General features: G+C 50.0%; 4 protein-coding genes across 8 annotated transcripts in view; all 4 read right to left on the reverse strand.

Annotated features, from left to right (window-relative positions):
- Positions 1-11,049: 11,049 nt before the first annotated feature.
- On the reverse strand, positions 11,050-15,274 carry NPM3 (nucleophosmin/nucleoplasmin 3). Its single transcript, XM_027672238.1, has 6 exons — positions 15,192-15,274; positions 13,438-13,523; positions 12,650-12,769; positions 12,317-12,410; positions 11,773-11,895; positions 11,050-11,656 (listed from the first exon to the last, which is right to left on the reverse strand). The coding sequence occupies exons 1-5, from the start codon at positions 15,232-15,234 to the stop codon at positions 11,804-11,806; spliced, it is 435 nt and encodes a 144-aa protein (XP_027528039.1). The 5' UTR covers positions 15,235-15,274; the 3' UTR covers positions 11,050-11,656; positions 11,773-11,803.
- A 1,838-nt stretch (positions 15,275-17,112) lies between these two features.
- On the reverse strand, positions 17,113-39,599 carry OGA (O-GlcNAcase). Its single transcript, XM_027672195.1, has 16 exons — positions 39,374-39,599; positions 35,714-35,765; positions 35,294-35,391; positions 33,971-34,101; positions 33,121-33,292; positions 32,051-32,149; positions 31,606-31,890; positions 30,890-31,048; positions 29,017-29,627; positions 28,451-28,625; positions 24,849-24,934; positions 23,876-23,980; positions 22,179-22,264; positions 21,055-21,247; positions 20,140-20,299; positions 17,113-19,378 (listed from the first exon to the last, which is right to left on the reverse strand). The coding sequence occupies exons 1-16, from the start codon at positions 39,552-39,554 to the stop codon at positions 19,242-19,244; spliced, it is 2,730 nt and encodes a 909-aa protein (XP_027527996.1). The 5' UTR covers positions 39,555-39,599; the 3' UTR covers positions 17,113-19,241.
- A 2,788-nt stretch (positions 39,600-42,387) lies between these two features.
- Positions 42,388-87,851, reverse strand: KCNIP2 (potassium voltage-gated channel interacting protein 2). Of its 5 annotated transcripts, none has more exons than XM_027672201.1 (9): positions 87,709-87,851; positions 48,200-48,295; positions 46,932-47,056; positions 46,448-46,517; positions 46,283-46,353; positions 45,645-45,752; positions 45,153-45,257; positions 44,858-44,920; positions 42,388-44,533 (listed from the first exon to the last, which is right to left on the reverse strand). In XM_027672201.1, the coding sequence occupies exons 1-9, from the start codon at positions 87,779-87,781 to the stop codon at positions 44,486-44,488; spliced, it is 759 nt and encodes a 252-aa protein (XP_027528002.1). In that variant the 5' UTR covers positions 87,782-87,851; the 3' UTR covers positions 42,388-44,485. The 5 variants fall into 5 exon arrangements, with proteins under 5 accessions (XP_027528002.1, XP_027528000.1, XP_027528004.1 ...); XM_027672199.1 differs by lacking the exon at positions 87,709-87,851 and adding an exon at positions 63,197-63,662; XM_027672203.1 differs by lacking the exon at positions 48,200-48,295 and having other exon boundaries at positions 87,709-87,850.
- Positions 87,852-98,138: 10,287 nt separating this feature from the next.
- ARMH3 (armadillo-like helical domain containing 3) overlaps positions 98,139-142,696 on the reverse strand; it is a 123,023-nt gene continuing 78,465 nt past the window's right edge. Inside the window, exons 24-26 of the mRNA XM_027672261.1 lie at positions 129,891-129,969; positions 104,323-104,439; positions 98,139-98,401 (exon numbers count right to left, since the gene is read on the reverse strand). Of these exons, the coding sequence (XP_027528062.1) occupies positions 98,309-98,401; positions 104,323-104,439; positions 129,891-129,969 (289 nt within the window). The 3' untranslated portion in view covers positions 98,139-98,308. The remainder of the gene's footprint in view (positions 98,402-104,322; positions 104,440-129,890; positions 129,970-142,696) is intronic.

The raw sequence follows: 142,696 nt of genomic DNA on the forward strand, positions 1-142,696 counted from the left end.
TGCTAATTTGCCGGCCGTGCCCCGCTGCCGGTCCCCGCGCTCCCCGCGCCCTCCTTTATCTTATCAGAGCCCATAATTACAATTGCTATTTTGCTTCCTCGAATCAGCAATCAGCGCTATCTGCCGCCGTTGGAGAGGCAGCTCCTGTCAGCCGCCCCTGAGTGACAGCGCGGCGGCTGCCCCGCCGCACAAGCACACACACCGTGCACGGCCCGCCTGCACACGCACACAGTCCTGCACACGCACACAGTCCTGCACACGCCTGTGCAGCCCTCCTGCACACGCACATACATGCACACAACCCCCCCCACACACACACATTCTCCGCAGTCCCTTTCGTGCACGCACAGCTCGCACACACGTGCAGCCTTTCCCATGAGGACCCCTCCTTCTCACACCCCTCACACACCGCGCACCCCCCAGCACAGAAACACACGCGGTCCTCTTTGCTTACCCCTACCCCCAAAATACACCCCTCCACCTCACGCACACACAGGCACACACCAGCTGCAGCCATGGAACGTTTCTCTCTCTCACGTGCAGATCCTGGCACCCAACTTGTGCGCTTTACCCGTTGCTCAGGCACCCAGAAACCCTAGACAGAAGTGCAGCGCCAGCTCTCCCCACCACAAACTTAGTATGTTACCCCAAAACACTGCCTACTGTCATCTCTGGGAATGGATCTCCCAGGGGTCTCACCTGATCTTGTCCAGTATCCCCACTGCTGAGGGGTGCAGAAGGCAAGCAGGGGAGCCTGGGCAGTGCCCCATCCCTGGGCTGACCCCACAGGGCTCAAGGAGAAAAACAGCCCCCACATCAGTATCATCAGACCCAGCACAGCACAGAGCGAGCAACTGCCTTGTGCTGGCCAAAATTCCCACAAAATCAGCCCCTTGTTCATTTTCCTTACCTTTTTTTTCTTTTTTTTTTTTAATGGAAAGGTCATAAGGATGTTTCGGGGGGGGGGCTTCTATGTGTAGAAAAAAGTCTTAGGCAAAGTCTGTGTTTAACTGGAAACATTTAGGGGCACCACAGGAGTGGGCAGGATGGACACTGAAGGCTGAAGCAGGAGGTGGTTTTCAAGGGCAGCACACACAGATTGTCAGTCCAGCACACAGTCAGATAAAAACCGCTCCGTGTTGAGCTGAGTGAATAGTTGATGTACCACAGCAGAGTGGTACATATCCACCTGTCCAGGCTGCCTAAGGAAAACCAGGCAAAACCAGAGCAGGAACCACTAGATACTCCTGATGCTCTAAATCTCTAAATTCAGACAATCCTAATTTTTTAATATATAAAAAATTCAAGGTATTTAGGAACTGTCTGTTTTGCAGATTACATTCTTCCTCACCAGTGGCCACCTCTGCTTTACCCCTGGTGGGCACAGGTTCAAGCCATACATTACCCTGCACACTGCACTCCACTCAATAGCACCGTGTCCAGAACAGCCCAAGCTGCCTTAAATCGGGAGATTTATGGTGTCCTGTACAGGGTCAGAGGCAGCCATGAGCTGACAGTCCCACATGCCCCCTGCCCTCAGCAAACAGGCTCAAGTGCCAGTCATGGCTGTAAAATCAAGCCGGTGTGGGATCACCCAGGGGTGGCCACACTTCGTCTGACAGCGGATGACTGATGACACTCCTGCCAGCCATCCTCGGGTCCACAGCCAAAGCCTCCACAGCCCCCATCCTACCCTACCTTTGGGAACAGAAAAGACACAAGCAGGTTGGTGACAGCAGCCAGGGACAGGCAGCGTCACAGCTGCTGGGCTCATCCCACTTCTCCTGCTGTCTCAGCTCGTGGCCACAATCTGCTCCTTGTAGGGAAGTTGGATGCCTTCGTAGAGGCATTTGCCTTCTTCCCTTGGTGCTTCACAGCCCACCCATGTTTGCATCAAGAGTGACACACACCTCTGCTTTTGTTTTTTAAGAAAAAACAAACCTTTTTAGATAGGCTCTCCTGTGCCAGGCAGCACAAGGGAAATCAGTCTGCCTGTCAGCTCCTTCACAGGCCATCTGAGATAAGACCCCTGTCCACAGGGTGAGGGTCTCCTCCATTCTCAGGCACTGAGGCTAAATGGCTTGTCTGGCTCTCCTGTGGAGAAGAGAAACTATGCCCTATGCTCCTGAGACCAGCTGGGCCTCAGGTCAAACTGCTGTGGAGCTGGTGGAAGAAAGCCCTTCTTTGTCTCCAAGAAAGACTTGGGGACCTGCTGTGCCCCCAAGTGCTCCAGCAGCCAGTGGGCTGTGGCCCCTGCGGGAGGCTACTAGCATGGTCCCATCAGATCCCATCCTGCTGCCCCACTGCTCCATTGCCCTGATCTGCAGAACTGGGACCGTGTTTAGGCTGGTGAGGCACAGGCATGATTTCCTTCAGAGAAAGCTCATGTGCTTTATGTTACTCATGGATGTTAAGTGCTGCAGGTGAAGCATCAGACAACAGAGACGTTAGTTGCAGCCCTCCCACCCCTTTTCCCACAAATCTGAGGGTACCAAGGTGCAGCTGTAGGGCTACAACACCAAGAAGGAGCAGAGAGAGGAACCAGGACATGGAAATGTCTGTCACAGCCTAGCTGGCGGCCAGACTTGCTCTTAAACTTTTCCCGCCTCTCTCTCCCCTTTGCATCCCACATAGAGCCTCCTGGCAGTTGGGAAGTGTGAAGGTAGCTCCTGGAGTAGCCTAGACTGCAGTAAGGCAACAAGCAGACCAGGAGAGGACTTGGGATGGAAGGGGCAGCAAGTGAATGACTGTGAGACACTGGGAGTAGTCTGTGCCACTGTACAGCAGAGACTGAAGAGAGCACAGGGGGTGTTGTGGAAGGTTCTTCCCATTCCCCTAGTGACGCTCAGCACTGAGGCCCCTCATCCAGGGCCACCCCAGCACCATCCCTGCTCTCTCCCAGGATGTCCCTTTGTACATCTGCAGGATACAACTGGGTTCCAGCTCCAGCTTCCAGCCTGCTTCTTCGTCATCTTCATCTGGCCCATTCCAGGTCAGAAGCAGTCCACAGACACCATTCTCCTTGTGCAGAGTGAGGGATGGCAGCATAAGATCCTGTTCCCCACAGGGTATCAAAGCCAGCAAGATGTAATTGTTATCAGCTCTTCCCTGAGCTTCAGCCTGAAACCTTCCCACAAGCATCCCTTATTTCAGAAAGGCAGAGCCAAGAAAAGAAACACCAACCACAGCTTTAGGGGCAACCAGTCCAAAGTGGGCTGAGTGGAGACAAGGGCCCCTAGCAAACTGGGAGTTCACATCATAAGAGGAGGCTGGGAGAATTTGGGCTGAGTGGAAGCCAGCAAAACACCCACATGAGTTTTGCCTTGAACACCTCTTCTGGGGGGAACTATCAGCAGACAGTTTCAGGCAAAACTATCTGTTGGAGAAGGAACCGGGACATTGCTGTCAGTCCCGGAGAAGGGCCAACAAGCACAGTTCCCTGCTCCTGCCAGACCATGGACATAGACAGGACCACAGCACTAATCTCGACTGACGTAGGAGAGCAGCACCTGCAGCAGCACACTGCAAGGCTGAGCTGGCTGGAGGGTGAGGAGAGCTCCTCTCTGCAGGTACGGAGGGCTTGGATAGTCTGCACAGCAGTTGCCTTTGAAAGAGGACAGACAGTGTAGGCAGTGGGGTGGCTGGCATGGGGCTGAGGGTTAGCCAAAGGCTGGGGCACACCAAGGTGAGGACACTGAAGTGAGGGCAGCACTGCCCTGCACCCAAGCACGTCCCTCTGTTCCAACACCTTAAGAAGGAGAGCCAAAATGCACAGGATCCTGTAATGCTTTACAACCATTCCTGGAGGATGCTTAGCCATAAACCAGCTTTTTCCACCCCAAAATAAACACATGGAGGCTTCCCAGCAAAGCCAAAGGGATGCTAGCCAGTTCTACCCTCACCCTTCCCAGCCCTGCGGCCCAGTGCCCCCAGCCCTGCCTGCTGATCCTTCACCACAGCTTTAATGGGGCGTTTCAGAGGCAACAGCAGCTCCTCCATGGCTCAGCAGCACAGAGCAGCCTGGGGCGATCCCACTGCTCGCCATTAACCTGCCCCCACCCCTCAAAGGGAAGGAACTTAGCCAAACCCCACTGGGATGTGTTACATGGGAATGACCTTGTCTTCACTACCCACAGCACCAAGGCAGCCCCAGGGCAAACGAGGAGCGGGGAAGGGGAGACACAGCCCACTCACAATTAATTCTCTCTATTCAATTACTAGCAGCAGGGCTGAGACATGTTTCGTGGGCGGTGGGAACACCAGGCTGGGAGACTACCCCTGTGTTCTGGTCACAGTCCCCTAGAGCTGTGCCCACTCCTGTGCAGGACCAAGCTTGGTGACATGGCCCTGTCAGGTCACTCTTCTGCAGTCTGCTGTCACAGCTTTGTTTTGGGGAACTGGGCTGACTCCTCTTCCTTTCGTCACTTCCAGTCCCTCCTGCCCAACAGCTTCCTAGAAATGCGACCTTTGTTTCCATAATTTCAGCCTGGGCTTCTGGAAGTGCTGGTGTCAATATTGGCTTCATCATCCTCCTGTGACAGCAATGCTCCTGCAGGTCAGAGGAGACAAAGCTAGGCTCTGCTTTCCATCCAGGCTAGTTGATAAGGAGGAGAGCTCACCACTCACAACAGCAGGGCTGCCAGCATGGCAAGGGCAGCCTTGGGTGGGTCAGCATGTGGCAGCTTCACTCCTGGTCCCCAGGCAGAGCAGAAGCTTATTCAGGACAGTCCATGGATGCACAGATGGATTTTACAGTAGTGTTAAGCATCCCCTGCATGGCTACATTTGGCTCTGATGAGACCAGTGCTATTCTCATCTCTGGCATTCCCACCCAGGGTATGGGGGGGCTCAGAGGTGAGCCAGGCACACAGGTATTGATCTGGCAGAGCTGAGTGAGGGCACTTGTGGAAGAGCACTGAAAGGGAGATGCACACCCAGGCCACATCCATCTACAAGGAGAGAGAGTTGGGATGGCTCTGCAGCTACCCAGCTCCGGAAGGGGTCCACAGCTGAGCCCCACAGCTCAGCTCGAGCTATGCAAGCCTGAAAAAAAGACCAAAGGCTCCCAGCAAGGACAGTTGATGTGGAATCAGCTCAGGGAGAAGGTGGCATATCCAGCCCTATATGATTTAAACCCAAAGTTGAGCATTTTTGTGCAATTCTGCTCTGCATCAAACAGGGGTCAGCAAACAAGCAGCCTGACCAGGAGTGGCCATGATGCTTGTGCGTGGGGAAGGGGTGACACACATGGACACGTGTATGACGATGTGTGTGCTCATGGCATTTAGGAAGCTCCACTCCATTCCCGACCCCATTGCACAGACCAAATAGCACCTCCAGGACCTGGTCTCAAGAGATTCCTGGCTGGCACAACTTCCCCAGCATCGCAGCCTCAGCCCAAGCAACAGCACCCGACTTGGGGTCTCCAGCCATGCACCATCAGGCAGGCCTGGGAAGGGGGAGGTCAAAGCCAGGCTGGGTGGGAAGGGGCTCCACTGGCCACCCAGGAAGGTGGAAGCCATCACTCAATGCCAGGGATCACACCGTCCTCTCTGTGGGACAGGCTCAGAGACTCCTTCAGGGCCACGAGTAGCTGAGACAGAGATGCAAAATGCTGTTCCTTTCCTGCCTCACTTCCCAGCCAGCCAGGCCAGGCAATTCAGCTTTGGTTTGGATTCTCTTAGGAAGAGGACTTCTGCGCCCAGCCCACGGGGGGGTTAAACCTAAAACCAACAGCAGTGGCCCAGGGGGGCGTACGTTGGCTGTAACTCTACCTTCATTTGTTTGCTTACAGCATCCACCCAAAATGCCCGTGTGTGTCTCTGGGCTCCTGTGTTAGTGGCAGCTGAACTGCTGACCCCAGGAGTTTGCAAAACACCAGGGTTATGGCCCCTTTGACATCCCAGCCCAGCAGAGCCAAAGCTCATCCTGACCCTGGCCCTGGGGAGTCAGGCCCCAGGGCACCCTGCAAGGGCTGGGGCTATGGGGGGAGGCAGTGGGGCCAGCAAGACTGAACCCCAAAGAAGTTTCAAGGTGGACACACATCCCATGGCACCTGCTCCTCCCCAGTCTTGGCTGCAGCCCCCCACCCTGTTGTGGACCACCAGCCCCATGGACCTGACCCAAACCCCCTGCTAAGTCTTTATCCAAGCCCAGCCCTTCATCTTCTGTCAGCCCTACAGTCCCCACCCCATGCTGGCGTGGGGACCAGCACAGCAACTGTGCCCCTCTCCAGTTCCCATGCCCAGGGCCATGTGTGGTCTCTGTGCCACCCTGCAGACCTCTGTTTTGGGAAGGTGGGAAATATATGGTCACAGGTAAAACAACAGCCAGAGCCTGAAGACACCCTATAACTGGTTTCTCCCCAACACCAGCTGTGGTAGGGGACTTTTGCCCTAGGTAGGTGGGGGACATGCTGTCCTAGAATGTGGCCATGGCATGAACAAAGTACCCAAGCTCCCATCATGGTGCAGACACCATCTCCAAGCTGTGCAGGGATGGGTGAGGGCTGTAGGGACCTGGCCTAGGCAAAGGAGCAAACAACCAGCAAAAAAAACAGCGAGTTCAGATGGAGTTTGAGAACTCTCCAAATATTCTACTTCGACTTTTTTCCCAGGAGCCCAAATCCTACCTCCAAAAGGCCAAGCCCCACTGTTAGACCATGCTGCCTTCCCCTGTGAGCTGAGCACCAGGAGGTCTAGCAGGGCAGACCTGCCACAGACAAGATCCCTGTCCCCTCTGCTCTCCTCATCCTCTGCTCTGCCCATCAGCAATAACCCTTCCTATCCAGCCCCAAAAAACTCATGCACTGCAAATCAGGGGTCTCCACCTGCCTAAGAGCCCACTGGTAAGAGCCCACTGGGGTAGTAGGGATTGGAGGCATAAAGTGGTATTGGATGTCCCACAGGCCCTATGCAGTGCCATCATCAGCAAGGATACCATAGCAGGCAAATCCTGACCATCTGACCTAGGGCTCTGCCACTGATGGGGCTGAGAGCAGCGGACTGCAAGGTCCCTGCACTCCCTGCAGTGAAGTATGACCCTGGGAGGATACCTCTGAGAGATCCTAAATCCCCTTGGGATCCAGCCCAGATGCTCTGGGTACACCCTCTTCCCCCAGATGCCACCAGCCCTGGCAGGGGCGTGTGGCCAGTAGTGACAGTTCTGCCAGCATCAGGGACAGCCCAGTCCAGAGCGATTAGATTTGTGCCTCAGAGAGGTCAAAGGGCAGGGCACCTGTGACCTCTGTGTATCTGGGCTGCGGGTGCTGAGCACAGAGCTGCCAACACTGCCCTGTCGTGAGGCGGCTGCGCTGGGGATGCAGGAGGGGGCGGCGTGGGACAGCTGTGCTGGAGCCTCAACCCAAGCTGTCTTGCAGAGAGCTCTCTACCACAGGCCAGCCATATTCACTTTTAGCACCTGCTTTATGTGACTGTGAATTTAAATCCACACAATCCCTGCTCCAACATTACCCAATGCTTCTCCAGCTGTGCCCCCACTGCAAAACATAAAGCCACAGCTGCCAGAGTGGCACCTTCACGGAAACAGTCCCCTCTTGTATTCTGGGCAGCACTATGGGGCTGGGGATGTGAATCCACACTGCAAGCAGGCACACTGGGCAGCTATCACAGCCTGTGAATGCCCAGAGCAGAGCCTGGCCATGGGCAGACTCCAGTGCCAGGATGTGCAGCCAAGCATTCACTGTGGAACTGGGAGCTGGAGGAGCCTTTTCTCCTACCACAGAGTAGTTAGTGGGTGAACACACACACACATACAGGCTCCCAACAAACTTGAGACTCCCTGGGGAGGATCCAGCACATGGCTGAGCACCAGCACATGACCCCAGACCTGAGTTTCAGCTTCTCTATCAGACAGGGCCATTCCCACAGTCCATCAGCACCATTTCCCTTTGCAAGGCATATTGATGGGAAAAGGATGGGAATTACTGGTAGCCTGGCCTTTCCAGATCCTGCTGCTGTCTCTCTTGGTTGCAATCTGTCTGCCTTGCCCCAGTGGCTCCCTGAAGCAATACCAGAGGTTCTTGTGCCCACTGCCCAGCAGGATGGAACAGGGATAGATAGCACAGTCAGCTAACACTACAGAGAACAGGACACTTGTCACGCCCACCATCAGGGTTGTCCCAGTTAAGGGTGGCTCTGCTGGTGCTTTTCCTGTCACCTGCTGCCACCGAGGTGCCACATGCCACACAGCTCTCTGCCCCACCTTACAGAGCTGTTGAACCCTAGAATAAGGGGGATGCTGTGTCTCCCGGAGTGTCCCCTCACTTCCACCAAAGCCCAGGAAGCCAGGACTCAGAGAGCAGCTTTACCCCAGATCAGCGTGGGAACCAGCAAGAGAGAGCTCATGGAGCAGGAGACCAGCCCCACCTACAGCACAGTCACAGCTGTGCCTCTCAGCCGCCCTGGGGACAAGGTCTAAGCCACAAAGAGTTGAAATGCAGCCAGAACTCTGTTGGGGCAAGACTGATTGGGACATCACAAGGAAAACCACTGCCTGCCCATGCTCAGCAGAGCAGCTCCCCATCCTGCTCCTCCATCCCTGAAAAAGCAACTCAAACGTGACCTCGGAAACCTGAGGATCCTCTGGGAGCTGCTGGCCTGGCCCAGCCACTGGGCTAGAGGATGCAGCCAAGCTCTCCAGCCTAGTGAGGCTGCACCTGAGCCACACCCTGCAATGAGCAGCCCAAGCCTTTCACTGTATGCAGCAGGCTGGTTTGGAAGGGATATGGAGCATGCAGCAGCGTAGGTGCATGGCCATGGTCCTCATGCATGGCAAGCCCTGTACCATGTTTCTCTGCTGCATGGCTCAACCAGGGTCAGTGTTTCCTGCTGGGATCTCTCCTGCAGGGAGGGATCCATTGCCAGCCATATCAGCCTACAGAGCACTGAAGCAGCAGTAAGGAGAGATGCTCAGGGCAAATCAATTCCCAGAGCAACTCCAGAGTCATCGCCTGGACTGGGGCATCATTTGGCTCTCTAGGTATTGGCACCTCCACCATCCCTTGGGAGAGTGATGGGCTCCACACCCTTAAAGGGTTCTCCAGCATGGGAAGCTCACATATGTACCTAGAAACACAACAACTCAATTGCACCCTCACCCTATGCCAAACAAGGCAGCCCTCACAGCAGGAGCACCACGCTTCAGTCCCTGTGCACAGAGAGCCTCCTGCCCCCCACCACTGAGTACCCCCCAGCCCAGCCATGCCCGAGCTCACCTGCTCTTAGACAGCCCTGTTTGTTTGCCCAAGGTATTTGCAGCCGGGGGCACCTGCTTTGATACCATCAGCTCCACGAAGGAAGCTGCTCACCTAGCGTGACCCCTGTAATCCCATCCTTCCCCATTAAGTGCTGTGTGTGAGCGCATCCCCCTCCCAGCCTCCTGCCATCTCAGCATTTATCTCCCCCTCCCCAAGCTGAGCATATCAAGGCTGTGACATTGCTAGGGTGTAGAGAGCAAACCTCCCCAAGTCACTCAGAAAGGGGCTTGGCAGTGCCAACACCCCCTAACTCCTCCATTGCCACCCCTTGGTTTGGAGCATCCCCTGTCCCTGGGCATTGCCCTGCAGCAGCATTATGGACCAGGCAGCACTCACAATAAGGTATTGGGTTGGGCTGGTCCTACAGTAAAGTGGACAAGCTTGGTCTCCTCAAGCCTCCTGTCACCTTCACCATGTCCCCCATGGTGCCACCTTTGCCCCCTGGCAGGACTGTAACAGCTGCCCAGACACCCCTAAGGAAACCAGTACCCTGAAACCATTTCCTTCTACCATTGAAGAGGCCAAATGCTCCTTCTTATCAGCCAGCACTGCCTGTCCCACCCTGTGGGAAGAAACTGTACCACCCTACTAGGTCCAAGTTGTGCCCACTCTCTTCACTCATCACTCCCCACTGGGAGTGATGCCAGCTGCCAGCTGCCTCCCCTAGCCTTCCCTTCCAAAAACACCTGGTTAAAAAGGATCTACTGGTTTTTGTCTCCCTGGAGCCAAGCTGAAATTCTGGGAAAGCACAAGCAGGATCAGGGTCTGGCAGATAGATTATCCCTGACCCCTTCTAGATACACACAGCCAGGGATATCTGCACCTGCACCATCAGCACACCAGTGCCCTGTGCCCACCAACAGCTGTCAAACATCTCCCAGGGAGGATGCTCCTGCATCCCTTCATCCGGCTCAGCTGCGGGAGTGCCCTGCTTCCCACGAACTTCTTTGGGCAACAGGATTTGCCGGGAGATCTAACAGCACCCGTGGGTACGGGCACCGAGCGCCAGCCCCAAACACACGGGACAGCGGGAGGAACAGCACCCGGAGATAGGACCTCTGGCAGCCGGCCCCTGCCTTCCCGCAGGAGGAGGAGCAGAGCGGGATGCTCTGTGCAGCCGGGGCGGGAGCGGCCGGGGCTGGCGGTGCCCCGGGCGGGCCGGGAGCGGGGCCGCAGAGCCCGCCTGCCCCCTGGCGGTGCCGCACCGGCCCCCGGTACCGGGGTAGTGCCGCTGCCTCTCCAGCCCCGTCGGCATCCTCTCCCCTCGCTGCTGCGGGGCCGTGCACAAAACAGGGGCTTCATCTCCCCCAGACCGGCTTTGTCCGCTGGTGCCCTGGGATTGGGATGCCAGCAGTCTTAGAGTCATAGAGAGAAACATAATCTAGAATAGAGCCTGAGCTGAGGATCCACCCTGGATTTCTTACGCAAGTCCAGGCAATTGAGAAACTTGCTGTCCCACGGCATCAACAGAGCCAGCAAGGCAGAAAAGTCCATGGTGCTTCTGAGAGACAACAGCCAGTGTCTCAGACAAGAAGGGCTGGGGCAGTCATTGACACATGGGCCAAGGATGCAAGATTCGTTGCAGGGAAACCGCCAGAGAAACATTTAAGGGCAGAACCAGTATGTGTGGGTGAGAAGTGCCACCTGAATGAAGCACAGAAAGAATCAAACCCTCTCTACATACCCAGGTGTGGGGAGACATGACTCCGCAGTAAAGATCAGAGCTCAAACCTGCCCCACTGCAGTGTGCATGGGAGGAACCTGCCAGCCAGCAGTGACCTCTCTCCAGACCTGATGTCTGAGAGACCTTTATTCAGAGTGTAAGAACAATTCTTTACAAAACAGATTGATCCAGAACCTCCCTCCAAATCACAGACAGGCTGTAAGCTCCCACCCCACCATAATTGCAGTCAAGGACAGAGCCTAGGCCCCAGTTTCATATTTCCAAGTGTATAAAAACCATCAAATTGTAAGTAAATAAAGGCAAACACACTAGAATCAGTGAAAGTGCCTGTCCCACACATGACGTTACAGCCGTATGCTGGGGAAGGGGCCAGGACTGGGTATTTCACAGCCAGGGAAAGGGGGTGCACAGAGCAGAGGTCCAGGACAGTAAGAAGGCACAGGGCAAGGATCATTTCCTCCATCCCCAACTCCCAGAACAGAGATGGGGGACAGGGAATATACCGCAGCATCCATCCAGTTTTAGGATCAACTTCCCAGGGCTACGTGAAAGGAGACACTCCAGTGCTGGGAGCAGCCCCTGCTCCCCAGAAAGTTACAACAGAATAAAAATAAAAACAAAGCAGCAAACGTTGAGGTCCTGGCAAGAGGTGTCCGAGGTAAAAGCAGTCCAGGGAGAGAAGTCCCAGCGAGTACCTAAGAGGAAGAACCAGACTGAGACCAGCAGCCTCCAGCAGCACCTCCCACCCATACTTGCCACTTCAGTATCACAGCCACCCGGATCCTTCCTCTGGCGCTGCCTGGCCCCTCACCTGGCCTGGAGACGAGTTACTGCTTCCTCCTCTACTTCTTGGCTGGCATAATAGGAGGAAGCTCCTCCTCATCCTCGTCAGACAGGTCATCGTCCACCTCAAAGGAGGCATCTTCCCTTTGCACTGGGACACACAAAGAACTGTTACTCACCAGCTTACGTCTGTGCAAATACAACTGGCCCCCAAGACACCCCAAGAGCAAAGCAGCCCAAAGAGCACTGAAGCAGTTTTTAACAGCAGCTTGTGGGCAATAAGCGGTACCCCACCTGGAGGGATGTTCAGCGGGGGATGGTGACAGCCAGCCGTGGGGAAAAGGGACAATGTGGGACATCCAGACCCTTTTCTCATGCAAGGCTTTATGGCAGGGAAGGAATCCCTGCATAGAGAGATCATCCTGGGCAACCAACACAAAGGAGGCGCCGAGCACACATGCTGGGCAGCACCCCGTGCATCTCCCAGAGGTTCCCTGACCAGTGTTCACACTCGTGGGAACCCTCCACACCCCTTACTTCTCTCAAGCCCTTCCCCATCCTCAAGTGCTTACTGATCCTGTGCCAGCCACTGAGGTGTACTGGGCCAGAGCCTGCTGCCAGGCGGAAGGTCACCGGAGGCTGCAGCTTGAAGTTGTCCAGACTCAGCTGCAAAGAGCAGAGTGGAGCTGAGTTAGAGGCAGAGGCAAAAAGCAGAATATCCTGCAGTCCCCAGCACAGCACTTGGCCCAGTTAAACATGTCCCTCTGAGGGCACCTGCAGCCAGGCCAAGGCTACCCAGGGCATTCTCTCGTGAGCTGCAGATCCTAGGTGAGGATCCACAAACATCCAGTGATGTCCAGTTCCCTGCAGCCATCCCCCCCTGAATCTTCAAAACAGCCTCTTACCAAGGGCTGGCATGACAACTTCAGATTTGCCACAGGCACAGCAATCTCCTGGTTCTCATGGTTTCGCCCAACGACTTCCACCACATTGCACTCGTCCTTGGCACCATCTGAGAGGCAGACCTGGGTGGGAGAAGAGACTTTAAACTACTGCTCTCCCAGGAGACATGTTGGGGACAGCCAGGGCTGTCCATGGAAATGGGAAAAAAAAGCTCTCCTGCAGCAATGCCACAAGCCCAGATGTCAAGCAAGGTATGAGGATGCTGTTCCACAAAGCAGGGAGCGGTTCGGTGCCTTTCCCAGCTGGGACAGGTGTTATTGCAACTATCTCAAGGGACAGCACCTGGGCTGCATTTTCTGCTGATCTGATCCATGCTGGCAGGTCCTGTTCTCCCAGGACAGAAAACATCCCGAGGGAGAGCCAGGAACGAAGCCCTAAATCTACCTGGGCTTGGAGAGCAACAAGCCAGAGACCCAGCTGGTGTGGATCTAGTGTGAGGCTCCAGCAAGGTCAAATATGAGGAAGAAATACCTTCCTTCACTCCATACCTGGAGTATTTCTCTGCTGAGCAGTCTCCTGTGATCCCTGCTTTGCACAAGTACCTCTGTACAATGGATAAACATGACACCCCCATGAAGCCCTGCCCTGAGAGCAGCCAGAGTCAGGACCTCAGCCAAGGGAGTTCACTTTTCTGGCCCAGCCAAGAAAGGGGGGTGAGCCAGGAAATGGGGGGTAAGGGCATGGGTGAGGAGAGAAGAGGACAAGCACAGTTAACTCGCATTTCTCTTACCACAGACAGTGCCAAAACGTGGTCAGAGTCATCTTCCTCATCCACCTGAAATGTGTAGGATTTGGTACTGGCAGTCAGCTCACAGCCTGGAAGGAGGAGATCAAAAAAGCTGTAGCAGGCATTACACAGCACAAGGCACCACAGGCAAAGGGTTCCCAGGGCAAGCCCTGGCCAGGCATGCACATGACATCCCTAAAACTCTTCATTTTCTCATGTTCAGGAGCCTCACTCAGCCTCAGGCCAGGGCTGTGTGTTCCCAAGAGCTGTGCACTTGCCTCAGCACCATGCAGGGACAAAACCTGGTGTCCGACAACAAGTTGCCCTGAATCAATGCCCAGGGGCACCCAAGGTCCTCGAACACTGGCAGGGCAAGTCTCTTCCCCTCCAGTGAGCAGAAGAGCCAGGGTGCACCACTGCGGAAAACAGGGGAGGGAGCAGACAGAAGGGTGACTCTGCTCTTGCCATCACCAGAACTTTTTCTTGGGTGAGAGTCTGAAAGCAGAGACAGACACAGAGTGCAAGACTTGAGTGACGAGGTACAACCCAACGGGAGGATGCTGGGCCAGGCTGCAGGGAGCTGGAGTCCCTCAAGAGAAGTTTTGAGACATATTTTATTACATACTTCTTAGACAGTTACAAAAACAAGGGAGACGCACAATTATGTCCTTAGTTCTTACGATCAGGATTCAGCCAACCAAAGAGAGGGAGGAAAGTGCCCTGGGTGCATTTGCTTCTTGCAGGATGATTCACCAATATGAGACCGATCGGAAAAACACAGAGCTGAGCCCTGCATACCAGAGCTGGCACTTGCAAAGGCAGCCCAGGGCAGGACCTCTTCCTGCCCATGCTTCTATACTCAGCTCGCTGGGGCGAGGACCAAATCCCAGGTTCATAAAAAGCCCGGGGGGCTGCTCCGCTGCCCTGCCCGGCGCAGGCGTGCGCTGAGCCGCGCTGCTCATGCCGCGCCACGGGCTGGGCGCAGCCCGCACACACGTTTGCGAGCAGCGGAGGGCCACGTGTGCGGGGGATTCCATGGCCCGGCCGAAATCCCTCCCAGAGAGGAGGGACAAGGCTCCTCTGCCCTGCGACAGGCACCCACGAAACGCTGACGTGGGAGGAGCGGGGGATTAACCGAAGGAGCGGGAGCCGGGCCTGCCAACCCCTTGCCCCATTATTCCCAACCCTCTACACTCGCTAGAACACCAAGACCCCACGCGGTTTCTTCCCCAAACCACCTCGGGACCCCCACCACGTGCCCGTTCCCTCCCAGGCCCGGCCATACACGTGTCTCTCCCCACTCTCCTCCCCGCCGGCACGTTAATGCCCTCCACGTGTCTCTTCAGACCCACCTGTCTCTCTTGCCCTCTTCCCCCCACCTCAGTGGGTCTACGCTGCCCCCAGGTCCCTCTTCGGCCGCCCCCGTCCCTACTGCCCCCCACGTGTTTCCCTCCCTCCCGCTCTATTCCCCATCCAAGTGTCTTTCCAGCCTCCACGCCGTCCCCACTACTCACCAAAGTCTCTCTTTGCCCCGTCTCTCTCCTGCCCCCCCCGTTCATTGCTCCAACGTGTCTTTCCTGCCCCCCAGTTCTCTTACCCACCCACGCCTCTCTTTTGCCGTCCCCCCCCCCAACTCCTGCCCATGGTTCATTACCCCGCGCCGTGTCTCACCTCCCCTACCATCTACGATCCCCCACGTGTCACTCTTCCGCCCTCGCCCTGTTCCCACTGCCCTCCCGGCCCCCGGTGCCGCTCACCGAAGAGGACGCTGCCGGGGCAGGCAGGACCGTGCGGCTCCATGAGGCGGCGGCGCGGCGCTGGGAGCGGGTCTGGGCGCGGGGCGGGCCGTGCAGTGCCGAGCCGAGCCGAGTCGAGCCGCCCCGCCCCGTGCCCGCCCCCGTGCCCAAACCAAAAGGCCCGGCAGCATCGCCCCGCATCCTTCAGCTCGGGGATCTCCCGCCCATCCTGGGCCTTCGGCATTTACTTGACGCCACAGCCAGCTGGGAAAACGCCACGCCGGAAAAATGGCCCTTACAACCGGCTGCCCACCTACCGCCCTTCTCCCGGGCACTATCCCGGCCCACATTGCGAGCCTTCCCAGCACTTGGGAGAAGATATAGGGCACCCACAGAGCCAGGAGGCTGCGGGCATGAAGAGAGGTACCGGGGGACAGGAGAGTGACAAGAACTCAGGCAAGGGCACAGAAAGAGGGACCTGCTCACCTCTATCCCTTTAAGCAGGGGCGAGAGCAGCATGATCTGACACTGGGGACTGTGGCACCAGAGCCCTTGAGCACAGAAGGCAAAATCCTACTTCAAAATCTGTGGCAGGGAGCAGAGGGCCGGACTGGCCTTTCAAACCAGAAAGGGAAAAAGCCTGGTTGGTGCTGCAGGGGTGGAGGGGAGCAGCTAAATTGAAACAAACTTCCCTAATGATGAGCTCACACTGCGTTCTGGGACAGAACCTGGCCCTGCTCCCACTGCAGAGACCTCTGCCAGCCCACCACTTGCTCTGGCTCCAGCTGGACTGGGTTCAAGAAAAACATGACTGAAGAGGTTTGAAAAGTGGAACCTGGTCCCAGAAAGAAGCAAGCACTTGCTCAGCAATGGTTACACAAGCACACCCATGTGCTTCTCAGCAGCTGCTCTCCACAGCCACCTGACCCTACACGACCCATCTGCAGCCACCACCCTGGAGCAATGGGAGGCAGGAGCATCCACTTCTGCGTTATGCTCCCTTAAAGGAAAAGAGTCTGGTGCAACATCAGAGCCCAAACCTGTCTCCCATGCCGAGAGGTACTGTAGAAAGGCAACTCTGTCCTAACTTCAGGAAACAGGCTTCAAGAAAACAAAGTTGCCTATATGTAACACATTACAATTTGGTGAAGAAAAACTATCATTTTTACGTGGCACATTTACTGGGCCAGGAGAAAACTGCTAACTTCCTTGCATAGTTTGTGTTCTCCACGGCAAACATCTGAACTGCACCATCAGTGCACTTGTATAGCAGGTGGATGAACTCTTGCTAAGTGACTTTAGGAAAAACCTGCTTTTCATACCCTTGGCCCATCCCTTTGCTTCACTGCCATTCTAAGCAGGAAGTGACTTGCTTTAGCTATCTCAGTGTTTAGCTTCCCAAGTTAAACTTTGTGGATGTACAACTCTGGCCAGACTATGGAACTATGATGTTTGCCCACTGCACACAGTGTAACACCCAAGTTACTTCATCTCACACCTGGTCTGTGCCGGCAGCTCACTGGAGTTTCAGCAACCTCTACACTGAGCAGCCAGCAAGGAAAAAAACAGTGTCTGAGAGGGTGAAGGAATCCTCCTGCAACACAGCTCATTTTGGCTTTGCCAGGCACTGGTGACCACCTGTGAAAGAACTGTTTTTTTTTACAGAACGGGTAAAGTTCAACAGGCACAACTCACAGACAGGCCAACAAGAAAGGCACTGCCCCTCCAAAACTCTTCAGGGTGAGACACCCAAAGGGTCACAGAATACCTGCCTCTGACAGGCATCAACACAGTAAGTGTCTAGCAGGCAACACACTGCTGCCACCAAAACCAGAGACAAGACTGACATCTGATTCCAAGGGCATCCAACACTTACGGCATGATGTAACATGTTGCTGAACCATTTCTGGTTCTGGAACCTCACACAAAAACCACACACTTATTTACATTCACTTCTCAATTTTTATTCTATTTCTCGCATGGTCTTCAAATACAGTTTTACAGGTCTTCTGCTACAGATACTGTTGATCTAAAACAGATTAATGAAAGTGGCATTCCAACCTTAATGAAAATTCATAACCATGAAAGATATGTCAACATATCACTTTACAATTCTAGAATGATGGTATTGGCCTGACATTCCATAGGCTTAGACAATTAACTTCTATAATAATAACAAATTCATAGGAAGAGAAAATGTGGCAACTCCTTAAAAGCCAAGAAATAAGGCCACAAGCATCCTATACTGTAATGTTATGCATCCAGATAAAATAAGTTGACTCTGGTATCCATGAAGAAACAAAATTCTCCCCTCTGGTAAATCAAGGTATCAGCTACTCAACATGCACTCAAAGCTGTATAAAAACTAGTGGCATTCAGCTCTGACTTACATGAAATCCCACAGCACAACCCCGTACCTCTCTCTAAAAATGAAATGACCTTGTTTCAACTTAAATACTTCACTACCGCATTAAAAATCATTCACATTCTGCAAAGGAAAAAAAAAAAAAAGAGACATCCTGCACGTGACTGCACCAGAAGGCCAAATGCAGCATCTCCTTACAGGTCACAGACAGCATCACTGCAGTCTTAATGCCATTCATTACAGGTTGCATAACAATTTCTATGCAGCTGGAGGCTTTTAAGAGGAACTGAATTTCCTTTGTGCACCACTGAAAAAAAACCAGGAAAATTTTAACAGAAGATATAGATGGCAGCAGGTGAAAGCAAGGTACTGCAAGGTGCATACCACTGGACAATCACCTGTCTGGGACACTGGGACTTCTGTGAAATACCATTTTCATAAATGATGAAACTATCTGACTACCGGGTCCCATACTACACGGGTTCCATCCCATAACCAAGCATGTCCACCCCGGGTAAAAACATTAAACTTTTGGAACATTTAAAAGTACGTAACCATTTAAATAATGTGTAAAAATGTGCTTATTGTGGCATTTCTTGTAGAAAAGTTATTTGATACAAATGTGCAGGACTTGCAGACCCTGATTTAATCAAACTAGTATGAACAGGCTTTGAAACATGGTGAGTGTTTCAAGGACAAATCCCAGTTGTGGGCCAGCTCTCTCCCTCTCACCATCTTTCATCCACAATCCCTTGTGAACATTACCAAAATTAACAGGTTCAGCAGAGCACCCTGTGAATTGCTGTTTCAGTCCCAGGAGAATGATACACTCAAGTAGCGACAAACTGCTATCTGAAGGAAGGGTTGGTTGGGATCTGCTCCCCTTTCCCAAGATGGTCAGTTCCTAGCCCTGGATATGAGGCACAATAAGAAAGGTCAGTGCTGAGGACAGACTTGTTCTCGATTGTGGTTTTTAGGTTATTCAAAAGTGCCATCTTGGACCTATACCATTTCACTTTTCGAAAGAAAAAGTTACAAAAACTGGTAAACAAAAAGTTAGTCAGCATACAGCTAAGTTTATATACACTGAAATTTACAAGTTTGTCATTAAGTGACTTCTGCCACAGACCACTGCACATTTGTCCCTAACAAAACACAAAGCTTGAACCAATGGTCATTAGAAGTGACAACGGGTCATTGCTTTATCAACAAGCGCAAAGATAGTAAAAAATAGAACTGTAACTACTTATCTTTAAAATTGCTGATTGACGCAAGCAACCCCTCTCATTTCTGCAACTCCCAGTTGCACATCCTGCTCTATGACAGAGAAAAAAACCCGCATCTTTATAGGTACTTCTGCCAGAGACCACTTTTCTGTTGACACATGAATGCAGAGAACTGTAGTCAACCACAGCACCGACTGAGAGGGATTCCTCCAAGGAGCTATAGCCCATGCAAGATTCCTTGGCACTTCACACAGGACCAGGAGAGGACAAGGTTTCTCTTCGTTAAAACAGTGTTTTCAGCAGCATTATCCCCTTCCAACAAATTACAGTCTGAATGTGTGATGGGTGATTTTCGCACAGCCCTTCCTACCAAGCTGGCTTATTGCTGGCTTTGTGCAGCTAGACCATATGAAGATCCCCACCACTACCTGCCCAGCTGTTATGGGTCTACAGTACTGGAACAGTTCGCTGTCAAGCACGTCACAGGCTTCTTCCAAGGATAACAACATCCTTTGGAAATCCTTCCATTTTAGCAATTTCAAAACAACCCAGCTTGCTGTAAAATTCCAGGATTCTTTTATCATCTGGTCTCACTTCACAAAAAGCCCCACGGGAGCCTGAAGAAGGAAGAAAGAAACAAAACGCTGTAGGAGAAGAGTTGCTGTAAAAAGCAGAGACATCAAATATTACTAGAGTTCCCACCTGTTTTAACATTTAAATGAGTGATCCAACTCCACATGGAGCATAGTGGCTAAGAGTCCAGATTTATGGCAACATAGCTGACCATCCCCTAAAGGGACTGTGCACTACAGACATCAGTTTGAACAAACCCTCTGCACACCTTCCATTGCACATACAAACATCCTGAAACGCCAACACTGGCTCCAAAATATAGCATTACAAGAGGGCACCAAGCGGCACAAAGGAACTGTGAATGCCGGGTGTGCAGTAAGGCAGGCAGCCAAGCACTTCCCACACTGAAGGGTTTGGTAATTACCCACCAGAGCACACTGCTGCGTGTGAAAAAAAGCATCATTACCAATGCCAGCAGGGAAAATATAAACGTTTGTGCCCTGTTCGAGATGTAAAAATGCATGCTCTCATCGCCAAATTGCTCCCTCAGTTCTGCCTATTTTCTAATTTGCAGGATAATGACTGAAGTGAAAAGCTACCTTTTACCAAGACAGCAGCAAAAGTCAGCTATCTGAATGCTTTTGTAATTATTTACCCAAATCTAGAGTGTCAGCTATGGCAGGAATCAAACATCCCAGGCTGACATGCAAATACAGTATGTTCACATAACCCTCCCAAGTTTGCTTTGCATCCTAGAACTGACATGTAGTTAGGAAACAAGGAATTCTGAGTGCAAGAAACTTACCATTAGCCTTTAGAGAAGAGAGCAGGCAGGCCATCATACTTTTGGCCACACTTGGATCGGTCACTTTTTTGTGGATATCAATCTTTATCAATGATGGGAAGTTGGCAAGGAACGATTCTGGCAATACCTCTTGCTCTTCATGGAAGCTCAGCATTATTTTCTGAAAGAAGTATGGAAAATAGGTATTTACTCATTATTCAGCTTTTAATTTTCATTCATCTTTATCAGGGAAACTGCTTTGCTCATGGAGCATACCTCCAAACCAGCAGGCTTTTCTGCCTACACCTCTGATGGCCACTTAGTTCTTTACCTGCTCAACTGCTGTCTGTACTCCAGATAAAAAGGCAGGTTAGAAAAGCTTCTCAGAGTGTCAAAGGAGGCATGCAAAGCTCCTTCTCAGTGACCCACACTTCAAGTGAAAAAAATACCAGCCAACCCATAACCAACAGTTTGTGCACAGACATTCCTTTCTGTTTCTTTTATTTTTCCACAGGCAGTCACAGATTTTCACACCAAAAGCAAGCGCTCTTGAATTTGTTTTCCAAACCTAAACTGATGTGACTACCAGTGCCCTACCTGTAGCATGGAGAAATTAATACTGCATTTAGTAGTGGAACAGATCAGAAGCAATACTTTATTTTCAAAATGTAATTTTCTCTAGATTAAGTTGCCTTATATTTACTGCACTGATTACTACTAAAGTACACCTCATGGGTGTATTACAAAACACAGCTGTATCTGACTGGCAATGAACAATTTTACTGTCATCTTCTAATACATCAGATATCATGCTCACAGTCTTCAGAAAGGTACAAAAACTGAACTTCATTGTGAGCTCAAAATGAAAGACAAAAAGACTCACTTTAGAAAGGAAAGACTTCAGCAAACAGTTCTGATCTCACGGGTAATACCAACCTCTGCCTCAGACAGCTCCTTGTCACTATTTGGTTTCGTGTATTTTTCTTGCATGAAAGGGATCCAAGACATTTTGCATTTTTTAATGAAGGGAGTCACGTCAACTGTCCCCAAAGCATAGCCACATATGCCATCCTCATCTTCTAAGACGAAGCAGTAATCCAGGCTGAGGGTGAGCAGACCTCCTACTAACCTGTAGGAAAAAAAAGTGTTCAAATTCAGCCAAAGAAGGTCACTTTGATAAAGTATGCCCTTCAGGTACACTGGAGAAGACTCCAGGGTTAACCAAAAAAGCGACAGAGTCTTCCACTCATGGAATTACTTCCTACAAAGCATTAATTGACTGATCAGCTGTCAAAACTCAGCTACAAGCAACATCTGCACCTCAGGATCCCACAATTTAATTCCATATACACTGCTCTTATCCTTTTGCCCTCAGTTGCTCTGCTGCCATTACTTCCTTGTTCTTCCATATTCTCCTTTGGGTATTTTTTGATACCAGTCACACATCCTTTCTTAACTGCCTTCCTGTCACTCAGAGCAGACTCTCTATAAAATTCTATCTAAATTAAACACTCAAGATAAAAAAAAAATCCTCAAAGTAGCTCATTTTACAGCTCAGATTTAATGCCTTTATTTTTATTTTAAAATTCATCTGTCACTGCCTATCCTTTTTAAAAGTTGGTACATGTACTTCAGAAAAACTGGAGGTACTCGGCTGGGAGACTGGTCCTCAAAAACCCCTCAATTATCTTCATAACTACAAAAGATTGGAAAAAATATCAGAGAGTAACTACAGACTATGGACACTCCCATTATATACTTTCACAATATCTGAAATAAGGTACTATGATGCACAGGTTTCATAATACAGAGGCTTCAGCTAAGTCTATTTTCTAGCAGCTCACAACAGGTGACCAGTGCATGAACTGAGACATAACTGTCAATGGTATCTTTAAGAAACCCAAACCCCAATGTCCTGAGAGTAAATTTTATTTGTTTTATACATATCAAATGTTCTTTGCATTCTTCCCACACACACTGTTAAAAATTCAAATTAAATACAGTGTCAGAACTTCATCCTTCAGAATCAACTCTGTAGGTCATTCGTTCCTAATACGTACTTGTCTCCAATTAAATCTGGTAAACTATGGAAGGGTTGATCAGCTCCATCAGCATACATTTCTCTGCAGATCTTATATACGGACGCCTAAGAGGAGAGATTTCAACTCATCAATCACATTCAAAAGCCAACAACCTTGTCGCACAGCTAACAACTTTGTTTCAACATTAACAGCCACACTGTAACCTAGTACTGAGAGGCCTTTAAGTCAACACAGATCAAAAGTATCCATCTATGAGAAAGGATCTATCTTCCCCCCCACTTCCTCCCAGAAAGTAACTCAAAAGTTGCCTTCAAAACATTGTGGTTAAGTTCAGTGGCTGGGAAGGAAAGGCTGGAGGTCAACCTCCCGGAGCTGTAACAGCACAAGATTAATAGAGAGGGTAAAGATCAACATCCTTGATCCCGAGTCCCTTTACAAAACCTCCAATGTCCCAGCACAGCAACATAACCCCAGGGAAGGACAGACACACCCTGTATGTTAAAAGGTTTTCAGCAGAATCTCAGAATAAACTTTATCAGTCATACTTCAAATAAGAAACTTTACACCCCCCCTTTTTTCATTAACAAAAAGGCTTTTGATTTGACACTTCTCTGTCCTTTCATTAAAAAGTAACTCCTCAGAAGAAATACTGTTTATGACTGCATGCTTAGCTGCATCTCCAACTGCTAAGGTGGCTTAGAAATATCAATTCCATTGTCTACAAAGGAACAAATCAGTTTAGGTACAGTCCTGCATTAAGGTATGGAAAAGGTTGCTTCACTGCTCCTGAGAACAGCACAGGACAGAGCTACCCTAAAAGTGGCAGGTAAAAGAGTCTTCATGTGCCAGCCTTGTCTTACTGGCTTCGAAGTCAGGACTCATTTGAACTACTGTGAACAACCTAAATACTCATGTTTCATCTCAATGTACCTACAAATGCAAGAGTTCAAGCTGCATTAATCCTGACATTGTATAAATTGCATCCATAAAGAGTGTTAGCTAACTATTGGTTGAGACATCAGTTTCAAGTATCCTCTTCGCTAAGCCAATGGAAATGAAACTACACTACAGTTTTGTTCAGAAAAAAAAAGAACAAGAAAAGGAAAAAAGCGCTAATCAATAACGAGTAATAAAAAAATTCCTGATTTTAAAGTATCAAACACTCCAAAGAAGATTTGACAACAATTCTTTCAAAATCAGACAAAAAGTTTACAACTGTACCTAAAATTGTAAGAACAGCTGAACCATGATCACATTTTGCAGCTCCATTTTGAGATTATAGTATCGACGTTCTGCCTATGCAGCTCTGTGAGTACCAGCAAGTGCCACAACAATTACTGAGTGAACAGGTATACACGCCCACCCTCTGAGTTTAATCCACTGCATGTCTCCCTGCTGCAAGAATTCCTCTACCAGCCGTGAAAAAATTTCACTTGCCTTCCATAAGTAGGGAAGGCACTCACAGATTTAAAAAGGTGGGGAGATGAGAGGCTGGGAATCAGGATGTGGGTGTACACTGACTGTCACACAGCATGTTGCTGAACCACAGGCAAGTCACTTAACCTTAGTTTTCCTGTGAGCTTGCATTTGTGCCTCACGCAAGGTACCAGGACATCTGCTTCATTAGGGGAAGAAGGGACTCAGCAGTAACCTCTGTTGCCACAAAAGGAACTGCATCATTACCAACAGCAGTGACAAGCGTCAAAAGCAGTTACCTCATCTTTAGGAAAGTAGGGTCGTATGGTGTACACTTTGGAAGTGGGTGTTAATGGAGGTGGTTGAAAAAAGAGGTCATTTGCTCCATCAATAGGCAGCAAGCGCTGTGAAAACAAAATACTTAATATGATTGTATGAACAACAAAACCCATCACTCTTGGGTGTGCACTGCAGACTCCCAAATTAACAATTGCTACTTGCAGGCACCCCAGAAGAAGGTGGGGTTGGTATGCTTTACAAATGCAAAGACCTTATTTGAATAGAAAATATCCAATTGGTGTTCTAAAATATGCAATTGAAACAGCACATTAAGAGTCTGTTAATCTTAACTGCTTTAAAATACTTTTTACCAATCATATCTACACTGTCTCTGTATAAGAACATAGAATGTCAGGAGGAAAGGTTTGGTCTGAAGAGGGTTAACTGGCCAGAGGAGACGCTTTATCCCAAAAGCAATGCGCTGATTCAATTTGCTGCGCGCAGAGCACCTGTGAGGGGGGAAAAGTATAGCGCCAGAAAAATCCATGAACAAATCTGAACATGGTATAAACAGCGATTTAAGAATATTTGCCAATTGAATTCCTCGCAACAAAGCGCATTACAGCATTATTTACAGAGGAACCAAAATTTGGACGACTATCCCTTTTTGCTCATGGAATTCCCATCGGCAGACAAGCATGCGCGCATTGTGCAATTGCGGGCGCAGATAAAAATGCTGTGCGACCTGCAAAGAAACAATGTGAAATGTACAACTAAAGCCGCTGCGCTTCGCATGCGCGTGGGACAGGCAGCATCTCCTTGAGAAATTACTGTAGAAAGGGGAGGAAAATTATTTTAAACCAAGCTGTAAGGCTAATGGGCTTTGGACCAGAAAGCCTTCGGCAGACCAATCCTTCCAGACCTCTGATGTGCAACAAAAGGTTTCTCATAAAACAAAGAAAATGTCATTCAGTTGTGAAGTCATATTGATACCTGGAACTCTCCTGCTAGACCACCTCTAAAGGCCCAGGGTTCTTGGTCTCCACTTAAGAACTGTGCTGAAGATTGACTACGACACCCTGTTGAGATCAGATCCAAGCGGAGAATGTTACGAGAAGGGGGATTTCCTGGGTGTCTTACATGTCCAAAAAGCTAACATACACTTGTGAAAAAAGCTCTCTAACTGAGCTAGAAATCGGGGCTTGGGGGAGGGCTGTAATAATGTATGACTTAGAAAGATTTTGTGCTTGCGCACTAGCTGCAGTATTTCAAATTTTTGGTTACCTATAACAGCCAGGTCTAAGAACAGGTGAGGCGATTCAGTTACACACTTCATTCTAGACCAGGAGGCACAAGAATGGTGCCATGCACAACTGTGTAAACTTCCCAGACATTTTGTACCTTTTTTTTATGTTTGTGCATTTATTTCATCTATGAAAAGATAACATCTTGGAAGCTATGTGGCTCAATAGCTACTACCATAAATTTTAGATCAAACAAATGCCATTATCACAGCCCCTTGAAAAAAAAACGGACCTTTCTGAAGTCACATTTTAGTACTTATTGTTTCTAATCTTGTCAGAAAACTAGGACTGGCAACATATGCAAACAGTCTGGAACAGTTCAGGCAGCCAGGACAGTTGTACGAAACTGCATTCTTGAAAAGACTACGCAAATTTATATAATCCAGGCCGTACTGTCACAGTGCTGCTGGCATGTTAAAAAGCTAAGTAGTTTTAACTGGAATAAACTCACAATTTAACTAGTACACTCTGTTGGCCACTACTAGCTTTGCTTTTTAGTATCTTGATTTTTTACCTCCACAAGCGTATCGGACGCACCAAGGACCTTGCTGCTCAACCAGCCACAGCAGGCCCGCTGCAGTGCCCAGCTTTAGTTTGCACTTGCTTTAGAAAAGAATTTTCCATTGGCTGTTTGAATTTTAACATTGTTACGCCAGCACAGCACTGCAGCCTTCACCAACTAACACAAATGACAACTCTAGAGAGAGAAGAAAAGCAAGTGGTATCTGGAGATCTCAATTACCCGCCTAGTTTTCTGACAAGATGAGCAGCGCAAACACTCTTTTCCTTTTGTGGACAGCAATCTACCTCCTGTTCAAGTAACAGTCTCAGATCAGTACACACAAGTATGTTGTGCTAGTCAGAGAGTCCCAAAGTGTGCCAAGTTTGACATTTATGAGAGTTTAGGAAGACAGGTTAAATAAAAACTACCCTAAGTATGGTAAATTTCAGAAACAATCCAAGCACCAGAATTCAAATTTGGTTTACTCCCACATTTTAGAATTCTCACATAAGAAAATATCCTTCACAAGGAGATTTAGTCAATAACTTGGAAGACAGTATCTGTCTCTCCTTTGAGACTACAACTTAACTAGCACTTCCAATTATTACAGTAAAGAGCTGCGTGAATGAAGAGCTGTATAAATGAAAAACATAGTTAATGCCTTAGTCGCTGCGCAAATGTGACTTCAGTTCATGCCTGTTGCACAACTAATCTATCTGAGCTGCCTCACAGACAAAACCTTTCCATTTTAATTAATTAATGACGACGCGCTGTGAACATCTGGCGCTGTCCATCCAATAGCAGTAGAAACTTGTGCTGAGGATTCTCCCATCTGTACACAATGGGGAAGAAGACAATAGAAGTCATTAGTAATCCATAGTACTGTACAGCCACACTAATTTAAGGGACTGAATGCTAGCTGGACTTGAGAGGAGTGGTGAAGAAAGTGAACATCCAGTGGACCATTGAGCACACCGTTGTGAAAACTAACTTGTTTCTATTTGTAGTGTACTTGACTTTATATAATGACCTATTTTATCACAGACCTTTGCTCTGTATGTATTTACATTAGTGATAAAAACATAAGCTGAAGACAAAAATGGCCTCTCTCACAGAAGTACTGCTAGCATAAGAGTATTAATCTGTACATGTGAAAAACCCTGAATTTTTCAACTATCTAATAATAGTGTGAGTACTGGAACAGAACAGTGCCAAAGTTAACAGAGTTTGTATTAGAGCTGGCTTCTACTGCGAACTATTCCAAATATTTGATCCATTTAGAGACTTGAACCCAACTTTACAGGGACATTGAAAACTGAAAATAACTTCAGATGAAATCAGTAGGTAGTCTGATACTTCTGAAATGCAGTCTTAACCTGGGTCCTAAACATTCAGAGATTACAAGAATCACTGTTCTCTTTATAGAGCTTTGGCCTGGAGTTTTAAGCTGATTAAGCTATCAAGAAGAGAGCATTCTGTCTAGCTAAAGGTCAACATACAGCAAGAATAGTAAAGTTGGGGGAGTTGTGTTACACTTAAAATTCACAAACTAAAGCTTTTAAACAGCATGAGGTTGTTACAGAAATGTTAACATACTACAGTGCTGCTGAGTTCTCCACCCATGCTAGTCATCATCTCTGTACTTTGCAGAAGGCAGTCTTAAAAGCTCTCTTCTTTTCTCAACTTCTTCTTTTTCAACTATACTTATTGGGATCAGATATTTAATAAGCACAAAAGACAGTAAGTTGTTGGGCATGGACTGACTCGATGATTTAACAGGTCGTCTTTGTCCCTGTTTAAACCTGCCAGTGTTTAAGAATATAATTTGAAGACAATCCAAACACTAGGACTAGACCAAGGTTGTGTAATGGTCAACCACTGTGAGGTTTGTGACAGTTACAGGAAGTGTGACTTAAGACCATCAGCTTTGCTGTCTGCTGTGTATGTCAAGAAACTCCACAGCATATTCCTTACAGTTGTATTGAAACCTGAAAGTGAAATGAGGTCACTAGAATCACCCAGGCCATGCTGGTGCTATCTGCCAACTTAAGATCCCCCAAAAATCTTTCAGGAAAAAAAACAAAGCAAACAAACAAGAAAGAGCCACACATGAAAAAAAAAAAAGAAAAAAGAAAAGGAAAACCTGTTTCAAGATCATTTTAAGTCTCAGACTAAATCTGTCTAGAGAGCTTCACAATTTCCACCCATTACTAAAAAAAAAATTAAAAAAAAAAAATCAGTAATTTGGAAAGTGTTTAAAAGAAATTATTTTGCACCAGAATAGCCTTATGCTAAAGCTCGCATGCGCACAGGGCTGGGAGGATCAGCTTCCTCATGGCCAAGCCCACAAAGGTCTGTTGAAGACAGCAATAATGTTATCAAGACAGAGCAAACAGCAGATGGCTGATGTGGTCACATTTCGTAGTGTCATTCCCAATCATACAGCGGGGTATCCAAGGAGTTAATGGCATAGTCCAGTGTGCATTCAGTCAAGAGTAAGTTAAAGTCAACACTTACGTGTCAGATGAGATTCAAGTTTCATTAGCCCAAGAAGAAAATCAAGGTCTCCAATCTGAACCATCCAGCAGACTTCACTTATAATAGCAAAGCAAACTCACTGCAAGCATTGCTTCAAAGAGCAAGACAGGAAAATCTTTAAAACAGGGTCAAACCAGACCCCCATCCAAGAATGCACATTTGCCTAATACTTCAGTTTTCCCCGTGGGCTAATTAAAAGCACACATAAAAAATATGCTATCTGGGATTATAATGGCTCCCAATGCACCTACCTAACCACTGCACAAAAGATTTCACCATTGACATAATACTCTTGATATCCCAGACGTAGGAGTACATGTCATAAAGGATTGTCCTGTTGGCACAATTGGAGAGGCGAGTGAACATCCCCATCACCAAGCTGCACATCTCTTCAAACTTGGCTGCTCGGTTACGCCATTCTTCTATCTATGAAAAAGATCCACAGGATCAAACACAGGCTTCCAGGGAAGAGTGGTACTCTAAATATGGAGGAAGACTATATAATTCTTTACTTCATTTTACCAGCATTGACTACCACACCACACATGACCCACAGATATCCTCTATGGCTGTTAAAAGTGAGGCCAGTACAGGGAACATTGGTCAAATGCAGACACCAGACTGCCTTCACAGCAACATGGCAGTACAGGCTTAAAACAGTGGATTCCACTGGAGGAATGAAAATTACTGTGACCTGTGGTTGGTTATACACTACCCTTCAGGTCCTAGGAATTAGAACACCAGTCTCTACTACAGACAACAAATAAAATTGCCCAAGATTTTCATTTAGAAGGACAGAAACAGGATTCACACTTACTTTTTCAGCATCCTTTCCTTTGCAATTAACACTGACAACACTGCTATTTGCTCTGAGCCATTGGAATTCCCTCAGCATCTGTGCGCCTTTGGGCCCATGTTCATAAGGAAGGTAAAACAAGTCAGCAAGAAGCTGCAAGTCCTCTAAAGTCACTGGTTCTACTGTGTAAAGAGGCTTTTCATTTGGCCCAGGCACAAAATGTTCTTTGTTAATTTGCTCATCAGTCTGCATAGGTGCAATGTCACTACCAGAGTCTTCCTGCATAGACATCTCTGGAGACTTTGACTCAACTATACTCTCCTTATCTGTATCCATTGGCTTCAGCTCCTCTGCCATCTTGGCTTCGGCAATATCTGTCAGTATCTGGTTAGCATTCTTGTCTGAGTCATCTTGTTTTTCCACCACCATGTCCATTGGTTCCTCATCAGATTGCTTCTTCTCCTCCTCCTTGACCAAGGCTGGTGACTCGCTGCTCAGCGCTGCGCCCTGACTCATGATGGGTTCTTGGTACACCGTGGTAACCACCGTTGCTGCATTTAAAGAGGACGGTGCCACCAGTGGCCCTACATCCCCTACAGAGGTTTTAGCACCACTGTGGGCCACTTGCCTACCTGAGAATAAGAAGAAATAAGTTTAGAGTTCTCAATATCTGTCAACTAACATTCAAATCAGCAACTTCTACAAATCACAGGTGATTTTATTACTGCAGTATCCAATCAGCACAGCTTCCTGTTGGTATTTTGCCTGTTCACTTCTGTCACTGTAACTCTAACTACTGGTTTTGGTTTTTGCAAGTTTCCCTTGTACATAACTGGAAAGCAAAAATAGGATGGAGGGGAAGTTAGAAAAATTAATTAATATTTTATTTATGCACTACCAGCAGCATTTCTGACTATGCCACCAGAATAAAAAGCTCTTAAAGTCAACACTTTTCCCTCTGCATCAATTGACTTGTCATATCCTTTGGATATAAAGAACACTTCAAAATAAAAGGACTATGCTTAAATGTTTTAAAAAATGTTTTTAATGTAGGGAAAACTGTATTCAAAACCTATTCAAAACCTGACTGGACACAGTCTTGAACAACCTGTTCTAACTCACCCTGCTTGAGCAAGGTGGTTAGACTCAAGATATATCTCAAGATTAGATCTCAAGAGGTCCCTTCCAACTTAAACTGTTCTGTGAAAATGGAGGAAGATGACATCTTAATTACTATTCCTCAGCCAATGTTTCTGCTGCAACTGAGCTTTAGAAAGACACAAAACTCTGCAGCAGTTGAAAAGGATAAATGCCCTAGAGCAGAGTTGGGAGACAGGCTCTTCTATTCCACTCTGACCAGCTGAAACCCACATTTGAGAAAAACAGATTTTACCTCAGGTCCCAAGCTCCCATTGCTACAAGAAAGGTGTACAATGCTGGAAGGAACCCAGCTGGTTTCTGTAGACAGAAACGCAGAAAAATAGAACTATCTTAAAACAACTGGAAAAACATGAACTCTTCAGGACCAGAACTAGTGTTGATAACAATCTAACTCCAAAAAAATCACTATACTTCCTATTCTCTCAGATTCCATGGAAGTGTAGTAACAACCAGGACTAGCAAGATCCAGACTCTTTCCTGTCTTGCATCAGAAGTGCCAAGGGATCATGCATCAAGGTTGCTTCTGTTGATCAGTCAGAGTGCTACAGGCGCTGAACATCAATCATTCTTACTTTTTTATTAAGGTTTCCCCAATTACTAAGGTAGAAAATATTTCCAGCTAAAAAGTATGTGAATTGCCTGGACCTATAAAATATTTTTAATTTAAAGGCAAGTACTGAACATCTAACACCACTTTTTTATCAACACCAGAACGATACCAAATCATACTCACTGCTGTATTGCTGAGGTACCCCAAATTCCTGCAACCATTCTGTTAAGGCCAACTTCAGGGCCATTTGTGGGCTGTACAGAACATCCGTTTCAATATCTTCATCGCTCCCCTCATTTTCCAACTTAATCTGGATTGAAACTGTACTGTCTTCAGTATCAGCTAAAGACAAATTTTAAAAAGTTATCATGCGAGTTTAATTTAAAATAATAAAAATAAAAAAGTTGTGTTAGACAAGGCATTCAATAACTCTGACAGGCCTTCTTCACAAAGAAGCACAAAGTATTAGCCAAAATGGAAAACTAGGGTGACCGTCAACGTTGACACAGAAACAGTGTGCAGAAACCAGACACTCTGGCATTCAAGGTTTCTTTTGATCTGAACTGCTTCTATTCCAATGACATCATATCCATGGACACAGGTCAAATTTGGGCATTAAAACTCCTTGCTGAGAGTGTTAATTATACAACCATACATACCTCTCAAGGCTAAGAAATTCTCTGATAATATGTGCTACAGATATGTGCCAGGAAGTCAACAAAGCAAGCTCAATGCTCATTACCTTTCAGGCAACTGATATTTACTTATGGGACAGAAAAGGCTAGGTGATCATAAGAAGAAAAAGTTGGTGAAGAAAGGATAGAATCATTAAAAACACCAAAACCCAGTATGATTCATATGGTTAAGCACAGATCCAGGAAACATTTATGCATACTTACTCATCACCACATCTTTTCTCACTCCATTCATGTTAGACTTGTACCAGGTTGCAAGTGTGTGAATGGCAACATAATTGGCTTCAAATTCACAGTTTGGATTGGTCAGAACTCCCTTTAGTCGAGGGATGAGCTCAGTTGACCGACCCTTGTAAGGCCCAAGAAAAAGCCTCTTTTGATCATAATCATTAGCATGAATGTTATCCCAGATAACTGGTGCCCTCCTGATGATCTTAGAAACTTCTTCTATGGACTCTACTGGAATGTCTTTGGATACAACTTTTGGACCTAAGAGGGAAACAGGATAATCAGCGGGCTTTGCATCTACTCGAAGATTCAATCCCCAAGTAGCTGGAAAGTTTATTTTATTAAATACTTATGAGAAAATTTTTTAACAACAATAACAGTGAATTAAAAGAAACAAGCCGCCAAACCAAACAATTTTTACCTGTCCATAACACCTCAATGCCAGGGAGCAGCTTTTCTCCTACAGTCCGTAAATACGGTGATTGGGCAACATTTGGATAACAGAAAGTTCCACAGTACTCTGCACAGGAAAAGAGAATGTCACTGTTGTTAGAAGGATGCACATGTGTGACAACTGTTCTACCAACACATTGAGAGAATACCATTTGAAATGAGAAACATCCATAAAATTAAATCAGGTAAGGCCCAAAAGCCTAAAGTATAAATAAAAAGGACATTATGAATGATACTTCACATAAAGACCAGAAACAAAAGGTAGAGAATTTATTTAAAATTGCTCAAATGTCAAAATTAGAAAAAAACTAATACAGTCCATAAACAGAAGGCAGCAGACAATATGCAAGAGAACTGGAAAACCGTGAGACTGATTATGAAGTACAAATATCTAAAAATGTTAACACTGGAACACATCTCTTTAAAGTTAAACTGGAGGTCCGCAACAGGACCAAACTACTACAGTGTAAGGGGATAAACTAATTAACAATAACAACATTGCTACTGAATTGAATCTTCCTTGCAAGCATCCACACCTCTGAACATAGTGATTTTCTCCCCAGTACCTCAAAGGTATTAGAGAAAGTTTGCAATTCAAAAAAGCAATGACTGGACCCAAGTGCAAGTCATCTTATTTTTTAATAAATAAAGCAACTCAGTGACTACTGAAGTGGATAATCTTATTAAAAATAGGAACCAGTGACAGCAGTGAGTACAGACTGTACCTCTACTTTAAGAAAATTCTAAGAAACTAACAGCTAGCCAATTCAAGAGGCAAAAAGATTTTTGTTTAAGTAAAAACAAACCAAAAAACTTCCCTTGACCATTCTATCAAGCTGCCTTCTTTGCTTGGCATTAAGCCTTTCATAGCTGCGTAGATTTGGCAAAAACTTTGCATATATTTGAATAATCAAACCTTTCTTTATAAGTCAATTTCTTCAATCAACCCCAAAATACACCTTAAGGCAGCTATTAAATGCTAAACCAGCTTTCCAAACAATAAGATTGAGGCTGAACAAATGATTCCTCTCATTTTACCTGTAGGACAGAAAAGGAATGTGTCTGGTTCTCCTAGATATTGATAAATTTCATTTGTGATCGAGACTTGAGCATGAGCAAAAGAACTGAAAACTTCTTTGTCTGCTGCACACATGTTATGATCGATATCATCAAACAGCAGTGCAAAAGATCTGCAGCCAAACTGGGAAACCTAATACAAAAGACAAGAGCAAAAGGTTTAATTTGTTAAATTATTTTCATTTTTTTCTTAAATCAAATTAAAATTTTTAAATCTAATCTTAATCTTAAAGGGAAAGCTACAGAAATGGAGGAGAGAAGGTAGTGGAGGCAAGACAGACTTTGGTTTCTATTCACAATGAACGCCTATCTCTGGCCCATAGCTCTGCTTCTCTCAAAGATTAGACCTCTAAAGACCTGCAATCTGCTCCAGTTTTAACAACCCAAAGCTGATCTTGCAGAACAGACATCTGGGAAAAAAGCTAATTCTGTAATAGCTCTTGGACAAAGGAGAGGAGTCAATTTAGAGAACAAAGAAGATGTGCATGTCAGGTCTGCCTGCAAAGGCATTTGTTGCGGGCAAGAGTTCTTGCTTTAGCAGTGCATCTTGGCTTCAAGATTCCAAAATACTCTGAAGACAAAAATAGCCTTCAGAATCCCACACAAGATGAGACTTTTTTAAAAATCTAGGTGATTGCTGGCCACTTCTGCAATGCAACCCAAACACATCCATTGGAATTGTTCAGAGGCACCAAAATAACACTCGTGCCGAAAAGGTTCAAGAACCTGCTGAAAAGCTGCAAGAGTAAACAAGGTATTGGAGTTTCCAAACCAAACAGTACTGCAACCCTGCTGTTTGTGTCACACTTACCTGGTCCAGCTTACGTTTCAATGTGGATACCTCTTTAGGATTGGAGAAAGTGATGTCAAGTCCAGGTGAAATTGCATAGATAAACTCTATTTCGTGCTCTCGTGCAGCTGATATCAGAGTCATTAGCTGCTCTGGAAATCAAATTGAAATATTGTAGAAGGACTCAACAATTTAAAAAAAATCTTGGGCATCATTTTAAGTAACTTATGAAGTTCAGAAGCCACTTCTATCAGAATTTTTAAAAAATTGCTGGAATTTCTTGAAACTAACACAGCAAGGAGCACCAAATTATTTGGAAGAGTTCTCAGAAATTATGCCAAAAGGAATGCAACAACTGTCCTTGTATTCTTATTTTCCATGTTAAAGTTTTATAAATATTTTTAAAATTCTCTTTATCTCGGTACTGTGAGACAAATATAGTCTGTTTCCACAGTACGCACACCAACAGTTCTAGAATTATTACTCACTTTCTCCACACACACTAACAGACAATTCAGTGCAGTAGTATCACCCTGTGTGACTCGGGTTCATGTACCACTCATATCACTGAAACTTATGGCACATGGAAAACATGGGTTTTAACATCACTGTGCAGAAGTAGTTGCTTTAAGAAGCAAACTTGAAATTTCATCTTCCATACAATGAATAATAAGAATTATTTTTAGAATATTTAACAATCTTTGCTGCTATTGGCAATTACCTTGCAGTAACCTTTAGATTATATTTCTGCACTGATTCAAAGTGGCCTCCAAAAAGGATTATTTAATTTCAAGAGTATAATTTTTTCCCCCACCCAAGGAAAACTACAATCCCCTCATCTAATAAAACACCAAAGATCCCATAAATGTCAGAGGTGGATATAAAGTCTCACACCAGCATGAACAGGTCTTATGTTCTAACTAACTAGTCAAGAGTTGTTTTTCTAATAGGTACTTTCTTCGTTGAGACAAGGGCTTAATGAATCGCACAAAGGGACATGCTATTCGCTCAATCTTTTTTCTCTTTTCTGAAGCAAATAATTTCTACTTCAAATATGGTGCAGATGTTCAAGAGCCAGAGGAATAATTTCCCCTGGAAAAAAAGTAAATCTTGTAAGACAAAGCCTTAAAGCAATTTCAGACATCATCTGCAGTTATAGTTAAAAGTAAATCCATGCTTGTTCCAAAGCTGCAAAAAATACACCTGCAGACTATTAAGAAAGAGATCTCCAGTCACTTTTGGGAACGGCTACTGTGATTATACACACACAAGTATACACAGCAATAACCAATTAATTCTAAAGTCTCTTTATAGAAAACACAGAGGAGAAATAAAGGCAATTACCTGCTTCCTCCACAGAGTACATTTCTCGCCAAAACATCCTGTGCTTGTAGTCATCCTTTGGAGCATACAGGTATGTATTCAGTCCCCACTTCTGAAGTCTACAAACATAGGAAAAAAGCCTTCAAATAGCCTACAAATTCAGGAATTCTAAGTTTCACTTCATCTTATTCTTTTACTTGATCTAATTTTTTTCTTCATTGAACATTGTGTTACACTGTTAAGTCACAATAACTTTAAGCACAAACTATAGTGGACAAGTTCGGTTCGTGCAAGATAAAAAGGTGAACATGAGTCCCTAAGAATACAGATATTAGGCAAAAAGTTTCTCTAGGTTAGAACAATAATTCTTTCCAGGCTTAAGTGGAAGATTATGATTTCATTGCGATGGAATGTGCTGCAGTAAGGGGAAGCATGACTTGCCTTCTAAAAAGTTCTTTCCTCTGCTCCATCACCCAAGGTCTTCCATAAAATCCTACGGGAAACAAGATTAAAATTATCCAGTTAGATTATGCCTGCTCCATGAAACTCTTCTGCTACATTCATCAAAAAGCTTCCCCAAGCAGAAAGGAAAAAAAATTAGTTAGCATTAGGGAAGTGTAATAACCTAAACTGATCTAAATTTAAAATGCAATTATAACTTGTTTCATTTCTTATGATCTAAGGTCTCATAGTTTTGGCCACTGAAGCAATTAGTTTTCAGAACACAACCTGTGTTCCTGAGCATATGCCCTTGACAAGTCAAGTCAGCATTATTATAGCAGCAGGCCAAACAGTCATAACCTAATTAAACTATCACTCCAGACACCTACAAAATAGATTTAATTATAAGGTGAATACTGAAGACACTTGAAAATATTTAGTATCTCGAAAATGCTTAACTGGTGGCACAGATTAGAATTTATATACAGAGAGTATATAAACACATATTGGGGGAGATGATGTGTAATTAAAAAAAAATCCGTGCAAGTGACTCAACAAAATGCTCAGGATTTCATTCCTTTTATTCAGTTTATAGGCTCCTTGTCAAAATTAACTTGCAAGCTGGTATCTTTCTCTAAAGTTCCCACATTTTACAAGCTAATACTATGTCTGTGAATAATCACATATAAAAGCCTCTACACAAGTGATTTTAGAACAGATTGTACTGAAAGTCTTGGAATTCCATAGAAATTGTAATTGCTTCTGGTTTTAAATCTAATCCTCCCATTCTAGAAACAATTAAAAAAGCACCCTGAATGCACTCTTAGTCAAGCCAATTCACTTAGACCCATGTGCAAACAGTTCAACCACAAGTGGGCACTTCAAAACAAAGCTTCAGCTTGGCAGCCCTTGCAAAGACCAGAGACTAAAATAACATGAAATTTAATAAGCTCTTATTTTCAAACAGCATGGCCACTCCATGGTGAATGATGCTCCTAATACACAAAGCTCACGAGTTCCCACAGAACATCAGTTCAAAAGGCAGACAGTATCTTCATTTCCAGAGCTACTCAGTGCTGTAAATATTTGGTCTCACTGAGGCCAAAAATATGCTCCTATCACCTTTCAAAACTCCAAACTGATGCAACTGAAGCATTTTCTACATATTAACAGGTATTTCAATTACATGTTAAGTGTGCAATGCTCTTTTAAGCAGCTTAAAGCAGGCTCAAGTTTAAGAATTAGTCTGTCAAAGAGTAATTTCAGACTGCCTGGCACCACAACGCGGCAAAGCTGAGCAACTACTGCTCCTCACAACTGCCCAGTGGCAAACAGAGGAGTTAAACAGGGGAACAACAAGAGAGCAGTTGTGAGGCCTGAAAACCTCCAGGTTTATTTAACTCAGAATGAATTTCTCATTCTCACCACAGTTTCCTCATTTTGACTGATGCTGCCCTGAAGAAGCTCAAGAACCCACTAAAGGAACAAAAACTTGTGGGACCCAATGAATATCACCTACGTCTCATAACTCATTCAGAACAGTTTTGCTTTACATACACTTCTGTTTCAGACCCACAAGCCTGAAGCAGAGCAGAGCCTACTATAACAAAAGGAAATTCAGCTAACAAAAACTAATTAAATAAGGCTGAAGAGAACAGGCTAATCTGAGTGATACTTTTCCATCTGTCTCCACATTTCTTAGGTTACTACTGTCACCAGCTGGTGATGATGCTTGGATCTTTCTGTCCAACTGAAAAATCGACCTGGTTTTGTATTACTCCATCAGGACTGTGTGTCAGGTTGATACAAAGTCAACAGATCACGCCAAATGCCTCATCCCAGTTACCACATTCTCCATCACTAAAAGCCAGGACATCCTAGAGGCAGAGCACGAAAGCTTTGCACTCAGTAATCTTAGATCTTATTACTCTGGAAAACAGTGAATTTGATTTCTGTCATAAACTCTTCACGTTCTCAGAGTGTACAACCAGTATTTGGCCAATTCTCCTCTGCCTTTTCTACAAAAGATCCAAATTCTCCACCTCAGTGCTTTAATCTCACCATCCCTCTAGTCTGTGTTAACCACTGCTCTATGTTTTAAGTATTTACGTATACTTCTGAAGTTAATTGCTGTTTTACTCTTAACCTTATAATTCCCTGAGTCACTAACAAGACAGATGTTTTCACTCACTACCATTAACCTCATTCACCACAGGTTTGTTTTTCTGTCGGTGGTGGTTTTTTGTTTGCCTGCCGTTTTTTTTAAACATTCCCCTATGCCTTTTTTTCCTGTACACTTATTATTGTTGGATTGGTAACTCCTAACCACTTTTTGATGGCTTCGTTGGGCAGAGGCCATTTTCTTGCTTTGTTTTATGCATAGTAAATTCAACAACACCTGCAACAAAATATATGCAGAGGTGACCAACAACGTAACTAGCACTACCAGAAAAATGATTGTGGTACACTCAGTAGTTCCAATATAAACCTGGATGAACAGGTGATCCATGGTCCACATGTATCAGCAGGAACATGAGCAACCTGTGTTTCTCTTCGCTGATATCTGTCTCCAAAGCTTTCAATTTAGCCTCTATCTTCACAGAATTTTAAGCTATTAACAAAGTAAAGAGATCTTTCTCCACACTGACTGTATTTAAGCCCTAGTAGATGCTAAAAAATAAAAACTGGGCCTAACGCACCTCACACAGAGACATTTGCAGAGGCCAAATAGTCTTTTTTTTTTTAAGATATAAACAAAAGACATTCTGTAAAGCAACGTGAGTACTGAGTTTGATAAACTGCCTGTTTCCCTCTCCATTTCATCTGTTAATCACTTTGTTCTTCTACTGGAAAGTCATTATAGGTACTGAAATAATAAGAGATCACAGGAATCAAAACAATTTCAAACCAACTATTATGCTGGGAATAAACCATTTTTCTTGCTGGCTTTCAACCACCTACCTCAAGTGACCTGCCAGAAATGCAGACAAATTCTGTCATTAGTGAGAAATGCAAAAAAAGTCATTTTATTTGGCAGCTTCAGCAACGATTTAAACCTTTTAATGATGCCAACTATGTCAAAAGACAGAGGACTGTCCCACAGCCGAATTAAAATAATAAGCCAAAACGCTTTGGAGAACAAGGGGCATTTAATATTAATTACAGAGCACATGCCTGTGGAATCACATATTCCCTACTCAGGAAACTGAATCTGAGCTTCTGGCGCGCAGAAAGAGCACGTACAGCCGGGATAATCGCGCGGTAGCTCTGCTCTCTCTCGATACTACCTCCTTTACACACGTACCAGCAGGCGAGACGCAGCACTGCCTCAGCCTCTCTGAGGAATCATGGGTGCGCTTGGGAGCCGGGTCTGCGCTCGCCTCGCCGCATAGCTGCCATCAAAGGGCGCTCCCCGCTCCAGTACAAGCCCCGGGGGCAGAAGCCCCGCCCGGGAGCTACGGCTCCTCCCCGCCCTGGCGGAGTCCCGGCCAAGAACGGTGCGGCACCTCCCCACCGAGCGGGCTCCTCCGGGCGGGGGAGGAGACGGGGACGGCAGCGCCAGCTGGGACCAGCCCACCCCCGGTCTCCCGCGGACACCGAACCCCCCCCGTCCTCCCACACCCCCGTGCCCCAGGGGACACCCCGTCCCAGAGCTCCCACCTTCGACGACGCCACAGAGGAAGCGGCGGGAGCCCAGCGCTGTCTCCGTCTCGGTTTCCTCGCCCCCCGGGACGGGCCCCGCGGCGGCGCCCGGCGGCTCTAAGGAGGCGCCGGGCACTCCGGCCGGGTTGGGGCTGCCCTGCGGCTCCTCCAGCGCCGCCTGCCCCTCCTTCTGCACCATCCTGCCGCCCGCCGCCAGCGCCGCCGCTCGCCGGGCCGGGCAGAGCCGACCGGGTCCCGTCCGTGCCGCTCCGCAGCCCCTTTGTCTGCGCCGCTCCGGGGCCGCCGCTTCCTGTTTACGGGGCGCTGCGCCTGCGCGGGGAACCGGCCCTAACCGGTCCGTGCCGCTTCGCCCGCAGCCGCCGCGCTCTGAGGGGCCGCCGCAAGGGCCCGGGACAGCGTCCGGCTCGGCGGGAAGGGAGGGAAAGGGCGCGGGCGGCCGGGACGGCGACGGTGGAGCGGGAACAACAGGCTGGAGCGCAGGAGACTCCTCTGGGAACGGGGCGGGCGGGCGTCGCGCGTGCTCTGCGCAGGCGCGGGAGGGCGCGCACCGCGCGTGCTCGGCGGGGCCGGCGGCGGGAGGGGCGAGGCCGTGGAGGCACAAGGGCGCCTGCGCGGGGAGGCCGCGCTCGCCCGCAGCGCACGCGCGAGGGGCCGCGGGAATCGAAGAAGGAGGTGGTGGCGGGAGTGACGCGCATGCGCATTGCGGTTTGTATAGGGAAGCGGCACCGAGTGGGGGAGGGAGGATGGGGAGTGGAGTGTTTACTTCGGTTTTGCTCATGCGCCTGGCGGCGCGCGGGGGGTCCGCGCGTGCGCGGGGCTGAAGGGTGCGCGGGTTCTCCTGAGACGTGACCTACTTGCGGAGGTGCCCCGCAAGCTAAGCAGGGTCCGCCGGGGCTGCGGCGCGGATGGGAGACCGAGGGAAGAACCCTGCGGCCACTCCTTCCCTCCTCCCACAGCACGGCCGATGTTACGGTCGGAGGTGTTTCCGTGGCTGGAAGAGGCTTACGAGGATGCTGAAAGATGGGATACAAAGCTGAGGTGGATCTTAGTAAATCAGAGGAGGGGTCTCACGTCAGATGGCATCTCTCCTGGGAGAACTTCCGGCTGCATTGGGAGCACGAGTCAGAGACCCCAGGGCTGAGTAGATGACCTCCCATGTGGCTGTGGAGAGAGGCCAGCGAGGTCATCCTTCCAGCCCTGCCAGCACTGGGGAGCTGCAGCAGGTACCAGCCAACAAGGAACCAGTGAGCAAAAAGCTGCTGAACGACCTGGCTGGGGAGGAGGGGCTAGAGAAAGCCTGCACACATCACGGCAGACACATCATACTTCAACCACGTTTGAGCTTATCCCCGCTGATGACATTCTGGCGTGACAAGAAACCCAAGACGGCTGCTTTTCCAGCTCCATCTGTACCTGCTCAGGAAGCTGCAGCAGAGCCCCTTGTCAAGGAGCATCTCTGGTTACCACCAGGTTCAAGCTAAAGCTTTCAAAGAGCAAAAATATAAACTGTACTGCTGCCCGAAATACTAACTAGCTGAATTGTATTGATACACAAGACTTTACAGAGGGATTAGAGAGGAGAAATACACAGAATTTGGGTGGAAAATAAACGGGACTCTCATACCACCCTATAGAGAGCTGGGCAGTGACTGGACCCTGAAGCTGGCATCGTGCTCATAGCTTTGGTCATGCCAAACTAATCTTGCAGTAACAGTTCTCCCCGTGTTGGGATCTCATCCTTTTACAAAATGCTTGTGTTTCTAGGCAGTATTCAGGATGCTGGAGTGAATCACTGTGCCGGGCTGCATCAGCTGCCTCATCCAGTTGCTCAGCTGTTTTCCCACATACATGCTATTAATTTTTTCCTCTGATAGCTGGGAAAAAGATGTCTGGAAACAACACAAGGTTGCCCTTTTCCAAGGACTCATCAGCTCTTATCTCTGTTCTTATAAACCCACTGACTTTGCTGTTACCCTTAAATGCCACCTCCTCTTGACAAGGGACTTCCAAGCTCTGGCTCAGCCCTGGTCACCTCAGCCCCTTTTCTGCCCTTCACCGTGAGGAGAGGGACCCAAGGGATTCCATCCGTGGCTCACAGCATCCCTGTGCCATGAGAGGGCACACCCTTGGATATCATTGCCCAAAATAGCAACCAGCCAAACAGAGCTCAGGGGATAGGATATACTGGGAAAAGTGGGTTAGAGGGGAAGATGTGCCCAGGCCCATTCATACTGCCAAACACAGACCTGGGTGATGGCCAGCAGCTCAGAAAGATCCCTGGAGAGTGAGAGGCTTTAGAAAGAGCAGACTTGCCACTTTCCCAGTGCCACAGTGGTAATTCTCCCATAGCCAGAGCCAGAGCCCATCCTTTTAAGATGTTTTGGTCTCCAGGCAGCTCTTTGCATTGAGTTCCAGTTCCTGGAGCACAGACTGTATAAAGCTGGAGCATTTCGCTGTCCCACATCAGGTCCATGACCTTGTTCTTCTGCTGGTTTCTTTCTTCCATGTTTGTTTTTTCTTTGCTTTGCTTCATTTATTCCCAGTTCTCAAGGCTGCACTTTTCCAACGACCATTGATTGCCCATGAGTTTATGTCCCTAAGGTAAAGCCCTCCCCAGTCCATACCTACGTCTTCAAGGTGGTAGGACCATCTTCCTGTTAGCTCAGCCTTAAATGCCACATCCTAACAAGGGCCACCTGGTCCCAAACTCAGGTTTACCCAAGGGCATCTCACATACCTGACAGCCCCACTCCTGGGACCTGACATACTCGATGTAAGAGCTTTTTAGCCTAAATGCCTACGGCCTCTTAGCAAGGGAAAGTCTGTATTTACAGGACCATCAATAGCATGGCCAGGCTCACCACACACCTTGTCCCCTGTGCAACCTCTGCAGAGCACCCTGCAGTCACAGCACCCCAAAAAGGCTGCCATCCTCTGCAGAGACACTCAGTCCCACATTTCCCCTTCACCCCCACCCCAGATAGCTGACAAATGCAAAAACATAACGGTGGTGTGCATAGCGACTGTGGTTAGATTTTATTGGTTTTTTTGTTTGTTTGGGGTTTTTTTACCCATATAATTGTTATAATACAAAATATACAGACTGGAGATGCCAAGCGGGTTGTGGGTCACCATGCCCCGGGGCAGAGGGTCACTCCATGCGACCTACAGCGTGAGGGAGAAGGCGGCATCTGCTCCGTATGGGAGGGGGATTGTGGGCACCCCAGAGAGCCTGGGAGGAGGGAGAACAGGGAAAAAGGGACACAAGGGGTAAGGTTTGGGATACCTGCCCTCCCACCCTTGAGAGAATGCAAGTGGGAGCTCAGCCCCACAACAAACCTGGGAACAGGTCTGCAAGATGAAGGGTGTGTTGAATGAACCTAAAAAACCCACGTCATTTCTGCGAGGTGAATAATGTGTTGAATGAACCTAAAAAACACATCAAATCTACAAGGGATGGGATAAGGATGGTCCCGCTGGGGAGTGGCCCTGTAGCTTTGGCTCAGAGCCCCAGGGGGGACTTCTAATGTCTCCAACACCAGGGGCTCAGCCTGGGTCTGGGGCCCGGCCTGACGTGGGTGCTGGCCTTGCGCTCCTTCCCAAGTGATCCCAGACACCGCAGTTTAGGCCAGCCCAAATCACCCTTGGCTGCTAAGGATGCAGATGCTAGAGCCACAGTCAGGGACTGCCAAGGCTGGGTACATTCCCAATGCCTGTGGAGGGCTTCTGGCATTGGCATGGGATCATTAGCACATGGGCATCACTGAGCTACAACTTGAAGTGTTATGTGGGCAGGACAGGCCTGCCTGCACACACCCAGCTCCAAGGAGCTGGTGGTGACAAGGATGTGGGGAGCACCAGGGTCCCCAAGCAGCCTCTCACCTGGCCATGCTGGGAGATGGGGATGAGCCCCCCCTGCCCCAAGGTGACCCTCCAGCCTGCCAGCAGCATGGCAATGACTTCTGGCTGTCCCCAGCCTCACCTGTCTCTCCCAGGAGTTGCCAGCTCAACCATGTCCCCAGCACAGGGCTATGCCTGTGGGGACACCTCTCTGTCCCATTGCTCATTCCCCAGCCCCTGGGCAGCAGGTGGGCCGGGATGAGCCTGGGCCTGGGAGCAGCAAACAATGCCAGGAGCATGGCTGTGAGCTCTAAGGGCCAGGACAGCCACCAGAGCCCAGCACATCTCCTTCTTTTATGTGTCCTCATACCCTGGCTTCCATGTCCTCAGGAAGGGTTAGAAAGGGTATCTCTTGATTGGAGCCTCAGAGTGGTTCCCTGAGGTCCCTGTGTGCCAGCACCCTGAACTCAAGGGACAGGGGCTGAAGTTGCAGCCCTTCCAGCCTTGCATCCTTCATTCTGGGGGACCTGTGCCACAAGAAGTCACCTCGGGGTTCCTTTAGTCTCCCCTCTCCCCTTGTCAGGATGAGCCTCCTAGGTCTAACCAGGACCCTTGGGATCAGGGGATGCTCCCCACAGTTCATGCAGCAGTGAGCCCCAGGTGCCCATGTGGCTGCCTTCTCCAGCCATGGTCCCTCTGCCCACCCACTGGGCCAATGTCTGCACAGGGAGAGTGGCCGGCAGCTCACAGCCGACACACCGGACATGCTCCCCATGGCAGGACATGGCCAGGGCAGGGGAGGAAGCCGAGGCACTGGGGCCCTTTGCAAGACTTAAGATGCTAGACAGCATCGCTGGAGGGTTTGGGCTGGAGCCAGGACTGGGGGCTCCTGGGGATGGGGAGGATCAGGATTAGGGGAGCTGCACAGGGTGGTGTGCATGGGGAAAACCTTCTATTGCAGCCCAAGGCTGCAGCTTCTGCTCCAGAAATGGGTGCAGGGAGGTCCATCCAGGTGAAATGCTCATCCTGTGCCAGCTGTGCCCATGCTCCGATGTCTGGGAGCACCTGCTTGGGATCCCCCGAGGAAAGCAGAGCCGGCCCAGGGGAAAGGGAAGATCTCAGCATTGACTGCATCTCCGGAAAGGGAGGTCCCTTCCTGTGGGGGTGTCTGTGCAGCCAGTGGAGGGGAGGCTCAAAGGAAAAGTCAAGAGAGAGAAGCAGGTTCTGGGCCCAGTGTCAGGAGCGCTCAGCTGGAGGCAGGTCCGGGAGCTAAATCACACTGTCGAAGAGCTGCATGGACCGCATGATGTTCTCGTCCTGTCGGGAGCAGGTGGGAAGTGGGCAAGTTGGGCACAGAACAGGAATCTGAGCAGCTCCCCCAAACTTGGCTTTACCCTTATGGCAGCTCTGGCACATGAGTCAAGAGCCCCAGGGATTACAGGCAGTTTCCAAGCCCTGCTGGGATGCATGGCTCTTGTCATCTGTACAGGGATGACAGCATGGGTACACTTCCCAAAGCAGAGCTCCAGCCTTGCCCCTGGGAGCCCTGGCATCATCCCCTCTCTGCCAGGAGGGAAGTGTGGGGGACAAAGGTCTCCAACAGACAGGGTGGTGACCCAGCCCAGAGAAGAGCTGCTTTACCTTCTGGCAGGACTCCAGGAACTCCTCAATTGTCACCACACCGTCCTTGTTCCGGTCCATTTTCTGCAGGCAAGCACATCACAGGGGTAATAGCAGGGACAGCCCCAGCCCAGGGAGAGCCCAGTACCCCCTGCCCAGGTTGGACACAGCACACCTCTGTGCCAGCCAGCCCCAAGCACCCAGCAGGACCAGCAGAGCTCTGCTTCATCCCCAGTGTGGGGTGTTTTCTGCTGCACCCACTGCAGTCACTGGCTCAGTGCTGGAGCTCTGCTTCCCCAGGATATGCTCAGCTTACCTGGAAGAAGTTCTCCACATGCTCCCGGGGCGCTTCCTCCCGCATGGCCGGGTAGGTATATTTGCCCATCATGTCGTAGATGGACTTCATGATGTCCAGCATTTCCTGATGGGAAGGGAAGCAGGGTTGCAGGGTCAACACAGGGCTCTGTCTCCACCCAGTCCCCAACCCACACCTTTTTCATGATGCTTCCAAAAGACCTGTGGGGTGATCAGATGTGTTTCTGCTGATTCTATGCACAGTGTGGGCCATGTGTGTGCCTGCGTGTGTGATAGAGCCCCAAAGCAGCACACCCCTCATCTACCCTCCATCCCAGAGACACACCAGTGCCAGGGAGCCAGGAGGGACATGTTTGCAAAGCTAAGCTCAGTTAAATATTGACCCTCTGAGCTCTCCTCCAGAGCTCAGCCAACACTCCCAAGTCCTGCCCTTGTCCCCGACAGGTGCAAACCTGCGCTGGTCCTGGGGACCTGTCTGGACCCCCCATCCCACCTCTTTGGTGATGCAGCCATCTTTGTTCAGGTCATAGAGGTTGAAGGCCCAGTTCAGGCGATCGTCAATGGTGCCTCGCAGGATGGTGGACAGCCCAGACACAAAGTCCTGCAAGGATAAATAAGGCAAGCAAATGGGAGTTACAGCCACAAAGGGCCTCACAGACACAAAGCGTACTGCCCTGCTTGTCCCGCTAGCAGAGGGGAACTCAGCCCTAAAGCAGATGTGGCCTTGGGCTGGGCTGAGAAGGGAAATATCGGTATCGAATAGAGCCTGGGGAGAAACAATTGCTTGACCCCGTATATGTCCCACGCTAGTCCCTTGAGTCACAGCACCCAAGAGGACAGTGTGCATCAGGACCTGCTGTTCAGCCAAAGCCTGAACAAGACCCAGCCATGGCTGTTTCTGCCAGCCTAGATATCATACAAGACACTAGCCAGAAAATACAGAGAGCTTTTTTTTGTTGCTTTTCACTGTTTTTCTACTGCCTCTAGGAATTTAATAAACTCCACCAGCTCCTGCAAAGCTCTTCATCATCTGCAACAGCAATGCTGCTGATCCCAGCCCACAGTAGCTGAAGAGATGCACTCTTCCTGCCCCACTGCCATCCCATCACCCCCTCCTTGGCCACAGCTCACCTCAAAGCTGACAGACCCATCGTGGTCGGTGTCAAAGGCATTGAAGAGGAAGCTGGCGTACGTGCTGGAGTCTGCAGGGAGAAGGGCAGTATGAGGGGCTGCTGTGTGACCCCCTGCCTCACAGAGGCACCCATGCAGGGCATGGGGACAGGGATGGGCACTCACCTCCCTGAGGGAAGAACTGTGAATAGATCTGCTTGAAGTTTTCTTCGTTGACAATGCCGCTCGGGCACTCCTGCCAGGGCCAAGCCACAGCATCACTTCCACATTGCAGGAGGGGGGTGAGCACTCCCCTAAATCCCTGTGACTCCCTTGCTTTGCCTTGCTCCCTGCCCTGCACACCTGGTGGGGTGGCTGGTAAGGCTGCTTGGAGCATCTCCCTGATTTTGTGGGCTGCACCCCTCGCTAGAGGGGCTCTGCATCCCAGGCACCCAGGAAGGGGGCTCTCTGCATCCAAAGAAATGGAGCACAGGATCCGGTCTCCCCACTGAACTCCCTGGAGGCAGGATCAGGCTGTAACCTTATATAAACATCAACCCCAAGGTCCCAATAGCCTTCACAAACACTGGGCACAGCCAGGTGCAAAACAACCCTGAGGTGGACATGGCAGCAGAGGTGGGGCTATCAAAGCTGGTCAAGGGGTACTCACATTTTTGAAGCCTCGGTACAGGACCTGCAGCTCTTTTCGGGTGAACTTGGTCTGCTCCTGAAGCTGATCCAGCCCCTCGGGGCGGTGGCAGACGGTAGAGAGCTCAAACTCATCCTCAACACTGTCTGTAAGGAACCCAGGGGAAGAGAGGGCAGCTGAGGCCAGCACTGTCCTACCCTACCCTGCCATGCCAGGGGGCAGGAGAGGCACCTTGCACAGCACATCCCGTGCTCTCACACCTGCCCAGGGTGACACATTTTTGGGGTGCTCTGTTCAGCCAGAGTTATGCCTATGCCAGCAGGGGACACTCAGAGAGACCCAAGGGGCAGACCAGACCAGGGACGGACACTGGGCAACAGCCTCCCCAGCCTCCAGTACAGCCCAGGCTGAGCAGAAAGAGGGTGTGAAACCCCTCCAGTGCTGAAACCCTCCCTGCCTGCCCTTCTCCTCCCACCAGCACAAGTATCTGCCCTGTGGAGCTGAGGCCCTTGATATCCTGCAGGTCTGTGCTGCACCAGGGTTCATGTCCAGCAGGAGAGTTGCCCCTCCAGAGCTCCCAGCCCCAAATGCCCCCCTGCCTTTCTAGATTCCATCCTGCCCACTGTGCCCTCACCTCCATCAATGGCTTCTCCCCACCCATCAGCCAAGCTGCACAACCCCTGCCTGCAGCAGCCAGCACCCCCAGACCCCACTTCAGCCAAGATGGGCTGTGGTCCCATAGCAGGTACCCCCTCTCCGTGGGCAGTTCGGCCCCTGCCCCTCCATACTCACCTTTTCCCAGGGGCGATTGGCTTGCACCGGTGGGCAGAAAGAGACCCTGAGCAGGGGCTTGGACTCACGGAGGAGCCAAGCACACCCAGTGAAGGGAGTTAAGTGGCTCTGCGTTCACTCCCTGCTCAGCCTTTTTCATCCCCCCATCACACCTCCATCTCCAAACCGACCTTGAACTTTGAGCAACAACCCCCACCCCTTAAACCAGCGCCAGGAGGGTCCGGCTGCCCTGAGCCGGCTCCCAAGCGGGTCTTGCCGCTGAGAGCTGCTCCGGGGAGCTGGAGAGGCAGAAAACCAGCCCGTCGGCAGGTGAGTACAGAGGCTGGTGCAGAGCCCACGGGATCGGACCCCTCCAAGGCAGGATTGATCCTGACAGCCCCAAACCCAGAGCAGGGGAGAGGCGGAGGCGTCCCCTTCCCGCAGGCAGGGCCAGGGCGGAGAGCAGGCAGCAGCACCGCCGGGGACACACACACACAAAGGCAAGAAGAAGCACTTGCTTTCGCTGAGCGAGGGGATGGATTTGGGCCGGCAGCAGGGCAGCAGTTTGAGGAATCGCTGCTTCAGCGCTTTTTTAGTTTGGACTGGAGGATTGCCTGGAAGAAAGAAGGAGTCACCAAGCAGAAGAAGAGTTAACAGAGCATCGGCCCCGGTCCCGGCGGGCAGCAGGGTTGGGCACCCGGCGCAGGGTGAGTGGGGCCGGAGGCAGCACATGCAGCGTGAGGCTGGAGGAGCAGGAAGGCAAAGCCCAGCCGAGGTTCTGCTCAGCCTTCCTGCTTCATCCCAGGACAAACCCGGCACGCAAATTTCCCTCCTTGGGAAGGATGGGGGTGGCAAAGGGGCAACCCTGCTGAGCTACCCACACTCAGCACCTCTGCACCCCCATATCGGAGCATGTCAGGGAGCACTGGAGGCATTCAGGCACCCAGAAACCCAGGAGATGGCCTTTAGCCTTGAGGACAAATATCTGCTCCCTGGGGACCCTCCCCATAGGGCTGTGCAGGAGACAGGGTAGGATGAAGGCCAAGAAATAGCCTTTGGCTGAGCCAGGGCATTGCATCGTCCCCGAGCTTAGGCTGGGTTTGATCCTGTTGGCACCTGAAGGCTGAAGGCAAAGCATGCACTGAACCCTGCCATGCAGTCCAGACTGCAGCATGCACCCCCACCCCAGCACAACACTGGGACCCGAGTCCAGGGACCTGCTTGAGACAGCCAGAAGGGGAACAAGGCTCAGGGCTTTGCCTTGGCCAGGCTATGGGGCAGGGTGAGGGGCTCCCCACACCAGCCTGGCCCATGGCCATCACATTCAAGTGGCCCTGCATAAATAGTAGGTCCCCTCACTGCACTGACCCACCTGCCACACCCTATTCCCCCATTTGGACCCCAATGACTTCTCTAAGCCCTATCTCTCCCACCTGGTATTCCCTCATGGCTGCAGACCCGCTCCCTCCCTTCCCGCAGTGCCTCAAGCCAGCAAACTCAGCACAGGACTAATGCTGCAGGTGGGGAAGGGAAGAAGAGGAGGGGATGAAGGCCATGCTGCGCTCCAACCCCCAAAGGGAGGCAGACAGCAGCATGGGGCACAAATGATACGAAAGGTGCAAAGTCCCTTTGGGGCTCTGGTGAAACTGCGTTTGGTCCAAGCATCCTGGACATTGCAAGCAGGTCACAATGCCTATGCATTCCAAAGCCTGGTTTTGGAGTTGTTTCTCTAGGGGGCCAGCAGATGGGGCTTCTCTAGCAGCTTTCTTAGCCTTGTGGGGCTAAGATGAGCCCCAGATGCCATGGTGTTGCATGGTACCCAGCACGAGGATAGGGATGTGGGTCTGCATCCAGCAGCTGCAGCTAGGCAGGTAGGCTTCTGAGTGCCCACAGGCAGGACCTGGAACCCTTTGAGATTACACCAGTGCAGCAGGCTGGGGTAGGGAGATCCATCATTCTGGGGGATGGAGAACAGCTCCAGGAGGTCATTGTTCTAGCAGGACATCACACAAAGCCACTCAGAGAGGGAAAACTCTCCCCAAGGAAGTGGCATCCACAGCAGGGTGCCAGGGATGTGCAAACACATAGGAATGAACAAATGCACCCCCTGGCATTCGTCACGGGTGACAGGCACGAGTGAGGACCAGGATCATGGCACTGGCATAAAAGTACAACCTGGCTCCTGTCTGCTCCAGGGTTTGCAGGCAGGAGAGGAAAGAGGATTTTTCCTTCTTAGAAGTGGGCATCAGCTATACATAAACCATGATTTTGTCCCAGATGTGTTTCCAGGGCCTTATTTTGCAGAGGGAAAGGGAAATTGCACCTTTCAGCTTTCCAAGGATGCTTTGCTGCCAGGTCCCTCCAACAGAGCAGAGCTGTGGGAACAGACCTGGTAGGGAGAAATGTCCTCTTTGCCCAGGAGGAGAAGGAGAAGGGACAGGATGGGCAGAGCAATGCCCAGTGCCAGGGTCATGGACTGGGGAGGGAGCAGGGCAGGAAGGAAACCACACAGCGAGAGAGATGCAACAGAGAGTAAACTGTGGTTGGACTCACAGGGGCAGCAGGTATAGGCACGTGCAGTAGGTCAGGTCAGGTGCAAGTTACACTTTAGTTTGTTATAAAGAAGGAAAAAGAAAAAAAAATAAAGAACATGGGCGTTTGCTTAAGGAGGAAACCAAAGGGGGCCCAATTCCTGGGTCCCCAAGACAGGGAAGGGAACATGTTCAGCACATGCAGCTTAAAAATAGGAGAGGGGTGACCCGGGCTGGGGCTTTGCTGTCCTGGCTTTGGTGTACCCAAGGGCTCTGCTGGGTAGGACACACCATCCCCTTTCTGTCCCCAGCATCCAAACCACAAGCAAATCTGGCGGTTCCCCCTTGCTGGGAAACAGCTCTACCCAAAGACCAGGAGTGGAACGCAACCACGAGCTGCCACTGGGCACAAGGGACATCTGCAGCACCAAGTCCTATCCATGCCAGGAACAGCTCCTTTTCCAGATACCGCTCTGCTCTCCACCCTTCTGCAAGGGCCATCCAGCAGCTGGCACAGAACATGCCAACAGAAAGGGCTGGCAGTGTTTTATCTGCGGTGGGAGGTCTGCCAGGTTAAGTGGCTTGTCACTTCTCATGCATCACTCCACAGCCTGGCAACTTCAAAATACACACACACACAAACTGAGCCTCCATCCTTGGGCAGCACAAGAAGGGGAAGGGATTTCCCATTCCCACCTCCACATGCTGTTGAAATGAATCCCAGAGGCTGCTGCACACTGGCTCTGAAGTAACCTGTAACAGTGGATCCCTGGTCCCAGCAGTGATCACCAGCAAGACAGCCATCGACCACTTTGTGCTGAGCCACCAACAGCTGATGTGTCCTTGGGGGCTGGATCCAGCCAATGCCACCATGCTGGGGGGTTACACAGTGCTGTACATGGCTGACACCCCTTTCCCAGGGAGAACTCAAGCTTGGGCTGCTCCATAGTCTCTCCAGATGAAAAGCAGGAGCCAGAGTCAACCTGATGCATAATGATGTGCCTGTCCTCCCCAGAGCCACAGCCACCAGTGCCCTCCCAGGGACAGCTGGCTGAGAAGACTAACAGCAGACCCCTTCCACAGCACCCTCCTGCTAGAAAAGATCCTACAAAAACAAACCAATAGGCAGTGCCAAAACTCCCCCATCACTCTCAGTAACCTGTCAATAAATGCATCGCCATGATGGGTGGAAGATGTGCATCCCACAGCACCAAGACCCCCTGCAGTGTCCCCAGCTCAGATCCCAGGCATGCACCATTCCAGGAGGGGAGCAGAGCACCAGCAGCCCACCAGTCATGTAGCTCTCACAACCCCTGCTTGGCTCCATGGGGCAACACTGGGTCAGTCAGCAGGTCAGGAGGAGCTGGTACCCCAAGGCTGATCTGTCACAGCACTCTGCCCTAGGAGCAGTGCTGGGGCGGCACAAGGCTGCTGGGCAAGAGGACCCTCTGCCTTTTCAGACAGCCTGGCAGCATAGGGAAGAGATCAACAGTTCCCAGAATTCATTCTTTTCTGTAAAAGAGCTTCTATCCCCTTCCAGAGAATCGCCTTTTCCTTGGAGGCCACAGGCAAGTCCCCAGGCTCCCCCTGCCAGGCCATGGCACTGGGTCCATCTGGGCAGCAATGTTGAACACAGCTGCCCCTAAAATCTGTGGCTGATGATCATCCCTGTGCAAGGCTCAGCTCCAAGCAGGATACCTCAGCCCCCAGCTCTCCCCACCCCTGGCAGCGCCCAGCCTCAGGCAGTGCCACCAACCACAGCTCTGGGGTCTGCAATGAAGGCTGGCAGAAGAAAGAGAGAGCGAGTTCCCCCAGCCACCCTGGGGGATGTCAGGATGGGTCCCACCAGCAGCAGCTCTGCAAATGACCCTCATCAGTCAGCAATGACAGAGCCAAGTGTAACCAAGGTGTCTTGCAGCAGCCACTGTGGCTGACATCAGGGGAATGACATCAGAGCTGGTGGGGGCCAGACAGAGAGTCCCTGTCCTGGGGGTGGGACAGGGGCAGCCTCAGCCGGGACACCCAGAGCTGGGAGGAGTAAAGCTGCCAGGTTAAACCTGTGGTTCATGGGACAGCAGAGGCTCAGGGGCAGATATTCCCCAGTGCCAGAGGGAGGAGCAGCTGCACGACCCTTGTGCTGAGCAGATCCCGAAAGGATAGGGCCATGGGCCAGAAGGGGCTGTAGAGCAGAGCAGGGCTCACAGCAGTGCTGTCCCCATTCCCACCCCCAGCCCGTGACAGTGCTCCCAGACAGCCTGGATGTACCCAAAGGAGATGTTGGCAGAATAATAATTTCTTCAGGTCACACCATGCATGAAATTTTGTGAGCAGGGAATGGGTCAGGATAGAGGTGCCAAGGGACTGTGGAGCACAGGCATTCTCCAAATGGAGCAGGTAAGGCTGCAGGACTGGAACATCACCCTGCTGCAAAACCCACACACAGGGACACATCCTGCCCCCATCCCATCACAGGAACCTCTCTAGCAGCAGGAATCAGCGGCACATCCAGGGTGCCAGAGGAGCTACCCAAAAAAATGCCCCAGCAGAGCAGTAGCTCCTCTTGGCTGCAAACACCATATTTCATAAGAGAACTGGTGCTCTGCATACCCATTACCCATCCATATCCTCCCCAGTAAGGCACAGGGACAAAGCCTGGACATGCCCAGCCACAGCCCAGCCAGATCCCAGGCAGCTCAGGGACATCCTCCATGACAAGGAGGTTGAAAGCACCTCACGGGCAAAGTGCCTTCCTCTCCTCCTGTCCCTCTGCTCAGCCCCTGATCATTCCTATCGACACATCCTCCTATCACAGTCCCCATTCCAAGATCTGGCTACCCAAGGGCATATGATCTGTAGTCCATTCACCTCACAGCATCCCCAGCGCCAGCAAGGAGGCAGAGGGGATGGAAGCAAAGAAACCCCAAATCACACTCACGCAAAGTCTGTTTTCAGCCCTTGTCTGAGCCTGGATTGTCCGTGGCACAGTTGAGGAAGGCAGCCAAAGGAAACAAGGCAGCAGCACCGTGTAGCTCCCTGCACTCCCACCCTCACCAGGCACAACCAACAGGTCATGTATCCATTGCTCTAACATATTTTGGGTCCTCTTCTTTGGCCACATCCAGCCCTGTCCTCAACACCTACCTGGCAATCCAGGAAGCTCAACACCCACAGCAGCCTCTTCCCTCCCCAGTCCTAGTACAGCCCCACAGGCAGAGCAAAGAGGCTCTAGCTTCTTCTTTTATCATGTTCCTCCCATAGCCACTAATTCCTGTAGCAGTGGGAAAGCTTTGCCCTACATGGTGCTGCACCCCACATCCACTGCTCCTTTCTCCCAGCTCCCACTCATCTCCCCAGCTACCTGCAGCCCTTTTTCCCATCATTTGACAGAGACCAGCCCTCTGCAACCCATTGCCCCCAGACTCCAATAGTCCAAACAGTCCCCATCCCCCAGCAGCCCACACATCACTCCATCACAGTGCCTCCAGACCCATGATTCCCCCACTCTAACTTTCCCCAAACATCCTAACTTTCTAGAATCCTGCACCAAACACCACACACTCCAGTGTCCCCAAATATTCCCACCCAACATCCCAACACTCTGAAACATCCCCAGACATCCTCATTTCCCCAGCTCCCTAAACTCTAATGCTGCCAGACACCTTAGACACCCTAATGCCCCCCCCCAGATGCCCCAAACCACACTAATCCTTCCAAACCTCTCCCAAGCACCCTGCAGCCCTTGGGAGAGGAGGAGCACCTCCATCACAATATCCCCATCAGAACCCCATCCCCATCCCTGTCCCCATCCCATCTTCCCTGGTCAGGTCAATGATGCCCAGGGCATGGAGTAGCTTGAGGCTGGAGCAGAGCAGCAGGATGATGCCCACTGCTTGTAGCCCCTGCAGGTCCCAGGGAGCCTCAGCAGCCAACATCACCCCAACACAAATCCCCAGCAGGCAGCTGGTCTGGCAGCAACAGACCCAGCAAGGGAAGAGAGGGGAGGAGAGACCTGCCTTGGCCCTCCCTCCTTTTGCCCTGGCACCCTCTGAAGTCCCTTGGGGCACCCCGGCTGCAGGGGAGGAGAGAGCCCATGGAACTGCCCAAAAGACTGAGAAGTCAGCTCTCACCCTGGGCATCCCTGCACTACACAACGTGGCACAGGCACCCCACAGCACAGGAACCCACAAAGAGGTACAGAACTGGCACAAATGGCTATGTGTAGGAGGTTCAGCTGCACCTGACTCCCACCCTAACAGCAGCTTATGGTGGCACTGAAGTGTTCCAGGGACCCTCAAGCTCATCACTCACTCCTGGGATAGTGCTGCCACCCAGCCCAGGAACCAGCCCTGCCTACGACAACCCCTCTGCCCCATTGCAAACCACCAAACCTTCCCCCCAACAGTGCCCCTTTCATGGACCCACAGCATGGCATGAGTTCTGTGCCATGGAGCTCAGCCTTGTCTGCTGATCACCTCCATGGACACCTGCCACCCTCATCTCTTCCCTTATCACGTCCTGGGGGGAATATCTGCATCTGGGCACCAGCAAGTCAGTCACAGCCACAGCTGGGGGCTGCCAGCCCTGGATATCTTGCTTGCTGCTGGAAGGAAACATGCCCCACAGGGTGCTGCCTGGAAGGAGGGAAGCAGGTCAGGGCAGACAGCCAGGATGGGGGCTCCCTGCAGCCCACCCAAAACCCTGCCTTGTGGGCAGCAGGACAGAGACCCCAGCCTGGCAACAAGGGTAATTTAAAAGTCCTTTTTAGCTGGATGTCTATGCATCTCTCCCAAAAAGCTGCTTCTGATCTGGCCACAATAGAAGTCCTAGGGTAGGCATCTGTGGGGAATGAGAAATTATCCTGCGTCTCTGGGAGGTGATGCTGCAGCCAAGCATGGATGGCACATCAGACCTCCTGCTACCTGCACTCCAGGGACCACAACTTCATACATCCCAGTCCAGTGCACCTCTATTCCCACCTGTGCCCTGTCTTGGGGTCTAGTCCTGCCCTTCACAGAGAAGAGGTGAAGGAGACCCCACTGAGCTCCCACAACACTCAATACAACCCTGTGCTAGAGGGCCCCAGCTTCTCCCATTAGACTTCAAGGTTTCACCCTCCACCAACAAGCAGGGCTCCAGAGAAGGGTTGTCCCAATAGACTCCTTTGCTCTCTAGATTTATTGCTTTTTCTCCAGCCTGTGATTTTCTCACCTCTCTGTGGCTGAGTGATCTCCTTACCCCTCTGTCTGCTGGCTCAGAGCCCGTCTCTGAGGTAAGACACAGCAGAACGGGGGCCCTGCTCTATGTTCAGCTGGGTCCCCTTGCTCCTCTCTCCAGGCACATCAGCAACAGCAAGAGCAAGCCAGGCCAGAGGGAATTCAGAGGGAAGCAATGTGAAAAGTGATTAACACAAGGCCGGAGGGAGAAGAGATTCAACAAGCTAATTAGGTCTGGCTGGGCTGAGCAGGACATGTCACCACGCAGCAGCAGAGGCACAGGGTGCACTGTGGGTGCTTGGGGACCTTGGAGAGCTCAGGGCTGGGAGAGCTGCCCTGGCCTGGCAGTCACAGCCAAGGAGACCTAGGACCAAGTCCCCTTCTTGTCCTGCTTCACCCTCTCTAGGTAGGATGAGACAGTGCATCCCATCCTGTGTTCAGAGGGATGACCAGGTATGATGTCCCTCGGTGTGGAGCATGTGGAAGAGGCTCCACAGAGGGGAGATTTTCTTCTCCAGGATCCCAGTGCTGGCAGGATGCGGCCCAGCTACAGCCTGACTCAGAGTGTAAGGCTATGCTGGGATACAAGCTCAGGGCCTGATCACAGGTACAATATATCCCTGCTCCTTTCCCTCTTTTGCAAGCCCTCACCATGAGCCAGCTCTATCCTGATTCAGCCACCAGACCCTGCCCAGCCCTAGAGCCAGCTGAAAAACCTGTTAGCCCTTGGAAAAGGAAAAGCAAGGGTTAAATCCACTGCCCATGGGGAAATCTCTGGTGCACCCTCAGGAACCCCAAAATTCCACCTGGAGCACCTGCAGCTGTCCCAGGCTAGATTTCAAAGATCTACAGCTCTGCAGCCAGCCTGCCTCGACCTCTGGGGTCTGTTAAACCCACCAGGCTGGATGATGCCCTGAGCTCAGGGACCCCATCATCACATCCCTAAAGGCCAGTCCCTCCTTCAGCCAAGACGCAACACTCCTATCCAGGGTTCCTGGAAAGCAGGAGGAAAGCAGGGTTTGGCATGGGGCTTTGCTCTCGCCAGCACCTCAGGGATGCTCACTTTCTCCCCTCTCTGGAGGAACCCTCACCCTGAGCCAGCCATCAGGAGGTGTCCATACTGCTCACCGCCACCACTCTCCTGCCTGGCATCTTTTGGGGTGCTGGTGGCACCCAGGCAGGCTGCCACCCCCTCCAGTTTCTCCCCAGATTCTGGAGGAGTTTCGCACTGTCCCCAGCCCTGCTTCCCTCTCCGGATCTTCAGCTCTGGGACAGCAGCAGCACCCCCCTGAAGGAAGGCAGAGGCCGGCACACCCCATGTTGGGGGCTCTCCAAGACACCCCCAATCCTGCCTCCCTCTGCACAGACCCTGACCAGCTGAGGCAGGAACAGCCCTGGGCAGGCACCAATTATCCTGCCAACAGCAATCTGCAGCTTCATCTAATATTAATCTGAGGCTGGGTGGCTCTCCCGCCTTTTCCCTCCCGTCATCCCCCCTCCCAGCCAGGACCAATTGCTCTGCTCTGAATTATTGATGCTGCACTTCAGAAGCCAAAACTGATAGCGTTTCTCTCCCCATCCTCTCTCTGCCCCATCCCAAGTGCTTGGTCAAAGCAGGCTCTTGGCAGAGGGCTGAGATCCCCCCTGCACGGCTCTGCCAGGAGATGCTTGGGGCTGGGGACAGGCATGGTGGCACAGGGCAGAGATGGAGTGACACAGTCCATCATTGATTATCCAGCTGGTAAACAACATCAGTTCCAGCATCGATAGCCCTGGAAATCCTGGAGCACAGTGCACACAGCTCCATTGCTGCTGCCAGAAATGGCTGTGCCTGTGCCACCAATGCTGTGCGGGGTCCAAGGAGACAGAGTGCCAAGCAGACAGGGCAAGGGGGTGCAGACAGTCAGCGCTTCTGTCCAAGCCCTTACTCAGAGAACAGTCAGCTCCAAATGGAGGACAGTCTGCTCAGGGCCTCATCCAGCTGAGTTTGGGAACCCACTAAGCCTGAAGTTCCCCCAAGGGCAGGCAGAGTCTGTCTGCAAGATGCTCCCACTTAACCCATCTCCAGGGCTTGGGTATTTTTCCAGTCCCATCTGGAGGTGCTCCATTCCCAGTCCATCACTGTGGTGGCAGGACACCTCCCAGCACAATCTGTCCACGGGACAAAAACAGCACAACCTGGGCAGAGAGACAACCGCAGGCAGAGGACCAGCAGGGGACCAGCCAGAGCAGGGGAAGCACAGCAGGCAGCATCAATGGTTCCGGAGCAGGTGGCGGAGCCCTGTGTCCATTAGCAGACCTGAGCCATTAGCGTTTGGTTTCAGGCTCTTTGTGGTCTCTGGGCTGTCATTGTTGACCCAGCCGTGGCTTGTAAACAACCCCTGAAGTGGACACAGCATTTCCCAGCCCCAGACACTGCCTGGGACCTTCCACAGAGAGCAAAATCTCCTACCTCCTGCCTCTCAAGTTGAGGGGGGGAAGTGACTCATGCAACAGCATCTCACCCCCATCCCAAAACACTGCCATTCACACACAGAACTCCTCATAGAGTGCCCAGGGCTCAGCTCAACATAAGCCAATTTTCGCCCCTTGAGCAATATGCTTCCCTCTCCTCTGACCACCTTTAGGCAATGGGAGCAGCTGCTGGCAATGCAGGGCACCTGGGTCCCATTCTCACTGCCACAGCTGGGGTGAATCTCCAGCCAGGCCAGAGGGAGCTGCAGCTCCCCACCATGGGAACGTAGGTGATTGGGGACACGCATGCCACTGCCCCCCCAGAGGGGGGACACAGGACACCCCATCTCCATTCTCCTGCCCTGTCCCAGGCCAGCGAAAAGTCACTTGCAGATGGATGAGAAGTGTGCCCCAGGGAACAGAGGAGCCACACCAGCCAAGGAGTGGCCCCTGCCTTGTCCTGAGCCCCTCAGCAGGGTTGCTGCAGAAGATGGGAGGCTCTTTGTCTCCATGCTTTCCACCACACCTGAGAGATGCAAAACAGCTGCAGTCAATGCCAACTTTAGTCCAAAGCTTCGAGCAGCTACACGGGGAAACAAAAGCACTGAGAAGGGGGAAACCAGGGTCTGGGGAAGGCACCCCTCAAATCACCAGAAGAACTGGGGAGGGGGGTCCAAGCTGGGCACAAGCAGCATGCCCTCCACTGGGGTTCACAAGGCAGGATGCTTGCCAGGTCAGCTCCTGCTGCAGTTTCCTTCCTGGTATGATCCACCTAGGAGTACTGCTGCTGGAGCTCAGGGACAGAGCAAGCAGTTAAGCAGTAACGAAAACTTCCACCCACCATGCTTTCCTGTCCTGCGAGCAGGTTTGCAAGATCAGAAGAAGACCCCCCATTTGCTCCTTCACTCCCCAACCCCAGGCACAGCCAACCCACAAGTACAGCCCAAGAGTGCTGCCAGGGAGTGGCCTAGCACTGTTTGTGGAGGGGAGCCAGCATTCACCATTACACCCAGCCCGTGTGAGAGTTAGTACTGGAGAACCAGAGCAGAGCATTCCAGGGTACCAGTGGACCAGGAAAACTGTCTGTCACCCCCTCATCCACTGCATGCCCTGATGTCAGGGGCTGGGCAGGCTGCAGCATCCTTCAGGTGGGTGTGTGCAGGCATGGGCAGAGGCTGGGCAGGGTTGAGGGGACCCTTGACACAAACATCACCCTGGGAGCCCAGGGAGTACCCAGCCAAACAGTCCTGACCTCCCTCCCACCATGCACAGAGTCCCCCGAGCGGATCCAGATTCCAACAAGTGTGTCCTGCGCACACCACTCAGCACCTTGCACTGCCCATCCCCAGCTGGACAGCCCCCTCTGTGTCCCTCCATCCTGCCCAAGGGCCACAGGGGGCCCTGGGGAGAGCCAGGAGCAGGGAGCCCAGCAGATCCTGAGCCCGGCTGCTCTGCAAGCTGGTGCTGAGTCTGACACCTCATGTGCAGAGTGAGGTGACCATGATCTCTGGTAACATCTGGGTCCTGTAGAGGTGCTGGAAAACACCCTGGTGCCCACATGTACACTTATACACAGTCCCAGCCCACAACACCCCAGCACACATCAAAGTCACCACCATACAGCAGACACCCTGCCAGCCTTGTCCCCTCCCCACATCCTCAGCCACTGGGACAGGCAGGACACCCCACTCCTTGCATCCTATGCCCCTACAAGCAGCAGACAAACACCACGTCCCAGGACTCTCTCACTCTCTCATGGATGCAGCACTCTTGGAGCATCCTTGGAGGCAGCTCTGGACACCCACTGCCTGCCCCTTGTGTTCCTGGAGGCGCCAGCACCACCCACACCCGTTACCTTCCAAGGACACAGGCTCGAAGAGGCCAAATTGCTCCAGCACCTTGACGAAGAGGACCAAGACCACCAGCACCGCGATCATCTCAAGGCCTTCCAGGTTCATGGTGGGGGTGTCTCATGGCCCCTCACTCCCCCACCCCTCCCCACCACAGTCCTGGAGCCCTGTCACCCCAGCACCACAGCCGCCAGGCCACACATCCCCACGGACACCTGCCCCTGTCCCTGGTAAGGGATCAGCTGCCACCCCTCTACTCAGGGGCACCCGACATTGGCTGTGGGCAAGCGAGGGGTCAGCGTGAGGCTGTGGCAGCGGCTCAAGGAGCCACAGCTGAGAGCCCAGGCAGAGCAGGGCTGTGCCTGCGAGTAAGGGTGGAGAGAGGCCAAGTGGAGGGAGGAGTGGGGGGGGTGGCAAGGATAGGGGGGTTGAGGGGGGAAGGAGGCATGCCCTCCCATTCCAATGACACCACCTCCATCGATTTGCTTAATGCAGTTGCTAAGGAAACGGGCCACAGATATTAAAAGGCACTCGGTTCCCAGGGGGGGACACGGGGAGGGGCAGGACAATGGGCACTGGCTAAACATCCAGGATGGGAATGACTCAGATTTGTCCTCTGTGCCCCAGACACGTCTGCCCCATGGGGACCAACATGGCTGAGCATCATGGGAGAGTGTGGGGCAACAACTCCCTCTGCCCCATTTCCAAGCAGGCAGATGGGTCTAGCTGTTTTGCTGGGAGCACCAAGGGGAGATGGGAAGCAGGGCTGTGAGAACGAGTGGGAGCAGAGGCTGTGATGCAGGATGCCCAAGACACTGCCAGACCCACAGGCAGTGCAGCAATGAGCAGAAGAGGAGAAGATTCAAGGGCTGGGGATGCAGTGGGACTAAGGGACCCAGCCAAGGTCACAGAGCATCTGGAAACAGAGGGTGAACCCAGATATCAGTGTGCCTCAAGCACACATTCACACACAGCCAACAGGGCTAAATTTAGTTCCTCTGCTTTTTTTTTAATACAATTCCAGCTCTTGCCTGGCTGCTCAATTACAGGCCACAGGGACCACTGGGGAGCCAGGTGTCCACTGGTCCCTGCCTATCACCAGGGCTCAGAACCCTTGGGGTGCACAGCTTCCCCCAGGGACACCACTGGCGCTGCCCATCTCCAGGTGGACAATTCCCACATGGCACACAAAACAAGATCAGTTTTAACTCCAGCACCAGTGTGGCAGGCAGGGAGCAGGGCTGCCCCCATGCTACCACAGCTCCCCACCCTGCACAGTCCCCCCCAGGTGCAGGGCCGGCTGCCCCAGGCAGAGGTGGGGTGGCCTTGCCCAGGCTATGGGGCGCACCCCCTGCCCAGCTCTAAGGCCCTACTGCCTCCACAAAGGGCCCTGCAGACAGGACTGGGGCAGAAATCCCCTTTTCTCCCTGTTGTCTTTGTGCTGGGTAGGAAATAGGTCACCAGGGGAAGAAACGTCACCCTGGGACACTGGCGGGGAGAAGGGGATGGCAGAGGTGTTGGCTATTACTGACAAGACCTCCCAGCAGGGCTGTCCCACACCAATCCCCCAAGAACCCCCATTTCCAGCCCAGAAGGCTGCAGACTTGTCCTTTGGCATGGGACAGAGAGGGCTGGTGCCTCAGTCCCAGGTCACGGCACGGCCAGGCTATATAGTGGCTCCGTGCCACGAGGCTCAGCATCTCCTGCCCACGTGGGATGTGCTCCCAAGGCTCTAATGCCAGCAGAAGATGCCAGTGATGCATCAGAGGCGTCTTGAGGAGAAAGCTGAAAGTTTTCCCTGGGGAAACATCCCTCAGGCTGGAATTTTTCAGACCTGACATTTCCTTTTCTTGGAAAGAGGCAAGTTTCCAGGCACTGAGCCTGAATTTCACGTAGCTGCCTCCCAGTTTTGCCCCGAGTCAGTCCCTCCAGGCCAGGGTGGCACAGACCTGTTGCACTCTCAGAGGAAGTTTCCCACTGACGCCAACTGCATTTTTAAAGCCATTTTTCTTGCTAAACCCCAGTTATAACCCATTATCTCCTCAAGCCTCCAGCTGCTCCCAGTGCCAATGCCTATCCTGCACATTGTGGGTCTATTTTTGCAACCTAGTTTTGGCCAGACACAGAACGAGAGGAGCCCTTCCAGCCTGAGACAGGGCTTGTCCCAGCAAAGAGGGTTTGGGGCAGTTCCTCTGTAAAGCAAACCTGCTGAGCCCCTGAATGGACCATCATTGGTAACAGGTAACAGCTTCCCCTCCTGCCCTTGTGCCTGTCCCATGCCAGCCATCCTCCACAGCAGAGCAGTGATAAATCTCCCACTCACCATGTCAGGATTCCACATTTCCATGCTGGAGCCATTGATAAAAACCCTCCACTCTTTGCTGCCAGCATGACTGCAAGATCCCACCAGGACTGGCACAGGCACCTGGTGCTGGTCCCATGTCCCAGTGCCACACACCACACTAGAGCCCAGCTCCCAGCACCCCCAAACTCCCCAGGGTTTCTTGTCCAGAACACATTCCCTCCCACTGAGGACAGATCCAGATGGGCTGGGTTCCCAGGGATGCTACTCTGTCTGGAGCTGCCCCCAGTATGGAGGAGACACATGGGACAACATGTGGGACTTCACCAATGGAGCCAGACCCTCAGCTGCCTGCAAAGGGATGTCTGAAATCATACACACCCCACCAGAAGTGGGACAGGGCTTTTCCCCCCCATCCCACCAAGAGGCATCATTCCCAGGGATGTCTCCTCGTCCCTGCAGCCAGCCAGCATTTGGCCATGCCATAGGAAGAGCCTTAAGGCCATGGCTGAGTTTTGCAGAGAGAGGTCACACGGATGGATGGAGCAATGCACACCCCAGGCAGGAGAGGCTCTGCACGTCCTCAGACACATGATGCCAGTGCTACCCCTCCTGCCCTGCTTCTTGTCCTGGGGTCTCACCTTGCAAAACCTCTGGCATTCACATCCTACTGCAGCAGGGCTTGGAGAGACCCTTCACCAGGAAAACTGGGACCCCTGCCACATCCCAGAGCTCCCAAACACACCAGCTAAGGACCAAAGATGTAGGTCATCCCCAAAGGGACCCAGAGCCCCAAAACCCAGGTTGAGGCCCCAGCATCAGCACTGGGCACGCTACAAGAGCAGGAGGCTCCAGGGAGTCCATCTGTGTCCCCATCTTGCAGTGAGGGGTAGCAGTACCTGGACACCGGCAGTATGGTGGACCCTGAAGCAGCCCTGGATACTGCCACGGCTCAGCCTGGTGGCTGCCACCAGTGGAGCAGGACCAGGGCCAGGAGGAACAAATGAAGAGACTGAGGAGGAGACAGAGGTGGCCCAGAGAGGCAGAGAGGGTCCCCAGTCTACTTCTCCCACACCAAGCATCTGGCTTGCCTCACCACTTGGTTTGTGGAAGCAGATGGGATGGGCCAGCGTCACCCTGTCCCCCCAAGTCCCCAACCCCGTACCTTCAATGCCGCTGATGATTTTGAAGCAGCGAGTGGTGAACCAATAGGAGATGAGGAGGAGGATGGCAATCAGGGAGGCATAGAGCAGGCTGTCGTTGTGCAGGGATGTCTTCTCCATGGCTCCATCCCCTGTACCCACTTGTGCTCCCCACCCAGCCCCGCTGTGCTATCTGGGGCAGCCCTGTCCCGACAGTCCCCCCGCCAGAGGAGCCGGCCACCGCGGGCAGGGAGGCGGGGGGCCGCACGGGCAGGCAGGCAGGTAATTGGGAGCGTTGTGTGAGAGCCAGGCTCCCAAACCAATTACCTTAATTGTGCTCAGGCAGCACATGGCAAACAGTTAAAAATAACCCTCCTGGCCCGGGGGGAGAGTGGCACCATCAGCCAGGAGAAGGAAGCAGGGGGCAGAGAACAGACGTGGCTCATTACCCATGTGGGTGCAAGTCAGTGCCACGGGGCCAGCAAGGCATCACCACAGCTCAAGGGCTGCTCCAAGTTCCCTGCTGACCTTGGGATCCTCAGGGCTCGGCCCCTTGTTGCCACCCCACAGGAGGAGCTGGGAGTCCTGGAAACGGGGTTCCCTAGGGAATGATGCCTAGGATCAGTGAACACCAGCATCTCTGCTGAGATGCTTGTGTCCGCCCTTGCTCCAGACATGGGGCCTTGAAGGAAGGTGTCTCTGCAGTTCTGTCATCCCAGAGAGCTGGGTCTGGCAGAGAGGCTTTGGTATCTTGTCCCCTGTGTACCAGCACAGCACCTCCCCAGGGATGTCTGGGATCATCATCTGCTTTTCTCAGCCTGGAGTCAGAGCCAACTAGCCTGGTTCCCACTCTGTGATGCTGGGTGCACTTGGACAGTGCCACCATGGGCCTGGGCACACTCACAGATCCAAAACCATGTGGGATTAGCTGTACCCATGCCTGAGACACCTCTGTCCCCGGACTGTGCTTGGCCCCATCAGCTGCCCCATGGGATACAGACACATGGCTGAGAAAGACAGACCCAAGTGTTTCACCTCAAAATCTCTTTGCATACAAGATGTTCCATACCCACCCTACAGCTACAGCCAAGGGATGTGGCCACCCAGGTGTGGGATCAGGAGTACAGAATTGCTCCAGCTGTGCCTGTTTCAGAGAGCAGAATCCAAGCATCCAGATCCACCACTCCCTCCCTTCTCTCTCCCCCAAGACCAACTGCTCTGAGCATCCACAGGTGACACTGGACAGGCTGGCAAAGTGGTTCTGGCATATGCCCATGGTTCAGCCCTGGGGAGGGCGGCAGGCCCTGTAACACTGCCCCAGGCACAGCTATGCGAGGACAGGCAGCACAGGCTGGCACCAACTGCCGCCCGTCCCACTTTGGGCTGTGATAACAACAGCCATGAAGCATCCCCCCTCCAGCCACCCCCACCCTGGCTGTCTGGTGTTGCTGGCACTGCAGCCCCGCCACCTGGCTAAATTTAACCACCCTACCAGCCACCCGCTGTGTGTAGATAGAAGGGCCTGGGAGTGGGGTTTCTTGCCCAGAAAGCAGCTCCATGCACACAGCATGTCACAGGCACATGTGGGGCAACACCCAGAGCCATCAGGTAGCCAGGTGGCTGGTCCCCATCTCCATCCTCCCAGCACCACCAGCCACGGGGAGTAGGGAACTGTGCCTTGCTGTAGAATGGGAGCAGATGGGGGACAGAACAGAGGAATCATCCATCATCAAGGGACCTGTCTCTTCAGGAGGGGACCATGCACACCTTGACCATGGGCAGGCTCTGCCCTGCTTGAGAGCCATGCCTGTGATTACCCCTAAAGTGCTCTTCACCCAGTGCTGCAGGGTGTTAGGGCACTACCTCCACAAAATGTGTCATAGGACTTGCTGGACCAGAGTGAGGTGATGGTCCCGAGGCACAGCTGGGCAGCAGCTGCTCAGGTACCTTGAGCGATGCTGACCCGCTGGGGGGGCCAGCCTGATGGATAGGAGTTTCTCCTTTTTTTTTGTTCTCGGGGCCATCATCCATTAGGGAGAGTTAAATTTAGGTTAAAGCTGATCCCTTATTACCTTGCTGCTAATCAGAGCGCGAGCAGATTATTAATAAGCACATTAAAATATTGGTGAAATGCTATTTTTGGGAGGTGAAGTCACAGTTTTAATCTGGTTAATTGATTGAGTCATTTCTCTTTCCCCTCTCTGGCGACCCGTCCTTGGTTAGCTCCCTAGGGCACCCAGCCGGGGGCCCCCCGCCCCAGGGCACGTCTGGTCGGGCACCCGGTGCCTTCTGTACTGAGCTCCATGGGACCTCCTTCACCTATGCAGGGAGAACAGAGGGGCTCATTGCCCCCCAAAAGCTGACCATAGGGTAAGATAGCAGTTGGACAGGGGGCAGCATCCTGGTCACCCATGGACCAGAGCAGCAGCTGGGGAAGAGTGAATGCTGTGGAGTGGAGAAGGTTCTGCAAGCCCCATATCCCACTCCCATCCCTGAGTTAGGGGGACATAGATCTGCCTGGCTTTGGGTTTCACCCAACCTTGGTTTGTCCGAGAGTTTGGGAGGACACTGAGAAGAGGGTTCGCAGTGGTCGTCAGTGCCCCATGGCCAGCCATGCCCTCTGTGCCCATCCCAGCCCCGTGCACACCCAGCAGGGCTGTAGGGACAGCCCTTGGTGCTGCTCAGTACCACGCATGCCCAGTCCAGAGACCCAGTCGTGGGGGACACCTGCTACAGCCCCAGTGCCACAGTGCCCAGCTGCAAAGCCCAGGACACTGGGATAAAGATCCGCAGGATGTCCTTGCAGGTGGTGGGGGTGGAAGCATACTGAAGTCCCATCCCCACTTCACTCCATCACCTGCAGCTCAGCCCCTCATACCCAGGGCCGGACTCAGCTGACTCATCCTCTTCCCCCTTCACTCCAGACTAGTTGGCCGGTGCCCGATGGAGCCAACAAGCGGGGATGGACCTGTCACTGCCTGCAGCACACCCAGCCTCCAGAGCCTGGCACACTGCTGGGCCTGGGGGACTGTCCCCTGATGCAGGGGGACCCTCCATCCCAGGGCTCAGGTCCCTGTGGGCAGGAAGGTAGCATGACAGCTGGGCATGGCTCACAGGGTGGATACTGCTCCCATGTCCCAACCCCCAGTGCTGTGCCAAGTGCATCTCCATGCTATCCCCGCCTTTCCCTGGCCCCAGGGATGGGCAAAGGCCAGGGAGATCCAGGGGTTTCCCCAGATGAGGAGGGGCCAGAACTTGTGAGGTGTTTTCAGGCAGGCTGGGTCCTGGCAAAGGCAGTGCAAGTCCCAGCCCTGCTCCAAGGCGTGACACTGCCAATAAGGCCTTCCCCGCACTCATGGGAGGAAGTGCATCCCCCCCCCAGCACTGTTGTTGCTCAGAGGGCAGCCCAGTGGTCCTCAGCAGGGCAAGGCCATGGGGATGGCAGCTTGCCCCCTGCACAGTGGCAGAGGGACAGGGGCAGCAGTGGCACAACGGGAGTCCCAGCACACAATGACCTTCCCAAGATGTCCCCATTGGGTTTAGGAGGTGGTTCTGGGCTCACACTCAGAAGAGAGGGTCCTGGCCAACTGGCTGGTCTGTGCAGGGGCTGGCATGGGAATGAGGGTCCTGCCACGGCTGTGACAGCAAACCAGGAGCACACAGCATGCAGCTCTGTCCCGAGGACCAAGCATCCCAGGACACAAGCAGATACAGGCATCAGGGTGTGTCCCTGCCTTGGCTTGTGGGGCACACCCAGGGCTTTCCTGGCCAGATGGATGGAGGACACAGCTGTGGCCCCAGAGGAGTCATATTCCTTGATACAGCAGGGAAGAGTCCGATCAGCTGCCATTTATGTGCACAGCATTTCTTTCACGCTCCACTCTGCACCAGTCCCCTCCCCAAATAAAACATCCCCATTACCCCAAGTCCACAGGGGGCCTTTAGGGGCTCTCATTGCCTCCTGGAACGATCTTCAGCTTTGCTCCACACGGAGCTCAGTGCAACCCCTCTGCAAGGGGCTGAAGCATTCATCACCTAAACAGTATTTCCCCCATCCCCAAATAACCTCGCAGAACTCATCAGACACATACCCCTCCCTCAGAACAGAGACCCCGTGTCCTCCAGGGAGGCACCTACCTTGGGAGAGAGTGCCGGTGACAAACTGATAGAAGAAGCGGATCACCCGGCCCAGCTGCCTCTTGCAGCGCTGCTGGCAGTGGCTCATGGCTCCAGCTCCCAGCGCTGGGGAGGGACCCAGCCGCACACCCTCCCGGCCTCCAAACAGCCCCCCTGCTCCTCCGAGCAGCGGTCGATGCCCGGGGGAGGACAGAGCCTTCCTGCCCGGAGCGAGCCCGCGGGCATGGGCGGCCGGTGCAGCCCGGCGGGGCGGGCAGCGGCAGCGCCCGGCAGCGCGGCAGCCGCCGGCCCCGAAACCCGGCGGCGGGCAGCGGCAACTTTTGCGCGGGGATGCTCTGGTTCAGGGGGACGGCGGGACAGAGGGGCCGGCGGCGATGCCCCTCCCGGGGCTCGGGCTCACGAAAGCTGACCGCCGAGAGGGAGCGAGGTGCCCGGGCGAGTTGCCCCGTGCCGTGCCCGCCGCCAGCCCCCTCCGTGCCGCGAAGTTGCGGGGAGAGGTGGGGAGCAGAGTCAGGGTGATGCGGGGAGCCGGGGAGCCCGGCGGTGCCAGCCAGTTCTTCGGTAGAGGCAGATGGACGCTTCCCTGGTTGGCAGAGCCTCGGGTTGCCCCTGGCTCCCGGTCCGCCCCTTGGCACCAGACCGACCCGGCACTTCACGCCCCGGCTGGCTGGGAACCAGAGGCAGGTTGATATGGCAACCGGCAGACTCCACAGGTCCCGCTGACCAATGAGGCCCTGCTGCATCCCAGAGCCGCCTCTCTCCAAGGGATGCTCCTTCCGGAGGGGAGCCGGCACCGAGAGCATCCTGCATCCTTGAGCATCAGCCATCCGTTCCCACTAAGTGCTGTGAGCATCCTGTATCCTCTGACATCAACTATCTTCTCCAGCCAGCTGGTGCTGCAAGTATCCTGCATCCTCACATATCAACCATCCGGTGCTGCAAGTGTCCTGCATCCCTGTGGCCACAGCAATCCAGCACCACAAGCATCCTGCATCCCTGGGCATCAGCCCCCCAGCACTGCAAGTGTCCTGCATCTCCAGGCATCCGCTTCTACTGTCTCCACACAGGGGAGGAGACAAGGATGGGTGCAAGAATGGGAGGAAAAGAAGTCAAACTCCAAGACCACCCAGGCTAAGAGCTGCTCGGTCCAAAGCTCAGCCTGGCAGTGAGTTGCTACCTTGCACAGTATGTCAGAGCCAGAAGGGAGTCCGACATGTGGCGATGGGATTTCCCTGCTCCCAGAGCCAGCCTGAGATGCTCCGTGCAGACTCAAGACAACGTCTCTTCCCCAAGTTCCTCTTTCTCAGCTGTAGTTCCATCTCTACACTACATTCACACCCCACACAAGCAGTATCTATCAGTTCTGAATCCATCCAGGCTCTATTATTTCATAAGCTTCATCTCTTATTAATAGGGAAGGAAGTGAACAAAAAGGGACCTGATGGAAATTACAGCTTCTTCTCCCTCAGGGATGGAAAAGGAGGTGGAGCCATGATCCAGCAAGGAACAGCCCAGTCCCTACTAATACCTCAAGAAGGAACCCCAAGGGAAGGTGCAGAAGCACCACCACCTCCCACCAATCCTATACCAGGGTTGGTATAGGGTAACCTTACCTCCTGCTCCCCAAAAGAAAGGCCATCCCCTTCAAACCAAGCTCTCCCTGTCCCTTATTCAGGTTATGCTGCAGCAAAAGACAGGCAGCCCCCCAACAGAGTGTCTCCACACCATGGCAGGACAGTGTCCCAGGGTGGGGGACTTGGATCAGGGGATGCTGCACTGGTCACTGCATAGCTTAGCCAAGTTTGGGGAGATCCTAAAAAGGCACAACACACAGCACAGCAGGGACTGGCAACCCTACAATAGTACATCCACAAAGCCCCGGGCTGAGGAAGGGCTGCAAGGGACATCAACCTCACAAGGGGAAGGGGACAGCCAAAGCAGAGAGGGCAGCTTAGCAGACAGACACAGCTGTAGGGAGAGTCTGTGAATGCAAAGCCCTGACGGAATCTACCTCCATGAAACACCCTCTCCCACCTGAAAGCTCAGAAATGTGGGCTGCCAGCAGTGCCCAGTCCCCTTCTGCCACATTCTGGGGACAGATCTGCGGTTTAGGTCCCTCGTTCTTCTTTACAGTATCCAGGAGCCCTGTTCCTGGCTTAACCCCACAACACAAATACACTGGGACAGTTTCTTGCAACAATCAGATCCCATGAGCTGCCTGATACAAGGCCAGATCCTGACAATGCACAGCTCCCTCCCACTCTGAGGGAGAGGGGCAGCTCCCAGGACCACCGTGGGGACCAGCCAGCACAACTCAGACCAAGGCAGCTGCAGCATCCCAAAAGCCCACGGGATACAGGAGAGGTGGCAGAACAGCCACAGGAGGGTGCCAGAGCCCACAGGACGTAACAGCAAACAAAGTTTGCAGATCGATCCCAAAAACTACCATCTGGGTCCTTGGAAGCCAGTTTCCATTTGACAGAGAAAGTTGCTCCATCTTAGCATGTCCTGGGCAAGTGAGAGATGCAAGTGCCATCCTGCACACCCCGGTCGTGATGACCATGTGGAACAGGGGACCTCTTGTCCCCCCCCCAGGGCAGCAGATGTAGACCACCCCACACCAGCCTGCAGGGACATGGCAGCAGAGAAGAGCCCAGCACCAGTGTCACCCATCCCACCTCGAGGCTTGGCTGCCCACCAGCATCTCCGGGTGCTACAACCAGTCCAGAAGTGTAAAGTGATTTCCAAAGGAGCATCACCCCTCTGGGCTGGCCCCTGGCTCTCCAGAAAGGCCCTTATGCACTGACACTGAGACGGCAGTTCATGGGAACCACATGAGCTGAGCCAGGGGACTGTCCTCTCCCTCTGCACCCAGCAACCCACAGCAGGTAGTTTGCAAGGAGGGTGCATTGCAGACATGAGCCAGCTTGCTCCCATCCCAGGGCTCCCTTTGAGCACACACTCTCCATGCTGGCACCAGGGACTGTGTGTCTTGCCCTTGCAGAAAGGCAGCAAAGCCGCTTGGTCACTGACCCTGCTCCTCCCTGAAAAGATGAGCAGGCACTTAGCACAAATCAAAAGCAAGACACAAGGCAGGGCAGGCAGACCACCTTTACAGACTCTTTCTTGCTGAAGACATCACCTGGGACACAGCAACCAGGGGTGCCACTGCAGCATCCATCCTGCCTGCTCCTGCCTCGCAACCCAGCCTGTGGTTCTCCCAAACCTGCTCCCCCCATCAGGAGGTCAGTTGCTCCCCAGCCCCTGCCCCAGCCCCAGGGGAACTCCATTCCTCAGAGTGCCTCACAGGGCAAAGGACATCATTCCCAAAAAGACATTTAGAGCATCTGCTGGGCTCCCAGAGAGCTGCAGCAATAGGAAGGAGGAAGACTATGGCTCCAGGCTTTGTGTACACCTCTGCTCCCCCACGTGCTTTGGCTCTGACAAGGGGAGACACTGCCCTGAATCTTCCAGTGCCGAGCCTGCATTGGGGACCAGCCCAGCTCCCCGCTATAGGGGATAAAGGGTAAATTCAGGGAGACTGGAGACCAACATTGCCTCCCGCTTCCCTGCCCCAGTCCCCGTGCCTGCCTGAGGACTGTACTGGGACACCTCCAGCTTGGAAGCACAGAAGCCCGGGGCAGGACGTACAGGCCGCGAGGCGCACCTGCGGTGTCACGGGTGCCTGCCCACGCTCCACGCCCCCGCTTCGTGCCCCCCGCTCTGTGCCCCCGCCCCGCGCCCCATTCTCGGTGCCGCCGCGGTGTCGGTGCCGCCGCGGTGTCACTGCCGCCGCCTGACGCTGAGAGGAGCCCCGGTACAGCGCAGCAGAGCGGCAGGGCGGCAGGAGGTGAGCCGGGGACACGGCTCGTTCAGACGGCTGTGGCGGCTGATGGCACACGGGGGACAGGAGGGGACACGTGCTGTTGTGTCGGAGCGTGGCCCTGCACGCGTGTGAGAGGGGGCAAGGGAGCCGCGAAGGCCATCCCTGCACGGACACGTGGCCACCACGGTCCGCTGACAGTTCCTTGCAGGCTGAAAGGGCAGTGACAGCACCGCCGGGGATGGGGACACCCAGAGCCGTTGCGTCCTTCCCTACCCAGGCCCCCCGCCTCCCGAGACGGCTTCTTAGCAGACCCACGCTTCCTAAGACACCGACATCTGGATTGGTACCTGTCGCAGGAGTGCAGGGAGCTGCCGGGGGAATTTGCTCTGGTTCCTGGCCATGAAATATTCATTAGCACAGCCGCCGAGAGAAGGGGGGAAATAAAAGACAAACAGAACAGGGGAAGCAGACAGAACGCTTGCAGGCAGCTCAGCATGGCACAGACAAGCCCATGGGGTGGCTAAATCAAGGTTTTCATACGAGTCATCGCACTAGTATGTGGGTCCCCTGGTGTCCGTGCAAAGGCTGTTTCACTGTCACGGGTGTCGAGGGCACATGAGCATCCCTAGAAAATGCAACCAGGAGATAGTGGTCCTTGCAGGACATACAGCATGGATAGGGATGCCCTGGGATGTGAACATCACCAAGGGGTGCCATGCTGAGCTGGTGGCCAGGGGCCATTCCTGCCAGCCTTGGATGGTGCCTGGGCTTCAAAGTGTTTCAGCTTGGGCTACACACCCCAGGGACAGTACCAGATCAGTGCTCCAGCCCAGGGCCACCTTGGCCAGGGCATCTACAGGCTCTCTGGAGTCATCCCATGGCTGGCAGATACCTGTGACATCATCTGCCAACCTTTCTCTGAAGGAGGAAGAGCAGTCAGGGTGGGAGGCACATTTCCAGTAATGACAAAGGGCAATCAGGATGAGAAGGAGGCAAATTTCCATTACCAAGGAAGGGCAGTCAGGGTGGAAGCTGTGCAGGACACTCTGCAGCCCTGTGCCAAGCCTTAAAACACCATTCAGGCCCACAGAGACTGGGCAAATGCTTTGTTCTCTCTATACCTAAATCCAGCACTCACCTTTTTTGGGGATGGAGGGCATATGCATCCCAGCAATGCCAGACCCACAGCTGCTTAGCGGAGACAGAGCAGTTCCTGGCCAGAGGGAGAACTCAACAAGACTCACTCCAGAGCCAGGATATGATGAGGGAGGAGAAGGAGGTGGACATCCCGGCAGCAGGGATGACTGCAGGAGACATGAGTTTCTGGTTCCAGACCCACAGCATCGGGGTGGGTGCCTCTGTGGGATCCCAACACCACTGCCACCAGCAGAAGAAAGCTCAGCCAAGCCAGCCCTGTGTGCTGCTGCTCTGCTCCTGCCTCCTCCTAGCCCGGGGAAACCACAGCCTCCGGGACTGGGGGAAGTGCTGAAAACATGATGCCAGAGAAAATAAATAAGGCAACTAATGAGGTAATTTGCATAGCTATTAGCAGGCAGGATTTGCAGCGGGTCTGACATGGGATGTGCTGTCACAGCGAAGCACAGCCCGGGGGCTTTGCTGGTGCTTGCAGAGGGAAACACACAGCACAGCCGTGCTGCATGGGCACACTGCAGACACCCACCGCCGGCACCCACCGCCGGCACCCGCCACCCCACGAATGAGGAGGCAAGAGGGGCAGAAGTAAGCCCAGGAAGGAGGTGGGAGGAAGGCTCAGAGAGGACAGACAGTCTGGGAGGGGCTGAGTGCTGTAAGGTGAGCTCATACTGCCCTTGGCCACACACCCCGAGGCTTGGCCCTGTGATGTACAGAGCATGGGGCAGCACACAGCTCATACCTTGCCAAGGCATAGAGAGCATCCTTGAAAGGACAAGACCAAGGGAAAGCTGCCAGCAGCCCAGCCTGCCTTGCGGGGCAGCCCTGCCATGTCAGAGCCAGCTGGCTCCACGTGCTTTCCCATCCGGAGCTGGCCGCAGCTCCCTGCATCCCTTACCTCTGCTTGCTCCCTTTTGAACCTAGCCTAAAACACATCCAGGACAAGCACAAACCCTTTCCTACTCCAATCTTTGCTGCCAGCAAACCCAGCTCCCCCTGACTCCCAGAAGAAGGTGCAATTTTGGGATGTAGGACGGTGTATGAAGTCTGACGGCAGCACCAGCTTTGCATCATGGCTGCCCCCACCCTTAGATGTTTGGGTCAGGAATCATTGCTCCACAGTAGGAAGGAGTGTACTGGCCATCCTGGTGCCCTCAGGGATGCAGGGCAACACACCTGCAACCTGTGACACGGCTGGATCCCCAACCTGCTCTGCCCTGTAAATCAGCCTGTGATGGAGAGGAGTGGCACACAAGGCCACCCTTCCCCAGGCTGCCAGGGCATGTCTGGCTTTGATCACAAACGTGCGACGACAGCTCAGCTCGTTCTCAGCTGGTGGATCCTGTTAAAAAATGCATGTGACGTGATCTGTCTGCTCAGGAAGGCACTGCCAGGGAAAGAGCCCAGCCCAACACCATGCACCAGTCCTGCAGCACCAACCTGCCAGCAGCTGGCACACAGCGGGTGGTGGGGCAGGAGCCTGGCTCTCTGGCACCAGGGACCAAGACATGCCAAAGCACCCCCACAATGCAGGGAAAGGATGGGGGCACCCCCACCATCTGGTGACAGAGACAAGCAGAAAGACCTAATGGATGCATGGTTGGACAGACAAAGAGACACAAACTCCATGAGCAAGTTGGGTGGTGGGTGACAGGCCAAGATCAGGGTCAGAGCTCCACAGGGACCACCCTGGTGTGTCCATCCCCCCCAGCGCCTCCATGACAGCCCATCACCATCCAGGTTACACTGAGGCACTGACTGCTCCCAAGCTGAATTTTTTTTTGTCAGTTCTGCTAAATATTTTAGGGATTTACACAGAAAAGCTTTCTGTGCTCGGTGGCATGTAGGCTCCACTGGCATCATGCAGGCAGTCACAGACACACCCCTGCCTGCCAGGCCATGAATAATTCATTGCCCCCATGAACAGGGTACAAGCAGCGGGAAGAAGGTGACAAAACTGGGGGAACAGGTTTCATCACCCCTTGCCCAGGCTCCTGGGGTGCACCCCAAGACTCTCCATATCCTGCAATGGGAGGGCAAAGAACTGCACCAACAGCTGCAGGGAAACAGAGGCACAGGGAAGGGAAAAGAGCCAGAACCTGAACCCAGCCCTGGTTATAGGGCTGACACATCAAGGCTGCAGCAGTAAGCAAGGACACCACAGCCTGCCTGGACCATCTGGGGCCATTTCAGAGCTTGCTGGGCTTGCAAAGCACAGCAATGTTGGGGATACCCAGGTTATATCAGGCAATGAGGCAGCACAGCCCCCAGGACCTCCAAAAAGCATGGCCTTCACAAGTAGGCACATCACTGGATGGGGGTGCATGGCTCACACTGGGGCACAACACAGCCACAGAATCTCCTTATCCTGAACTGGCATCACTTTGCCCCTCAGATGCCCACCTTGCTCCATGCACATGGTATTTGACAAGGACCAGCAGGGGTTTCCATCCCCAGCCCTGTCCCTACTCCCATTCTAAGCCTCACCAGGGTCTCCTGAACTGCGAGGCTGGGAAAAATCTCAGCCTGGCCACAAGCGATGCCAGCCCTGCTCCCAAATCTGCTCCAGGGGAGGACATGGCCCTCAGCATCCCTCCAGACTCTCCACCCTGACCACCACACAACAAGCCATGGTGATGGTGACAAATTAACAAGTTCCATGCAGTCACACACAGGTTGGGCTCCAATAAATGGGAGATGGCACCAGGCTCATTTCCTTGCAATCAGCGCTTGCTTGGCCACCGACAGATCCAGCTCGGTGGGGTGATGGTGACAGTCAGGAGGCAGTGCAGTGGGGACACGACCTCAGTTTCCATGTGTGCAGGCAGCCTGGGGCTGCCTGTGGGCCAGGCAGCGGGACACCCTCCATCACCCAGGCAGATGCTGCTGGGCTGAGTGACACGGGCTATTAGCACCACTGCTTATCCAGGGCCTCTGGCACACGCTGGCTGCACAGCTGGGAGAGGGAGATAAGACGCCAGAGGGATCCCAGGGAGGGGAAGCATATTTCAAATGGCAGGAATCTCCCCCAAAACGGACTTGTCTTGAAGGCACTGAGAGTGTTTGCTGCTATTAATAACTCCAGCACTGCAACAAGGCACGTGCCCTCTGCTCAGAGAGACAGCAACAAGGCAGGTAGAGAGAGCAAAGCAGTGCTGGAGACGGGGCTGAGGTCCTGACCCATGGCTTCTCACCTGTCCCCATGCCAACAGCACCCCGGCACTGGTCTGAAACCCCTGGATACGTGGCTGAGGAGATCTGGGTGTCTATGGGCAGGGGAGACACACAAGTACTATCCTTCTGACAGCCCACAGCTCACCTGCACTTTTCTCCAGCCTCAAGCCAAGACACTGCACAGCCCTATGGCTGGGCTGATGGCCCCCGACACCAGCACTCTCCCTCTCCCCATCTGTACACTGAGAGATGGTTCAGCCCTCCAGCCTCTTGCACTCTCTGCCCCACGGGACAGCAGGGCCACCCACTTGGCATCTCCAGGGCACCTGCTCAGCCCACTGCCAGCCCAGGGGGGCCCCCAGAGACTGCCTTTTAAAAACTGACATTTTGGGGACAGGAAAGCTATTTTCAGTTGTTTCAGAGGCAGTGTTTCCGTCGCAGTTTTCCTGCCTCTACTGGAGGGAGGGATGCTCCCCCTGGGGGTGCCATGGCAGGCAGCTTTGTGATGGGCTGCTCAGCACCAGCTCCATGCCACCCCCTCATCTGCCTATTCAGTTCCTGGAGCCACTGTGCCCAGGAGCAGGTGGGAAAAGACATCCCTGGTTTCCCACCTGCTCATGAGGGTCAGGAGCACCCCATCTGGGAGAGAAGCTAGTGGGAAGCACAGAGCCTGGGAGCTTTGCTCCTGCCCAAGACCTTGCCAGCGTCAGCAAGTTATCTTCCATACACCTTGATGAGACAACCCCAAAAATGAGCACACAGAGCAGAAGAGGCCCCCCTCCCTCTGGAGCCCCCAAGCACTCTTGATATGAATAAATGTGCATAGAAGTTATGGCATGGGGGGGATACAGTCTCCCAGTGCAAGACCTGCTGAGAGGCTCAGAAATAAATATGTTAATAATCAAATATCCATCCTGTGCCTGAGCTCACGGGAGGACTTTCAAGTCTAATTAGCAGAAGATTTGTACCATTGCTGCCAGGGCTCGAGGGACAATTCGCCGTGGTTCCCATGAAGCGAGAGGTTCTGCTATAATTAGTCAGCAGCATCCCATCTGCAAGGATTACCTCCAAACCTCCCCTGCTTTCGGGGCTTGGGGCAGGCAGGACCCAGGTAAGCCAAGATGAGAGATGGCCCCAGGCTTTGATCTGTGCAAATTGACTCTGGAACTGCAAATCCAGGGCAAGCAGGAGGACAGGCAGCAAGGAAGGCAACAGAGTAGGAGGAGAGGTACCCTGAGCCTGCAGGTAACTCCCCTGCCTGTACACAACCCCTACACAGCTCCTCTTCCCACAACATCTTGCCACAAAGACCCAGAATGCTCCCAAAACCTCTCCATACCCCAACTGATCATTTTCAAGCCAGGCCTCTGACACCAAGGACTGTCCACACTTAGCGGGGGCTATTTCCCAGACTACCCCCATCACACATGTTGTACATCTCATCACCAACGCAAAGACCTTTCCCCAGTCCATCACACTGGGACAGGCAGTGCCCCGGGGAGCACTCCTACCACCCCTGCCCATGTGTTTTTAAAGAGGGCCACATTCTGTTCCTGAGGATGCCATAACAGACACTGTTCCCACTGCTACAGCACCTTGTGGGGTGGCTGCGACGGGGAGAACTGGGCACCCAGAGGAGCAAGACACGGGGGCAGCTCCTGGAGCTGCACTACTGGCAGTGCCCAAACTGGGACCAGCTTCCTGGCAAAGGTACAAAGGCAGACAGAGTAGAGGGAGCCATGTACACATTGATGACCAACTGCACAAGTGAGGATGCTCTGCTGAGCAAGAAGTGGGACCCATGCATCTGGTCCCACAGGGAGAGAGCCTGGCAGATACTCAACTGGAGCTCACTGACCCAGCAGCAGCTGCCAGAGATACTCATTAGCACCAATTAATTGCGGGCAGAGGTGGCTGGCCTGGCAGCAGACACCCTGCCCACACACTGTCCCCAGCCTGGCAGCAGGCAAGGCTCCAAGCCAAGGGGAGAATTACAGATAGGGTGACAGCGGTCACATTCAGGGCACTTTCTGAGGATTGGCCTGGAAACACCTGTGCCAGACACGTTGAACACATGAACAAAAAAGTCACCACCTCATCTCTCTGAAGGGCATGGAGGTACCTCATGTTCAGCTATGTTTCCCAGGCCAGGGCACAGCCATCCCCATCCAAATCCTGTGCCATTCCCAAGAGACCTCCCCAGCACCACTGGGTTGTTCATGCTGGCAAACAAGGGGTTACTAGCCCCTCACTTCCCCACAGTTATTTAATTAAGCAGTGATAAAAGGAAAGACCTATTATCTGGAGAGTGGCAGCAGGTTGTAATTACAGCAGGGTAGGCTGAGAAAACAAACAGTGCTGAGGGAGGCACAGGGTGGTGCACCACACAGGGGAGACACCGCATCCCCTGGGGACTCATGCTCCTGTCCTGGAAATGTAGTCCAGGGCAGAGGTGGGACCCTTGAGTCTGCGAGCAACAGAGGAGGGAAAAGGCTCCTTTGCTCTGACGGATGTGGTCCCAAAAGAACCTCCCTCTGCAGTTCACGCTGGGCTGGGGTGTGATCCTGGCCTCTTTCCGGGGATGCTGGGTCTGGACCAGCCCCAGGGAACAGCAGGTTTTCAGTGAGTCACTTTGAAATATTAAACACCATCTCCTTTCTCCCATTACTGCCTCAGGGCAGCCCTCTGCACACGCTGCCCAGCTGAGAAGAAGGGACAAAGTTGCTGCTGGGACGTGGCACCCCAGAGGGGTAGAGCTGGGCATGATGCCCTTCTGCTTGGTTACCCCAGGCTTGGGTTTGAAATTTCTGCCTCATGTCCCATGCACAGCAAGGGGCAGGGGTGGAACATGGGGCATGGCCATGCTGCAGGCAAGCAGTTTAAAGCCCCCTCCTTGCCCAGCCACCCAGCAGCAGTGCTCTCCCTGAGGAGGGGGAAAGCTTCACCCCCATGTTCCCTTCCAGGGGTTGGAGGGTACCACTGGGTAACATCACAGTTGCAGTTGGGGCACATTGGTGTGGCTTGGGCTTGAGGAGTGCACAGCCACTTCCTGCCCATCCTGCACCATCAGATGCCATTGTCCCCTGTGCAGCTCCCAGCCACTTCCCTTCCCTTCCTTAAATCCTCCTGCCCTCAGCCCAATCCTCTTATGCTCTCCCTCTCCCATTACAGCATCTTTAAATTAATGCCTGGCCAAGCTTGGGATAGAAGGAAATTAACCCTGGGCAGTGGGGCAGCCTCCACAATGACTCTTATCTCCTCAAGCACTATTCCCTGCCCTTCTCCCCCTCGACACACAGGGGAGAGACCAGATCTGCCATAACCACAGCAAGTATCACTCAAGCATGGGATCTCAGCACCCACAGTCCTTAGCTGAGGTGACAAGTGCCCCCTCCAGCCAGCCCCCTGCTTGGGAGGCTGCAAGGTACCTGGGAGAGACCCCCAGCTGTGTTTGGGTTTTCACCAGCAACAGCTGGCTGGGAACTCACTGGGAACAGTTCCAGAGCTGCCTGCAGCCCTGCCGGGGCATGTCTGGGTCGCCAGTTCTGAAGCAAGAAGCTGGGAGGTATTTGGCTGCTGGTGGGAAGCATTTGTGACCCCATGGCTTGGGGAGCTCATAGGAGCTGGAATGGGTGGGAGGCAGGGATATGGCCAGGACAAAGGGTGCCTCAACACACACACCCTGATCAATGCAGGGGACACTTCTCGCCCATGTCACAGTGGGGCAGTAGGAACATGCCCCTTTCAGAGGATCTCTGCGAGGGTGAGCAGACACTAAGGCCACAACAAACAGGTCCATCCTACTCAGCTGGGGTCCAGGCAGGACTTGATGGTTTTTGGAAAAATGCCTCAGGCAGCCGACACCATTGCTGGGAGCATGATGCAGCTGTGGGACCAGCAAGATCTGGAATGCTCCCATCAAGCTGCCCTCTCCCAGGGTGGTGGTGGCCAGGGCCAGGAATCACTTGCCGGAGCAGCGCTCCCACTGATCCTCTCCATTATGCAACAAATTATTCCACTCGCATTAATGACTTTGCGGCAAAGGGGGAAATGACATGAATGATTCCCGGTGCCTGGGAGTGACTCACTTCGTACGATGGAGGGGAGGCGAGAAGGGAGGGCGGGCTCCAGGGGAAATTTGTTTGGGTCAGCATGGGCAGCACAGGACTGGGGCTGGGCTCGGAAGATGTGACTTCTAGAAGCAGAATAAGGGGGAAAGAAAGAGGTACTTAAGGGCAGATTCTGCCACCAGGGAGAGGGCTGAAATGTCTCCAAGGGATGCTGGCATCAGTCATAACCACAGCATATTATAGCAACCCTCACTGTGCTGCCCAAGCCCCACACCCATTTGCCAACCTGTTCTGCAACTCCAAAACCTTCCACCAGCTGCTGTCCCTCCCTGCTCTGGGGTCACACAAGACCCCATGCAGGTACAATCAGAGCTGGGGCTGCTGTGCCCCACCACTCAACCCCCCAACTCCAACATGCCCCTAGGAGTGCAGCAGGATGGGCTGGTGGGCAGCTGCCCACCATGGCCCTCAGGGCAGCAGTGGGGGACGAAGCGAATCTGCCACATGTACTGCAGCACAGAGCCTGGCATCTGACCTGCTCTCTTCTCCGTCACCTCTAGAGGCTTTGCTAAATCACACCATTAAAAATTAATGCGTATTCCCTCTTGGAATAAATCAAGAACTGTCAAGGGCCAGCCCTGTCAGCCACCTCCTGGGGACACCAGAGACACGTGGAGACACAGTGGGGACTTCAGCAACCCACTGCCAAGTAGCCCCAGGGGGACCCTTGCAGTGATGGAGGGCTGGGTAGATTATTGCCTTTAAACCCATTCAGGGGCTTTCTGTAAGCAATGCAATTTAAAAAAATTCAATCTAGGAAGAAGCGATTAACCAAAGGGGCCAGGAGCAATGGCTTGCCTATCTAATCTCGTTAGTGAGCAGGCCAGCTCTCATTTCACCCCACCACAGCTGGATGGGCTGCAGAAACCGATGAAAGCAGCTGGATGGCTCTTCCCTGGCTCCTGACCCATGGGTGTGCAAGTTTTCCAGTGCCTCCCTGCATCCCACAGCTTCCCCAGCTGGGCCAAGGGAAAAAAAAACAGAACCCCCTCTTCCCTGTGACTCAAATCCGGGCCAGACCATCACCAAGGCTCCATCCCTAAAAAGCACTTTTTTTGGTGTCCAAATGCGTGGTTGGTGATGGGAAGAGGGCAGGTAAGGGAGTTGGAGCATCCCAGCTCTGCTGCTTAGGTCAGTGCCTGAAGCCAGGAGTAAGGTCCCACTTTCTGCCCCACAGAGGCTCAGTGACAGGGTCCTGCCAGTCTCTCACAGTAGCATCTTGCCAAGAGAACTTCCTCTGCTTCAGATGGTCTAGTCCCTTCCCTGCAGGAATGTCACTGCCATGGGACAGGACATGTCTCACAGGCACAGCATGACAGCCCAGGGATGGTCCTATCCTACCCAGTCAGTCCCTAAGCCTTTGCATCAGAGCTGTGGTGGTAGATTTGTGCCACCACCCCACCTGCTGAGTTAGTCTCTCCATCATTGTCCCCGATCTGCTCTGTGGAGAGGGGCCAGAGGTGAAGTCATCTCCACTGCCAGCCTGGCACCATCCCTCGGGGCTCTGAGTATCCCCTGTCTACCTTCAGGCACTGCTGCTACTGGAGTGTGGTCCTTGACAGACCTCTCCACAGATGTCGCAAGACAAAGCCACCTGCTTGTCCCAGGTACAGCCCAGCGCTCTCTAAGAGGAGCATGGATCAGGTTTGTCTAGATGCAGGGGTATGCAGTACCCTCGCCTTGCACAGGGCACAGCCTCCAAAACACTCACTGCAGATGGAGCTGGTGCAGGAATCGGATGAGCACCAGTGCTTGGAACTGGGGCACCTGCTTGTATGTCCTGCAGACCTCAGCATCCCCAGGTGCAGTAAGCAGGAGCAGCATGGATGGGACACTGACCCTCTTGCCGCACCCAGAGTCCCAAGCAGCAGTGCCAACACTGGCCCAGCTGCCTGAACAGGAGGGGACCCCAACCCAGTAGGTTCAAAAGCAGAGTGCCTCCTGCCAAAATGGGGCTGGAGTCACCTAGAACCAGAAGGAGCTGAGCCTTAGGGGCAGGAGAGGCATGTGAGGCGTGGACACATATGTGCAAGCCAACAGCACCCCTGTCCACAAGTTTCTGTAGGTGACTTGCCCTGTCTGGACCAGAGGGGAAACGTTCAAGAAAGCCCAGATTCAGAAGCACTGAAGGTGACACCCTCCTGCATCCCCCATTCCCGTCAGCTCCTGTTGAAGGCGGCAGCATCCTGCCCCCAGCTCCCCTCCCGCAGGGCTCCCTCTCCAAACAAGCTAATTACTCTCACTGCTCCCCGGGGACCGCACCACCCGTTTTCATTTGAAGCGGAAGACAAATTTACTTAAAAGCCAGAAGCAGCCAGAGCCATAGCAGCTTGGGGACCCCAATAAGAGCCTCCTACCCAGCACAGCCCAACTGCCACATACCATTTGCAAAGCACTCAGTGGGGTATCGCTGGGAGCGGGGACATTCATCCTCTGTATCCTGCCACTCACCACCATGGCGTGGTACCCACCCAGCCCTGGCACTCTGGCATGGATGGTGGGTTGAACAGGACCCCTGCACCCACCCACAGCCCCTGTCCCATGGAAAGGGGCTCCTCTCCCCCTTTGCTCCCAGGGAAGCCACTTGCAACAGCCCCAGCATTTCACTTGCTCAGCAATAACCACCCTCAGGGCTCTGCAACCTTAGTGAAGGGTTTTGATTCTCTACCCCAAGCCAGAGCTCCTCACCATGACATCAGCCCACCCACTTCAGCCCCCCTGGCAAGGGACAGCAGGGAGATTTGTTTCACTAGAGGCTCATTCATCTGCGGCATGATTAAAGCCCAGGGCTGGGATCCATTCCGGGCAGGAGAGTGATTTGCCAGCAGATGGATTTATCATCTCCCAAGCACAGCAATTTGGCTTAAACAAAACCAAACCACTTCTCCTAATGAAAACATCACTAATGAGTAGAGCCAGCAAGCGAGGTGGGGGCAGCTCCACTAATGGGGTCTCTCCTGTCCTTCAGGACTGGTGTGACCCACTGATGCTCTGGCGGTGAGGAGTGCAGCTCAGCTCCACCTGGGACATATAGACCCAATACGGTCCAGAGGGAAACAGAGTTTGCTCCAGAGACCAAACCTCCTCCTATCTGGGCTCCCAAAGCTCTAGGGGCAACTGGTTCCAGCACAACACACAGTACAAGAGCAGCACCACCGAGTCCGGGCACCTCCAGCTGCGACACGGCCAACGGTGGGGAAAAACTCTGCCCGTGGTGAAAGAGCCCATGCACGGCCAGCCCTGTGCAGCAGGAGCTATACCCCTTGGACAAAATTGCAACAGCCCATAAATTATGCTTCAGCATCTGCAGAAATCAGTTGTATAACTGCCCCACTCAAATCCACAAACTTCTTGTCAATTAATCCTGTGCCACCAATTCCCTGTGGACTCCGACCTGCCTTTGTTTGCAGGGATGTAACAGCGGCTGCCAAAATCTCAGCTCCAGCCTTTCCAACTGCAAAATCCAACCCGTCCATGGGCAGTGGTACCCAGCAGTATGACCCACATGCTCCTTGCCCCATGTGAGGCTTTTCCTTGGCACAGGTTTGGAGCAGCATCCCCTCCATCAGGGACCCCCAGGATCTCAGCCTCTGGTCAGGGAGGGCCACAACACCCTGTCAGAGGGGATTCATCAGCATCAAAGAGCTGCAGACAAGCCAGGACAGCAAAGAGGGAAGAGAAAGAGGGTACAGATGCCAGAAGGAGGAAGACAGCAGACAGAGATGAGGAAGAGTTAGGCAACAGTCCCATCACCCCAGGAAGGTGCAGCAGTCAATGAGGGCAAGGCGCTTTGGCATGAAGAGGACCCATGGGAGCCCTCTGTCCTGGCACACGAGTGGAAGACCCTAACCCCACAGTACCCCACTCTGACAGAGGACTTCCTGGGAGCTTGGGGACCTGGCTTGAGAGTCAGCCCAGCTTCCAGCCCAGCCTCACCACCACGCTGCAGGAGCAGAAGTGGCAAGTGGAAGGGGAGTCGTGTGGGGCAACAGCAGCAGTGCAGAGGAGGCAGATTAACAGGGGAGCAGGGGGATGGGCAACACTCTCGGTTCCCATGGGCTGGAACCCCAGGGGAAGGACACCAGTGTGTGCTACCCCTCCTGGGGACTGCTTCTAGGAGGAGGGGACAACCGATGCCTGACACTGAGCAGAGGGATGCAGGCAGCTGTCTCTGATAGACCCATGAGGGCAGGGCTGTGCAGCCAGCGGTGTTCCTGTGCTTCTCAAGGAAGCAACTGGGCAAGAGAAGGAGCTTTATTCTGGGCATGGGTGAAGTGGTCTTGGGCACAGTCCTCATTCCAGTCCCTCTCCCTGGGATCCACCCCAGCACACAGGCACACCACACAACGTGCCATGCACACTTGAAGATGGGCTCCTGGCTAGCCCCTGCCTGCCTTATGCCCTTGCTCCCACCCAATGGCCTTGTCACTCCATCCTCCAGTTGCAGATCCCAGTGCTTCCCCCTACACACACTATTATTTGGGACAGGCTAGCACTGACACCTCCTCCACACCCTGGGAAATAAATTATCCCCCTCACAGATGGAAGTCCTACGCTATGGCTGTGAGCAGCCACGATGGAGCTGTTGGGTTTGCCGGCAGCAGAACAAGTCCCTGGCGCAGCCCTAGATCTGCCCATCACCTGGGACCTGCCTGCGGCAGATGCGTTGCCAGGGCGCGGCTCCTCGGCTTTATCCCGTGGCAGGGACCAGAACCCTACTCCCACTGTGCTCCCAACAACCCGACTGGCCAGTCCTCCCTTTGGTGTGTCTATGGGAGACAGCTCAGCCCCATCTCTCCTTTCTTACTGCCATGGAGAGAAATGCCTCTGAAACACTCTCCCTCCAGGTAGGGAGGAGAGCTCAGTCAGATGCTGTGCTGCCACTACACTGGTACCTAGGCTTTCATCTCCCAGAGTGGGTTGCTAAAAGTGCTAAGAGGTGGGGAGTCCCCATCCATCAGCCATGCTTCCAGAAACAGGAGGATCCCAAAGCTCTGCGGATGATCACTATAGCAATTGCTCAACCCTGCAAATGCTGCGGCTGCCTTTGAGGTGGAGCAAAGTGGTTGTTCAAGTCCCCACATCATGACAACAGAAGGGAGAAAGCAGGGGTGAGAAAGCAGGGGTGAAAAGAGATCCTGCTAACCCTTTTCTGGGGACCCAACAGACCTGGAGGTGAATCCCTTATCTTTCTGAAAGGCAGTTAGGGGGTTTGCCCCAGCCCAAAGAGCCCAGGTATTGACCCTATGCTGGCATATGCCATCCCAGGGCAACCACCCCTGCTCCCCATCTGGAGCTGGGGCAGCCTTGCTGTTCACACATCCCTGCAGTATCAGGCAGAAGCAAAACCCTTCTCCAAGCCCACTCACCTCTCACACTGCCAGCATTTGGGGCCAGGGACGTGGTACCCATGCTTCTTGGGACAAAGCGGCACTGGACTCCCATTTCTTCTGCGTAGAGGGCCATGGCCAGAGCAGTCCTGAGACACTGGCTCTGGGCTCTGCTTGCACACTAATCACTCATGTCATTAGAGGCTGAAGGAATAATGTAATTTATGGAGGGCTTTTATTTCTCGCTAGCGTCATCTAAATATCCCAGAAATGGACCAGTTTAATTTCCTAGTGGCGTAACCTAAACATTTCTCTCCTTAATACCCAGGTGGGAGCCCAGCCACAGACTCATGGCCACTGCCTGCCTTTGCCCCACACCGCCACACCTGGGCCAGCACAGGCAAGGCCCTTTCCAGCTCACCCCAGCGCAGCCAGCCCGTGTTCCCCCGGCACAGGAAGCAGTGCTGCTCTCCCTGCTGCTCACACACAGGCAGTTCTCATTCACTCGGGCCTCTCACACACACATCCACGTGCCCGCACAGCTGGGGCAGCTGGGCACTGCTGGAGATGCTGCAGGGAGGGGGGGCTGTCACTGCACCCTCATTTTCAACAGTTTTTTAAATTTAAAAATGAGTGTGCTGTTGGGTACAGTATGGAGGGTTTCTCTCCTGAGCGTGGCTGGGGGTCCTGCCACTCTCCTTCTTTTGGAAGCAAGTGTTGCAAACCTTCTACACACTGGGCATGCACAGATGGTAATCACGTTGTCTTCACTCCTGTTCTTGGGCAGTGATGGGAGGGAGCAGGACTGACTGCTGTCCCTATGCACAGCTGCAATTGCTGGAGCTGCTGTGGGGCTGTCACATCACCTGACACCAAATCATCTCTCGGTTAACACCTCTTGCATGGAAGATATCCTCTAGATCCAGACACATCCTGATGGATGGGGGGTCTCCAAAGCTGCAGGAACACGCCAAACTGCTTATACTTGTCCCCAAGCACTGCTGTGCTACCGAACAGCAGGTGCCAGCAGGGACACTCCCATCTGCAGGGAGAGACTAAGCCCACACCGGCACTGCCAGTTTCAAGCCAGGGTTTCACTATGGCCCCATGGTGGTCCAGACTCCTCACTGCATCCGCAGGGTACCAGCAGAGCCTAGGCCAGTTAGAAGGCAGAGGCTCAAGCTAGTAAACCCTCCCTCTCCTGCCTGTATCACTTCCACACTTTCTGTGAGAAAGACAACTTTCTCTCCACCGGGAAGGATGGCTCCAGCGCATTCAGCCAATGCAGAGGAAATCAGTGCCACTGCGACCAGCTCCCTCTCCTCCCTGGTGTTACTGTAGGCTCTGCCCTGGCAGGTCATGACCTGACAGCAATGGCAAATGAGTGACATGCCCTACTGGGGCCTGTTTCCCTCTCTGGGAAATGGGGCAGATATTTCCAGCCTTGTTCCCCAGAGACTTCCCTGCAGCCCCATTCCTGTGGACAGGGGCTTGTGTGGTGGCACAGCTCCCCTCCACCCAGGCTCCTGCTGCACAGTTGGTTCAGAGGTAAGTCCAGGCATAAAAGGTCTCAGTCTCAGAGAGACTGGAATTTATTTTTAACTTTGATTTAATTTAAATCCATATGGACATTTAAAGTTACCGGAGAAACCAAAAGTTGTGTGTGGGTTCCAATTTCCTACACAGCTCAAAAATATCTTCTTTGAAGCACGTTTGGGCAGACAGTAAGCAACCCCCATGTGTAGGGTTGCTCAGGAAAGCAGAGCAGAGGTCCTGCCCTGCTACCACCACCTATTCGAAATTCCAGAGCAAAGCCTGAAATTCACTCCAGACTGTGGTAGGAAAAGCATCACCAGGAGTCAGAGGAGCTGCCTGTGCACACATCACAGTGCCTGCGGCATGAGGGCACCCAATCCCACTGGCTATGGACGGGTTCAGCTCCATGATGGGTCCTGGGAGGCAGGTGGAACTGCTGCCCCACTGCACAGCTGCTGCAACAGGGGCCCTGACAGGGGACAGGATTCGGCCTGATCTGTGGAGAGCACATGGGGAAGGAGGGATGTTGCCAGCTCCAGCCCAGCTGCTTCACTATCGGACAGTGGGGGATAAAGTGTGATGGGTGGACAGATGTGGTGGGATGTGGGATGCCCAGCAACTCCCTGGGACAGAAGATAGAGGGGAAAGGAATTGCATCACAGACAGGTCATCTTTGTCCTCCCCATCCTGCAGCCAACCCCATCCAGGGGTGGAATATCTCTGGAGATACTCTAGGGAACACCAGGTGATAGGTGAAGACACCAGGCTCTGTGGTGCTGCTGGGGTTTTCTGAGCAGAGTGAGTCTCTCCAGTCTTGGGGAACCTACTGCTGGGGTGCTGCTGTGCCACCTCAGGGAGGGTGGCCCAAGACATGGTGGAGAGAGCCAAACGCCAGACACTGGTGTCCCGAGGGGCTTGGGATAACAGTGATAGTGAGGGAGCGTGAGCTTGGGGGCGGCCAAAAGCGATCCAGGCATCCCTCCCCCCGGCCGGGGCCTTTTCCTTGCCTCGGGACAACCGCTGACCGGCTGGGACCAACCCTACCGCCCCCGGAGCATCCCCCTGCGAGGCCGGGACTGTCACCCTGCTCCAGCGCGGGGTCGCGGCCATTCCCCCTCTCCCCGAGCAAGGCGTGAGGCGAAGCGGAGCGGGCAGGGACCGGGGCTCAGCGGGGCTGGAAGCAGGTGCCCGGGGCCGCCCCGCGCCGTGGTCCCAGTGGCTGCTGCACCTTCCCCGGCGGCGGCACTCACCCGTCAGCTGGTCGTAGGAGCCGTCCAGGTCGCGAGAGTCGGACAGGCTCTCCTTCCTGCCCTTGTTCCGCATCTTCCCGCCCCGCCGAGCGGCGGGGGGAACGGCGACGGGGCGCACGGGCTGCGCCGGCGGGCAGGGACTGCCCGCGGCCGCCGCCTCCCCCCGCCCCGCCGCCCGCGCCGCTCAGCGCGGCCGCGGCAAGGGGCCGGCGGTGCCAGGGAGCTCGGCGCGGCTCGGCACGGCTCGGCACGGCAGCAGGAGCGCGCAGCCGCCCCGGTCCCCGCCGCCGCCGGGGCTGGGCACGGCCGCCCCCTCCCTCCCGTCCTTCCCCGCCTCCTCCCGGGAGCCGTCAACCCGGCACTGCCGCCTCGGGGAAACTGAGGCACGGACGGGGGGCGGAGAGCGGGAGCGCTCCCGTGAGGAGGCAGGGAGAGAGCTGCTCCGGGCTGCACCGAGGTGCGGGCTCCGGCGGTTCGGGAGAGCCCCGGGAATCAGGGACCGCGCAGGGACAGAAAAGGAGACAGAGATGAAGAAGGCGTGGGGCAGAAGGGGCGCAGACCCCCCACAGACCACTGTGGGGGATTTAGGGACCCCTGAGCCCTGCGCGTCGGTGTCCATGCACCACGGCTGCGCCCTGGGACCCACAGGAAGGGGAGACCCACCCAGTCCCACCCAGTCCCGCGCGGCTGTTGCATCCCCGCCTCGGAGGAGAAGATGAATGTAAAATCGGTCCGAGACGGAAGGAATGGGAAGGGGTCAAGAGATGCAGAAGAGGCTTGGCCAGGTCCCCCTCCCTGCAGCCAAGCGCAGGAGCAGGTCCCACTGCCGCCCCCACGCCGAGCATGGCTTTCCATGCGGGTTGGAGTCTTTCGCGGGATTTTACCCCCATCTCCTGCAGCCCCAGGGAAAGGGTGAAGCAGCAATACGCTTGAAGAGGTTTCCAGAGGCACGGTGCTGCCAAGAGAGGAGCTCACAGCCCACCGGTACATCTGGCACTGGGAACTTGATGTCCCGCTGCTGCCCCTGGTTATTTGTTGCCATCTGTGCAGGCTGCCATCCCGGGGGATGCAGACTGTGCTGGAGAGTCCCTGCCACGGACAAAGCCAGGGACTTTTGTTATGCCATTACCCGAGCACTGACTGCCCCATGACGTTGGTCCTGGGCACATTTCAGGGGCTGCCCAGCTCCCAGTGCTTCCCCGCACTTCCTCCCTTCATTCTTTGATCCATGCAGAGAGATGGGGGGAACAGGAGCTGCAGGAGGAGGCAAAGCATCCCATCCCAATCCCTGCACCCAGCCCAGCCCACAGGAGCTGCAGGGCAGAAGGGAATCCGGAGCAGCAAGGAGGGAGGGCCATGCTCACGAGGCAGCGTGTTGTCAGCGTGCTTTGGTGTCAAGCCATGAAAGAAGCCGCCTTAGCAAGGCAGCGATGCTTAGCAACTGCCTGGATCTAAAAATAAGAGCCATTTAGCGAGGAAAACGCAGTGGAGAAATGCTTGGAGAACTAAACACATTCCCCCAGCCCTCCCTGTGGCCCGGCCACTGCACAGAGCCTGCATGCACTGACTGGCTGAAGAAAACCTCCTGGGATAGCTCTAGTGGTGCCTGCTCTGCTTAGCCTGACAAGCAAAGCTGGAGCCTGGCCAGCCCCCGATTCACCTGTGCTTCTGGGCTTGTCCATCCTGCTGCTCCTTGGCCTCCTCAACCTCCTTCCTTCATCCTCTCCACCACATCCTCGGCCACGTCTTTGTGGTGGCTCTTGGGGACCAGAAGTGTCCCAGGGAAGTAGTGGGGGGGCAAAGGGGGGGTGAGCTATGTGATCCCTGCCCAAGCTCATCCACCCTGCCTTTCGCTTTCTGCAGGTCCATCCTGCTGTGGATGTGGCAAGCGCAGCAGAGCTGCACAGGGAAGTTTTCACCTTCTGCCATCCCTGGTCCATTGGGAGGCAAACATGGCTATTTTTATCCCAGCTAAGTGCTCCTGTTCCTGCAGGCAAGCAAAAGATGCTTTGCCAGGCTGGGGAGAGGGGGAAAGTTGGGCGGTTTGGTGGGTACCATAGGGTAGGATGGGGCAGCCCCAGGGCCAGGCTGACACAGACTTCCTCCTCACAGCGTAGAAAAAGGGGGACACAACTCGCTCACTGGTTACGGCTCCTTTCCTTAGCAAACACGAGAGCCGGGCATTCTGCCAGGATTCATAGCCTTTGAGCCTTTCTCTTGGGAAAAATACAACATCCTCCCCTAAATGTTCCTCTGGGCACTAGAAGCTGGGGGTCTGCAGGATGCCAGGGTAGGAGAAGCCCTTTCTGCTGCAGGAATGGGTCTGGTCTCTACCCTTCTGTCCAGACCCAGACAGGGGTCCTGCTGTGGGTACACTGGATGCAGAGACACCTTGGTAAACATGTCCGGCCAGGGATGAGCACGGCGACAAAGTCATCCCGGAGTGCTGAGCATCTTTTGCAGCACATCTCACTGTGACTGTGCCAGGCTGAGGAAAATCACCTAAGTAGCATCCAAGGCTTTAATCAAAGTGTGCCTTGTACAGTCCTGCTGCTTCTGGCCTCATCCACCACAAAAGCAATCAGCAGGTCCAGGGCGGGCAGGAGCCATCCAAAGGCAGGGCTGGTGGTCTGTGTTGCTGCAGATGACACTGGATTAACTGTTTACAGAGGATGAGAAGAGCTCTGCTGGCTCCCGAGAGCCCAGATCCCAGTTACAAGGGGTAACCAGGAGGGAGGGCCATGCCCTAGATGGCCAAGACACGGCACAGGCTCCACAGGCACAGTTAACCATGAAATCCACATTCTGACACCCAGGGCAGGGAAGTGTGGAGGGCTGGCAGGTGGATGGATCCAGCCTGCTGGGGCAGGCAGGGGTCCTGTAGAAACGCCCTGGCCTCAAACTCATCTCTGGGACAGCAGCAGAGAGACATGAGAGAAACAGGGCCATGTAAACCATCCCCAGAGCTTGGCACAGCCAGCAGTGGGGTGCAATGGGGATGGAGAACAGCAGGACAGGTGGGAAATGCAAGGAGGGAGGCAAAGTAGGAGCACAAATGGTGCTGCCCCCTGAGGTGCATCCCAGGCTGTGTGTCTCTCAGAGGCAGGGTGTCCCCAGGACTGCCCATGCACCCTCATCATGATGGAATTCACCCATTTGCATCAGCTGGGGCATCAGGCATGTTTCCTAAGTGGCCTATCTGTCACCCTGTTGGGCAGCAGTGCTTTGGTAAGGGACATCTGCACGGGATTAATGCTGCTCCCCAGGCAGCAGAGCTGCAGCCAGGAATGGCTCTGAGTCAGGGTGAGCAGGGCAGGGCAATTCTGTCCGGGGGCCTTGCTTGTCCTCAGCTGTGCAGCCTTGTCATGAGTAACTGGGGAAGGGGACAGGTTTGGGGATGCTTCAGTGTTGTTTGGGGCACTGGATGCAGAGCCTGGCTGCAGGCAGAGCAGTGCCAGCCTGCCACCAGCCTCATCCAGACCCAGGATGGACTGAGCTGAGCCCATCGACAACGACCCCTGCTCCTCTTGAGGACACTCACCTGCAATTACAGGGCTGATCCCTTCAGCTGGAGGCCCATGCCTCCAGCTCCCTCTTGGGATTCCCTGGCTTTGGGGACACATGCCCCCACACACCCCACAGAGCCCTGCTGAAAACTCCAGGCTCAACACAAAACCCAAGACAGTTCCAAACTACTCCCATCCACAGAAGCACGACCCTGAAGAGGAAGCAGGAGTGCTGGGGTCTGCACCCCACCGGGCTGGGGTACAGGAATGTAGGGACCTCTCCCCCAGGCCCTCTGCTCTTTGCAAATAGCCTGCTGTGGGTGTTACAGAGGGACAGGGAGAAGGAAAGACGTAATTTAACACTTCATTAGGTAACCACAAGGCATTGATCTGCCCTACCAGCCTGCACGTTCTCTAATTGCATATCTCCATTCTTATTAGTTCTATCGGAAAAGCAGAGAGCAGGGCTTGGGAGCCTGATCCTATCTTTAGGAAATTTCAAACAGAGATGTAATTGCCGAGTGCTTTAAATCATGGTGCTTTATCCACTGTTAACAGTATTTTAAAGCCACGGTCATCAATAGCAGTCCTCGGGATGTGCTCCCAGCAGATGCCATTAATCCTATTTTGGCTGTGGTCGCCTGGTGCCTCTGGGCTCAGATTTACACTCGGAGGTAAGGGACAGCTCTGCTTCCCCAGCAGAGAGGGCTCCCAGGCAGCTCCTGGGCTGGGACATGGGGCTCAGCACCCAGGCACTGGTTCTAGGGGCAGAGAGCAGAAATAGAAGCCCCTTAAACCAGCTCCACCCCTTGCAAACATGCTAGCAAACAGCCACCTTAGATGGAGATGAGTAACTTGACACCAGGGGCTACTCCCCTGCCAGGGCCCATGCAGCCCCCCCAGTCTGGAGCAGGGACGTTCATGGCCAGGCAAGTGTCTGGGGAGGGCTCCAGGCAGGGCAAATAGCCTCACTCAGGAATAAATCACAATATTTACTACATCTGCAAAGGAAATGGATCTGGGTGGCACGAGACCAAGACAAGCCCCTTGGCCTCTGCAGAGACAAGTCTGGGGTCTCTGGTGCCCTGGGGACTAGGGGAGCAGCTACGGCAGAGCAGCAGGTCCTGGGGAGGCGATGCCTGAGGGAGACATCACCCAGGACATACACAGGGCAAAGCTGCTCCCATCTCCATTAACCCACCCTGAAGAGATACCAGGGCAGATGGGACCCACTGTGAGACTCAAACCTGTGGGGAATTTCAGGTGCTGGAAATCTTGTGAGGCTGGAGGAGGAACAGATTATGCTGCAAGCTGCTGGGAGAGCCTTGCAAGCAGGAATACTGCAGGAGGAAGGGAACCTCCTCTGTCAAATGCAAACCAGCAGGTGCGAGAAATCTGGCTGTGCAGGAGGGAGAAAAAACTTTGCATCGCACTCTGTATCCTCGAAAGCCAGTCACCTGCCTCTGCCAATGCCTCCACCAAGGAGGGATTCCCCAGCATGGCCCCACTGCTGGGTGGGCGGTGTGGGGCTCTGTGCCCACCCAGAATGTTTCTTTGCCACTTCTGCATAACAGATGCAAAATCTGTGCGAAGAAAAAACTTGGTTTAGGGAGTTGAGACTGAATTAGAGCATTCCTCGGCTCAGGATGTACCTCTAGTCTCATGAGCCCTCTCAGCATTACAAAACATGTCATGTTTGTGTGCTCAGTGCCTGTGGGCTCAGCTTTAATTTAAAGAGGAACCAGATACTATTTCCAACCTTCACTTGTGCTGTGCTGGATGCCACACCAGGGGCTCTTTCAGCATCTCAGGTCTGCTATGAAAACAGGTGTGCCTCTCTGCTGTGAGTCCACGCTGCGGACACACGTCCTGCTCTGCCAGGGCCCTGTGCCCGAGCTCACCTCCATGTGAGGGGATGTCCCCGCTGTGACTGTGGTCTCAGCACTCTACTGCCCATCCCATTCCATTCCATCCTGTCCCATCCCACAAGCCTGGCAATGGTGGCAGCAGAGGGGTCAAAAGCGGGGCATGGGGCCAGGGTGCCCAGATGGATTCTGCTGGAGCATCACTTGCTGTAGGGCTGGGAGAACAACCAGATCGGAGCTGCTGAACAGCCACAGGTCATAAAAGCATCCTCGCCCCTGGACACTGCCAGGAGGGCCCAGGTTGAACTCCGGAGCAGAGGAGCTCCAGCTAATTAGTCATTAGTTGCTTCAGTGGGGAAACGAGCCAACCCAACCTCTGTATGCCTGTAGCAGAGTGACCTGTGGGCCTTGGGACACAGCCAAGCTGCACATCACTGAGAAATGACTGAGGGTTCATCTCCCACAGCAGAGCTGTAGAAGCAGCCCAGCACAGCGGGTGCCCACCTCCCCAGCCCCCTCCTGCCCCCACGGGACTCCTGGGAGCTCCCAGCCTCTGGCAGCAGCCTGGCAAGCCTCTGAGCTGCCCTGCAGTGAGCAGCAAGCCCGACTCGTTTAATCTATTCAATTGGATTCAATTTCCAGCCACATGATTCAATTAGCCCTGGAGGGACAGCACGGAGAGCAGAGGCTGCAGAGCATGGCCCGGCCTGTGCTCCAGCAGCTACCAAGCTGGGAAAGGGCGGCGCAGTGTGGAGCCACAGCAGCAGGACCTTGTACTTGTCCTGGCCCTCTGGGGCGTGCTGAGGTGATGGGGGCTGCAGGGGAACCCTCTTTTGTCCAGGAGAGGCAGGGGCTCATCTGGGCACAAGCTGCTGGTCCTGAGTGATGTGTGAACAGCTGTAGGACAGAGTCTGGTGGAGCCCTGTCCTGAGCATTTACCTTTGCAGTCAGTCAAAACCCAGAGAGGTGACAGCCACTCTGGATCAGATCTGAGGTCTGCATCCCTGAGCACCTGGCAGGGTGGCCTAAAGAAGCTTTAAAAAGACAACAGGAGCATTCAGAGATGCTCCCCCGAGGATGCTGCCTGTCAGATATATTTGGGATCACCCCTCTGCTTGATCAGTGTTGCACTGAGCTCAATCACACTGTACTCTGATGGGGAAGAACCAGGTCTCTGACCAGCAGAAGGACTCTCAGCAGCCCCAGGGCCCTCCAGGTCCCACAGACCTTGCAAAAGCCCTTCTCCAGACTCCTGGCCTAGACTTCCATTCACTTACTTCTCTGTCTGCCCTCCTCCTGAAAGCATCAGCAAAGGCATTAGTAAGTTCCCACTAGGGGAAAAACACATCTTATCCTGGTCCCTTCAGATTTCTACACCTCCCAAAGCTGGGCTTTACTTCTTTCCTTTCAGGTTACTGCAATAGCTCATCTGCCAAAAAAACCCATCACCTCCACGGGGACATAGTCTCATCCAGCACAACCCTGCTAATCCCAACAAGTAACAGAGACCAACAGGAGATGAGAACAGATATCCATAAGGCATTGGTGCTGACACCAAGATGGAGAGCTGCTTTCCAGTGCCAAGAGCCAGCTGTAAATCTTACCACAGACTGATGGCCACACACGAGTCCCAACACACATGATGGCACTTGTGACTTGGCAGGGGTAACAGCAACTCCCCCTGCCTGCCCTGTACCGAGCTGGGAAAGACAGCAGCTCCACTCTGGGAGGGAAGTGTGGGGAAGCAAGTGGAGCACACTGGGGCTGATCCCCTGTGCAAGTGCTGTCTAGGCAATAGTTCCTCTCCAAGAATTCTCCTCCTGATACCGACTATGCAACAGTCTGGCAGGACCCCAGAGCAGGGAGCGTCCAATTCTTCAAACAGGAAGAGAAAAGCACCCCAACAGGCACCAGGACTCACATGGAGGGCAGCTCAGTCCTGCAGAGGTATGGTCCCTGTGCCATGCAAAGGAAGACAAAGAGGTTTGCAAACCAAACAGAGCAGGTGGGTGAAGTTGCACCCTACCCTCTGGCTGCTGTACATGATCATGGGTTTGGTGCTACCTGCTCCTGGCACTCCCAAGGAGCAGACAAAACATCACATGAAGCAGACAGCCCATTCAGGGAAGACTCAGCTCCTGAGGAGCTGCCTCTCTCGAGTCTGCATGAAAAGTGGGACCTGTAAGAGCAAAGGAAGAAGAGACCAAAAATCACAGTGGCACTTACAAAACAATTTTTAGTAACTCCCTCCAAAATTTAGCTCAAATTCAATTCTTCTCTTCCAGAATTTGGTCATTATTTTGTAGAATATTTGTCTCCCTGCAGCAGCTGCCTAATTTAAAGGCTGCAATCTGATATCTCCCGACACTCCTCAAGCCTCAGACAGATCTTCCAATATAACTCCAAGACTGAGTTATAAATTAGATGTAACAAAATACACTCACCTGCTCAGATCAGATACAGGAAAGTTTGAGGCCATCAGCCACATCCTGATGCTGAATGTTAGAGTTAAATGACTCTCTGCTCAGCTCAAGCTGGCCTCAAAACACAAGTAGCAGCAGGGTGTTTAACAAAGCAGGCAAATGTGCAGCAGAATCTGTGAGCAGGAGTTTGCTGACACCAGCAGCAGAGAGCATCACACTGTGCACAGACAGGTCCCTGCATCCCTCACTCACAGGCTCTCAGCCTTGCTGATGTTTTCCTTACTGGCAGCCCCAGGCACACATAAGAGGAACAGGGATGCTGCTTACTGGCTGGTACCTGCAGCCAGGACCAAGGATGCAGCACAGCTGTGCAGCACCACAACCTCCCCCCGCATAGGCAGGAAGAGCCCAAAGGCAGGTGACAGCCCTGCTGCAGCCAGTGTGCCACCAAATGGTGACAGGGCCACCCCCACAAGCATCCCACTCTCCCCCCTGCGAAGGACAAACATTGCACACTCTGGACAGTCAGGGCTCTGCTATTTATTGAGCTCTAGGTTTGTATGTACATCCATTTACAGTGCTTGGTTTGCTGACAGCATGACAACAAAATGTGTGTCACAGTCTTCCCCAGCTTAGACTTGGATGAGGGCTGAGCTCAGGAGCAGATCTCAGTCACAGCCTGGGCTTCTATAATCATCCCAACAAGGAAGCGTCCTGAGGGAGACAAGATTTTTAATAGCTGAGCCCAGAATGAGAAGCTAAAAATTCCAGAGGTTGCTGAGGCAAAAGCAGACTCATCCCAAACTCTCTCAAGTATCTGACTAGACTCAGCCTAACTGGGATCAGAGAACAGGAGGCATGTAGACAGCTAGATGACTCAATGCTCCGACAGTCGCGATGCTGGGGCTGCACCTCCAGTCCCCTTGAGAAGGAACTCCCACCCTCAGAGGTGAGATCCCCCACACATAGACAGACAAGCATCATGTGCTGCAAACAACTGTTACTCATTTTCACTGGAGAAGCTGCCTCCTCTACATGTCCTGGCCTGTTCTCAAGCAGTGATTTTATGGAGCCTGCTTGCTCTCCCAAGCAATGTCCCTCTGACATGTACACATTTCCACACACTCGCATGGCAGAAAGCAAATAAGTGTCTGGCTTAGCTGTTAAAAGCCAGACAATTCCCTGCTGAGGCATAGTATCTTCTGCTGAGAGAAGCCAGTGTTCCCAGGGAAAATATAGGGACTTCATCGGGTGTCATGCCCAGTGGGTGGCCAAGGACACAGCTTTCAGTTACCCATGCTCATAGCAGGTAAAGATGAAACATTAACACAATTAACGCACATTAGTGTGAATAAGCCTTGCCTAAAAATGGTAGTAAATGAGCATGACATCCACATTACTCACACTAACCTACAAGGCTAAGAGCAGGACTAGGCACTTTTTAAAAAAAACCTGTTTTCTAGAGGGGGGAAAAAAAAAGTGGATCTGGGACGTAAATAACTTCTCTGCTTCAGTCCACCAAATCAGGCCAGATCCTAACAGCACTGCCGGGAGCAGAAAGCACACGAGCAAGGAACGGATGTATGTGCTGTGTATTCCTGAGCTAGAAGCCTGACTCAGCACTCTAAACAAGCTCTGCCAGGCCTAAGCACCTCTGAAACACCGGCTCTGGAGTAGAAAGGTCTGGTGTGCCTCACAGGATCATCCCAGAGCTCTTCCTTAGGAAGTCCTCAGCAGACTGTCTCTGTAAGTTGCTTGGTGAAGACAGGAGGCCAAGTGAGAAAGCGAAGTTACTACTACTCCAGCTGCATTTTAACTGTGTGCTACACACAAGGGAAAAATTGGGGACTTCTTCATTCATGAAGGTCACCAGGTACCTGCAAACATGTGCAAGGCAGACGTTCCTGTGAGGGAGAGGAGGATTGTCGCAATGCGGTCTCTGATGGGCAATAAGGTGAGTGGGGAGAAGGAGTCAGCCTGTCCTCTGCCCCATGAAAACCAAGTATCTAAAAACGTCCCTCAACCTTAGAAACAGCAGATGAGCTGGGACTACTGGAAGCAACAGTGACCCCAAGCAGAGCTGGTTCCAGTAACAAAGTGCTCTGTTTGATGACCCATGTTCTTGCATATTGGCTCAGCCTGGACCGTGTAAGCCAACAGCCTTGGAGGCAAACTTTCTCCTGTTCCAGTAATCCGATGGCTTGGTTGAAGTGACACCTTCTGACATCAGGAGTCAGCAGTGAGCAGGGCCTGCTCCTTGGGGAAATTTTTATACTCCAAAGCCATTGCCAATGGGATGGCAGCGGATTTCACTTACATTACAGGAGGGTAGTTGATTACATCATTACAGTTGATTCAGGCTGATGGAAAAGAACAGCCCGCACCTGGGATCAGAGAGCTTTCCCCATAGAGCAGGTGAGCGATCTCAACCCAGAACAGTTTCACACAGCTAGGCTGGTTTTATTATTTTGGTTGTGAGCTCTCCCCAGCTCTGCTACAAAGGTTTCCAGTGCATCTTCCCTGAGCCTGTGGAGGGAATCTCCCATTGCTATGTCACAGGAACGGCTCCCCACTCCCATGTCACCTTAAAAAATTGCTTCCTCCTCAACATGCCAATCACCACTCCTCAGCCCAAGTTCTGTTGAAACACATTCCATTGGGATCAAACACACAGCAGCAAGGCTTTCTCCTAAAAGAAACACAATCCCTTCTGCAGGCGGAAGGCAGGGGGTGACCGGCTGCAGAGCTGTAGTGTCCCTGCCCACACAGGCCCATCTCTGCCCGGCACAGCAGCAGTGTCCCCGCCTCAGGAGATTGTAGAGAATTCCTTCAGCAGCAGTTCCTGGCTCAGCGTGTTGAAAGCAAGGTTCTTCCTCACATTGATGCTGATGGACCGAACCTGACAGAAACAAAACAAGATGTTTTAGCCAAGGGACTCCTCCTGGCTCCTCACGAGCCTGGCAGTTTTGATACCAGTGACCTCCATGCTCAGCATGAAACTGTTCTGCACTGTTACGGCTCCACAGAACTTGCTGCAGTAAGCTCTCGCTGAGACTCCAGGTTAGCAAGAAAACACTGAGATTCAGCAGTTTCCTGGAATAATAGGAATGTCTAAAGTGACATCCCAGAAAGAAGAGTAAATTCCCAGTGAGACAGGGGTGGGAGAGGATGCTCTGTTTGGATGCATGAGCTATGATGTGTTTCCTGGTCTGGGGCAGAGATGAGGAAAGTAAGCACTTCCACGTTGCAGCTGGAAGATCATATTGTATCAGTGCCCACTGGAGTGCCAGCCAGCATTTTCCCGGATTAATGCAGTGCCATGGCCTCTTTCCTGCTCCAGAACCCAGAGCCAAAGATACAGACTCAAGGAAAGTTCAGAGGCCATGCCACTAAGCTGAAAACACAGATTATCACCCAAGCTGGCAGAAAACCCCAGGTTCAGAGCCAGCTGTGTGTACTCTGAGTGAGTGCCTTACACTTGCAGCTGGCTCACTGACTGTCTCTGGAGACACCTTTATCCCTCAATGACACCCAACTTCTGGTCACCCACAGAGCACAAAGAAGAGCTGGGCAGCCCTGCTGTGCAGCCACTTCCCTTCCCCCTTCGTGCCTGCAGACTCGTTGGCCGAGCACACAGGCCCCAGACTGGGCTCAGTCTCAACTGCACTTGGCAACGAGAAAACAAAGTCAAACATCATCTGTGTCAGCGACTGTGCAGCAGTGACAGAAAGCAAAACTGACACAAGCTCATCCAAACAACGGGATTACAGTTCCCAGAGACTCGGAGCCTGTGATAATAAGGTTGTTGCTGACCTGGTTAGTGTTTTGTGCTTTTTAAAAGCACTGGGGGAAGAATTACAGAGAAGCAGAATGAGGAATCCAACACTGGGGACAGAAAAGCACATAAATATACATATATATATATATACACACACATATATATACTGCTGAGGGTCCCACTTGCTGCCCTAGTGAGAAAAAAAGAAGAGAAAGGCAGAAAGCTCCCCAAAAGGCAAATGTGTAAGGCAGGGAAGGAAATCAAAACATGGAAGGTTAACAGGGAAAGCTATAAAATGAATGCCGTGAGCCCCATTGCATAGATCCTAACAACCTGAGCATGCTAGCAAAGATGTCTATGCTTAAAGACAGAGTATTTAAGTTTCATGTCATCTGCAGAAGCCACAAACTCCCCTTCATCAGGATGCTTGGCACAGACCCCATGTGTTCCTTGGAGCACCCTCTTCTCATCTCTCTTCTCTAGGTGCCTTTTGGCTTTCTCCATCCTGAAACAGTTTGGGATCACGTCTTTCAAGATAACCACAGGTTACAGCCTATGTTAACCACTGCAAGTGGTCTCCAGAACACTGTTTTGCACTGGGCTGTCTTGCTGCCAGGAGACAGGAGTCTCACTGACAGGATTTGGTCCCAGTCCTACCAAGTGCTCCCACCCCAGAGATTCAGTCAGTTCTCACCAGAGGGAAAGAAAATGGCTAACCAGATTCAGAGAGTCCTCTGCCCTGGGGATCATGACTGCCTGCAGAAAAGGGGTAGGTGCTACATGTAGTGTAAGCCTTATTCTGACTAGAAGCATTTCTATGGGTCCCAGCAACATAAAGAACAAGCAGGAATGTGATCCTGGCCTCAGGAACTGCTGCCAGGGGCAGGTACCAGCAGCAGAAGATTCCCAGCTTGTATACACATCAAGTTCTCCAAGAAGGATGTGCAGAAGTCTCTGCAAGCCCAGGAAGGGAGGCTGGAGTGGCACGATGAGAACACAGGGCTTAGCAGAAATTGTAGCTATGGAGTGGAGCATGAGAAATTAATTAGCCTGATTAGTTTGCAAAGAGAAGGAGGAATAGAGCAAACACTCTCCAATATGTAAAACGAGGTCAGAAAGAGAACAGTGAGTAATATTTATCTGGCTCCCCAGGGATGGGGCAAGAAATACTTAGCCTAATTTAAGACAAAGAAGATTTACATAGGAAAAGAGGAAATACTTCCAAACCTATAGTTTGTGAAGGAGTGGAATAGCTCACCTGTGGCTACTGTGAAGCTGTTTTCACTTAAAGACAGCTTTGGGTTTCAAGAGGAGTTTTAGACATAGACTTTGGTCAAGAGCAGTCTAGCTGGACTTGGATCTGCTTTTACACAAGTTGGGGAGAAAAATGGCCATGATAACAACACACAAGACTGATGTTTCTACAAATCTCTGTCCAGCATTTCTTCTGCTGTGAGAAATCAGGCAGCCCTGAGTCAACCCACTTAAATGGGAAGAATAGCTCAAATGAGAGTTAAATCAAGTTGTCTCCACCACCAGGACTCAGCACAGGGAGCCAGAGTTCATCTCCCTTTTGGGGATGGAAGACCAGACAGTGACACAGGGAGGTATCAGCCTGTAACAAGGATAAACTTGAGAAGCTTCCTGTAGTCTAGCTGAGCTGTTTCATCCACGCTACACCCCAGGACTCCTCCTAGCCCACTGGTGCAGCAGGCAGTCCAGGTCTGGCTGCCAGACTGGAAGCTACCAGATCTCTCCAGAGTAACTTACACAAGTGCCCCAAAACCACAGAAAGTAAGGTCAGAGCTTTAACATTCATTCTGCAGGGAAGTAAAAGCAGATTACATGTCCTCTCTCGCTCCTGTATGGAGCACTAGGGCCAGAAGAGCTTTTAAAATTGTTTTCTTCCTATTAGCCCACAACCTTTGAAGAAATGGGAAATGCATGAAATGCTGACATCATCTGGAAGATGATGAGGGAATGAAGGAATGGATGAAGCGATGGCATTAACCACGTGAGGAAAACATGATTCAGTTCTAGTTTTGTGTCATTATAGCTGGATGTGTGCAAAGCTGCATAGACACTCCTATTTCACAGCAAGTCTCATCAATTAAACGTGTTTCTAATCAACAAGCAGCTCTTAAGATATTTGTACAATGGGAGGAAGGTTTACACTGACTGCTACATCTAATTAAAAGTCAAATTAATGTAATTTCCCCAGCAGAAATCAATCCCTAATCAGACTATACTGAAGTGACAATGAGACTCTACTGAAATCTATCCAACTGCAAAGACAGGGAACTGCAAAGACAGGGAAAGACGCTGAATCTCTTTCCACACATTTCTTCAGCTGCAATGCAAGGGTCCAAAGGCTCACATCCAAACCATTCATTCAATCAAAGCATCGCAGACCTCAAATGACATCCCTGAGGATTCAAAGGAAAAGATACAAAAAGTGTTAGAAAACTTCCTAACTTCCTTCCTTTAGCCCCTCAAAGGCAGCACAACAGGCCACAAAACCCAGTTGATAAAACAATCTGCACATCACCTTCCACCACAATGTGGCTGCAGTGTCACAGCCTTTGAAAGCTTCTTTGTAAAGGGAATGGGAGAAGAAAGCAGATTTTTCTTTGGGATTAGCAAGAAAGAGCAGCACTGAGGCAAAGCCAGAGAAGCGAAGCAGTGCATTAGCAAAGCAGGTCAAAGGAGTGAGAACAAGATTTCTAAGCATAAAGGAGCCCAGAGAATGGCATGGGGAAGCTTCTGCTCACTCACTTAATGGGAGCACAGAGAGATGAAAAGGCAGCTGAAAAGGAAAATGACTCCTGCATGTCATTCCCCACCCAAGAAGGGTTTGCTTTAATGCAATCACATAGATAGTGATAAGAAAACCAGGTAGAATCTGGAAAGAATTATTTGCAAACAGATCCTGTTCAGGAAGACCTGATGGGACAAGCATGACTTTGGAAACCATAATGGAAACCTTTAGTTCACTATCAGCCCTGCTCATTTGGCACAGTTCACAAAGACAACTGCAGCAACTTCCCTCTGCCCCCTCCACAAAATCACGCAAAACTCAGTAGTTAAACACAAAGCATTGCATAGCAGGGCATTATCCAACATCAGACCAGCTACAGAAGCCAAGGTAAAGACTCCAAAGCTTCACAAAAAGGAAGCAAAGTACCTGGTTTGAAGAGGCTATGGGGAGGACAGAGCAAATTAGGACCTTTCTGATGAGTTATTTGGACAACTAATAAAGCCATCAGTTACTGTGCACCTAGAGAAAAACAGAGCAAGAAGGCCAGGAGGCCAGCTGGGTTTGCTGAATACAAATCATAACATATCAGGTTGATTTTCCGCTGTGTTGAGGGAATGGCTTAATGGAATGCAGGGGATTTTCTGTAGCTGTGAGTAAAGAACGTTTAATAGGGTCTCAATTCTCAGGGCATCTAGAGATGTGGATTAAACAGATTCACAACTGGGTCAAATCGGCACATTTATACAGTAATTATTCAGGCTTTAATATGCTCCTGAGGAGAGGGTCCCAGGGGTACCTGGATGGGCAATTTTCAGAAGGGAGTTGACAGGCTGGTTACGCTAAACCTATTCTTAAATGATACAAAATTGGGATTTCGAGAAAAAAAATCAGTCTAGGAAGAAAATAATTTTAGCTGAAGTGTTTTGTGGCTGTGATGATCATAGGACTGAGAATGTCATTTTAATCAATTGGCATGATCAGCCTGAGCTTCTGCCAGGCCAAGTGGAAAGTGGGGCATGCAGGAAGCAGAGCAGTCATGTGGCCAAGAGGCTGGGGAAGGAGATGCTGGCTGAGGATGGGAGCCCTTGGGACAGAACAGATGACAACAGAAACAGGAATGTGCCTTATTTCCACAGTACAGTAATAGAGGAAGCCTGTGTCACAATAAGGCTATGGCCAAATTTCTTTGCATGTGTTCCAGAAAAGGTATTAAACAGCAAGCTAGAGAGACAAAAACAGGCACAAAAGAACACAGAAGAATGGCATGGAAGTGATTGCAAGTGTTTTTGCCCATATACTACCCAATGTCTGGAATGACCCCAAAAGCATTCCATACAAGGAAACAAAACCAATTCAGGTGCTTGCTCTGGAGCAGAGTAGACAGAGGGATGCACAACATTCCCAAACTAATGCAGACTCGTGATGGAGTGGGCAGGCATCAATTACTCATCAATCAGGAAGGACAGAACTGGGAGAGAGAATCAGCTCTCAAACTGGTGGAGAAAACTGCCACAGTTAGAGATCTCTCCCTCCGCTGAAGCCGTAATGATTCCAGAGTGAGGAAAAACAGGCTCCCCTCAGGTACCAGACATTACAAAAACTCTGCCTCCCTGCTGATGTGGCTCTTGGACAAGAAAAGTTGCATCAGGGCTCTCCAGAGCAGGGGAAGCAAGCCAGCTTGCTGAAGAATATAACTACAAACCCAAATTATTTGGACTCAGTTTTGTCTTTGCTCTATTACTTTTGTGGGATTTCTCACCATCAGTGTTCTCCTCTTGCAGAAGGAGACATTTTTAGGGAATGCCTTCACTATCTTTGCTTGGGACCCTATTTTGTGAGTGATGGAGGAAAGCAACGAGCAGGAACATGTTTTACCAGCATCACATACTCTGCTCAGTCCCATACTTTGTGCTCCCCTTAACAACAGCAAAAAAGCAAAGTTGCTCTGTGTAATAAACCCAAAATGGGAGCAGTCAGATTCTCCCCATGCAAATTTACCACTACAAAACACAGAGGATCGCCATGGCAAAAGGGACAGACACTGACCAACCAGTGCTGGCCTAAGTAGCCTGTAGGTTCCTCTTCAGCCACACAGGGAGCTCCAGGAAACTCTCAGATCTGTCGAGACATGCAGTGTCTGTCCAGATCCTACTCCTGCGCTGTCTTTTGAGGCAGCCCAATGAAGTGACAAGGCTGCTCAGCTATACCCCAAATGCCACTGCCCAGGCCATAAGCAAAGGGTCTGAAAGAAGGTTGTTGATTCTGCAGAGTCAAGTCAGCTTACCAGCTCTTTGAAGAAGGCAGCCTCTTTATGCTGCTCTGAGTAGCGCTCATACTGGTCCAGTCCGTCCTGCAGTTTCAGGGTCAGCGTGTCGTAGTTGGACCGCACCACTTCCAAAACCTGCCAAAGACAGCCAAATACAACAGAAGAGTCAACATCCACAGATACCTCACCACAGGAGGAGCAAGGCTGACACAGATCACAGCTCTGGCACCTATGTTGTTTTTGCACCATAGATGGCTTTAACAGCCAATATTTGGCTCGTAACCGGCAACACAGAGATGAGCACTCAATGTTTCCTAATGCCAGTAAGGAAGAATCCTCAAATTTATGGAATTTCTTCATTCATGAGAATAGTGCATGGAGCCTATATGTATGACAGCAGCAGTTTTCTGTCATCAGAAGTAGACATGATCTCAATAAATTATGCAGCTAATTACCCCGTTAACACACAAATACAACACAGTAGGCACTATATACACAGGTTCGCCCGACCCCATGGTCCTTCCAGGGCTAGTTTTGCCAGCACACCTCCCTCCTGGCTTGGGAATCACCATTCACCACCTGCTAAACTACCAGCTTCTACGGCTGCTCAGGTCAGCTTCCATACAGAACACTGCACTTCTCTCCTGATGGGAACAAGCTTCTGATAGGCACTAAGAGAAGACCAACCCTGGTACAGACTCTGGTTTTAGAAAGAGATGAAGACACAAATCCAGCTCTTCCTGCCCAGGAGATACTTTACTATCTGCCTTCACTGCAACAAAAGCACTATAGTTTTTATTACTGCCCTACTCTGCTCCCAGCACTAGGCTATACTTGCAAATTCATAGCTACACATCTCTGTCCTATTGAACTACTCATTTTCCTAGCTAGGAAACACCAAGAGGGACTCCCATGATGATTTTTAGCTTCAAAGCATTGCATGGACTAACATATTCCTCAAAGCATTTGTGAGATGGTTAGTAACAATAATGTTCCTAGAAGGAACCATAGAGCTCAGCACTCCTGGGCAAACATGCTTGAAACAATTTTCTTAAAGACATGAACTTCTTTCTAGGCTGTTACTATTTGCTCTGAGAGCTAAACAGATATCAGCATCTGAGGCTTGCACTACAGTAGCTCCTGCTTATGACAAGGCTCAGCCAGGAGGACACATATGATAAGGTGCAAAGGAAAAGGACTCTGCTCCAAGGCATCACAACCCAGAAAAGATCCTAAGAAGAGCATTGCAGAGGATTTAAGACAACAGTGACCAGAACAACAAAGAGCCCTTGTACTTCTTCTTTTGTCCTCTCAACAATTTAAACACTACCCTCAACCGTCCCTTTAGGCAGCTGGCAGCTGCTGCCCCTCTACAGGACTGAATCCTGTCCTTACACCCCTTATGCCAGGAAACTTGGACTTGCTTAGGGTTCCTTCAAAAGCTTGTTTCCTCCAAACTCTGCACGTGGCAGTGGTCCACAGAGACATTCATGCTAGAGCCTGAGGTGACAGAAGCCACAGGGCATCACCTAATCAAGGATGAGGGGCAAAGAAAGGGTCCCAAAAGCGGTTCCCAGGTGAGATGGTCATACAGCAGTCACTCTGCAGCTCAGCTGTCCTCCAGCACTGCACAGACAAAGTGGGGTAGGAATAAGCATTTGGACTCAGTCTCAGAGGTCTTTTCCAACCTAATTGATTTTAATTCTGATTCTAATTCTGCAATGTTACTTAAGAACAGCCTGCCAGTGTCCTGCTGTTGTGAAAGCACACAGCCTCCTCTCCAGGACTCATTTCCTAATGCTGTTTGTCAGCTCCACTGGCAGAGAGAAAGAACCCTCTGCAATGACAGCCACCTTCAAATTCAGCCTGCCCTTCTTGTCCCTGTGTGCCAAAGCTGCAAGAAGTATCACAGAGCCAAAAGCAGTGATGAAAGAAAGCCACCAGGGCACAGGAATAACTATCCACTAGGGATAGAGCACAGTAGTATAATGCACCTTCTTCTGAGCAATAAAGAATCCAGCATCTTGCTCCTGTCAATTGGAGGAAGCCAAATTGACCAAGATTAATAAGTTGCAGGGGAAAAACCTTGTCTGAAAGGTGAGGAATCGAACAGGTTTCTCCAGCAGTAACTCAGGGTGAAGGCATTTTACTCAGGGCTACCCCACTTCCCAGGAACCTTCCCCTGAGCTCCTCTTCACTCTCCTTGTGTCCCCTTATGCAGAGCCATGCACAGTGCCATACAGGTGTGCCCAGACAATGGATAAACATGCTTCTCCACAAAGAATCAGGATTCCTCCTTGCTAGCTCTGAGTAGAGATCTCCTCAGATATTCAGAGGTATCCTCAACCCATGGTAAAGAGAAGTAAACTCTGAGGGCAGCAGTGAGTTCTGTAAACAGTATCCTTTAAATCAGCCCTCCTGCATCCCCTTTGAAAGGCAGCTAAGAACTCAGTTTGATACCTAAAGAGGAAGTCAGGAAAGGAACAAGAGGCTCCGAAGTCTCTACTGTGTTACCTACTACTTATTGTAGTCTCCGCAGTGAACTTGAGATCAGCTTATCCCTTTAGCTACACATTTCATTGGCTTCCACTCCTTAACGCCTTTAATTATGAAATAGAACTTGAAAAGAAAGAGTAAGTTAAAAATAAACAGCTTCTCCCCACTGCCTGATAATTTCCCTTTCTTGCTGCTGCTGAGAAAAAATGCTACGTGGGATCTGAGATAAACCCACTCACAGATAATTTCACTTCATACCTTGTAATGGATAGAAACTGTTACTGAGATTAGGACCTGCCATCCTTGAGACAATTTCACCTGCTCTTTAAGATGCAGCTGCTAGACAGAGGACAGGTTAAAGAGTAGCAGAAGATACTAAGAGCATCTAACATGAAGGTTTAAAAGCTTTCAACACAGATGACAATGAACTCAAATTCTCTGTGTAACAGAAGATTGTGCGTTAGCATCTTTCGCTCTCCTTACGTGCTGCTTTGACTTTAGCTCAGGAAAACTATGCAGGAAGAACAGCGCTTTTTGTTAAACACAAGATCTTTATCTGCACCTTTCCATCAAACAAAAAGAACTAGAGGAATTTAATTTTGAGATTAAAGCATTTCTCCTTCAAGGTCATGTCCAACCTGTTCTTCCTAGAAGTCTGTAAACCAGGAAACATGAATTCCAAGATGGTGAAGTATGAATGACTTAAAAGAAGAGATTTTTAGTTGGACTCTTTCAAACAGATTTTAAATAGTCATTCAGATTTTTACAATCTCATGGGCATCTGGACAAACACCAGTTCTAGTGTCAGGCAAGGATAGAGGAATTTGGACTGCAGATTATTTCAAAGGAGCTTGATGTGACTCCTCAGATTGCAAGGGTGAACATGCAGGGCAATCTATTTGTTTTTAAATGTTTTACTGGATCTTTACAGTGGAAAAAACCCCTAATGGAGTCACAATCTAAAACTCTTTTTGTTGGTTACCTTAGGCGGACTGAAGTCTTTTTTAAAAAAGCAATATGATGAAGTGAGCAACTCAGACATAGTCAATATAAGAAGAGTGAAGGCTGCTAAATTCCCTTCCTGCAGTTACCTGTATCAGCCCCAGAGGCTACATTCGCTCATTTACTCCACTGCAACCAACGTGAAGTCAGTGGAGCTGCACCACTGTAATTTAAAGATAATTTGCCATCAAATTAACCCCCTGCCCCATCACTCACTCACTGACTGCTTTCCAGAAATTCCAGAGAAACATTAGCTATTCAGGTCCCTGCATTTGTGTCCCCAAACCAACCTTTCAGGAGCTGCTCTCTGAGCAAGTGCTTTCTATGGCACTCAGATTTCATCTTCCTCCTGCAGCTACAACTGCCCATGCCCCCGAACTCTCCTTCCCCAGTAACATCGACAACTTGTGAGCAGAGGCATCCCCTGAGTAACACAGCAGGAGGGCTGGCTTCTGACAGAAGGGCTGATGTGGGGCTCAGCTCTCCACAGCATCCCACCCATGCCATGCCCTGCCCTGCCATGCCACTGCACCCAGAGAAACAACATTATTTTGCAGAGTTTTTGCCTCCTTACTTTGCTCCATCCACCAGCTTATCGCTACCTTGCAAACTGGATGAACAACCTCCATTGTTTGGGTCAGTGGGCTCTTGAGGACACAAGCTCTTAAACCAGTTCTCCCAGAACCAATTGCCCCTGCCCTGCAATTTTCAGCATTCGAAACAGACCACGATTTTGCTGCAACGCTCACTACACACAGGCTCCTTCCTTACTGCACCAGAGCTGTTCCCTCTGACTGATCCTCAACAAGAGCTGACATACTACACTCTCCCAGGAGAGACTGGACTTTCTGGAAGAGCCTGTCCTGGGGAAACATGGGAATTACACATGGCAGTTTCCTATCCCTATCCTACCCAGCACACAGTCACTGTTAGCAGCAAAGTCAGAGAAGAAGCTGAACTGGTAATGAAATCTAACAGGCAACATGCAACACTAGGGCCCATCTGTCTGAAAGACACCATTTGCTTCATTGCTTAACTTTTTAACCTGCAGAATCTTTCATCATCTGCAACTGCAGTCTCTCTGCTTTACTGGAACATAAAATTAGAGAGCACCAGCAATTCACAGCACCCAGCAAAGGACCTGGTGGTGGATAGATTCTGGGAAGCATGCACAGGTAATGACAGAAAAATAAAAGGAAAAACAGAAGCAAGAAGAAATCAAGGTCTCTACACTGTCTTTTTAATCAGCTCAGGAAAGGACAAGAATGCAATCAGTCAGCATCACCAGTACCTCGCTAAAGCCTCTCCATGCCCTTAAGACAGTAATTAGCTACCATGATGCCAGAGCAGTTGGAACAGCATTGATTGAACGATCTCAAATCAAGTAAAAGGCAAAAAACCACCCCAACAACCCCCAGGTTAAAATGCACTTGCCCCACCCACCAGCTCCATGCCACTCACATAGCTAGGATGGGGGGAGGCTCTCCAGATCAAGCCTAGCAAGCCCTCACAGGACAGAAAAGTTAGATGCTCCGTCCCAGCTGTCCCATGCCAGAGGATGGAGCAGCCATTCTATGGGGCATGTAATGCCGACCTCTCATCAGTGCTACTGCACAGACATAGCACAAGGGCAGAGGGCAGCCAGGGACAGGCAAACAATCCTCCCTGCAGAGGTGTTGGAATGCCTGTCACTGCCTGTGTATCACACAGAGGGAATTCTGGCAGTTCCATCTCCCAAACCCAGGCAGAGCCCAAAACACCACAAGCAAACTCAGCAGTCAGTCCCCTCAGTTCAGACCACTACGGTTTTCCTATTCCAGTAGAATGCCCAATGTACATTTTACACTGCAGTCCTCAAATTGGCTTGTTTATTCCAGGTTTAGTACAAATGCTCCCCTTCTTCTCACTCACTAATCTCCACAACTCCTAGTCCCTGAGCATTTCTCTTCGTGAATTCAACTGAAGAGCAACATTTCTCATCGTAATGAAAAGGCTGCTGACATCTGGACTACGAAGAGGCTATTGCCTCTCCATAATAACATGTCAGGTAATTGACATCAATTTTCCAGTACTATCTTCTAATTAATATGGAAAATGATTTTTTTTTCCAAGTGCCATCACACTTCTCACAGAGCAACTTTAAAGTTGCTGATGCAGGCTGGAGTCTTTGCTGAAATTAATCCCCAGAAGCATCACAGACAAAGAACATAACTAAATAATTAGAAGTTAAATAAAAACACACACACACAGCTGCCACATTTCCCAAAAGACTCTGCCCAAACCCCGGCTGCATGCATCTCCTCCCTTTTCTCTTCACAGTCTGCAGGAGCCAAGTTCAGAGACACTAAGGCTGCCAGTGCTACGCACACGTGCTGGAAGCAGCTGCCATTCACACTGGCTTCCAGGAAAGCACCCAACCCAGGACTAGCAGCAGCACAGAGCTTTTGTCTGACCCAACACTACCTTACCTTTGCAGCTGTTCCAGAGCTAATGTAGTGCTGATGCTTTAACACCATTCCTCACTCCATGGTGATCAAGCCATGACTATTAATTCCATGTTCATGAATGCTAAGAGGAAGAGGAGGAGGATGTCCCTAGGATAGTTTAACAACTCAGATTCCCAAGACATGCTTCATGTACTGCACATATCTATGGATCCAGAGGATGTGCAGTGGGCCTGGTGGGAAAGACAAAGATATGGGCTGGAGATGCAAATGTAGCCAGGCCATATACGTGTCTTTCAAGACATGCAGCACATTGCCATTCCTATTCTGGTGCCCCAGATCTCCTGCATTCAACAGCTTGCACTACATGTAGTGAAGGACCTATGGCTTTCTCTTGCTGTCAGATGAGAGCATGAGGCTGCTCACACATCTGTCACTCCCAGAGTAGGAAGCACCACCTTGTCTGCCCTGAGTACAGGAAAAAATCCTGGTAGGAAGGTTTTTTCCCAATAGTAAAAAGTTCAGCCAGCCCAAAGAATTAAGTGAAAGTAAAAAAGGGCAAATTTCTCCTCTGAGGTATGAAACAGGACACCACTGATGCAGGATGCACCAGCACTGCTGGGCAGGAAGGCACAGGAGGTCTGTGCAGGTCACTGGGGGTAGAATGGCCTGCAGAGGTGGGCACAACTGCCCACAAGCCCCAGGGCGGAACTGGGCCATGAGTACATGCTCCAGTCCTGACTGTGGAGAACCAAAAGCTGATGGGACTCATGGGAGTCTTGTTCAGTGCCTGGAGCTGGACACATGGACAAGGCTGAGCAGCATATAGCAAAGACAAGTTAGCCAGGAGATAGGGAGAGGAGGTGCCCCACCTTGCTTTCCACTGCTAAGGTTGGTGCAGGGCCCCCTTGCATACAGTTCCCATCAGGTTTACTCTGACACTTGCTAGTTTGTGTTTGCCAATCTCCCTCTGCTCAACTCACTGTGCATTAGCCAGGACCGGGAGTGAACAGTCTTTGCCCATTAGTTCGTCCTTTGTCCCTGCCAGTCACTCCTGGCAGTCCTGCTGTGCTCAGTGAATTACTCTGTGCCTAGCCAAACATGAGGTAAGTCTAACTCTCCATGTCCCAAATCCTTCCTGAGGACCGCTTTTATATATTTGCACCTGAATGGTATTGAAATCCAGGCCTTGCCAGTTCTCTACACAAGGCAAAAGGTTTTGATCGTACATAAAAGATTATCATTATTATTATTTTACTTAGCAACATCAAGGAGGGACATTTCACACCCCCTTTTCCTCAGCTCAGCATAGAGCCATTCTGTCAGGCTCAGATGATATACAGTAGCTCAGATGTTTGTTCAATGATCTCACAGGGATCTGTGATCTTTAAAAGAACAAGCCTACAAAGGCGACAGTTTCTATCCATGGAGTGGGAGGGTTTGGTTACAGTCTTTCTACTCTGCCCACAGGTGCCTCTTCCAAAAATAAATAATTTATGAGCTCACTCAGAAAATGACTGTTGTTCTCTGAAGTCTGCTAGCAGAGATGGCATCCTGTTTTGAGACAAGAGTTATCTGCTCCAGAAATGTTTTAAAACCATAATCCACTAGAAGCCTCAGGTGTTCGACTCTAATGTTGGGAAAAGTCTCATTGATCCAACCAATCTAGAACTCACACAGCTTACAGAACATCCCAAAACCAAAAGTGTTATCCAGCTCCACCGAGAAGCTGTAAATGCACAAAAACAGTGCCCATTCCAAGCTCTCATTGGACAGGCATTTGCAAGAATCAACAGTTACTTTAAGAAACAGAAAAGCTGCAAATAAGGACAAAGGCAAAAACTAAGGGAGACTTATGATCTCTCTGTGCACAGCTTTCAGGGGACTTAATTTGTAAGAGATATAGACAAACAGAAGAGATGAATGTGCTTGATAACCCTGGACAACCCTGTAGCCATCACGAAGGCTAGGGAGTCTTGTGCAATGACACCCTCTGAGCTCCAGCATTCAGGCAGGTGAAAGCCTGCCCACCTCACCAGAGCGCCTATGCCAGGAACACTTTTGCTACATAGTAATTACAAGAAGTCATATCTACAGACACGTGACAGCTCCCACACACGTTAAATGCACTTTGCTCAACCCATTCGGGTTTTGGAGCACAAGGAGCAAAAATGCATGTAGCCCCACACTGCTTTTTCTCAAGACCAATCCACTTTTCCAGTTTCAAAGACGGTCAGCAGGTTTATACTGATCTACATATCCCACTTGGCACAAAGAACCTGGCACTCACTGTGGCACCCTGGGCACCCTTTCCCAGACTGCAGGGACAGGCTCTCCAGAGGAAATACATGGGGCAATTCTGCATCATTCAAGTAGGAAAACAGGCTCAGTGGGTTTCTGCCAAGGGAACAAACATCCATGTACTGCACAACACTGGCACTTTCAAAACCCAGGCAGGGAAAAAGAAGTCAAAGATCTTGAAACAAATGATCTTAAAAATTATCAATTAATAAAATAAGCAGCCTCCAGAGCAGATATTTAGATCTGGATGGGGAGATATGCCAGAAACTAAATGAGGCCCACTAAGCTTGCCTGATTTTAGAAATTTTGTGAGGAAGGCAGGCAGCAAAAGGAAGGCATGGATGATGGCAGGAGCATAAAACCCTGAGATAGATTTGCTATTTTGGAGTTACAGCCCATTTTGGAATTGTGAACCCTTATCTCCAGCTGGTGGCATTTATGAAAACATTTCTCACCGTTAGGTACATAAGAGCACTTGCAATTCTGCCAAGGCTTGAAATGCACTGCAGATAGCTACGGACTGGACCGTTAATTTTTTTATTTCCCCGTTGTGCTTACAATTAACTTAAGTGCTGAAATGCGATGGGCTGTTCCAGGAGAAGCTTTTTATCTACCAGCTGCATTCTAGCAGAGCAGTAAATCAACCGCTGTCACCAAAGTGTCAGACAAGAGGACGAGAGCATCCTTATGCTCACTGTTATCACTCATATTACCCGTTCAGCCTAAGTGGCTAAACCAGCATTCAGCAAATGAATGCTGTGATTTGTGTGCAACCTTTGGTGCAGTTCTCTATTTACAGCAGACCTTGTCCTCCTGAACACAAAGGAAAAAAAATAAGCAGGAGCAGCTCTTTAGCACCATTTAACTGACCAAAGCAAGACCAGTAACCTTGATGCCCAAAACAAGATAAAAGAGTTTCCAGTCATGAACTGCTGCTCCAGCTGAACTGAGAAGCCAGGACATACAAAACTATTACAGAAATCAAAGACAGCTACAAGAACTTTAAAAAAAGGAGCTGAAGATTTTAAGAAAAGGTTTGAAATAAAATTCTTCCAGGGCCAGTAGTCAGAAAGCATCCTGACAAATACTGGAACTCAAATACACCGCTTTCAGTTCAGATTGCCTGGATGAAGTGACAACAGGATACCTGATGTACACCAGAGGAAACTCATTCCTAGTAAAGAAATTCAAATTTGCCCAGAAGACAGCTGGCTCAGGAATAAGGCTGTCTAAAGAACAGATTAAGACAGGATACGCAACAAAATCCTTTCTATTCAATCAAACCTGGACAGAAGTGCACTGTTCCAGTTCGAAGAAACCAAAACCTAATTGTGCCCACGGGAAAAACAATGGGGAGGTTTATTCTGGTTACAGTCTAATCAAACACCTGCAGTCACAGGAAGCTTCTGGAACTACATCACCTGGTCAAGTTCACAGAAATCAGTACAGGATCCAAGAGAGCCTGTGCCCCCCACACAGCCACCATGAACTTCTACAAGCCATAATGATTACAGACTGACTCAGAAATAAAACCAAACCAGAACTCACCAGGACTCTGACTTGAAGAAAAATGAAAGGAGAACACAGACACTCCAAAAAGCTAGAGAGCTTGCCATGCATTTTGATTTTCTTTTTTGATCTTTTACAGCAACTAGCAAGCAAATGGCCTCTACGAATGTACAACCCTGGGTCTGATGCTTGCTGAGAAAAAGTGGATGCTAATCTACCTCATGACTTTTTTTTTTTTAATGATCAGAAATCTTTTTACACTTGGTTTGCACAGCATGAATAAATTTAATTAAAGGAAGCAGCAGAACTAAATACCAAGATGCTAAAAAACTGGCCACAAACCAAGTGGATGCTGTGTATTTAAAGTAAGTCAAAACAATATAGGACGTGCTAGAGAAACAACCAGCTAGGACTGAGGAAGGAAGGTACGTGTTTGGAGGGGCAAAGGTTAGAAAGATCAGTTCCATAACTCCTACTTACATTTCAGCAATCAGTGGAAGTGATAAAAGGCAGTTATTCAGTGGCTTGAGGAAATGCAATGAAACTAAGAGGAAATGCAGAGATCATCTGACTAACTGACCACATGTGGAAAATGAACTCAAGTCTGTTCTAAGATAGGAAAAACAAGAACTTTTGAATACAAGCAAGAAGTCTGGATAGCCAAGAAACACAGTGAGCAAATAGCTGTTTGATTATTTGCACAATTTTGCAGTTCTACAGTATCTTCTATGAAATAAGGGCATTGGAATCAATATACAAGATTTAATACATGGATTATCAGAGAACTTACATAGAGACAACACAGTACTCCTCCTTTATTTTTGTGTTCTCTCTAATAATTTCTAATTCTCTATTTGCCTTTATGACCACTGTTGAGCCTTGAGACAACATTTCCAGGCTTATCACAATGACTCTGAGAGTCCTTTCCTGCATGGCAATATCTAGCAGACTTTTCTACAGCTTAATGATTCTAAGAGACTTATAAATTCAATCTGCAAAAATGCCTTCTAAAGATAGAGCCCAAAAGAAATAGAAGATCCATAGTCACTTGGTTAGCTACAAATAGCTGTAGCTACAAATAGCTAGAAAGACTGTAGTAGCAGTATGCTAAGGTAGGTAGCTAATAAGGAAAGGTGGGCAGTGCTTAGAAGTTTATGTGACTCAACCCATATAAAAGTTCTAGCTCTTAAGGCTTTTGCAAATCTGGAGTTGGAAACGACAGCCATAAGCTGCTGGATGATCTTACAAACAGAAAATCCTGTAGTGAAAAGGAACTTCAGCTGCAAAATATCTGCTCTAAGGCTGCAGTGCCAAGTGTGGTTTAACTCAATCTAAGTGCAGGTCACCTAAACTGCAATCCAAAGTCTGGAGTTCCTCCTTCAAAGGTACTTACAGCAGAATAAGACACTCTACTGTGCAACTCTGAAGTCTCTTCATTCTAGACACAAGCACTGAGGGTGCTGATGACCAGGCAGTATTGACATCAGGAGGGACCGAGAAGGTAAAGAAGGAGCAGAGATGACTGAGATATTGAGAATAAAGTTTGTAAGAATTGTGATAGTGATGAAATTCCTCACAAGACAATGGGATCAAATCAAATCTCCCCAAACTAAGTGACTCCTCACAAACCCCAGACACACTTCTGGATCCTATAGTAATTTTCATGGCACAGTTGGAAGAAAAGGAAAGGACAACGTCTGTAATGAGGGCAGAAATAAAGGAACCAAATAATTTCTGATACAACATGCTGAAGGAGTGAAGCTTGTTAACATTTTAATTTGTTGAATTATCCCCTTTTGTGCTGTTGGGATGTGTCACTCTTTTGGAACTTCATCTGGGCAATGACCAGAACTGAAACAGGACGAGACCATTTATGCTTGGAAGCGTTCATGGCCAGCATAGAAAACATTTTCTGCCTGCAAAATCGGAACTGCTTAAACTTGACTGCTAAGTTAATTTAAAAGGAACATTTAAATGGCTATCAGGACAGATGGAAACACAGAGGCTACTATCCAAGATAATCACTAACAAGGGCAGGCCTGACGAGATGCTAAACATTGTGGGCTGAGACACTTTTTGACTGAAATAGAGATGTGCAGGATAGCTGGTCAGCAGACAGTCAACAAGTTGAAGCTGAGTGGGAGCAGAGACTTGGGTGTGGACCACACACAGAACACAGCTCAGATGTTTCTGAGAAATCAAATTGTCTGCTGCTTATTACTGCCCTTCTCAGGGAAAGATGTCCACGTGTGTTCTCTGAAATAAATACAGAGACACCAAAGGTTGCTGACATTCAGCTGTTTCTAGTCATTTCTTCTTACACATAACAGAAACTATCAGAGCCCAAGATAATAGTTATGCCTCTAAAGAAGGATTCCTGGCATGGTTAAATGGCATCTTGCAACCAAAACATATTTGGAGAACAAAAAGGGTTTGTGTGCCTTGGAATGTAGTGTTTATCCCTGCAATATTTCTTCCACTTACATCCTCAAAATATTAGACCTACCACCTCTTCAGCACTGGGGTTCTCATGATTCAGATGCTCCCAGCAACAACCACAGAACACCAAGAGGAGACAAGTTCCTTAAGAACGTATGGCCCCTGTTCTCTCCAAAGGATGAGGAGAACAGAAGAACAAAACTTATGCTTCCTTTCCAAAGCACCAGTAGCTGTTGAATCCTCAAGTTGAACTGATCAGTACTCAGAGCAGCAAGCTGGAGAACTACTTGCCCACAATGCCTGCCCTCTGAATCACAAACATGCACCCTTTGCTGTCACAGTTCTAAACAGAACCTGCTGGCTATAGAGATGGGATATATTAAAGACTCAGGCAAAGATGATGCCGCTCTCCTGGGGATATGGAGCTGATCATCAAGGCCTCCACTTTATCTCTATATTTCTCTTTTGCCATATTCCTGGATCAGTACCTGCAGGATCTGTAATGGAAATATCATCTCCACGGTAATTTCTGCAGTGCTTGGAGGACACCATTGTTCCACAACCTAAAAATCCCTCTGTGAGGATTTAGTGCTCCCAAGTGCCTCTTGGACATCAAACGTTTTCAAAACTATTAGCTCTGATGGGTTTTTGAATAAGCTCAGTGAAGTCACTCAGTATTTCTCATAAGAAAAAGGTAGTTCTGACCTGGTAGAATAAAAATTAATGAAAAGGACGAGGAGGAGGGAGAAAGTCCACACAGCCCACGCTGTCTGCAAGCAAGGAAATGAGATTTGATTTACTCCGTGATTCTGAGATGTGTTCAATTTCAGCTTGAATTTTCACTGCATAAATTCAGCTTGGCCGAGCAACGTCCCCATTAGAGGCTGTCCAAAGCAATATGAGGCGATCCACAAATGATCTTTGAAGCTGAAGGTTCAAAGCCTTGGTGAGGTGGGGGTTTTAGCATATTTTTGCATGTGCAACCCACAAACCCATGTCTTCCAACAAGTTTCAGGATGACAATATAAAGAAAGCAATTAGACACAGTGCATACACAGTTCCTTATGGGTGCCAGTTAATCCATTTATTTATTTAGCTCACTGGCTAAATTTCCTCTTCCTGCACCACAGAGAACAACTCCAGGTCTGTTTTCTATGATGCAAAGGGATTAGATGACAAGCAGAAGTCACTCACTAAAAGGACTTAAGGGCTTCAGTTCAGGGATTAATAACTCAGCAGCTTTTTCTCCAGATTTTAAAACCACTAATTTGTACTGCATTGGCTGGTAGTTTTATTTGCACAACTATTTTTGTTTAAATGGGAATCTTAAACTCTTCCCAAAATGCTGCTGCATTGCCCTCTTGGTATTACTCTCACATCTGAATTTTTGACTATCTTTAAAGAGGATTTCATGCTTGCTTAGCTAATTTTTTAAGAAACTGCACCTTGTACTAATACACACAAGTTCAATTTCTCCTTGGCTTTTCCTAACTAACCAGGCATATCAGCTCAGCAGCCCCCTCAGGAATTCAACAGCACTAGAAAGCAGCTTGGGTGGAAGCTTTGGACCAGGTCTCTGTGCATCAACTCAAGTCTCACATTTCAGAGAAGCTCTACAAAATATTTGCCTGCATTTGACACATAGTAACACACCTTTAAGGTGGGGTAAACCACAGGGGTCCACTCTCACCTGGGGTTAACACAATTGCTACCACACTTATCCTGCTGAGAAACCCAGCAGAAGCTGAAGTGGGATACACTTCTGCTTACTCTGTAGAGACTCTGATCTTACAGTTCTGAGAATCATTCACATAAGGGAGTTTCAGTGAAATGGTGCTACAATTTAACCCCAACACTTCTACCACTTTGGACTGTATGAATAAAATCCAGAAACAAGTCTGCAGATTGAAAAATTCAGGCACTTTAAAGGTTTGTTGTAGCCTGAACTGGCCTGAGTCAGAAAAGACTAAATTTCTTCCATATGCCTTTTTAAGGACTGACTTGTGACTGTGCCTAGAGCTTTTATTTGGTGTATTTTCACAAATTGCAATAAGTAGAGCTGTTCACTTGGTTTACTGCTTCTAGACAACAACTGCCAGCTATAATCAACTTAGAAAGGACACCAGGGAAGGGCTGGCAGCAGCCATAGGATGCAACACAGCAGCAAGCGATGGTTGTGCATTAGGAAAGGTTCATCTTTCTTCCTTCTCACCTCTCTAAAACATGTCAAGGGCACCAATTAACAGGCTACCCAAGGCACAAAAAGGCTACAAAGAAAGATGTCCCTAGTGTCCTATTAAGGCCCAATCCCAAGATGACTACCAAGGTTTTAGAAGCCTACTGAACTCTCCCAGTCACGAGTCTCCAAAACTGATAACAGAAAGAATTCAAATATCACAAGAACTGCAGAACTAAGAAAAGCAGAAAAGAAATAAAGTGACCTACTTTATAGTCTGTTATCACATGTTGAAAGAGACAGAATTGTAAAATGCCAGAAGAGGCACATGTAAAGGAATCCTCTCAAATGCGTGTGCTGTCAGCAGCGTGATGGCACACAGCCACCCACAGAAAAAACAAGGGCAGGGAAAAAACTCAAGTCAAATACTGTGCCAGATCAACAATTCAGTATCCAGAGAGAAGGGAACACACAGCAGGAGCCATACAGAACAAGAGAAGCCTGTGATCTGAGATGCCACTTGCCCCTGCCCTAGCAGGCATTAAAGCCTCTGCCAGGGAGGGGCACCCTTGCATCAGAACCATCTGATCGCCTCTTCCAAGAGCACGTGACAGAGGAGAGCTGTCTTAAATATTCGGTAGATATTTCTTGAGCATCTGTTCTTGACTTAGTAACAAGCAGCAGGGCAGAAGATGCTGCAGTGGCCTGAGAGCACCCAGGTACAACTATGTAAGATGACCAGAAATGGGTTTAACGGTCCAGAGTCTAGACTAACCTTTTAAACCACATCCCTATTGAGCACTGGAAAGTAAGGGGGTTTGGGAGAGCACCAGTAGGGGATTTTTTCACCCCCTTTTTAAAGAGGAATTCTATCAAAATAAAAACCTCCTACTCTCCAGATTTGACTTCTGAGATTTTTGCATCATTCTTTTCTAAAACAAAGATCAAGATCAAACAAATTGTCCATTTTTCTTCAAGCATCTTAACCTAACCTCTTCCAAGCTCATCTCAGAAAAAGCTCTCCCTGACATAGGTAAGCTGAGGTTACACTGAGTTATGATCTTGTGTATGAAAAGCATGGCAGCTTCAATCCATGTCTCACAACAGAACAGTTACCTCCATCTTCAAATTATGCTTCACTCAACTGAAGGGTTGCAGGGTGAGGATGAGGGACCAGGCTATGCCTTAAGCTAATAATGCAGCTGACAAGACCACAAGTTAACAACTGACTTCCTGATGAGCAATTGGGACAGGAGTGGTCAGTGACCAACTTCTTTATGCTAAAACGTTTGGTATGACATTAATTGCCCAGCCCGAGTACCACTCTGTCCCAGTTCAGAAGCATCAACACACTAAATAGCAACAGAAGCACTTTAGAACTCAAGCAGTCCTGGAATATTATCCCTCTGGGCACTAGTGAGGGTGGAAAGCTCAGCAAAAACTGGATGATATGGGAAACTGTCATCAGCCAGAGAAATTAAGTTCAGATCACGTTAATATTTTCCCCTGCAAAAAGTGTGTCATGCTCAGGTGTCTGCAAAGAGGCTGAGATGAGGCATTACAGCAGCTTTCCTTTTATTCTTCTGAGGAGTTTAGCCCAGCAACAGATCTAACTTTCCTTTCTATGCCTATAAAGCGACTTGTAGGTGGTACTGTAATTAAATAGGTCCATCACTTAAAATAGAAAATCAAATCTTTATAGCTGAGGTGAGAATTAAGACTCTGTAGTGAAATGCATCCATCAAGTCACTGGCTTTCAGGAGCATTAACGACAGGGTAGAAAATTCCCAGCAAACCAGACTGGATGCAAAAAAACAAAGGAGACAATCAGAAAGTCCAAGCTCCAGCATGCCTATCCTCAAAAATCCACATTTCTGTTTTCATCAGCTGGAAGATTGTTCCTGTTCCAGTGTTTCAAGATGTTCAACAAAGAGAGCACTTACTGCCAACAAAACACAGCCTTAAAAAGCCTATACCGTAGCTCACAGCTATCTTTTTGAAGAAATGAAAGGGACAAAAATACCTGCAGATACAGTCATGTGAAGCTCCATCTAGATCCTTGTTCTGTATTATATCCTGTTGTACAAAATCACTGATAAACCTTGGGGTGACAGAAACAGCTAATGTTTCCTGCAAGATGGATGGACAGATGCCTGACTCCAGCAAATCATCAATATGACACAGTTGAGCAAATGCTAGTATCTAGGTTTGGAGAGGGGTATATGTATTTCTAGAGCAGAAGAGTACTGGAAAGGAAGATGCAGTCATTAGCCAGCTAAGCAAACTCTTCTTTTATACATTTGGAAAGAGAACTGCTGACAGAATGAGAGACATCTCAGGGCAGGCTCTGTTTGACCTCCGGATTCACATATGGATTGATTCATCCTGGGTTTGGAACATTAATTATCACTGAACTAGGAGAAGGCTGCAAAGGACAATGCAATACTTAAATGAAAAGATTGGTGTCTTACTTGCAGGAAGAGCAATGGTTTGATTCACAATGTGCAGAAGAAATATAACCAGGGGGGAGTTGATAGCTATGCCCAGAGAAACAAGTTTTCACAGTATCACCATAATACTGTTATTTCCGGCTTTCCATTGTGTTAAATACACTCATGGAGCTCCAGGGCAGCTCAGTTTGCTCTGCAAAAGGTATCAGAGACCTCCCTAAAGCCAAAGCACCCCAAGAAGAGTTAGCTAGCCAGATGCCTGATGCATCTTGTTGCCAGAATGATGCCTTGTCTCTCCCCATCATTAAATTTCACTGCAAGCAGCTGTCACTGTCTCAGAGTGACATCAGAATGTCATCAGTCCATTAATGGACGGGAGCTTTGTCATGCCATTGCAAGTGGGAGAAGCACTCCTAAGAACTTCTCCACCTCTGTAGCTTTTACATGGGACCCCAACCCAGCATTTTCTGGGAAGTCAGGAAGCCTTACAGTAAGATTTTAACTGCATTCTGTGTATGTTTTTACATCCAACTCAAAACCAAATGCAATCTGCTGAATTACAGCTGCTGAGGGAAATACACTTGGGAAACCACGATGGGGTTTGTACACAAATAAGCCTTCGGCACAATATTTCATTAGCAGGGTTCTGCACACAGTGACACTTATTGGCAAAGTTTCCAAGTAGGAGGCTAAAGCATATGGCAGGGGTCACTGGAAACAATGTTATTAGGTGACAGTATGCAAGAAATCACCCCATACTCCAAATGTTCAGGATACACCAGCAGATTTTCCATATACGTCCTCTTACTGCCAGAGGTTATCCTGACGAACATCTGTTTTCATGGAAAAGAAAAGCTTCTAAGTTTAAACTAACACTGATACGACTGTGACACACCATTTAACACTGACGCAAGTGATGGTTTCTGGGTCCCATCAGCTTTTTCCAGAAATCCCAGGTACTGTCAGACAATGCTCCAGGACAATTTACCATTTTCTTGTCTGGGAGGCCAGAAAACATTTTCCCTGTCAGAAATTCCTGCTGTGAAGTGCTTATTGGTGGAAAACATAAATCCATGAATTGGAAAAAGTGAAATAGGAACTCCTCCAAACAGGTATTCACGTGAAAGCAAACACAGGGCTATGAACTAATATCCTTCTGCCAGATATGAGGCAGACGCTGCTGCTCAAACAGCATGTGCTGCTAGCAATACTTAGCTCCCCAGGAGCTTATTTGTGCCTTAACTGAGCCATGGGGGAACCCAAGCACCCTCTCACTGAGGCAGTGGAATTGATTTACAGCCTCTGGCACTTGGCTGATGCAGAACCACCTTCCCCAGTTCCATCTCTCTGGGCATCCATCCCCCAAGCTTGCTGTCCTTGAGCGACAGCTCCTTGAGCAATCCCACTGCCTGCCTCAGATCTCCCATGAAGACAGAAAGAGGATCAAGAAGACACATCAGGGATGCTGCCTTCTCCACTATTAAAAGGTTTGCCTTTGGGGTCCCTACTGTGGACGATAAATTTGAACTTAATGTCTTAACATACAAATGCCAAATGTCAGAGAGCCAGAAAAACTAATCTTCCAGCTGAGTGGAGCTCTGCTCAGGTGTGGCACCTTTTGGCTCAGCAGCATTTACTCCCCTGCTCTGGGAGGGATGGAGACCACAAAGCTCCATTTGTTTCCCACTTAGAAATCAGAGCAATGACCCAATTTGTCACTTTTGGGAAACAGCTGCAGCTCCAGTTAGAGGATCCAGAGAAGGAAGGCAGAAAAATATCATCTGTTACAGCAGGATACTACTAGAGAGAAGGAAGAGTAGCAGTCTCTGAAGGCAGAAGTTTTAGCCTAAAGAAGCCCCAGAATGAGCAGGGCTGACAGTCACTGCAAAGCCTGTCCCCCTTTTGTTAGAGGAGTGGTTTCTCACAGCCACATCGCTGTCTGTAGCTGGCACAGCAGGCTGCAGCCTGTCTGCCTTTAGGACTCCCGAGCAGAGAGATGACTGAGTGTAAGGAAGCTTAGGGTGGAGCTCAGGCCTAGAGCAACAAAGTGTAGTTCTATAAATCCAGCTTTACAGAGAATGACCAAAGAAGTTTGCACGGTATCTATATGCATTATGGCAACAGCCAGCGTCTGTTCCTGTTTCACAAGGGATTAAAAAACCTTCTCAATCTGAAGTTTTACGAAATGCAAATTGAATTGTGTGTTCACACAAGCCAGCCGTTGACAGCTCCTGCTTTAATCGCAGATGTGCAAAGTTGTAATTTAATCTTTATAAATGCAGACTGTTTTGATCATTCTGTTGCAATCCTCTGTGGAGCTTTCCCTGCCCTATACAAGTGCTTAGCAGTGACAGGAATCTGTAACACTGCTTTGCACTTCCACAGGAGCCTTCTCCAGCAGATCACACAGCACTTCAAATGCTGCCTGGCTCCCCAAGGGCTCCTCACTGGCTGCCCTCTCACTCAGGAGGACACAGGGGCTCAAGGTTTGCTCAAGGCAGCACAGTGACAGCCAGTTCAGATCCCAGCCTTTAGCCCCTTCCTCTAGCTACCCACAGCCTCTTTTCTAGGATTAGTCAAGTACCACATAAAAAGCAAACCTGCCAGACATCTCAGAAGTGTCTTCTGAAACACACTCACTGGGGAGGAGGACAAACACTAGGAACTAGAGCAACATCAGCTTGTTTCCACAGTATGGACTGGGAGCTTATTACAAAGTTAAACCTATGGCTCTTGCTCAGCACACTCCCAGCTGTGAAATCAGGCTAGGGTCATAACTCATACCCCAAGTGTTGCTTCTGCAGCCCCAGCATAGAAACTTATCTTGCTCCAGGAGACTTTACCCAGTTGCAGCCAGCAGCCAGTAGCAGCTCCAGAAGGCAGCTCTTCCAAACCAAGTCCCCAGCATTCAGTGGTCACCTGCACTACAGCAGTCTTCAGGCCTTTATCAGTCCCTGTGATACTGGCAACAGCCAAGCAAGGATGTGAAAACAGCCATAGGAACTGAAGTTGAAGTTTAATGGACTTATTTTGTTACCAGTTTGTACTTCAAGGCAGTCCCTAATCTGCCCAAGAGGACAGCTCGCAGAAGTGGTGGAAGCAAGACATGCCTCAGCGTTTGCACTGCACAAAGGGTGGAAAGACTCCTCTGCTCTGGGAGCAACTGAGGTGTTTCAGGGTAACTTTGCCTCCAAGAGCCACAGAGCAGCTAAGTGCAACCCAGGGTAATGGGCAGGATGCTGGGGAACCTTTGTGTCAAGCCTGAAGGAAGGGAACTGAAGGGTTTCTCCCATTTCTTATTGGAGTTTCTGGGATTGAAACAGGAATAGGGTTGTATCTCTCCAGCAGTAGCTGTTTTTAAAATCAAAGTCCTTCTTTTGTCCCTCTAAGGGCCTGCCACAGTTGTTCCCCCTCCTCCAGTGACGCACAGTTTATTGTATTCTGCATGTTAATAAAAGGCACTACACAGCACAAAGTCACTGCTCCAAAGCTCACCTCCAGCTTCAAATCTCCTTGCTGCAAAGCTGATCAGACCTTGAAGCCTGCTCAGACCCATTCAGTCTGGCACACTGCACAACGCAGTCTGAGGCATTTAGTAAATTGCAGGGATATTTCTCTGATAAAACAAAAAGAAAAAAAAAGAGGAAGATATCTAAACCAGAGAAAACCCCCATAAGCTAAGCAAACCAGCAATTTGCCAACTCCAGAAGACTTTTTATATAGATCCTTTCCAGTTTCACCTGGTGCAGCTCAGCTCTTTCTATTTAAGCAATAAAATCTGTTTCAAGCCATTAGTCATGAGTAGGTGTCTGTAATGAGACCATGAAAGCCAACATCCCTGCCTCATTTGCAAAGATGCGCTGACTTTAAATTAAGGCCTTGCCTTGGTGATCCCTTTGTTTGAGTTTCACATTCCCACTACTGTGTGCAACAGGGCACTAGCAGGCTTGAGACTTTCAACCCCAAAGCTCACTGCATTTCAGAAGTGAAGTAGCCAAAACCATTTTAAAGTATTTCTGGAGCTCTCACAACACGTTATACTAATGTAAGAGATTAGGGGGATTTATTGTAGTAGTATATAGCACTGATGGTACTCGGCATTTTAGAAATATCAAACATGCACATGCCAAGAGGCTTTTAACTCTTAACACCACTGCCAGCAGTGCTTGAAAAAGATAAAGCATTTGGTATCTGCCAGTGGTTTTGCTGCTAGTTAGGGAAAATAGAACAAGTTGAATAAATCATGGCATTAATGGCTCAGAATTAAAACACTTGAGGACATCAAAACCAACTACACCCTTTTGTGTCTTTCTGTGCAAGTCACTTGTGGACAGACCCTGAGCTGCGCTTCAGGTTAGTCCCTCGAAGCCCCACCAGGTAACAGAAGGCCATGAGGATTGGGGCGGCATGGAGACCATTCAACAATTGAGGTATGACCAGTGAAAGGGAAATGGCTTTGTGAGATTGCCTGACCAAACTGGATTGCAGCTACTGGCAATGCTGGGTTAATGATTGGACTTGATGATTTTAAAGGTCTTTTCTGACCTAAAACAATTCTATGATTCTACCTGAGTTATAAAGGTGTCACAGTGTGAAACAACCTAAGTATTACATTCATTTGTCACAATTTCAAAAGTGATTCAGTTGTCCTGTTTTTCCATCACAATCTGTTCTGGCTCCCAGCACTTTCCATCTGCAGTTATCAGACAGAAAACAGGTGTTCACAGCAGTCTCTCACAGTGAACTTTACCTCTGTTTTGGAGGTGGCATAATGTCCCCACTGTAGCTGGGAAGAAAGAGGGGCTTCTATTAGAAAAAGCACATAAATGTTATTGACTAGCAAACATCATCAGTCCCACATGTCTGCCATCTCAATTTTAAGACCCTTAGAGAGGAAATCATTGAGAGAAAAAGTGCCAACAAGAAAATGAGACCTTAGTGAGCAATTTTGTAACTGGTAAAACACTTGCTTGGCATGCAAGGCACCACAAGACATTCCTGCTCAGAGCAGATTTCACCAAAATTATTGGGTTCCTCTCACTTTACCCTCTCTTGAAGATTGCACTACATTGCGATCAGGCAGAGAGCTGCCTTCCTACAAACAGCTGCTCTTTCACATCCAGAAAAGGCAGACGTGAGACCTCATCCAGATCATTCATGCTGTGTTTTCCTTTCTGTTTGTCTGCATTTGCCCTCTCATGTTGCTGTTTCCTCACTGCTTTGACCCTGTTCTCTACAACTGCTTCTGCTAGAAAACATGTTGGGAGCTTCTCAGATCATATATGGCACAGAGAAAGTCTACTGCCTCTAATGCATTAAGTAGAAGGCAGTCCAGTCATCTAGAAAGTACAGATAAGCCCATGAATTCATTTCATAAAAGGCTATTTTGCCGTTTGACACAAGAAGGGACCAAAATCTCTTTGAAGACATGGTAATAATCACTTTCATGGAAGAGCCAAAACTACACTGGGAAATGTAATGGCCAAGCCTCCCTTTTTGACTATGCAGCATCCTTTGATACCTTAAAAGATGGGCAGGCAGGAGCCAAATGTGTTGAGAGGGAGAATACCACAAAACCACAAACTCACACTAAAGTCAGGTTTAACAAAGAGCAAGTGATGGAAGGTGCCAATAACTGGCTAAGATAATTCCCAGTTTCATGGTGAGGAACTACAGCAAGGTCTGTAAAACTGCTAATGACTAGGAAGGATTCTGAGTTTGCCTTGGCAAGTAGATGCTTTGCAGAACTGCACTGACAAGGATGCCATGGTGTTGATAGACTGAAGTGGCTCATCATCAAATCCCTGGCATTTGCTTGCCTCTGGGAATCTCCCACTCTTCGCTCAAGAGAATATGAAACAAAAAACATCCCTTCCCAGTATTTCTGATCTGAATATTGGATAAACCCCACAACAGCCAGCAAAGCAGTACCATGAAGTCTTACAAATATACCTGTCTAGAGCAGAGATCTGTATATTCAAACTATGGTTCCTGGAGATCTTTAGGGCTGAGGAGGTACTGTGGTATTAACATTCTATGCTTAAAACAATCCCATGTCCATCATTTTCAAGGACTTACAAATCCCCTCAGCACGTAATATTGTTAAAATTAATGCTTGTAAATAAAAAAAGGAGAAAGGACTGAAATGACAGACTTAGAATGGTAATAAATGGACATTAGTGATTAACAAGGTAATAAAGGCTTCAATAGGATTAGGAAAAGAAAAAGACAGAGCAAAATCTCTTTCAGCTGATTACTCAGATTTTTTTAAGGATATTAAAAATACAAAAATAAATAAAAAAATAATCTAACTCGCATGAACAGGGCATCAGAACTTGGGTTCAAGTGAATCGGACACAAATTAGAGCAGTTGGAAATTCCCCTTCAGAGAGAGCTATGTCAAAGCCACACCTTCCCGATTAACAGGATATTCTCAGACACCACAGAGGAGTATAAGCAGCCATATGAGAATCTGGTCAAAGACTAGTATCTGAGAAGGAAATCCTCATTAAAAGAAAAGTTTGATCTTGAAAATTGTAAAAATAAATGTTTCCAATAAAGAAATACCAGTCTCCTGAAACTATTGGAATAACTCAAAGGAAAGAATAACCAGTTACAAATGTAGTATCTATGTGTGGACACACAAGCTCAATGTCAGCATTAAATATTTCAGTGTGGTACACTTCAAAAACCAGGGCTATAAAAGATGGTGGATTCTGTGCAGAAAATATTTATGGACAGCAGAGAGATGGTGAATTAAGTGAATACACAAGTAAAAGCAAAAGATATAGCTGGAAGAAAAAACAAAAAAGTAAAGAGACTGCAGCAGCCAAAAGGCAAGCTTGATCCCCCGTAAATCCCCCTCCACATACACTGAACAGCTAACACAACGAAAACAACAAATTCTGTTACTCCACAAAAGCCAGACCCTGAGCTTGATCTGGGCCATCTACCATTAACATACCAGGTGGGACAGCTACTGACAGAGGGGAAACCACAGTCCAGCACACAGATCTGAGCTCACTGGCATAATTAAAAGTGGAGGCAAGAAGTCTCCATCCCTCTCCTCTTTGTGCAGTGAATTGCAGAGCACTGATTAAACACCCTCACTGAGACCACACAGTCCCTCACCACAGTGACATCTCCCTTATTTCTCTGCAGTTCACCAGGGCCTATTATTGCTTTACTTTGTTTGATGTTCTCCCTATGTTGAGAGAAAGCATGGAGGGAGAAAAGAAAAAAGAAAAATCTGTCTGTCTTTCAACTTCCTAATCATCTTCCTCAAAATGCTCTACGCATCAGCGCTGATTTCATTATCTCCCTGCTGCTAGAGACTTTATTTAAAGAATAACACACAAGGAAGAAAGGATTTAACCTGACCTCCCTGAACTGCTGGGGGATGAATACTACACAGAGCTGACAGTGAAAAGCTCATTTCCTTTCTCAGACTAACTCAAAGACTATGCAAAATTCCCCTCTATCCAAGCCTCCAGTTTTAAATTGGGCTATCAAAGGCTTTTCTTTTTTAAGGGGCCTGGGTTGATGCAATCAGTGTATCATCAATGAATGAGGATTGATAACATGAACTATCACAAAGCATAGCTGTGGATACAGTGACTCTCAGAGGCAGAACAATAAGGAAAATTGAGTAAATTAAAACCCGTGTTCTTCTATACAGCTATACCAGGAAGAGAATAAAAAGCAGTAAGGTCCACCTTTTTTCCCCCCACTGCACCAGCACAGCATTCAGCCCAAGTTTTTGGGGTGTTGCATACTACAGATCAAGTAGGTTAATAAATGAAAAGGTTAGTGGGAGTAATCAAGAAATAGTAAAAATATCACAGACAGAAAGAGAAATTAATTGCAGAGCAGGTTACAGTCAAGATCTTTTAACAAGCACAAGTATGGGATCCAGTAGAAGGAGCAATCCAAGGTGACTCCAATGAAGCCTGTCCTAAACTGCATACACAATTTCTTCTCCAGAAAGTCCAGAAGTGTTGACGCAGCTGTGTCTGGAATGATTCCCCCAGCTCACATGGCAGCTCTGCATTTTGTCCACCACCTGCTCCCGCAGAGTCATTTACCTCTCCAAGAATGATTAATGCATAATCCCAATATTTTATTTTGGGAAATAGGCCAGCTCTTCCCGAGATCATACACAGTACCTACTTTCAAAAAGCCACATTTATACATTAATGCAATACAAGCAGGACACTAAGAGACCAAATCAGGCCAAATTAAGGAAGGGAAACCTAGCCCTACCACCCTCTTCATGAAAAACCTTCTCTTTTCAAAATCTAAACCAACTGAACACAATTACCCAAGAAAATTTCCACCAACTGTTGCCAGAGCTCCCTGATATCACTAAAAAAAAAAAAATTAAAAAAAAATAATTAAAAAAAAATCAAGCTATGCCCAACAGTTCCCCAATGACTACACTTCTAAATTTGCTGCTAAAAATTTCCTGTCCCATTCTAAATGCCAGCATCCTCAGTCTCCAACCACACTTGCTGTAAATGCTGCATATTTTCCTTGTTCATACCCATCTTTCTGCATTTGCAGGACCAAAATCTCTGCATCTGATGGTAAAACTGCTAAAGCAAGCCTTGCTTTTCTTTCACCCACATCTGAACAAGGAACATGAGAGTTTCACTTCCACCCCTCATACTGCTGCCACATCATCAATCCCAGCGAGCACAAGGTAGTCCTAAACACCCATATTCCTTCCAGAGGTCAACATGACCAAAGGTCATCACACGCCTGGCTTACCTGATCCTCGGAGAGCTGTGATATGTGATTCACTGCAGCGTAAGACTCGATCTTCGGGTTGAAGTGATTGATGATGGCTCTGAAACAAAGGAGGGAAATTTTCAGAGGTCTCAGGAACAGCTTAGGGATGTAGCGGAAATTCCCTGCCAGTTTGAGTAGGTGCACGTGGAACCACGGTCCTGCAAGAAGTGGTTCTTCCCTCACTACACCGTGTTGCTTACTCTGCTGAAGGCACACTCTCTGCCAAGGCCAGTGCAGAGTCAGACACAGGCTGGCTGGAAATCACAAGCACAGGCACTGCCCTACACATGGATGCATCTGTCCCAGCAGATGCTGGGCTGTCCTTGCTGCTCTGAAAGAGGGAATTGCTGCCTTGCTGGGAACAGGATGCAAATTGTGCTGTCTCCCCACTGGAACACGGGAAACATGGCTATCACTGCCCCATCCTGCTCAGGAACTGCAGCTCCTCATCCCTTCCAAAATCAGTACTGCTCAATATTTTGCTCTGCGGAACTTTGTTGCCTGATATGATGAAGCTGATGGTTTACTGCTTTGGATTTCCACTACGTTTAAAATGCTGTAGCTGGCTCTTACTTGGAGTCATTCATCACTAAAGCCACTACACTTTGACTTCTTACCATAATGACTTTAGTGCTCAGCCCCAGTTTAGATTGTTAGAGATAACTTATGTCAGCATCCCAAACACAGCAGCAAATGCTGGTCACTTCTGCTTCTCTGCCTCATTTCTCTCAGTACCTGCACCAACATACTCCCCTTCCCTTCTAGGTAGATCTAGAGGCAGATGTAAGAAATCTAAAATTGAAAGTAAAAAAACAATTGGGGAAAAAAATCCAGCTGCAGTTTGGTGGTTATATCCTCAGCCTCCCCTCTGCTCGTCAGGTGCAGCTGAGCAGACAAATGGCAAGACAGAAAAGACTCCCTGGGATAGAGTTTGCAACTGCTCTAGTTGGGATATTACTCATGAGACCCACTGCTGAGGTAAATGCTCATCATGGGAACAGGCCATGTCAGTGCTCGGCACAGATGTGTGCTGACTGTGCCTGGAGAACACTTGCTCAGCCAGATTACACTGCAGCAGCAGTCAGGGCTTCCACTCTCATATTCATCAGCATGAAAATTCACTCCATCTCTCTCTTTTATACTCTAATGGATTCCCTCCTCCCCACACCTCCCCCTGCAGAAGGGCTTTCAGCTGCTGTCTCCAGACCTCATCACAGCTAAGAGCTTGTGCACCAGTCTAGGAATAAGTGGTATTCAGAGGTGCCAATCAGAGCCCATGGATAGAAAACCTGCCTGGAAGCATCCTTACTTCTTTAAGTACACAGATAAAGAAAAACAGTGTGGAAGGGGCAAGGAGTGGGAGCAAAAAAGAAAAAAAAACCGAAACAACTAAACCCCCATCCCCCAAACAGAATTTGCAGATCATAGACATAGCATGGTTTAAGTTGTAGAGGGACCTTTAAAGGCCACCTAGTCCAACCCCCCTGCAACGAGCAGAGACATCTTCAACAAGATCAGACTGATCAGGGCCCTGTCCAACCTGACCTTGAATGTCTCCGGAGATGGTGCATCCACCACCTCTCTAGGCAATCTGTTGCAATGCCTCACCAGCCTCATTGTTTAAAACTTCTTCCTCATATATATAATCTAAATCAACCCTGTTAGTTTAAAACCATCATCCCTTGTCCTGTCACAACAAGTTCTGCTAAATAGTTTTCCCTCAGCTTTCTTATAAGTCTCCTTTAAGTACTGAAAGGCTACACTAAGGTCTCCCCAGAGCCTACTCTTCAGCTGAATGACTCCAGCTCTCCCAACCTGTCTTTAGAGAAGTGTTCATCCCTCTGATTACTTTCATGGCTTCCCCTGCACTTGCTCCAATAAGTCCATGTCTTTCTTGTGCTGAGGACCCCAGGCTGGACACAATATTCCAGGTGGGGCCTCACGAGAGCGGAGCAGAGGGGCAGAATCACCTCCCGCGACCTGCTGGCCACGCTAGATTAACTAAACATTCCCAGCCACACACCTTTCCAACACACCAGGTGCAGTCCTTGCACAGGGTCACTCCAGCAGCTTCTCCTTAGCATCAGTACACACTTAGCACAGAGGGGCTTCTGCAGTCTCACCAACCTTGACAGTTACATCCATAAAACAAATTCAGCAGGGCACCTATCAGGCTTCCCATAATACTCTTCCCTCTGAGAAGGGCAAGCAGGCAGGTAGAGACAGGCCCAGACTCTTCCCATTTCAATCTGACCAGAGAAGCAGCTCCTGTGAGTCACAATCACACTCTCCATTACCCAGCCTCTCCAACACTGCGGCTTTCAAGTTGCATGTTTCATGCCTGGCTGGAGTCATACTTATAATCCTGCAGGACACACTACAAGTTATTGAAAGAAAAGGGAGCACAGACTTACAACAACTTAAGTTCTGGCTTGACAGAAGGTTTGGCAGCTCAGAGGGGTTCAGTGCACTCACATGGTTCCAACATTTACCAGGGAACAGATTTAGCATTCATTTGTACCCACTGCTGTGAAGCATTTCAACATGGGCTGCCTGCTCACAAGTCCCTGCTTGGATCTGAGCTAGTGAAGCGGCACCTGCAATCACAGCTGGGATTCACCCAGGGAAAGTAAAACCACCAACCAGCTGCCACTGCAGTAAGAATCAACAGACATTAAGGAAGGGAAAGAATTCAAGTCTCCTTCCTCATTTCACTAAAGGTGAACGGAGAGCTCCTCAGTTACTAGAGGAAGAAGTTTGCTGTTTAATTTGTTTTAACTACAAAGAATTCCTTCCCAACCTGATCTTCTGCAGAGCTGTTTTCCTGAACCCACAGGCAGCCTGGGGCAGAGGAGCATGAAGAGGTTGGATTCAACCCTGGCTCTGTGTAGCCAGGTTCTTACTGTCCAGCATACCCACCAAGGCCAGGCTTTGCACATGGTACAGCTCTTCCTCACACATCTGCTACGAAAAATTCCACTGCTACACAGTCCAACCTGCTGTGCGACAGCGGTGCCTTTCTGCATCAGCTACTCTGATATGCCTCTGCTATTCTTCCATCTCCCAAAATCTATCTTGTCTCTGAGGCATACTTTTAGGCAACTGGCCTCCTGGGCTACTCAACTGAGTAACAGCCAGAATTTCCCTTAGCAAAGCTGACACGTCACTGGCACTTGATCCTGGAGAAAACAGGAGACCAGCACTTTTAAGCACAGTCTCCCCTCTATGGACAACAGGCCAGTGGTTTTGCCACCATTTGTTCACACACCCGCAGGTAAACAGCTGAGCCTTGGCAATGGTTTCTCTTCACACTGTGATTGCCTCATCAGCCAGTGTCTTTGGGGAGGGGGAAGAGAACAGTTAAAGTGCTTACAAAAGATTTGTGATGTACTGCTCTCTACTGAAATCTTCATATCGATCATGGGGGGGGGATAAAACCCTTGTGTTTGATATTCATGAAGCATGAGCATCTTCAAGGCATTTGTAAAGCAAGGAAATGGTGAAGTGTCAACTGAAAGACTAAACGCCTCACCTTTCTTCCTCACCTTCCTCAGCCTTCCACAGTGTGTGCATTTAGACATTACCACACTGCCAAGTCCCTCGGTGGGGCTGGCTGCCATTTGTCATATAAATTTCAGAGCACTTTTGGGACACAATTCTCCAGGGACTGATATGTCTGGAGACATGTCACTTCAGCAACACTGCCTTCTCTGACAGACCCACAGTTCAGCAGTGAACTGGCAAGAGGAGACTGTCACTGAACAAAGAAAGGATTCTGCTGAATAGGCAGAAGGTTCAGGAACTAAAAAATTAGCTCCTCAGACCTTTCTTTTTGAGGTTAATGCTTCGTCCTCTAAGGCAGATCACAGGCCATCTCCACATTCTTTATTCCTCAATCTCCCAGTGAGAGATGTTGATCTCCCAGTAAATACACACCAGCCATACCAGTGGTCTCTGAAAAACACACATCTCCTATTACTTCTTCACTCAGCTCTTCAGAAAGCAAGCTACCTATTCTTATGAGTATTATCACAGAATATTCTGAGTTGGAAGGGATCTACCAGGATCATCGAGTCAAACTCTTAAGTGAATGGCCTGTGCAGGGATTAAACCTGCAATCTTGGTGTTACTATCACCATGCTCTAACCAACTAAGCTAATTTCTACCCAGACACCATGATGCCAGAAACCATGAACCTGCATATTCCTCAGGATGAACAACCTTTATGTAAGTTTGCATTTATTGCATATTTATTACATTTATTTAATTCTTTGTGAAGAAGGGAATGATTGCAGGAAAAAAGTGTATCATCCTGATTTAAGAACCTAAGAGTGCCAATGAATCATTTATTTGTACAAGCTGTATTAATCAGGTTATTAGACAGTAAAAGTGGGTCCCACTGTAACAGGTATTGTACCAATCCAGAACGGTGCAAAGCTTCTGTCCCAGGGCTAAGGATCTCAAATGCAAGAGAACAGGGAAAGCACAGAAAAGTGCATCAACAACAGAGAACATAACAGTGCTGCTACTTACTAAGCATCATGAAAGACTTCAGTTAGAGATAAACCATGGATAGAAAAAACCACTGATAAAGAATACTGAAGGAAGAAGTAGAGAGATAGGAAAAAGGAGACAGAAGGGCAGACAGGATCAAGAAAAACAGAGGTGAAAAACTGCAGAACAGAGAAGATCAGAGAAACAGCAAATCGATCCCAGGGCAGTCTGCCCTCTACAAACTGCAAAGCTGTGACTGGTGGAAAGTTTCTACTTTGGTTGTTCTTGAGGTTGCAACAACTGGCCAATCCTGAAGTGACTGTTACTAGCCCTTTGCCCCTCAAACGCACATACATTGGAAGGTGAGAAGCAGAATATCCATTTGGGCCCTGTTAGTGTTTTTTATTCCCCAAATGGGTACAATCCCACTGTGGTTCTCACCTAGAGCTAAGGTGAGAGAAGGAATACCTCCAGGTCAGTTGTATTCTGCTCCTCTCACTGTGTTCACTGCAACAGGGCTTGCTTCTACAGTGGCTGCAGTAGCTCTGCAGACAGTAACATTTAAAAACTTGTTTTTATAGTCTTTAAAAACTGCCTAGAGTTCCTCCTTGATAAACAGAAACAAGTGCTACCCTGCAGAGGGGCCCAGAGTAAAAGAAATTCTGAAGACTCAGAGTCTGATGACAGGGAAGGGCTCCTGTGAAAAATCGATATGTCATGACTGGAAAGATTTAAGTAATTCCTCAATTTAATTTGCCAATAATTGTAATATCAGATGTGAGAAATGCACCAGCAACATGAAGATACCCGTCCCTTAATTCCTAGCATCTTCCAGCCCAGGTGTATCTACTGTGGCAAGGAATGCATCTTGCCCTCCTTAACCTCACAATAAGCTGGTCTGGATCCAATGTGCAGGGAAAGCAAAATCACTATGCTTAGGCAGGCAGCACTTCTTCAGCACGTTTTCTCTGACCTCCAGACTCTCCCCATCAAGTTATTGCAGATGAGCTGTCTAATACCCACTCTTGCCTGACAGCAGCTACATTTCCAGAGTCCCATAAGACAACACTGTCCTCTTGTCCTGAGCAGTGAAATGAAGCACTGTGGAGATGCTGAAAGTAGGCTAAGGAAAGAACAGAAAGGCTGCAAAGTTTCTTGTAGAGATGGTAATGCTGAGCCATCATTCTCTGCATGAACCTGGCCTTTGCACCTACTTCACAGGTCCAGTGTGCAGTGCCTGGCATAAAACATTCTTGTGGATACTCAAACATTTCTTGTACAATAAAAGCAGCACCACAAGTTCACTTCTTCCTACATCCTGTTACAGTGGAACAGAGAAGCAGCAAAACCTGGCTGGTATTTACCCCTTCACAGGAAACCAAGGGTGACTTTATATTTACTACAGACATTCATGCTGTCATCTGCTCATGCCAGCACAGTGTACAGGGCATCAGTGAATGCACCTCAGCTTTCACCGAATAAAGTCAAATGCACGGCAAAGGCAGCCAAGTTCACTTTCCCTCTTCAATAAAAACTGACACTATCTGAGATGGACAAATACTTCAGCATGCACTAAACTTGTAGTACCATGATGAAGGCTAAGAACAGACTAGCAGGAAAGGGTATAGTTGTCTTTCATCACACTCCATAAAGCTGCTTTACTACAAAAAGGAGACCTGAGATAAAGTGGTTATTGTTCAGGAATGGGAATCAATAAGTGACCAATTTCTCCCTTATTTGCTACAGCAGTTTGTTCTTCCTCTCACACACCTTAGCTTCTCCCTTTATGAAATCAAAATAAGAGCAATCACCTCCACAAAGTGTTTTAACTCAACAAGGTGATAAGAGATCAGAGTGTTTTACTATGTAGTATGTTGGAAAATGCTCAAGCACAAGGTAGCAAGTAAATTATACATAACACAGAGACTCAAGTAAACACAAATCCCCTATCCTCTTCCCTTGTACATGCCATCACAATCATGGTTGCTGGAGACCCGTGTAAAACTTCCTGCCACAAGCTAGCCTTCCTGCAGCATGCTGTGTCTCAGCAAGTGCTGCTTGGGGCAAGGAACCTGCTGACATGGCTCTCATAGGCACTCCCAGCACTCCAGACAATAAAACCCCATCTGTTCCATGCCTGCAACAATTAGATTGAGTTACTCCATATGTACAGCCCCACGTGGCAGGAGGTGAGAGAGTTTAGGTTATTTTAACACACGTCCAGGTAGCTTTGCTACAAAGTATACATACCTACCATACCTAAGCTCTGTGCATCAACTAAAAGCAAGCAAACTCCCTAAAATGGTGCACTAAATTCTTTCTTCTATTGTGGTTTAACTCCAGTCTGTTAAATTTCTTCTGCTCCTACGATTTAATGAGTACTGACATTAAGCTGAAAGTCCACAACTCACAGCGGGAGGCATCTTCCAGACACAATAATAAACTGCAGGGAAGAATCCAAGACAAAAGGATATTTTAGTCAAAAGCACTTGCTTTACAGCTCACAGAAAATATCCGAGTCAGCACTGCAGCAATTTCACAGAAGTAAACCCGCTACACCTGTTCAATTCTGCCATACTGAAACCTATTGATCGCCATGACAGGCTCCATGGCAGAGAGAGATACATGGTCTATTTATTTAATAAGGAGGGGACAAAAGAGTGCGCAGACAGCAACTGAGCTTCTCGCAATTCTTGGCATGGTCTTACCAAGCCCCACTCTGCAAGGGCAGAGGCAGAGCTTTCTGAACCACCGTGAAGCTCTGCAGTGCATCCTGCCACCTCACTACTTGCTGGATACTAATCTGGTATCATGACAGCTTGCAGGATATGCTGATTTTCTTTTCATACAGATCATGTCCACACATTTAAGTCAAGCAAACCAAATACCTCCATCCTCACACTTATACAACTTCTATTTGGCTTATTAACTAGGGAAATCCTCCTGGGTGAGCAGTTAACTCTTTTGGGACAGCTGTACAACCACCTCACTGGAGGCTACAACTCAGGCTATTTGTCCACTCACCTATTTTCATGCAACCAGTGCATCACTGGAAACTAAACTAGATCTATTTCTGCTCCCTTTTCTCAATAAGTAGGCATCAAAATTCTTAAGTCCCAGTGGCACTGATAATTTAACTGATATGAATGACAAAGTAGAAAATACTGCCTAGGCATTGGGAGCAAAAATATCTATTGAAGCACAGGGCACCAGCCTGATCTATGTTTCAGCTCTTCTGCCAATCTGTAATTGACTGTTGTACAACAAAGCTATCACTTGATAACAAATACATTTCTCATCTCAAACATGTAATTTATGAGACATCAAATGACATTTTATGGGACATTTCATTGCTCTGAAACAGTCAGTTAGTACTGGCGAGAGTGAGGCAAGAGTTTACTTTTACCAAAGTAAAAACATTAAAAAGCCAGCCCTCCATTACACCTCGATTCCAGAGAGCAGCAGTTAACTACACCTACTCACCTCTAACTAAAAACAGAGCTGGTGCTGTGTGACAGAATACAGAAACACCACAGATAGGAAGTCTGCCCTCTGAGCATGGGCTGTCAGGCATCAAAACCTGCAACCCAGTCTAGCATGTTCAAGATGTGAGTGCTGACCATGATATACCAGCACATTTTAGGCACAATGTCTACGCTTCTTCCTCAGCCACATTACCAGTTTTGATTCAGACAACTTTTAAAACGAGAAGCCTTTCTTTGAAAGTTCCTTAATATATACTTTTAGTAAGTACTGCCCCAGGGTTGTGGTCCTGGCTCAATATCTGCACAGAGCCATAACAAATAATATTAATATGAAAGTATCTATTTCAGAGCCTTACCAACCTTTTCTGCAGCACATATTTCCCAGTCCTCTTACCTCATATACATTCCTTTGTCCAAAGTTCTTCAGATGTACTGAACAAGCAAAAAACACAGGGGCCAGATAGGCTACAGTTCTTTTAGTATCTAAGCACCCTGTGATGCAAACACACAATATTCTCTAGTAGCCAAGTGATTTAGAGCAGTGAAATGGGTTATAGAACACTGCCCAAGACCAACTAAAGCCCTTCACTACAACTGCTTTTAACTCCCATGTACAAGGCAACCTGCTCTCTAAAACAAACAGCAATGTATGAAGAAACAACTAATCCAGAGGGTGGGGGGGGGGGAAACTAAGAAGGGAAAAAAAGGGGGAAACATGCATTTGACAGTGGTTTACCATATAGGTTTGTATGACCACCCTCCCTGGTTAGGACCTGAAATAAAGAACTTTTGAAATATTTATTCTCTGCAAGCGCTATAAGTGGGTCAGTATCTACCCTTCACTAATAATTCACATTACATGCTGCTATCCAAGCTTCCTGAAACACAAGACACATTGCAAAACCTCAAAGAGGATCAAAACCAGAAGTATTTTAAATTACTTTTAGTATCTTCATTAGTATTTAGTCACAGGATGTTTAAGGAAAGCAGAAAGCCGAGTTCCGCACATCGAGTGCGGAACACCGTACACTGTGCACACCAGCTTCCAAACATATCAAGCTAAGAGTGAAACTTAAAAAGTTTATAAACCATCCCACTGGGACCTTTTAAATCTCTCTGAGAGAGGCAATGAGTAGGCTGTTAGTCTAATTAACTTAGTGAAAACTTGCCATCAACCCCATATTATCTAGAGTGCACTGGAAATGACTCTTACTACCTCATTTTGTCAGGTGTGAGTTGGCAGGTGTTGCATGAGGCCCTCAACACCGTTTGTAGACTGTGGCAGCAAGACAGAAACCTCTCTCTTTAGGTCATGTAACACAAGCTTATTCTACCAACCCACAGTAAACCCTGTACCACAAACAGAAGTCCCAGAGGGAAAGGAAGGCACTGAAGCATCAGCATTTGTCTATATTGAGTGAGTAAATGATTAGAATAAAGCAATCTAGTCATGAAGTAGCTGGATATTAAATGACACAGAGAGAGGGAGGAAGGAAAACTGTCTAAGCAAGAATCAGCCACAGTCAAACTTACTTTGCAAAGGAAATTAAGATGAGTCCCACAATGATATTTAATTAACTTACACCAGTATTCAGCTATGGCTCTATTGCACAGCCATGTAAATCCGAAAGAGTTCACAATATCAACCTTTCAGACACTACCAGCTACCCTACTGACCAAAGCCAATTACTTACAGTCCAATCCTCTAAAATACAAGATGCTGCAAACCTCACAATATTTTCTTGTCAGACAGGTGCAAATGAGAATCACATTTGTTGAAAAATGCCTGATGGAAGTCAGGTCCTTCCAAAATCCAGGACCAAGACTGAAGCATGGACTCCGATGACACCCCCACACACCCTGAGTGAATACCACATCCTCAATTAAGATGTCATCACACATCACTTGGGACAAGGTGAAGTTGGTTTTCAATGCCAAGGAGAGGTAGAGCCAAATAGCATTGCAGCTGGATGAATGGTTCTTTTTCATGATATTTATTTCACATCTGAAATGCAGGAGGATCTGTAGTTGATTAAGATTCTGTTTTCCTGAGACAGGGTGCCTGGTTTATTGCCCAGTGGAGAGCTTCATCTCATCTCCTTTGCTGTATTTCATGTGTACCCATCTTCCCTGTTTAAATCCCTTAATCTGACCTGTCTCCCTAAAAGCCAAGCTCCCTCCATCCCGATATCTGCACATCTCACAAACATCAACTCTATTGAGATCTCTGCTCTTATGATCTAAGGGGTGATGATGAGAAGGAAGTGATTTACTGAAGTTGATCAAGTTATCAGCTGAGTTACCCACAACAAGCACACAGTCAATGCATTGTGACTGCAGAGTAAATTGCCATATATAACCTGGCCCGTGCCCATACACTCGCAGTTCACCGGACAGAAGGAGGATTGGGGTCAACTCATCACAGCCCAACTGACAAGTGGTGACTTTTTTCAATCATCTGCCTCACCGAGGGCTTCCAGAATCCTTTCAATGGTGTTGGGGTTTTTCGAGTTTTGCTTTTATTTTGCACATCCTTATCCTGCCCCAAAGTTCAGGCAGATGTTGACAAAACCTGTTCAGCTGAACCGGCCACTGAAGCGCAAATCTCTGGGAACAGACTTTCTCATGCCATGGAAGAGGAGAAATTTATTTTCTTTTCAAATACCCACATTCCCCTCTCACCCACTCATCATCCCTGGCATACAAGCCCACACTCACCTCTCCCTCAAAGGTTTGGTTTTGTAATTTAGACATACACTTTTTTCTGCTCTGTTCTTTGTATGGGTGTCAGTGAAAGCAAGGCCAGTAAAATGTATTTTCTATTTCAAAAGTGAAGTATGGTTCTCCAGTATTAGAAACAGCACTGCACCAAACATTTCAAAGTCAACTGCTGATATTTTCCTACCTATCAAGTCAAACAAAAAGCCCAACTCCTACAGTGTTCTGCTACTGATATGTCTTTCATGCTGTAGAAGCTTTTGAAGTGTTTTTCAAGGCTCTTAAAACATAACGCAAAAAAAGCCATGTTTTTTAATCAGTTACATGTAATATAACACAGGCGGCAGAGAATCTGCAAGTAGTAAAGAAGGAGCCCTGGACTTTTCTCTGTGGAAAGAGAACTAAAGGTTTGCCTCTGCTTTTTCCTTTTAATAGTTAATACACAACTACACATCAGAGACATACACCAGTTCTAAACAGGGCAGTAGCTTTAGACAGCTCAAGTTAGTTTCTTTGCAAAGCTTAAGCTACACAATTCTTACACCAACAGTTATAATTCAACATTTCAGACCTTGGGCCAACCTCTGAGTTGTGCAACACAAGACTGTGTTTTTTCCCCTCCTTTCCATTTCTTTTTGAAACACAAAGCAACCATATTCAGTTGTTGTTGACAAGGTTTGTAGACACTTAGCAGATGGGGAAGACCACACAACTTCCCAATTAAGCAACCACAACTGCGGTCACATTAATAAATGTTACCCATAATCAAATGAAAATACAGTAAAAAAGCAAACTTGAGGAAAAGAGACAAATGTGTTGTAGTTATTTGCAAAATAATTTAATATCAAAAAGGCAGTCACCACACTTGGTTGCATTCATTTCTCTAAGCAGTATTTCATTCAGAATTGCTCTATTGAAAACCAAAACAATCTAAGCATTAAAAGGCTGTTGAAATCTTGACTTGTCATTTTGCATTGGCAAAAATTGCACATGTATTCAGCTATTTGATTTTTCCTCAGTTCCTTTTAGCTCTTCCATTCAAAGACTGAAGGCAACACTTCTTTCATGGTCCACTCACTGTAGCAGGTTGATTTCTACTCCTGCACCACCTCACCACTCTTCCATCCACACACAAGGGGTCAGGATCTTTTTCCTGGTGTTGCTTGTGAACCGGCATGAGCAATATCAGCTCAGCACTAGAAACATTTGAGACAAGTGTGCTGCCATAAGCTACAAAGGGAAAGCTGCCAAACTTAAGCATTTTGGGAAACACAGAGGAACAGGCGTATCTTATAAAAAAGGTATTCACCATATATACAGGTCACTATTACAAAATTTTAAACTGTCAATGGTTACTGCATGTTTCTGTGATAGCACAGATTCCATCACATTTAAAGAGTAAAAAAAAAAATTGCGTGGCTTCTTTTCCCTTGGCTAGCATTCCTTCTGAGCATATGCATAATTACTTACTATTGATAGGCACACACTTAGAACTTTCTGACAACTTAACCCAGATCCAACACTGCTCTAGCCTGACTGATACAGTATTTACTGCCTGGTAAAACAGTGTAAAAATCTTGCTCCAAAAACACTACTCAAACTTGCAGCAAAAAACGTGTTAGTGCAACAGAAAGCAATCAGGCTGCTCACTGTTCACCTACCAAATCCTGTTTTCCCTTCACCACAGTGCTCTTGCTTAAGACATCATTTTCCTGAGCGCATTTAAAAAGCATTCTTTGCCAGCAGCTCTCCAGCACTGTGTAAGTTAGCTTGCATGGCAAAATTTCCTCATCTGTTGCAAGACTCCTAAAGGAATTAAATCATGCAAGTCATTACAGAACTTTGATTATTATATTAAGTAATAGGTCAGATGATTAAAGAACCCATTAAGTATCAAAGGGATTAATTGCTGCTTTAACTGCTTGGGTGGGTTATCCCTGGCTGATTGCCAGGTGCCCACCAAAACTGCTCTATCATCCCCCTTCTCAGCTGGACAGGGAAAAGAAAACATAATCAAAGGCTTGTGGGTTGAGATAAGGACAGGGAGAGATCACTCAACAGTTACCAGCATTGGCAAAACAGGCTCAA

This window comes from Neopelma chrysocephalum, unplaced genomic scaffold (genome assembly GCF_003984885.1).
Source record: "Neopelma chrysocephalum unplaced genomic scaffold, ASM398488v2 Primary Assembly neopelma1_97390, whole genome shotgun sequence".
NCBI classification, from domain to species: Eukaryota; Metazoa; Chordata; class Aves; order Passeriformes; family Pipridae; genus Neopelma; species Neopelma chrysocephalum.

Excerpts from the sequence above, each read along its gene's own strand:
- NPM3 (XM_027672238.1), bottom strand. The coding sequence starts at position 15,234 with ATGGAGCCGCACGGTCCTGCCTGCCCCGGCAGCGTCCTCTTCG. Across the intron at positions 12,411-12,649 it reads AGTTGTCATGCCAGCCCTTG|CTGAGTCTGGACAACTTCAA; the intron begins GTAAGAGGCTGT and ends TGCTCTTTGCAG. Across the intron at positions 11,896-12,316 it reads CAGTGGCTGGCACAGGATCA|TGCAAAGGGAAGATGCCTCC; the intron begins GTAAGCACTTGA and ends TGTGTGTCCCAG.
- OGA (XM_027672195.1), bottom strand. The coding sequence starts at position 39,554 with ATGGTGCAGAAGGAGGGGCAGGCGGCGCTGGAGGAGCCGCAGGGCAGC. Across the intron at positions 31,049-31,605 it reads GAGAAAAGATGTGGTGATGA|CTGATACTGAAGACAGTACA; the intron begins GTAAGTATGCAT and ends ATTTGTCTTTAG. Across the intron at positions 20,300-21,054 it reads AGGAGCTGTCTGAGGCAGAG|AAAATAATGCTGAGCTTCCA; the intron begins GTTGGTATTACC and ends TACTTCTTTCAG.
- KCNIP2 (XM_027672204.1), bottom strand. The coding sequence starts at position 54,513 with ATGAGCTTGAGGGTCCCTGGAACACTTCAGTGCCACCATAAGCTGCTG. Across the intron at positions 46,518-46,931 it reads TGTACCGAGGCTTCAAAAAT|GAGTGCCCGAGCGGCATTGT; the intron begins GTGAGTACCCCT and ends TGGCCCTGGCAG. Across the intron at positions 46,354-46,447 it reads ACAGTTCTTCCCTCAGGGAG|ACTCCAGCACGTACGCCAGC; the intron begins GTGAGTGCCCAT and ends TTCTCCCTGCAG.